Genomic DNA, 144179 nt, shown 5'->3' with positions numbered 1-144179 from the left:
ATCCCAGCTACTCAGGAGGCTGAGGCACGAGAATCACTTGAACCCGGGAGGCAGGTGTTGCAGTGAACCGAGGAGGCACCACTGCACTCCAGCCTGGGTGAAGGGTGATACTCTGTCTCAAATATTAAGAATAATAATAATGAATGCAGAAGTAGATATGAGAAGTCAGCTATTTTCCATTGAAACAGACATTTAGGAGATGTGTAAGAATGTAAAATAACACAACTTCTGTTATGGGAATTTCTGTTTTGGGAAATACAGTTTTTTTCATTAAAAAAGGTAATTTTTGTAAATGTGATTTATTGTTATTTTGACTGAATTAACAAATATTTTTAAATTTAAAAAAGACAGGAAACCCAAATAAATGGGAAAATGGCTTGAACAGACCCTCACACAGGAATGGAAGTGTATGGAAAAGTGCCCAATTGTACCAATCATCAGGGAAACATATTAAACAACAGTGAGTGCCATCATAACCCCAAAAAAGCAGGAAGGACCCCCACTCAAAATTTGGCCCAGATGTTGAGACTGACGATGCCACACACACCAGGAGATACGAAAATGTTCACTGCCGACATAATTGAATTCTCTGGGGAGCCCAGGGCAGGCCTCTCCAGCAGATCCAAAATAACTTGAAGGAGCAAGAAAAAGAGACTGCCCCGGGATTTTACTGTGGTTAGGGGTGGTCTGGGGTGAGAGGCCTCACATGAGGGCAAGGACTTGCATGGGCTGAATCTCCTTTCTGTGGGCACCAAAGGAAAGGAGTAGCAGCATTTCTTGTCTGCCCACATGTGGGGCACAGGGGGAAGAGGGAAGGGTGAAGCTGAAAAGCTGTCAGGAGTCAAACAGCAAAAAATGCAGTCAGAGTCCCCAGTGCAATTAGAAAGCACCACACACCCACTAGAAAGGCTGAGATGAAGGCCTGAGAACCCAGCACACTGGAGATGACGTGGAACAACTGGAACTCTAAAGTTCTGCCTGGAGGAGGGTCACACAGCCACTTAGAAAACTTTTCACCGTTTCTTTAACACACACTTAATTCATAATAGAGCAATTCCACTTTAGGTAATTCCTCACAGCAAAGTGAAAAAAAATCATAAAAATTCTTGTACTAGAATATTGATAGTTGCTCTTAGTAATAAGTGAAACTGGTAATAAACCATAAATTCATCAAGGGATAATGAATAAAGTGACTGTGGCATATTCCTAAAACGGAATCCTACTCACCAATAAAAGAATACATTTACTTTACATGCAGGTGACCAAAAAAAAAAACAAACACATTGTGATACATGCAATAGCATGACTGACTACCAGAAATACTATGCTGAATAAAATAAGCCAGACATACTCAAGTACATACCGTGTATGACTTCATTTATATATAAAGTTCAAGAACAGCCGAACAAATACACGGTCATAGAAATCGCAACAGCAGTATGATTTTTTGCATGGTGACTGACAGGGACACAAAGGAAATTTCTGTAGTAATGGAACTTCTCTATATTTTGAATGGATGTAAATATCAAAACACACTGGAGTGTACATTATGAACTTACTTTTCACAGAATGCAGATTTTACTATAATTATCTTTTATAAAAGGAATCCAGAAACGGAGAGACGATATGCGTAATACATATATTCCATGATACTAATATCCAAAATATATAAAGAACTCCTAGAAATCAATTTAAAAAGACAGATACCCAAATAAAAATACACAAAATACTTGAAAATCTATTTCACAAAAGAGGATATCTGCATGCACACTAATCATATAAAAAAGTCCTCAACATCATTAGTCACCTGATAAATGTAAATAAAACAATAATGCCACTATATACCTACCATAATGTCTCAAATTTAAAACGCCTAAAATACTGAGTTTGGCAAGAATTTGGATCAACTGGAACTGTCTCACATTGTTGGTAAAAGGATAAATTGTTTGAGTCCCTTATAAAATATTCTGGCAGTTCCTGCTAAAGATAAACCCACACACAAATATACACACATACGTGCACATCTTATGACCTAGCAAATCACTCTTAGGCGTACACTGAAAGGAAGTGGGTACTTATGTCCAAGAGTCATGAACAATAATGTTCACAGTAGAGATATTCACAATAGCCCAAACCCCAGAATTATCAAATTCCTATCAAATCTAGAACAGGTATATGCATATTGGGATATTCATACAACAGAATACTACACAGCAATAAAAATGAAGTACAGTGACATGCATCAAATGTCACCAAGGGCTTCCAGTTTCAATTAGAATACAAGAGATTCCTTGAGCACAACAAAGCCTGGTCGCGCCACCCCTCTCCTTCCTCTGTTCTGCTCCTGCACTCTAGCGACACTGTGCTTCCTGCCCTCTCTTGAACAAAGGAAGATGTGCTGCTCAGAGACTAGTTTCTGAAAGGTCCTTTCCTGGACTTCTGACATGTCTGATTTTTCTCTCCTGAAACTCATCTTTGCCTCAAGTACCCAATAATCCACCTCCCTAGTCACTCTCCATATCCTTACTCTAATTTCCCACATCAATTGTTATGCACTGGATTATTTTGTTAATCTATTTATTAATTTGTTTACTTATTAACTCCTTCCCTCAACTAGAATGTAAGCTATTTGAAGAAAGGAGTCTTTTCTTTTCTTTCTTTCTTTTTTTTTCTTTTTGAGAGAAAGTTTCCCTCCATTGCCCAGGCTGGAGGGCAGTTGCTCACTGCAACCTCCTCTTCCTGGGTTCAAGCGATTCTTGTGCCTCAGCCTCCACAGTAGCTGGGATTATAAGTGCTCGCCACCACACCCAGCTAATTTTTTTGTCTTTTTAGTAGAGACGGGGTTTCACCATGTTGGCTAGGCTGGTCTCAAACTCCTGACCTCAAGTGATCCGCCTGCCTCGGCCTCCCAAAGTGCTGGGATTACAGTCATGAGCCACTGCACCCAGCAAAGAAAGGAGTCTTATATGTCTCTTTAATTACCCAAAATAGTCCCAGCTAGATTCAAAGCCTATTAAATATTTGCTCAATAAATCTGTGGTTCAAAGGCTTTCTCATTATATCAGTAGAATATTAGTTATAATAGAATATTATATATCCATCGAGAGTGATTTTAAATATTTAGTTAATATGAATAAATTTTCTTCTGAGAAAATAAAGTTAGAATGAAAATTTTAAATTGTATACTTAGCATTAGAAAAACTGTGCTGGACAAGGTAATGTATACAGAGCAGTTGCTGTAGTGCAGATATTGTACAAACTTCTTGAAATATGTGCGTATTTGTCCAGCATTGCGTTAGGTCCTGAATAATTAGTTTAAAAAATCCCTGTCTCTACGTAGTTAGTATTTTATTAGGGGGGAGTGAAAAGATAGACTACTAACAAGTAACGAAACATAGAATAAAGTTGTGATAAATATGAAAATATTATATGAAGCAATGGAAAGGACTAGAAGAATCAACTTTAGACAAGGGCCCGGGGAAAACCTCTCTGAGTGGGTAATATTTGAGCTGACTCCTGAAAACCGAGGACAATTCCACGATGTGTGTGAATTTCTGGGCGGAAATCTGAGCGGTCCGTGCCTGAAAGGGACCAGAAACAACAAAGCAGAATGTGTGAGAATTTAGCACTGGTCTGAACTCACGCAGGTGTGAGATGAGGCTCTGGGAAGCAGGCAAGTGGGGAAAGCGTGAGCATCACTGCAAAGCATTTAAAGATCAAGAGAGAGCTGAACCACAGCCCAAAAAGCGCACTGAGCTGTATTATGAACCTGAGCACTCTGTTGTTGTCTGAGGACTCTCTGTTGAAATAACAGGTGTGAAGCATATCCAGTCTCATGATGTATAATAATACTCAGCACATTCAGGATACACTCCAAAGCTATTCATTATACCAAGGACTATAAAACAATAAACTTGCACAAGAAAATACAATCTTTAGGCACCAACATTGAGATGAGACAGATGTTGGTATTATATGATGAGGATTTTAAAGCAACCATCACAGCAGTGCTCCAACAAGCAATTACAGGCATACTTGGAACAAGGGGAAAATATGAATTCATGGCAAAGAAATGAAAGATACCAGGAAGAACTAAATGAAAATTTTAGAAGTGAAAAAAGTAATAGAAATAAATTGCACTGGACAGACTCAAGAGAATGGAGATGACAGAGGAAAGATCAGGGATCTTGAAGACAAGTTTAATAGAAATTGTCCTGTTAGAATAGAGGAGACAAAACACAATGGAGAAAAGTGAATATAGCCTCAGAGACCTGTGGGAAAATAACGAAAGGTCTAACTTTCAAATGATTGGCTCCCAGATGGAGAAAAGAAAGGAGTACCTGCCGGGCGCGGTGGCTCATGCCTGTAATCCCAGCACTTTGGGAGGCCAAGGCAGGTGGATCGCTTGAGGTCAGGAGTTTGAGACCAGCCTGGCCAACATGGTGAAACCTTGTCTCTACTAAAATACAAAAATTAGCCGGGCATGGTGGCAGGTGTCTGTAATCCCAGCTACTTGGGAGGCTGAGGCAGGAGAATCACTTGATCCCAGGAGGCGGAGGTTGCAGTGAGCCAAGATCATGCCACTGCACTCCAACCTGGGTGACAGAGGAAAACTCCATCTCAAAAAAAAAAAAAAAGTACAGGACTGAAAACATTTTTGAACAAATAATGGCAAAAAACATCACAAACATGGTGAAATACATAAATTCAAGGAGATAAGATAACCACTAAGAGGTCATGTCCAAATGAATCCATGTCCAGATACACCATGACCAGATTTCCGAAAACTCGAAAAAGCCAGAGAGAAATGCTCTATTCCCTATATGAGGACAATTCCCGCGACATCAGAAACCATGGATGCCAGAAAGAAACTTCCATAATAAGGTGTTTATTTAAAACTACTCAAATTCACTAGGATTATAACCAGGCTCTGTTACTTACCCACTGTGGACTTCAAGCAATATTCTGAATCAGAATTTCATTTTCTTTATCTTTAAGAGAGGGACTATAATTACAGCTACCGTAATACATGTGTGAGAATTGATACAGTACCATATACATAAAATGCCAAAAAGTGTGTCTGGCTAAGACATGTTAGCTAATATACCATCATGATCCTCAACAACCACAAAATAACAGTAACCTAATACACTGTTATAACTCACTGGAACACGTCCCTGTTTTGTGCATTCCTCACGCACAGAGACTTGGAAAGGTGAGGCTCTTACCAAAGGGAACTCTGCTGTTCTGCAGCCGCCTCCTCACACACACGGAGCCTTTGAGAGCAGGGGCCTGGAGGGGAATGACAGAGAAGGTCCCCAGATATAGGGAAGGATCCTGGAACAGACCTCCCCACACCAGCTGTGACTATCATCGCAGCTGCAGTCTCAGTGACACTGTCTGCAAAGGGGTGTCTGACAAGGTCCCAACAATTAAGGCCCTGTCAATGAAGTGAAGTTTTCCCACTGACCCACCTGGAGTAACCTGAAAGGCACAGTATCAGCATCTGCTCAGCACAGGATCAGCCTCTGCTCAGCATGCCTCCTGAGACCAGGCCCTTCACCATTGGGCTCTATGGGCTCTAAATGGAACCTAAGAGATGATCTGTTCCCAGCATTAACATTTACAAATGAAAAAACTGAAATTTGTGGATAATGAGGAAAGTTTCTGCAGCCATTTGTGGCAAATCTAGCAGTGAAGAGTCTTCCAGTTCCCACCCCTCATGTCCCTCTTGTTTTCATTGCTCTCCACAGAGAAGAGAAACACACTAGAGGAAAGCCCCTCTGCTTCCCCATCATGCCCACTTTCATCCCAAATCTCTGTGTGTTTTCATTCTCCCCAATTCAGAGACCTTCACTGAAATTTAAAATGCTCCTTCAGGCCGGGAGTGGTGGCTCACGTCTGTAATCTTAGCACTTTGGGAGGCCGAGGCGGGTGGATCACTTGACGCCAGGAGTTCAAGACCAGCCTGGCCAACATGGTGGAAACCCCCTCTCTACTAAAAATACAAAAATCAGCCAAGCGTGGTGGCGCACACCTGTAATCCCAGCTACTCAGGAGGCTAAGGCAGGAGAATTGCTTGAACCCGGAAGGCAGAGGCTACAGTGAGCCAAGATTGAGCCACTGAACTCCAGCCTGGGCAATAGAGCAAGACTCTGTCTCAAAAAAATAAAAAACAATAAAAAATAACATAAAAATAAATAAAATGCTCCTTCAAAGATCAAAGCACAACAGGCACTCCCATCACTGAGGAACAAAGAAGTAGGGAAGAAGTGTTCATGCTAATGATTAGGGAATATTCAGAGGAAGGATTCTACCCAAATAGCAATTTAACTATGATGTTTTAGAAACAGAGAGAAATATATATAAACCAGATAAAAGAACCCATGAACTTAGGAAATGACATAAAGAAAACTTTAAAATCCTAGAAAAAATATGAGAGTGATGAAAAAAGATTAAGTATTCAAAAGCTGCTATATGTTACAAATTCAATTTATTGATAGAATTGTAATCAAGGAACAAATATGCTATAAAAAAGATATTCTGAAATTCATTTAGAGTAATAAATAGGAAAGTATCATCAATAAGTGATGTTGGAAAAGTTCATCATGAAAAGATGAAAAGTTCATTCATGAACTTTTGTATATGCAATGCATTTCATGTAGTAATAAGAAAGATAAATAATTAAGTTACGAGCATAGAAATAACCTGATAAATAAAAGAAATAGAACACAGAGAAAAGAAAATCATTATATTATAAAGAAAAATAAAGTACCTGATAATTTGATGCTATAAATTTGGTGGAAAATTTAGAATAATTTACTGAACGGTGTTGTGGAAACTAGGTAATTATTTGGAGGCTATAAAGTTGTTTGACAACTTTTACACACAAACAAAATAAGTTCTAAACAGCTGGACAATTAATTACATTATAATAGAAATTTCATGTTTTTTGAGAGGTCTTAGGATTTCTTAAGCAAATCAAAAAAGAAAAGAAAGAGGCCGGGCATGGTGGCTCATGCCTATAATCCCAGCACTTTGGGAGGCTGAGTCAGGCAGATCACTTGAGGCCAGGAGTTCGAGACCAGCCTGATCAACATGGTGAAACCTGGTCTCCACTAAAAATACAAAAATTAACCAGGCATGGTGGTGCACATCTGTAATCCCAGCTACTCTTGAGGCTGAGGCAGGAGAATTGCTTGAACCTGGGAGGCAGAGGTTGCAGTGAGCTGAGATCGTGCCACTGCACTCAGGCCTGGGAAACAGAGTAAGACTCTCTCAAATTAAAAAAAAAAAAAAGAAAAATTAAATGGATTAAATTAAAATAATTAGAAACTCTTCATGCATAGCACAGCATAATTAAAAAATAGACAAACTAGAAAAATATTGAAAAATACATGAGAAATACAAGGTTAAATTATTACATGGACCATTTATAAATCAATGGCTAAAGACAGAATGCACAGAAATAAAAAATGAGGAATATATGAAATTACTTGCAACTTCATGTTGAAATGAGAACATTTTGTAACACTTTATGCCTATCAAATTGGCGAGGTAACATTTTAATTTACAAATCTGCTGTTGTAAAAATATAGCAATAAAATTATCCTTTTTTCTTTTACTATTGGTGATTCACTTGTTGTGGAGTGCAACTTGGCTACCGGCTTCAATATTCTTAAAGTGTTTTATACCCGCTGATCCCCCAAATTCAAGTACTAAAATGTAATTGCCAATGTGATAGAATTGAGAAGTTGGGCCTTCAGGGAGTGATTAAGTCATGAGGGTGGAGCCCTCATGGATGGGTTTTGGGCCTTTATAAAAAGACTTGAAAGGGTGAGTTTGTCCCGTTCCATCCTTTCCACCATGTGAGGACACAGTGTTATGCTCCTCTGGAGGATGGAGCAACAAGGCATCATCTTGGAAACAGAGAACAGCCCTCACCAGACATCAATCCTGTTGATACCTTGATCTTGGACGTCCCAGCCTTTAGAACCATGAGAAATCAATTTCTATTGTTTATAAATTGCCCGGTCTGTGGTATTTCGTTTTGGCAGCAGAAATGGACTAAGACAATCCCCCAAATTGTTTTTTAATATTCCAAGAAATAATCAGAAGCACAAATAATGACCTAAAATAACTTGATAATTCTATTTTGATGAAAATTAATAGGCAACACACAAAATGGGGACATGGTGTAATGAGCTATAATAGTATATTATGTTGCTATTATTTTTTGTTATTGTTGATGATGACGATGATATATTAGCTTGCAAATTTTGTTCAGTGCTGGGAATTGTTTTCAGCATTTTATACATAATAGGATATCAATTCTCATACACCCAATGCAGTAGATATAATCCCCTTTAAGGATGAAGGAAATGAAACTCAGGGTGCTTAAGACTATTCCTTAAAATCACATAGAATGTAAAATGATGGAGGCTGGACACAATCACAATCATTTTGACTGTTGTTTGTTGAATGTTTTTTGTATAAAATTTTTCAAAAACCAGAAATGCATTAAAAATAAGAGGGTATGAACCAGGCGGCGGCTCGCGGAGGCGCTTCTCTGAGCATGACGCCTGGACTCCGCTCCCGCAGCCCGCCCGCCCGCCGGTCCAGCAGGCGCCTCCCTCGCTCCCTGAGCCCGCCGAGCGAAGGCCAGAGGCCGCAGCGACGCGGCGCGGAGAGGGCGGGCGGGCGGTGGGAGCGCGGGCCTCTGTATGGCGGCGGATCTGTCGGGCCTGGCTGTCCGGCTGTAGGGCTCGGCCGCCGCCCGCCCCTGTGGGGTCTTCTGCAAGGGGCTGACTCGCAAGCTGCTGTCTTCTTCCATCTGGCCTGGCGGCTGCGCATCAACTTCCCCTACCTCTACATCGCGGCTTCCATGATGCTCAACGTCCGCCTACAGGTTCATACTGAGATCCATTGAAGGCCCTCCCGGACTGACGAAGGCGTGACCTCAGGCCCACCGCATCCAAGGACACGAAGCATGAGGGACAGGAGAGGGCCCCACGGCACCTGCCTGGCACAAGTGCAGCGGGCCGGAGGAGGTGACTCGGACAAACTATCATACAGCCTTAAGAAAAGAATGCGGACGGAGGGCCCTTGGCCTGCAGATGCACCCTCCTGGATGAATAAGCCTGCGGTTGATGATGGAAATTCAGAGTGAGGCATTATCACTGGAAATGAGAAAGGATCCGAGTGGGGCTGGCCTCTTGCTTCCCGGTGGCGGCCCAGTTCTTCCATATGTGAAAGAATCAGTAAGAAGAAATCCAGCCTCAGCAGCCACTCTGAGCGCAGCCGTGGGTTTGTTCCCTGCTCCAACAGAGTATTTTGCTCGGGTGTCCTGCAGTGGTGTTGAAGCTCTGGGGGGGGACTGGCTGGGAGGAGGGCCCAGGGCCACCCACGGCCACAAAGGAGAGCCTCGGGTGTCACGACTGCCATGCCATCAAAAACTGCCGGAAATGGGAAGTTTTCAGGATGACCCAACAAGTGCTTTTCCCAGTGGTCTGGGCTCTGAGTTGGAACCCTCTTGCCCGCATTCCATCCTGTCTGCAACACTGCACGCGTGTCCTGAAGTGCTCCTGAATGATGAGACGAAACGCATTTTCCTTGACCGTTTAAACCCCATGTTTTCAAAGCAAACAATAGAATTCAAGAAAATGTTTAAAAGCACCTCACGTGGTCTGCAGATAACACTGGGGTTACTGGCGCTGCAACATTTTGAATTAGCAAATTCATTATGCCATAGTTTAAAGTACAAGCAGAACAATGCAAGTAGATTAATTTTAAGAGTTGTCTTAAAATGATTTCTTTCGCATTAAGTCTGGATGCAAACTATCCAGCCCTTAGGTTCCTGGTGTGGTTTGTACGACCTGGCAGACTTAGTTGAGTTTTAAATTCAAAGCTGGTTGATGCCGAAGGAAATTTTTTAGCATGTGTTAAATTGTGCTTTAAAAGACATATAAAGAATTGGGAAACGTTTCAGGAGACCATCATAGCCTGTATAAATATCAGATTAGAACATACGGATTTACCATGAAGTTCTGTCTTCAACACCCAACACTGTCTAAAAAGCCACTGTCCCAAATCCTGTGTGTCCCTTCGGCTTTTCTGATCACCCAGTGGAAGTGGATACTTGTGAGGTCTACACCGCTGTACTTGGCGTTAAATCTTGCTGAATTCATGGTAAGCTATTATCATTTCTACATTTTGTAGAATGATTTTGGTCTGCAGCAAAATTCTATTTCACTTCTCACACCCCTTTCCTTCCACTTGAAATACAATTTGGACAGAGGCCTTGTGGTGAAAGTTGCAATATTAAGCTTACCTTTAGAAGATCCCTTCTCAAACTCGGAACCCTAGCAGTGTTACCTTAAAAATGAGCTAGAGAAAAAAGTAGCTCAGTTACAGAGAAGCAAATCAAGTTATTTCCCACATAAAAATTTTCCCACATTCTAGGAATTGCAGTATCTTGTACCCTAAAATTTTTCCAGATGACTCCTTTTGTTGTCTGTTGATAACTTTGATAAAGGTCATTTAAGAGCATAAGATTTTAAAGACTCCCAAAGTGAGACTTAACCATTTTTGGGATTAGTGATTGCATATATCAGTTTATGCTGTGTGCTGAATTACTATGCCATGTGCTATTTTAGTGTTTGGGGAAAATGAAAAATAAAATTTGTTCTTTAGCTTAATAAATATGTCTTATTAAAAAATACAATGAACTGAATGACAATGAAAATGCAACACATCAACATTTGTGGGCATGTATAAAGCAGGGCTGAGAGAGAAATTCATAGAACTAAATGCATAAATTAGATGATAAGAAAATTATCAAGCCAATAATTTAAGCTCCCACTTGAAGTACATAGAAAATAAGAGAAAAAAAAAAACACTCAAAATAAGAAGGGAGGAAATAATGACTATAATAGCAGAAATCAATAAAATTTAAAACTGAAAAACAATAAAGAAAACCAATGAAACAAACAGCTAGTTCTTTAAAAAGATCTATAAAATTCACAAACATCTAGCAAGAGTGACAAAGCAAAAAGGAGAGAATTATAGATCATAAATATTAGGCATGAAACAGAAGGTATCACTAAAGACCTTGTAGATGTTGAAAGGATAATAAATGAATACTACAAACAACTCTAAACACATACATTTGTCAACTTAAATGAAATAGACCACTTTCTTGAAAAGCATAAACTACCACAACTTATCAATATAAAACAAATAATGCAAAGAGCCCCACATAAGATCTCCAGGCTCAGATGGTTTCACTGGAAAATACTGCCCAAAGCTTAAAGAATAATAAATACCAATTCTATATGTCCTCTTCCAGAAAAAAGAAATACAAGGGGATACTTTTCAAGTGATTTTATTTATTTATTTATTTTTACCACTATCAGAATAATCACATTTATTTACTTGCTGTCTTATTTCACCATTTATATGTAAATTCTGTGGGTAAGGGCCTGCTCTTACATCCCACACCTCTAGGTCTACAGAGCCTAGAGACACGAGATGTAAGGAAAGCACTCCGTGACCCTCCCTGGCCAGGCCAAATGAGTTCTGGATCTGAATTTGGAGCCACAGACTTTAAGCACTAAAATAAACCTAAGATTTTCTAGAGGCATTTAACTTTCTCCTTTTATAGACAAGAATGCTCCTAAGAATGGAGAGTGGCTTCCTGTAGTAACCCGGCCACTCAATAGAGACTAAGCCCACAATGACCTGAGTCAAAAAGTCTGCAACCTTTCCCCCCAAATCCCACCTTCTCCTTCTCTCAATTCATTTTTAAAAGCTAGTATTACCTTCATACCAAAGACAAAGACAGTTAAAAAAAAACAAAACAAAACAGGAACTGCAGACCAATATCCCTCATAAATATAGACACAGAATTAAGCGATATGTAAAAAGAATTATATGCTATGAGCAAGTAGGGTTTATTCCTGGAAAGCAAGGCTTGTTCCACATTTGAAAATCAATGTAACCTACCATATTAACAAGATGAAGAAGAGAATCACATAATCATATCAATTGATGCAGAAAAATCATTTGACAAAATGCATGATAAAAACTCTGAGAAACGCCAGGTGTGGTGGCTCACACCTGTAATCTGAGCACTTTGGGAGGTGAGGTGGGTAGAACACATGAGGCCAGGAGTTTGAGACCTGCCTGGCCAATGTGGCGATACCCTGTCTCTACTAAAAATAGAAAAAAATTAGCCAGGTGTGGTGATGCATGCCAGCTACTTGGGAGGCTGAGGTATGAGAATCACTTGCACTTGGGAGGTGGAGGTTGCATTGAGCTGAGATTGAGCCACTGCACTCCAGCCTGGGTGACAGAATGAGACTCCATCTGGAAAAAAAAAAAAAAAAAACTCTGAGAAAAATAATAGAGAGGAACTTCCTTAATTTGATAAAGAGCTTTTACAAAAACTCCAACATTTAACATTATACTTAATGGTCAAAGAAAGTATGTTTTTCTCCTAAGAAAGGGAATAAAGCAAAGATATCTGCTCTTACTACTCTAATTCAATATAGCACTGGAAGTTTCAGTCAGTTTAGTAAAGCATTTAAAAAAAGGCATATTGATTGGAAAGGAAGAAATAAAACTGCTCACTTTTGCCGATAACATGATGGCTATGTGGAAAATCCAAAGAAATCTATTTGAAACCACCAAAATCAACAACTCCTAGAACTAGTAAGTGAATTCAGCAAGGCTGCAGGATACAACATAAACATACAAAAAAATCAAGTGTGCTTTGAGTGATGAACACTTGGATATAAAAATTAAAAATACAATAAGTACCATTTATAATTGCTCAAAAAAGGAAATACTCATTTCAAATTCTAACAAAACATTCATAAGACTTGAATGCTATACATTAGAAATTCTGATGAAAGAAATCAAAGATCTAAACAAATGACGAGACACATCATGTTCTTCAATTTGGAGACTCAAAATAGCAAAGATGTTAATTCTTCCCAAACTCATATATACAATTCCTATAAAAATTTCAGCAATATTTTTTGTAGATGAATACAAGATTATTTTAAAATTGTCATGGAGATGCAAACGAACTAAAATAGCTAAAACATTTTTGAAAAAGAATTACCAAGTTGGAAGAATCAGTCTATCCCATTACAAGACTTATTGTGTAGCTATTGTAATCAACAGCACGTGGTATTGGTAGAGTGAAAGATACACAGACAAATTAAACAGAACAGAGAACTCATACCCACATAAATATAACTGACAGATTATTGACAAAAGCATAAAAGTAATTCAGTGTGGGGAAAGGAAGTTTTTTCAACAAATATTGCTGGAGCATTTGCATATCCATAAGCAAAGTTGAATGGTGACATGAACCTAACACTCCATACATGAATTAATTCAAAATAGACCACGGACTTAAATGTAAAACTACAAATCTTTTAGAAAAATACATTAAAACCCTTCAGGACCTAGGGCCAGGCAAAGAATATTTTAAACTTTACAACAAAAGCATCATCAATAAAAGCAAAAATTGATAAACCGGATGCTATCAAAATTAAAGAAAAATATTTTGTTCTGTGAATGACCTTGCTAAGAGTATGAAAAAACAAACTACCGACTAGGACAAAATGTTTTGAAAGCATATAGTAGTCAAAGGATTAGTATCTAAATAACATAAAGAACTCTCAAAACTCAATAGTAAAATAAACAAACAGAAAATGGGCAAATGATATGAACACGCATTTCACCAAAAAGCACAGACAGAAGTCAAGGAAGGACATTTAACATCATTTGCTATTATGAAAATTAAAATTAAAATTATGATGAGCTATTACTATACACATATGACAATGGTTAAATAAAAAATAGTGACAACTCCAAATGCTAGTGAGGATGAAGGGAAACTCTTTCCCTTATTTACTGTTAATGGGAATGTAAAATGGTACAGCCACTCTGGAAAAAAGTTTGGCAATTAAAAAAAAATGAAACTGGCAGTGCCACACATCAGCAACTGCATCCTTGGGCATTTTTCCCAGAGAAATGAAGACTTGGGCTCACACAAAAACCTGCACATAAATGTTTTGAGCAAGTTTATTTGTAGTGGCCCCAACTGGAAACAACTTACATGTCCTTCAGTTCGTGAATGATTAAACAGTCTGTGGTACATCCATAGCACAGAATACTATTCAGCAATAAAAAGGAATACACTATTGATATGCACAACATCCTGGATGAATCTTCAGAGAATTACAGAGTCAAAACAGCCAATGCCGAAAGGCTACAGAATGCATAATTCTGTTGATATAACATTCTTGACATGACAAAACTATAGAAATGGAGAATAGATTCAGTGGTTGTCAGAGATGAAGGAGGGACTGGGGACAGGAGGGAAGGGGGTGTAGCTAGAAAAGGAAAACTTGAGGGGGCTTTTACAGTGAAGGCAATGTGTCTTGACTGCATCAATGCTAATATCCTGGTTGTGATATTGCAATATAGCTTTGCAAGATATTATTGTTGGGAGAAACTGAGTAAATGGAATGCAGATCTGTGTAAATAATATCTTAAAATTGTTTGTGAATCTACGAGTATCTCAAAATTAAAATTTTAATTAACAATACATATGTTCTACCTCTATCCACTCAATATTCCAGGAAACAAAAATCTAGAAGCAACAAGCACTCCTGTTGTCTGCATTGTGGACTCTAAATGTCACTTCCATCTAAAAGAAATGGCTTGTTCCCTACCTGGTGCAGGAAATGTACCAGATGAGCCTGGCGCATCTTGTTATAACAGATGCCAAGGAGCCATCAAGGTCTACTGGGCACACGTGTAAAGGGTCAAGACGCCAACATGAATAGGCTCTCACTGGCCAAATATGGGATAATTTGAGCTATAAAAATAATAATTGGAATGTTTTGAAACACATCAAATCTTTGAAAAACTCAAGACTTTATAATAATATTAAGAATGCTCATTAAGCAGGATGTGGTGGCTCACACCTGTAATCCCAGCACTTTGGGAGGCCAAGGCTGGAGGATTGCTTGAGGCCAGGAGTTTGAGACCAGACTGGGCAACATGGTGAGACTTTGACTCTAGAAAAAATAAAAAAGTCAGTTGGGCATGGTGGCACATGCCTGTAATACCAGCTACTTGGCTGAGGTGGGAGGATAATTTGAGCCCAAAACTTCAAGGCTGCAGTAAGCAGTAATTGAGCCACTGCACTCCAGCCTGGGTGACAGAGCCAGACCCTGTCTCTCTAAAAAAAAGGCCCCATTTGTTTCCTTTGGAGGATGCTGGGGAACCAACTGATTGCTATGACAATTGGTAAATGAAGGAAAAGAATCAAGCAGTGATCCTACATTTCCTGCACAAACAATACTGAAGACTCAAGTGATGAGGGGAGGCTGCTGCACATACAGTCACCTCTGCCCTGACCTCCACACTTTGGCTGTCCAATCTATTCTCAGCGCTTCAGGAGATGTTCCTGTTAAACAAAAGTCAGATCATGTGACTCCTCCACTCAAACCTGCCAACGGCATCCCGGTTCACTCATGACATGGACCCAAGCCCTTCCATGAGCTAAAGGGTCAACACCATCTGTCCCCACTGCCTCCTAACATGGGCCCCTCCCTCATTCTCATCAGCCATCCTGGCCTCTTGCTCTTTCTCACACTCAGCACATGCGGGCCCCAGGGCCTGTGCACTTGCAGAGCCTTTCCCAGATTCCCGTGTGGCTATGCCTTCCTCACTTACTCAACGCTTGGCTCAAGGGTATCCTTATTAGAGAGGATTCCTGTTTTGTGTATCCACCTGTGGTCCCAAACCTCACATGGTTCCATCTGATTCTACAGACCGCATGCTTCTCCACTAAGCTGGACTGTGTCAGGGACCAAGTGGAGAGCAAAAAGTCAAGGGGCTAAGTGGAGGGCAAAAAGAAGAAAAAGACATAGTCCCTGCCCTCCACGATCTTCAATTTATAGCAGAAAGCCAGGCACACACACACACACACACACACACAGCCTCCTCAAAGTGAGTCTGCCCTGGAACATGTGGGAAGCTGGCCTAGCTCTGCACAAGAAGGGAACCCTGTATAAACTGACTTAGCGGAGAAGGTCATCCGAGAGGAAATGAACCCTGTGCGCTGAGCTCTGAAGAGCAGGAGGGCTGAGGTGGTGCAGGGGATGGTGGTGTTTGTGGGACTGAAAGTAAGATTATCTGGAATTATCTGGGTGGGTCCAATCCAATTCCAGAAGCCCTTAAAAGCAAAGAACTTAGCCCGGAAGCAGAAGACAGCTGCATGCATGTACTACAGTTTGGTTATTCACTTCCCAGTAGATGGACATTTGGGTTTCTTCTAGTTTGGGGCTTCTGTAAACACTTTTGTGCAAGGCTTTTTGTGGACATGTGTTTGCATTTCTGTAGATGCTGTGGTTAAATGGAAGAGGTATGTATAAATGTTTTAAGAAACTTGCAAACAGTTTTCCAAAATGGTTGTATCATTTTACACCATACAGTAATGTATGAGAGTTGCTGTTGCATTAGCAGTGATTAACCGTTTTCATTTTAGCAATTCTGGTAGGTCTGTATTCGTGTCAGGGGGCAATTTTGATCTGCACTTCCTTGATGACTAATGATGCTGGGCATCTTTTAATGTGCTGATCTGCCATGTATCTTATTTTGTAAATTGTCAGTTCAAAGCTTTTATACATTTTAGAATTTGGATGTTAGTCTTTTTATTATTGAATTGTAGCAACTTTTAGAAAATATATTCTTAACATAAGTCCCTTGACAGATACATATGAATATTTTCTGTCAGTCTGAGATTGCCTGTTTCTTAAGAATGTCTTTTGATGGTCAGAAGATTTAAATTTTAATGAACTCAAATTTTTCAAAACAATGTGGCCAGTGCTTTCTGTCAATTCCTTAACAAATTTATGTCCACCCCCAAAGTCATAAAGATATTCTCCTACTTTTTCTTCTAAAAGCTTTCTAGTTTTACTTTATTTATGAGTAGGCCTGTGATCCCTTCTGGAATAATTTTTATATAGGGTGTGAAGTAAGGGTTGAGGTTTGTTTCCCCCTCATATGGATATCTACTTGTTTCCACATCATTTTTTGAAAAAAATTGTTTTCTTTTCATATTGAATTGCTTTTGGGTTTTTGTTGAACAAATCATTTGACCATATATACATGGGTTTATTCCTGGAATCTTTTTTATTGCCTTCACCACTACATTATATTGTCTTCACCACAACATTATAATCTTGAAGATTGTGAGTTTATTCTAAATCTTGAAGTCAGGTAGTTTAAGTCCTCTAAATTTCTTCATTTTCAAAATTCTTTGGGCTATTCTAGGTTGCTTTTCCATATATATCTTATATATTCTAGATTGAATTTCCATATATATTTTTAAATCAGCTTGTTAGTTTCTATTTTTAACAACCAACTAGAATTTGGAATGGTATTCCATTGCATCTATAGATATATTTGGAAAGAAGTCATCTGTTAACAGTAGTTTTATTTTTCTCAGCAAAGTTTTAGTTTTCATTAGTTTTCTTACACACTTTTGTTAAATGTATCCCTATGATTTTAGATGCTATTCTAAAAGGTATTTAAAATGTTTAATTTTCAAATGCTACATAATTATGCATGAATGTACTATGGGTAACTTTGGGTTTAACCAACATGGATTCACAGAACTTTTTGGATTTGTATATTTACATCTTTCCTCCAGTTTGAGAAGTTTTTGGCCACTACGTCTTCAAATAATTTTTCTGCCCTTTTCTCTTTCTTTTGTCTGGGGACTTCCATAATGTATATGTGTTTGGTATATGGTGTCCCATACTCTCTTAGGCTCTGTTTGCTTTTCCTCACTCTTTTCTTTTGCTCCTTAACTTGATAGTTTCAATGGACTTATCTTCAAGTTTGCTAATTCCTTCTTCTGCCTTTTCAAGTCTGCTTTTGTATCCTTCTAGTAAATTTTTCTATTAGGTTACTCTATTTTTCAGCTCCAGAGTTTCCATTTGGTTCTCTTTACAATTCCAATCTCTTTGTTGATATTCTTATTTGTTTATATATTGTTTTCCTGATTTCCTTTACTTCCTTATCTGTGTTCTCCTTTAGCCCTTTAAGCTTATTTAAGACAGCTGTTTTGAAATCTTGATCTAGTAAGTCTGAGACCTGTGTTTTTTCAAAGATGAGTCTGGATATTCATTTTCTTCCTTTGAATGGGCTATGCATGTTTTCCTATTTGCTTACACACCTTCTAAGTTTTTGTTGAAAACTGCAATTTGGATTAAATGGCCACCTCTCCCAATCTTTGAAGAACGGCTCTGCGCAGAGGAAGATCTTTGTTAATCACTGTAGTGTAAAGACTTAAGGTCTTTTGGACATACACCTTCCATGGGCCTATGTGTGTGCTATTTTTCCAAATACCCCACATAGACAGCTGTTATTAATGTCTTAATTTCCCTAGGAGATTCACTCCTGCCTCTTCTAGAGGCCTCAGCATTCTTCTTTAATCAAAAACCTCTTTCCGCTGGCATCCCTGGTTCTGTAGTTTGGTACATTTTTCACAAGCCATACTCACTGCTTCCTGCAGATTCCACTACCCTGAGATTTGAGCTAGTCACTTTTGCCATCTGAGTTCTGATTTAGGCCACACAAAGACCAACTCCTCAGCCACCCTCAACAGGTGAGAGTGTTATTTATCTGGTCTTCTCTGCATTTTATAAGTTGAGGTTTCATGGCTGCTAGGTATATTTCATAACTTATTTTATTGTATTTTATTTATTTATTTACTCCAGTATTTACTATTAAAACTTCCTAAGCCTACAGATATTTCCAAAGAAGGTCTTGGAGAAAATTAAGTAGAGGCAGTAAAAAGCTGACATAGAGATCCACATGGAGATTTGCAGGAAGTCATGGCATTATGATAGTAAAATAAAAGTTTCTTTGTCCTCATGCAATTCAATCATTCTTTTAACAGGCGTTTACTGTGTGCTCACTCTGTAAAAGTCATTGGAGATAAAGCAGCGACAAAGTGGAAAAAAATCCTGCCCTCATGAAACTTACAATCTAGCGATGAAGGAGAGAAATACACAAATAATGATGGTATTTGGCATACTGAATGATAGTGAGAGCTACAAGAGAAATGAGGCAGGAAGTTAATAGGGGGTGGTGGTTTGGGGGTGGGTGTCAGCACTATTCCTAATGGATGATCACTACAAGTGATCTGGGGAGACATCATTGACAAGGTGGCATTTCAGCAGAGATTGGAACAGAAGAGAGACCATCGTTTGGGTATCAGGGGTAGCAATTCAAGGCAGAGGGAAGAGCAAATGCCAAGCCCTGGGGCAGGTGCATCTTCATGCATTCAAGGAGCAGCAAGGTGACCTTTTAGACTGCAGCAGAGTGAGCAAAGGCCCAGCTCTGGAGTTAGATCAGAGAGAAAACCAGTGGCCAGCTCAGCCTGGACTTCATGGGTGATGGGCATATTTTGGCTTCTACTCTGATGAGTGGAAATATGTTGGGGTTTTGAGCTGAGGAGTCACCTGGGAGGCTATTCTGGTGCTGGCTGGAGCACAGACTGGGTGCAAGGGCAGGAGAAGGAATATTGTTAGTAGGCAGCCACAGTCATCCTATCAAGAGGTGATGGTGTCAAGAACAGATGAAGGCAAAGACGTGGTAAGACACAGGCATATCCTGAAGGTAGGGATAGAGGCTTTGCTGATGGGATGGAGAAGAGGCAACAGGGGAATAAGTCAAGAAATACCACAAAGCTGGATTCTGAACACCTGTCAGGATGATATTGCTTTCACAGCAAAGGGGTACTGAGGGACAGTAAGTTTGGAGGATAAGTCTAAGGTTTGGTTCTGACATGTCAATTGTTCACATGAACAGTTAGTTTGAGAGGAGTTAGTTTTCAGGGGCCTTTTCAATATCAAAGTAGAAATAACCAGTGCTCAGGAGGATATAAGGGTCTGAGGCTCAAGAGAAAGGTCATAGCTGCAGTTACAAATGTGATGGCTCATCAGGGAGTGAGCTGTCCAAGTTCTGTGCAGATTTCAAGGGGTAAATTCAATGAGCCTGTTTGTGGCCACAGCCTTCCTCAGGCTTCCCAGTATCCACATTACCACAAAAAGCCTCAATGGTGATCTACTTGATTCTGTCCCCACATGTTGGGGCTTGAGTTGTGCAGAATCCCCATCTTGCTCTCTTTCTCCAACATGACAAGAAGACCTCAGTTAGCCAAAATGTCCTGAAGAGGGCTGAGGAATTTGGTCTGAATCATCCCACAAATTCATGGTACAGGAAATAAGTGCTGCTCTTGTCGTTGACTCTAGAAAGATGATATCGGCCGGGCGCAGTGGCTGATGCCTGTAATCCCAGCACTTAGGGAGGCCGAGGTGGGCGGATCATGAGGTCAGGAGATCGAGACCATCCTGGCTAATACGGTGAAATCCCGTCTCTACTAAAAATACAAAAAATTAGCCGGGCATGGTGGTGGGTGCCTGTAGTCCCAGCTACTCGGGAGGCTGAGGCAGGAGGAGAATGGCGTGAACCCAGGAGGCAGAGCTTGCAGTGAGCTGAGATGGTGCCATTGTACTCCAGCCTGGGTGACAGAGCGAGACTCTGTCTCAAAAAAAAAAAAAGAAAAAAAAGAAAGAAAGATGATATCAACCAATGTTTTACCATAAGACTTTGCTTTGGATTGGGATTTTAACTCTGGAATCCGGGTCCAGGTCTCTTGCCTTCCTCTTTACCAGGTTAACTTGGGATGGTTAGCCATCCAACAAAGTCCTCATGTTTCTGAGAGTCACTCCCAGCCATATCATCCTATTAACCATTGAATCCACTGTCTACCACTGCCCAAGGCTGGGATGCAGTTTTATTTTTTGTTTGTTTTTGTTTTTGTTTTTGTTTTTGGCTAGCTTCATTGAGATATAATTGACAAATAAAAATTATGTCTTTAAGGTGTACAATATATTTTGATATGTGTATACATTGTGAAATGATTACCACAACCAAGCTAATTAACATTCCCATCAACATACATAGCATTTTTTTTTTTTTTTTTTTTTTTTTTTTGAGATGGAGTCTCACTCTGTCACGCAGGCTGGGAGTGCAGTGGCACAATCTTGGCTGACTGCAACCTCTGCTTCCCAGGTTCATGCGATTCTCCTGCCTCAGCCTCCTGAGTTTTTTGTGGTGAGAATATTTAAGATACACTCTCTTAGCATATTTCAAGTATACAATACATTATTATTAACTAGAGTCTCTATGTTCTACATTAGGCTTCCAGAAAGTTACTCATTTTATGTTTAAAAATTTGTACCCTTGAACCAACATCTCTCCATTTTCCTCACCCCCTGACTGCTGGTAACCACTCTTCTACTTTTGGTTTCCATGAGTTCTTTTTCAGATTCCATGTATAAGTGAGACCATGTAGTATTTATCTTTCTGTGTGGCTTATTCATTTCACTTAGCATGTCTTCCACGTACATCCACATTGTCACAAATAGTAGGATTTCCTACTATTGCTTGAACCCAGAAGGTGGAGGTTGCAGTGAGCCGAGATCGTACCATTGTACTCCAGCCTGGGTGACAAAAGTGAGACTTCATCTCAAAAAAAACCAAAAAAACAAAAAACAAAATTTGAAAAGAAGTGAGGATTTGAGGCTTGGCACAGTGGCTCATGCCTGTAATCCCAGCACTTTGGGAGGCTGAGGTGGGTGGATCATTTGAGGTCAGGAGTTCAAGACTAGCCTGGCCAACATGGTGAAAGTCCATCTCTACTAAAAGTACAAAAATTAGCTGGGCATACATCTGTAGTCCCAGCTACTCAGGGACTGAGGCAGGAGAATAACTTGAACCCAAGAGGTAGAGGTTGCAGTGAGCTGAGATCACATCACTGCACTTCAGCCTGGGGAACAGAGTGAGACATTATCTCAAAATAAACTAAATAAATAAAAGAATAAAAAGAAATGCAGATTTGGGACAATGGGGACACTTAGCTGATGCACAGCACAGGTGGGCAGTCCTTCTTTTGTGACCATGAAGACACAATTCCCAGGAGCCCACCTTGGGATCTCCTAGAAAAAGCATGTGGGCTGCTCACCAGCTGCATGTCCATCTTTCCTTTCCTGCACTCTCAGGAAGACGGGAGTTCTGGATTCAGCTGAACTGAGTTCAAGTTCAGACTCTGTGACTCACTGGCTGTGTAATTCTGGGTAAGTTACTTGCTCTTCTTGAGTCCCGTATCCTCCATGGTAAAATGGAGAAGTGGAGTTATTGTAAGGATTTGAAGGCAAGGCAAGAGTTAAAGAAAGACACACACACACACACACACACACACACAGGCACACACAGAGATTGGCCGCTTCAACAGCAACACAGGTTTATTACTAGCAAAACCCTGCGGAGGGGGAAACCAGCTTAGTGTCAGCACCCACTGCCGCTCACAGGCTGGGGTAATCATGGGGCTGGGAGTGAGCGCACTGGAAAGTATAGCTTGCTGCCCAGTAGAAGATGATAAGGATGTTCCTGAAGTCAGGCTGTTGGGCCTTTGCCCAGCAGGATGTGATAAGGATATTTCTGCAGTCAGGTGGTTAGGATGTTTCTCACAGCCCGAGTTCCCATGGAATGTTTTACTCTGACCAGGATCTGCAAAACAGCAAGGGGTTTACCAAATAGTGCAGCTTAGATTAACAGTAACCTCTCCCAGGTAGACAGTTCTTCAACAGTAAACTTCCCTTGAGCACCTACACTGTACCAGACATGGTGCTAGGACCCAGGCCACCGGAGGAACGGGACAGATGAGGCCCCTGCCATCCTGGTGCTCATGTCTGATGAAGGAAGCTAACAGGTCGTAAGACCAGGTCAGATGGTGGTGGTAATGAAAGACATTACCAGAGTGAGATGAGCTAGAAAGAAACTGAAGGAGCTGTTCCAAACACAGTGACAAGGAGAGACCCCTCTAAGAGGTGACCTTTGAGCAGCAACCTGAGAGATGTGGGGGAGGCATGGAAAAGGAGCTGCCCCTGAAGCCATGCCAGGAGTAAAGACCCAGCACGAGGTGGGCAACAGAATGGCCTGACCTGTGCGTCCTTCATGCTTCCTTCCTCAGTGGTGCCCAAACAGAAACATGGCGCAATTCCACGCAGGGTCCATGGAGGGAGCAGAAAGCAGCTGCAATGAAGAGCCACGGTGGGGATGAAATCTGGCCCAACAGTGAAGCTAGAAGCAGGTGCTGCCTACCACTCCCCACAACACAGGTCGTGAAGCATAACCAGCCCCTGAAGACACATCCTGGGCCAGACCAGCTGGCTGGGCTGCCAGCATCCTAGTAGAGATCCCAGGAGATCAGATAAGCTGGTTGAAGGTGGGGGAGAAAAGGAAAGCTTCAGAAAATTCCATAGGACCCATGACACTTAACATGAACTTCCCCTGAGTGGGATCTGTTTGGCATTGCTGGTTCTAAAGAGTTGGTCCCACCACCCGCACCTGCCCGGTGCCCGACCAGGGGAAAACCTGGGGTAAGGTCCACAGAAACAATCCCTGTGGAACGGGAAAGGGTGTTCTCATCCAAAACCAAGGGAGGAATCCCATAAAACACCACTCTTAAGGAGCAGAGGGGCCTGCAGGGAGAAACAGGATTCTGCTGCTCACTGGGGAATCTGCTTTTCAGCAGGAAAGGGGAACATGCAGGATACAGAAGCAAAGTGGACCCTGAGCTGTGGGGTTAGGGGAGCTGGTGCTGACACTGTCAGGGATGAGCCACCATAGGAGGCTTAGAACCCCTTACTTAGAACACACTAACTCAGAGGGCACCTGAGTGTAACCTGAGATGGTCCCTGAAGACTTTTCATCCAAGCAGGATCCCTCCTTTGCCATCTCCAGACCTGCCCCACAAGCTCCCTCCCTGGTCTCCTGGCTCTTGTTCACTCCTTCCAGGAAGCCTTCCACAGTCATCTCTAAAACACAGCTGACTGTCCCTTTATCCAGAACCTTCCATGGTTCCCCAGAGCCCTCCAGATCAAGTTCAAGTTCTTTGATCAGACACTTGATCTGAAGCTGCATTCTACCTCCTGAATTAAGATCCCAGAGATGCCCACCTTGCTCGGCACAAGTGCATCAGTGAAGTCCAAAGTCTTGAATGTGGCCTTGGCCTTGAGGCCGTCGACACCCTGGCTAGTGAGGGTGTAGCGCTGCTCCAGGACGATGGTGGCTAAAGTTGTGCACCAGTTCATAGGCCCTGCAGAAGCATCTCCCCTCAGGAGTGAGGTAGTACAGGAAGTCCATGCACAGGCAGATCTGCTGATGCCACTATACTATGAGGTCATGGAGCTCCAAGATGGTGGCAACATAGTCACTAGAATTCCTACAGGGTAAGGCTGGGGAGAGGAAGTAGCTGCATAACACATAGGATAACCTGGAAGCACTTCCCAGCCAGAGTCTCAGGACCACATTACATCCAGATACAGGTGCCCTCTGAGCATACTTCTCTCTCTGCCTCCCACTCTGAGCTGCCTCCTGGCCCCACACGGGCAGCCTGGCCCAGGGCTTGGAGCCCAGCAGGTGTTCAGTCCATGGTGTTGACTGCTCCCTGGGCCAGGTGAGCCCTTGGTGACTCTGTGACTCCTCCCGTGGAACCTCTGACTCTGCCTCGGGACCTCCCAATTCCCATGGGAAGCCCCCATGGCTCTGGACTGCCCCACCTTGCCTGGGATCCTCCAGCCCCATAGGCCTTACTTGATGCCTTAGCCCTCCCACAACATGACGTTTCTCAGAATGTGGCTGATGTCCAGGGCCATCTGTGGGTGTTTGCTGGGGGCCTCTTGCTGTTCTCCTTTATGGTCTGTAGGGCAGGGCAAGGCCAAAAGGAGAAACCAATCCAACCTCAGAATGGACAAAATGCTCACTGCTACAAATGGCAGCCACTTACAGTCAGCAGTGCTTCTGGAAAGAAAGGTTTCATTCTGCAAAACGCTCCTTGTTGGCTTCTTTCTGAAGCCAAGGAAGGGTACAAAGCCCAGCTTACCTGCGGTGCCTACATTAGCATCTGTGCCTAGGATGTGCGATGGGCCCCTGCTCCCACTGCAGGGTTGACGTTCCCTCCAGCTGGAGACCTGGGCTCCTGACACCACCTGGCCTGTTTGTCCTGCTCTGGATGAGGGTGGAAAGGCTGTATCTGGTATTTTCCTAGGTCCTTAATTTCCACCTTCTAGACATCCAGCAGGAGTGACCATGCCTAGCCCCACACCTGAAATGGGACTCCCTTGTAGAGCAGCTGAGACATCTACAGACAGAAGAGTGCTCTGGTGAGACAGGCCACAGGGGTCCCCAGGGAGGGTTGGGGGCCAGAAGATTCTGAAGGTTTCCAGTCTTGGGCTCTGTGGTTCCTCAAAGAGGTTAGGTTTACCTAAAACCAGGCCTCCCCTCCCACGATTCAAAGAGTGGATGAGTGCTCTTCGTCAGGAACTCTGATCTGGACTTATTTTTTCATTTAGGTCACCAAGAGACAACCCCTAACCTCTGAGCTAGGGATGGTCCAAGCTCTGGCATGAGATTTTCTTCTAGCAACGTGATGCTTACAGGGACATGTAGAAAAGCTGGTGATCAGGCCTGCTGTCCTCCGGGTAAGGACAGTGTGCCACCCACCCTCTGAGAGGCCAGTGGTGCCAGGCCACAACAGTGTGTGCCTGTACCCCTGGCTCTGCAGACACCGGTCATGGAGGCCCTCCCCTCTTCACATTACATTCTAGCTGCTCCTATATTTCTTCTAGTCATTAAACAATTTGGGCCATTTTTCTGTGCATCCGATCTGACATTTTTGCTCTCAGATGAAACATGATAAAGGAAGCCAAACCGCCAGCATTCCTGGAGGGGACCTTGGGTGCTGGGTCTTGGGCTCCAGGGTCCTAATGGGACTGAACCAGAAGGAGCCAGGGAAGGACAAACACCGAGGCTGAGGCCCTAGGACCCAATGGCCATTGGCGGCCAGGCCTTATGGCCCCAACACACCCTGTCCTCAGGCCACACACACCATGGGCTTCAGTCAGGTCCCAGCCTCCCAGTAGTGTCCTGGTACTAGCAGGTGCTGACCCCTGAGCCACAACCACAGTTCTGGGTTTTGGGTTTTGGTGAAACGACCTCAGGGACAGAGTTCTAGGGTTGGGTTTGGCAGGAACCATGGTGCCTCCCAGGGATGGTGTCACTCCTACTTGCCACAAAATGTGCACACAGGCTGTCCCACTGTCCAGCCCATCCTGCTGGACAGGATGGAGGAAGTCAGGGAACAGGTAGGGTGGACATCTGGGGTGCAGGGAGAGGCAGGTGCATGCTGGGAGGTCAGACCCTGAGAGGGCTGTGGGGGAATCAGGTGGAGTGGGCTCCAGGTGCACCCTCAATGCACTGGGCGGGTCTCAGGCCAGGCTCCCTGGACCCCGGCTGGGTGACGTTATCACTCCCTGGGGGACTGCTGTCAGGCCCTGGCCACCCACCCTGGGCAGCACCGTCCCATCTCAGGACTGGACTTTCTGAGTCCTGAGACAAGACAGTACTGTCCAGGCCTGACAGACTGGGAGGACCTGTTAAGTCCTCCATCCCTAGACCAGCCTCACACAACAAGGAGAGTCTCTTAGCTCTACCTTCAGGGCACTGACTGATACTGCTCACTCTAAGGCAACCAAGGCAGAGCTGAGGACCTGTGCTAGGCTGGGAGCCAGTCTCCTCCCTAAATGGGCCTGAGGGAAGCACCATCCCTGTCCCATTCCGCTGCAAGTTTCAGCCCAGGAGACACATAGGGAAGGGAGGACAGAGCCCCTCTGCTTGCTGACACTGGAAAAGCAGGACCCGGGAGAAGAGGGAGCAGAAGGCTGGCAGGGGACACTCCAGGCCAATGGAGAGCTCTGGCTGCACCAAGGGGCTGCCCCTCCTGGGCTGGAGGCTGTGTCCTCTGCAGGATCTGAGAAAGTCCAGTCCTGAGATGGGACAGTGCTGCCCATGGTGGGTGCCCGGTGCCTGACAGCAGTCCCCCAGGGAGTGACCACATCACCCGACCAGGGTCCAGGGAGCCTGGCCTGAGACCCACCCAGTGCATTGAAGGTGCACCTGGAGCCCACTCCACCTGATGCCCCCACAGCCCTCTCAGGGTCTGACCTCCCAGCATGCACCAGCCTCTCCCTGCACCCCTGCTGCTCACCCTGCCTGTTCCCTGGCTTCCTCCATCCTGTGCAGCCCATAGACTGTGACCATCTATCTGGCCACTCCAGCCCTTCCTTTACCTTTGTCCTGTTGGAATCTCTGAGCAAGATCTCCCAGGTCCATCCAAACACCTGCTTTGTCCAGTTTTGACTGGGCCTTTGGGCACTACTGGGCCATCCCGACTGTCCACAGGGCCCTCGATAACGTGCATCGCACCTGACATCTCCCAGCAGTGCTCAGCAGCCCCCGCTGACCAGGTCCCTGCTGGCCATATCCCGCACATCAGGTCCTCCCTGTCCACACCCTCACTGATTAGAACCCCATGACCAGGCCCCACTAACCAGACCCTTGCTGCTAGGCCCACAGTGTCCAGGACCCCACTGACCAGGACCTTACTGACCAGGGCCTCGCTGACCAGGTCCTTACTGACTAGGCCTCATTGATCAGGTTCCACTGATCATGACCCCATTGCCTGGCACCACAGATGAGGCCCCACTGACCAGGCCTCCAGGGAACAGGCTGCCACTGACCAGGCCCCTATTAACCAGGCCTTAGGTGACCAGATGCCCCTGACTGTGACCCTAGCGAGTAGGCCCCACTGAAGAGGCACCCACTGCTCAGATCCCCGCTGACCAGGTCACCCACAGGCCAGTGCTACAAAAGCCACCACTGAATGCACTCGCTCTGAACAGGCCCCCACTGATTAGGTCCCACTGACCAGGCTGCGCTGACCAGGGCCCCACTCACAAGGGCCTCACTGATGAGGACATGGCCAGGAGGCCCTGCTGACTAGGTCCCATGTGACCAGGCCTCCACTGAATAGCACCCCTTGAGCTGGTCACCAGTGACCCAGCCCATGCTGACAAGGCCACCACGAAGCCCCAGCTGACCAGGTCTCCATTGACAAAGTCCCGCAGCCTAGTTTTACACTGACCAGACACCAAACAAGTGGCTGCCACTAGGTCTCCACTCACCAAGACCCCACTACTAGATCCCCCTAATGAGACCCTCTCTAAGCAGACCCCTGCTGACCACGCCCCCAGTAAATAGGCCTTACTGACCAAGTCCCAACTGACTAGGTCCACTGATGAGGCCCACACTGATCAGGGCCCTCATAACCATACCAGAAGGCCAAGCGACAATGAGATATTTCATATGGCAGGAGTAGGAGCAAGACAGAGAGAGAAAGGAGGTGCCACATCCTGTTATACAACCAGATCTCATGAGAACTCACTATCAGGAGATCAGCTTCAAGAAGATTAACCATTGGTGAAGGAACCACCACCCACACCACCGCCCACTGTTTGCGGGCAGAAGCCTCCTGCAGAGGCAGAGCCTCTTGGGAAACTTCTACCACGGCAGTGCAGAAGGGAAATATGGGCTTGGAGCCCCCACACAGGAGGCCACCATCCTCCAGACCCCAGATTCATAAGCCCACCAACAGTTCACACCCTCAGTATGGAAAAGCTACAGGCACTCCACACCAGCCTAGCCCATGACAGCAGACATGGGGGCTGAAGCCTGCAAAGCTGCAGGTGCACTGCCCTAGCAGAGGTTTCCCATGAGTCTCACCTCTGAAGCAGACTACTCCCCCTTCCTACTACCCACCACCCTCCCACCACCCTACTGCCAACCTACTTCCCACCCTACCCACCCCTTTTCCTTCCAACCCCAACCCCCTCCTGCCATGATTAAATCACCTCCCACCAGGCCCCACCTCCAACATTAAGGAGTGCAATTCACAGGAGTTTTGGTAAAGAAACACAGCCAAACCATATTATTCTGACCCTGATACCCCAGAATTTCATGTCCTTCTCACAGAGCAAAATACATTTATGCCTTTTCAAAAGTTTCCAAAAGTCTTAACTCATTCCAGCATTAACTCAAATGTAAAAAGTTCAACATCTCATCTGAGACAAGTCTACAGTCCCTTTCACCTATGAGTCCCTAATTGAAAAGGATGTTCTTTTCTTTCAGGGTACAATGATGGTACAGGCATTGGGTAAGCTTTCTCAATTCAAAGGGAAGAAATTTCCCAGGAAAAAAACCACAAATAGAATCACAAGCCCAGTGCAAGTCCAAATCCCAGGAGGCCAGTATCCATTCAATCTCACAGCTCCAAAATCATGAAGAGAACTCACTATCATAAGCACAGCAATAAGGAGATGGTGTTTAATCATTTGGGAAGGATCCGCCCCCCACCACCACTTTTCACCCCTCACCCCCACCATAATCCCCTCATTCTCCCTACCCCCCACCTTCCAACCCCCACTCTCCACCATGATTAAATCACCCTCCACCAGGCTCCACTTTTAACTTTTATTATTCTGTCCCTGGCTCCCAAATCTCATGTCCTTCTCACATTGCAAAATACAATGATGCCTTCCCTACAGTCCGCCCAAATCTTGTATCATTCCAGCATTTATACAAATGTCCAAAGCTTAAAGTCTCATCTGACACAAGGCTACAGTCCCTTAGGCACATGAGCCTCTGAACTATAAAGCAACTTAACTACTTCCAAGGTACAATGCTTCTGCAGGCAATGGGTAAGCATTCTCAACTGAAAGGAAAAATTTTGCCAGAAAGAACAAAACACATACAGGACTTACAGGCCCCATGAAACTCCAAACCCAGAAGGCCAGTCATTCACTCCTACAGTTCCAAAATCACCCTTTTTGAAACCTCGTCCCACATCCAGGGCACAGGGACATGAGGGCTGGGCTCCCAAGGCCTTGGGCAGCCCTGCACCTGTGGCTTTGCAGGGTTTATGCCCCACAGCTGCCCCCATGGGCTGGGCGGGTGTTGAGTGCCTATAGCTTTTCCTGACTGATGGTACAAGCTGTTGGTGGGTCTATGAATCTGGGGTCTGCATGACGGTGGCCTCCAGTGTGGGGGCTCCAACCCCATATTTTCCTTCTGCACTGCCCTGGTAGAGGTTTCCTATGAGGCTCTGCGTTTTTGGGATGCTTTTGTCTGGTCACCCAGGCATTTCTGTACATCTTCCAAAGTCTACAGAGAGGCTCCCAAGCCTCTAGTCTCATGATCCATCCACCTAGTGGCTTAACACTATGAGGAAGTTACCAAGGCTTCTAGCCTGCACCCTCTGAAGCAGTGACCCAAGCTGCATCTGTGCATTTTCAGCCATGGCTGGAGCTGGAGCTGCAGGGACGCAGGCAGCAGTGCCCTGAGGCTGCACATAGAGGCGGGTCACAGGACTGGCCCAGGAAACCATGCTTCTCTCCTAGGCCCCAGGGCCTGTGACAGCAAGGGCTGCTGCAAAGGTCTCTGAAATGCCTTCAAGGGCTTTTCCCTATTATCTTGGCTATTAGCACTGGGCTCCTTTTCATGCAAATTTCTGAAGCCTTCCTGAATTTTCCCCCTGAAAATCAGCTTTTCTTTTTGACCACTTGGCCAGGCTGCAAATTTTCCAAACTTTTGAGTCCTGTTTCTCATTTAATATAAGAGTTGGGACTCATTTAATATAAATCCCATCCAGAGGTCATTTTCTCAGTCACACATCAGAGCACAGGCTGTTAGATGCAGACAGGACACCTCTTGAGCTTTGCTTCCTAGAAGTTCATTCCACCAGATATGCACTAAGTCATCACCCTCAAGTTTAAAGTTTCACAGATCTCCAGGGCAGGGTCACTGTGCAGCCATGTTCTTTGCTACAGCAAAACAAAAGTAACCTTGGCTTCTGTTCCCAGTAAGTTCCTCATTTTTATCTGAGACCTTCCAAGTCTGGTTTTCACTGACCATTTTCCTGTCAGCCTTCTGATCACAAGTAGTTAACAATTCTTTACAAAGATCCAAACTTTTCCTCATTTTCCTGTCTTCAAAGCCCTCCAAACTCTCCTCATCTCTGCCTGCCACCCCCTTCTGAGCCTGCTTCTACATTATCAGCTATCTTTGTCGCAGCCTGGCAATGTGGTAAAGGAAGACAAGTCCATTTTCAGGGAGAAAATTCAAGAAGGCCTCAGATACTTGAATGAAAAGAAGCTGAGTGCTGATTGCCAAGACAATAGGGAAAAAGCCTTGAAGACATTTCATACATACACTTCCCAGTACTAATTTTCTCTATGATCATAAAGAACCTCATGATTCTGCAGCAGGCTGTAAGGAAACATACTGGCTTCTGAATCTGGGAGGACTCAGGAAGCCTCCCAATCATACCAGAATGTCAAGGGGCAATGAGATGATGCACGTGGCAGGAGTAGGAGCAAGACAGAGAGAGGAAAGAGGTGTCATGCCCTATGATAAAGCAGATCTCGTGGGAACTCACAAGGTCAGCATCAAAAAGATGGTGCTTAACCATTGGTGAAAGATTTGCCCCCCACCCCCAACTCCCACTGTTTCCAGGCAGAAGCCTGATGCAGAGGCAGATCCTCTTGGAAAACCTCTACTAGGGAAGTGTGGAAGGAAAATATGGGCTTGGAGACCCCATGCAGAGGGCCACCAACCTCCAGACCCCAGATTCATAGACCCACCAACAGCTCACACCCTCAGTGTGAAAAAGCTATGGGTAGTCAACACCGGCCCACCCCATGAGAGCAGCCACAGGGGCTAAACCCTGTAAAGTCACAGGTGCACTGTCCTAGTAGAGGTTTTCCATGAGCCACTGCGTCTGCAGCAGGTTACTCCCCCTTCCTACCACCCACCACCCTCCCACCACCCTACAGCCAATCCATTCCTCCCCACCCTATCCACCCTTTCTCCTTCCACCCCCAACCCCCTCCCATCCATGATTAAATCCCCTCCCCCAGGCCCCACCTTCAGCATTTGGGATTACAATTCCACATGAGTTTCACAGGGACACACAGCCAAACCATATTATTCTGACCCTGATACCCCAGAATCTCATGTTTTTCTCACAGAGCAAAATGCAATCATGCCTTTTCAAAATTTTCCAGAAGTCTTAACTCATTCCAAATGTAAAAACTTCAAAGTCTCATCTGAGACAGGGCTACATTCTCTTCTGCCTATGAGTCCCTGAATTCAAAAGGGATTTCTTTTCTTTCAAGGTACAATGATGGTACAGGCATTGGGTAAGATTTCTCAATCCAAAGGGAATAAATTTCCCAGAAAAATAACACAAATGCAAGTCCAAACCCAGGAGGACAGTATTCACTCAATCTTAAAGCTCCATAATCATCAAGAGAACTCACTGTCATGTGGACAGCATTAAGGAGATAGTGTTTAACCATTTGTGAAGGATCCGCCCCCCATCCTCATCTTTCTACCCCACCTCCAAAATAATCTCCACCATTCTCCCCACACCTGTACCTCCAACACCCATGCTTCACCATGATTAAATCACCTTCCACCAGGTCCCAACTTTCACATTCCCCATTACAATTCCACATGATTATCGGTAGGGACACAGAACCAAATCATATTATTCTGACCCTAGTTCCCCCAAATCTCATATCTTTGACACACTGCAAGATACAATGATGCCTTCTCTACAGTCCCCCAAAGTCTTAAGTCATTCCAGCATTTACTGAAGTATCCAAAGCCCAAAGTCTTATCTGACACAAGACTGCAGTCTCTTCTGCCCCTGAGCCTCTGAAATACAAAGTAAGTTAACTACTTTCAAGGTACAAAGATTGTACAGGTATTGCATATGAATTCCCAGCCAAAAGAAAAAACTTTGCCAGAAAGAAGCACAAAATACAGATGAGACTTACAGATCTGATGCAAGTCAAAAACCCAGCAGGCCAGTCATTCCATTGTACAGCTCCAAATAATCTCTTTTCAATCCAAATCCCACATCCAGAGCATAGGGGTGTGATGGCTGGGCTCCCAAGGCCTTGGGTAGCTCTGCACCTGTGGCTTTGCAGGGTCTTTCCCCCACAGCTGCCCTCATGGGCTGGGCTAGTGCTGAGCTCTTGTAGCTTTCCACACTGAAGGTGCAAGCTGTTGGTAGGTCTATGAATCTGGAGTTTGCAGAATGGTGCCTCCATGTGTGGGGGTTCCAACTCTATATGTTCCTTCTGTAATGTCCTAGAAGTTTTCCCATGAGGGTCTGCCTCTTGGAAAAGCTTCTGCCTGGAAACCCAGGTTTTTCTGTACATGCTCTGGAGTCTAGATGAAGGCTCCCAAGGCTCTTGCCTTTTGCTCTGTGCACCTGCTGGCTTAACACTATGTAGAAGCCACCAAGGCTTGCATCTTGTACCCCTGAAGCAGTGACCCAAGCCATACCTGTGCATCTTTCAGCCATGGCTGGAGCTGCAGGGATGCAGGCAGCAGTGCGCTGTGGCTGAGCACAGCAGTGGGGCCTTGCAGCTGACCCAGGAAAACATTCTTCTCTCTCAGGCCTTAGGGCCTGTGACAGCAAGGGCTGCTGCAAAGGTCTCTGAAATGCCTTCAAGGCCTTTTCCCCATTGTCTTGGCTATTAGCACTGGACTCCATTTTATACAAATTTCTGAAGCTGTCTTGGATTTTCCCACTGAAAATCCACTTTTCTTTTTGACCATTTGGCCAGGCTGCAAATTTTCCAAACTTTTAAGCTCTGCTTCTCATTTAAATATAAGTTTCTACTTGAGGTCATTTATTTGGTCACACCGAAGACCACAGGCTTTTGGACACAGACAGGATACCTCTTGAGCTTTGCTGCCAAAAGTTCATGCCTATGATTTAGATACACCCTATGATTTAGATACACCCTAAATCATCACCCTCAAGTTCAAAGTTTCATAGGTCTCCAGGTTAGGGGCATCATGCAGCGACGTTCTTTGCTAAGGCAAAACCAAAGTAACCTTGGCTCCTCTTTTCAGTAAATTCCTCATTTTCATCTGAGATCTTGTAAGCCTGGCCTTCACTGTCCATCCTTCTGTCACCCTTTTAATTATAACTATTTAACAAGTCTCTACAATGGTCAAAACTTTCCTTCATCTTCCTGACTTCTTCCAAGGCCTCCAAACTTTCCAACCTCTGGCTCTTACCCTCTTGTGAACCTGCTTTTACATTTTCATCCATCCTTATTGCAGCCTATCAATGTGGTAAAAAGAAGAAATGTCCATTTTCAGGGGAAAAATTCACAAAGAGATCCAATATCTGCATGAAGAGAAGCTGAGTGCTGATTGCCAAGACAATAAGAAAAAGGCTTTGAAGGCATTTCATAGCTCCACTTCCAAGCACTAATTTTCTGTAAGATCATAAAGAAAAGAGGTTGAACTGGCTCATGGTTCTGCAGGCTTTAAAGGAATCATAGAGGTCTCTGCTTCTGGGAGGAATCAGGAAGCCTCCCAATCATACCAGAAGCCCAAGCGGCAACGGGATGTTTCATATGGTAGAAGCAGGAGCAAGACAGAAGGAGGAAAGAGGTATCACACCCTGTTATATAACCAGATCTCCTGACAACTCACTATGACAAAATCAGCATCAAGAAGATGACGCTTAATCATTGGTGAAAGATCTGTCCCCCCCCAACACCGCCACCCCACCACTGTTTCCATGTAGAAGCCTGTTGCAGAGCCAGAGCCTCTTGGAAAACCACTGCTAGGGCAGTGCAGAAGGGAAATATGGGCTTGGAGCCCCCACACAGGAGGTTACCATCCTCCAGACCCCAGATTCATAGACCCACCAACAGCTCGCACCCTCAGTATGGAAAAGCTACAGGCACTCAACACCAGCCCAACCCATGAGAGCCGCCATGGGACTAAACCCTGCAAAGCCACGGGTGCACCGCCCTAGTAGAGGTTTTCCATGAGGCTCTGCCTCTGCAGGAGGCTACTCCCACATCCTACTACCCACCACCCTCTCACCACTTTACTGCCAACCTACTCCTCCCCACTCTACCCACTTCTTTTTCCTTCTACCCACAACCCCCTCCCATCCATGATTCAATCACCTCCCACCAGGCCCCACCTCCAACATTCAGGAATACAATTTCCCATGATCTTTTGTAGGAAAACACACCAAATCATGTTACTCTGCCCCTGACACCCTGAATCTCATGTACTTCTCACAGAGTAAAATACAAACAAGCCTTTTCAGAGGTTTCCAAAAGTCTTAACTCATTCCAGCAGTAACTCAAATGTAAGATTAAAGTCTCATCCAACAAGAGGCTGCAGTCCCTTCTGCCTCTGAGTCCCTGAATGTAAAAGGGAGTGCTTCTCTTTCAAGATACAATGATGGTACAGGCATTGGGTAAGCTTTCTCAGTCCAATGGGAAGAAATTTTCCAGAAAAATAAAACAATTGAGACACAGGTCCAATGCAAGCCCCAAAGTCAGGAGAGTATGTATGCATTCATCATGAGAACTCACTTTCACATAGACGGCATTAAGGAGATACTGTTTAACCATTTGTGAAAGATCTGCCCCCACCCAGCCCCGTCTTTCACCCCCACCCCCAGCATAAACCCCCCAAACTTACCACACCCTCAATTCCAATCCCAACTGTCCACCATGATTAAATCACCATCTACCAAGGACCACTTTTAACATTCCCCATCACAATTCTACATGAGTTTTTGTTGGGACACAGAGCCAAATCATATTGTTCTGCCCCTGGCCTTCCAAATCTCACGTCACTCTCACTTTGCAAAATACAACGATGCCTTCTCTACAGTCCCCCAAAGTCTTAACTCATTCCAGTATTTACTCAAATATCCAAAGCCCAAAGTCTCATCTGAGACAAGGCTGCAGTCCCTTCTATCCCTAAGCCTCTGAAATACAAAGCAAGTTAACTACTTTCAAGGTACAATGCTTGTCCAGGCATTGGGTAAGCATTCCCAGCCAAAAGGAAGAAATTTGCCAGAAAGAAGCACAAAACACAGATGGGACTTACAGACCCCATGCAAGTCAAAAACCCAGCAGGCCAGTCATTCCAACATAGAGCTCCAAGTCATATTCTTTGAATCTACATCCCACATCCAGAGCAGAGGGTGGTTTGATGGCTAGTGTCCCAAAGCCTTGGGCAGCTCAGCACCTGTGGTATGGCAGGGTCTTTCCCCAAAGCTGCCCTCATGGGCTGGGCTGCTGTTGAGTGCCAGTAGCTTTTCAACACTAAGGGTGCAAGCTGTTGGTGGGTCTATGAATCTGGGGTCTGGAGAATGGTGCCTCCCAGTGTGGGGGATCCCACCCTATATGTTCTTTCTATACCATCCTTGTAGAGGTTTACCATGAGGCTCTGCCTGTTGGAAAAGCTTCTGCCTGGAAACCCAGGATTTTCCATACATACTCTGGAGTCTAGAAGATGAAGACTCTGAAGTTTCCAGTCTTGTGCTCTGTGCACCTGCTGGCTTAACACTATGTGGAAGCCACCAAGGCTTGGAGCTTGCACCCCTGAAGCAGTGACCCAAGCTGTAAATGTGCATCTTTCAGCCATGGCTGCAGCAGGAGCTACAGGGATGTAGGCAGCAGTGTCCTGAGGCTGCACACAGCAGGGGACCATGGGGCTGGGCCAGGAAACCATTCTGTCCTAGAAAACCATTTTTCTGTCCTAGGCTTCAGGGCCTGTACAGCAACGGCTGCTGCAAAGGTCTCTGAAATGCCTTCAAGGCCTTTTCCCTGTTGTCTTGGCTATTAGCACTGGGCTCCATTTTATGCAAGCTTCTAAAACTGTCTTGAATTTTCCCACTGAAAATCAGCTTTTCTTTTTGACCACTTGGCCAGGCTGCAAATTTTTCAAACTTTTAAGCTCTGCTTCTCATTTAAATATAAGTTTCTAATTGAGGTCATTGATTTGGTCACACAGAAGACCAGGACACAGACAGGACACCTCTTGAGCTTTGCTGCCAAAAGTTCATTCTGCCAGATACACCCAAAACCATCACCCTCAAGTTCAAAGTTTCACAGATCTCCAGGTTAGGGGCATCATGCAGCGACATTCTTTGCTAAAGCAAAACAAATGTAACCTTGGCTCCTGTTCCCAGTAAACTCCTCATTTTCATCTGAGACCTTCTAAGCCTGGCCTTCACTGTCCATCCTTCTGTCACCCTTTTAATTATAACTATTTAACAAGTCTCTACAATGGTCCACACTTTCCCTCATCTTCCTGTCTTCTTCCAAGTCCTCCAAACTCTCCAACCTCTGGCCGTTACACAATTCTCAACCTGCTTCTACATTTTCAGCTCTCTTTGTTGCAGCCTGTCGGTGTGGTAAAGGAAGAAAAGGCCATTTACAGGGGGAAAATTCATGCAGGCTACAGATATTTGCATGAAAAGAAGCTGAGTGCTGATTACCAAGACAAGAAGGAAAAGACCTTGAAGGCATTTCATACCTCCACTTCAGAGCACTAATTTTCTGTAAGATCATAAAGAAAAGATGTTGAACTGGCTCATGGCTCTGCAGGCTTTAAAGGAATCATAGAGGTTCCTGCTCCTAGGAGGAATCAGGAAGCCTCCCAATCATACCAAAAGACCAAGCAGCAATGGGATATTTTATATGGCAGAAGTAGGAGCAAGACAGAGAGAGGAGAAAGTTCCACACTGTTATACAATGAGATCTCATTAGAACTCAGTATCACAAGGTCAGCATCAAGAAAATGGTGTTTAACCATTGGTGAAAGATCCGCCCCTACCACCCCCCACCCCCCACTGCTTCCAGGCAGAAGCCTGTTGCAGAGGCAGAGCCTCTTGGAAAACCTTATGAGGGCAGTGCAGAAGGAAAATATGGGCTTGGAGCCCTCATGCAGGAGGCCACCATCCTCCAGACCCCAGATTCATAGACCCACCAACACCTCACATTCTCAGTGTGGAAAAGCTACAGGCACTCAAGAACAGACCAGCCCATGAGACCAGCCATGGGGCTAAATCCTGCAAAGCCACAGGTGCACTGTCCTAGTAGAGGTTTTCCATGAGCCTCTGCCTCTGCAGGAGGCTACTCCGCCTTCCTACTACCCACCACCCTCCCACAACCCTACTGCCAGCCTACACCTCCCGACCCTACACACTTGTTTTTACTTCCCCCCCACCAACTTCCCATTTATGATTCAATCACCTCCCACCAGGCTGCACCTCCAACATTCGGGAACACAATTCCCCATGAGTTTTTGTAGGTAAACACAGCCAAACCATATTATTCTGACCCTGAGACCCCCTAATCTCATGTCTTTCTCACAGAACAAACTACAAAAATGCCTTTTGAAAAGTTTCCAAAAGTCTTAACTCATTCCAGCAGTAACTCAAATGTAATAAGTTCAAGTTTCATCCAGGACAACGCTGCAGTCCCTTCTGCCTATGAGTCCCTGAAGGGAAATGGGAGTTCCTTTCTTTCAAGTTACTTTCAAGTTATGATGATGGGTAAGCTTTCTCAATCCAAAGGGAAGATTTTCCCAGAAAAATAACACAATTGGGACACAGGCCCAATGTAAGCCCAGAAGCCAGCAGGAGAGTATTCATTTATCATGAGAACTCACTATCACACAGACAGCATTAAGGATATAGTGTTTAACCATTTGTGAAGGATCTGCCCCCTCTCCCCATGTTTCACGACCACCCCCACCATGAACCCCCATTCTTCTCACACCCACACTTCCAACCCCCCACTATCCACCATGAATAAATCACCTTCCACCAAGCCCCAGCTTTAACATTCCCCATTACAATTACACATGAGTTTTGGTAGGGGCGCAGAGCCAAATCATATTATTCTGCCCCTGGCCCCCCAAATCTCATGTCCTTCTCACACTGCAAGATACAATGATGCCTTCTCTACAGTCCCCCAAAGTCTTAACTCATTCCAGCATTTACTCAAATGTCCAAAGCCTAAAGTCTCATCTGAGACAAGGCTACAGTCCCTTCTATCCCTGAGCCTCTGAAATACAAAGCAAGTTAACTACTTCCAAGGTACAATGCTTGTCCAGGCATTGGGTAAGCATTCCCAGACAAAAAGAAGAAATTTGCCAGAAAGAAGCGCAAAACACAGATGGGACTTACAGACTCCATGCAAGTCAAAAACCTAGCAGGCCATTCATTCTATCCTACAGCTCTAAATAATCTTTTCTGAAACTACATCTCACATCCAGAGCACAGGGTGGTGAGATGGCTGGGCTCCCAAGGCTTTGGGCAGCTCAGCACCTGTGGCATGACAGGGTCTTTCCCCAAAGTTGCCCTCAATGGCTGGGCTGCTGTTGAGTGCCAATAGCTTTTCAACACTAAGGGTGCAAGCTGTTGGTGGGTCTATGAATCTGGGGTCTGGAAAATGGCGCCTCCCTCTATGGGGGCTCCAACCCTATATGCTTGTTCTGCAATGCCTGAGTAGAGGTTTACCATGAGGCTCTGCCTGTTGGAAAAGCTTCTGCCTGGACACCCAGGCTTTCCCATACATGCTCTGGAGTCTAGACAAAGGCTCCGAAGCCTCTAGTTTTGTGCTGTGTGCACCTGCTGGCTTAACACTATGTGGAAGCCACCAAGGCTTGGAGCTTGCACCGCTGAAGCAGTGACAGAAGATGTACCTGTGCATCTTTCAGCCATGGCTGGAGCTGGAGATGAAGGTGTAGGGGTGCACGCAGCAGTGTCCTGAGGCTGCATATAGCAGTGGGGCCATAGGGCTGGCCCAGAAAAAACATTCTTTTTCGTAAGCCCCAGGGCCAGTGACAAGGGCTGCTACAAAGGTCTTTGAAATGCCTTCAAGGCCTTTTTTCCCATTGTCTCAAATTATTAGCACTGGGCTCCTTTTTTATGCAAATATCCAAAGTCTTCTGGAATTTTCTCCCTGAAATTCAGCTTTTCTTTTTGACCACTTTACCAGGTTGCAAATTTTCCAAAGGATTGAGCTCTGCTTCTCATTTAAATATAAGTTTCAACTTAAGGTCATTTCTTTGGTCACACATAATACCACAGGCTGTTCGATGTAGGCAGGACAACTCTTGAGCTTTGCTGCTTAGAAGTTCATTCCACCAGATAGACCCTAAATCTTCACCCTCAAGTTCAAAGTTTCCCAGATCTCCAGAGCAGGGACACTGTGAAGCCAAATTCTTTCCTAAGGCAAAACAACAAAACCTTGGCCCCTGTTCCCAGTAAGTTTCTCATTTTCATTTGAGACCTTCTAAGCCTGGCCTTCACTGTCCATCCTTCTGTCAGCCTTTTAATCACAACTAACAAGTCATTACAATGGTCCAAACTTCCCTCATCTTCCTGTCTTCTTCCAAGCTCTCCAAACGCTCTAACCTCTGGCCATTACCGAATTCTGAACCTGCTTCTACATTTTCAGCTATCTTTGTTGCAGCCTGGCAATGTGGTAAAAGAAGAAAAGTCCATTACCAGGGGAAAACTTCAAGAAGGCTTCAGATATTAGCATCAAAGAAGCCCAGTGCTAACAGCCAAAAGATTGGGGAAAAAGCCTTGAAGGCATTTCGTAGCTTCACTTCACAGCATTGATTTTCTGAATGTACATAAAGAAAAGAGGTTGAATTGACTCACAGTTCTGGAGGCTGTAAGGAAAGCATAGTGGTTTCTGCTTTTAGGAGGACTCAGGAAGCCTCCTATTCATACCAGAAGGCCAAGCAGCAATGAAATGTTTCATATTCCAGGAGTAGAAGCAAGTCAGAGGAAAGATGCCACATCCTGTTATACAACCAGATCTCACGAGTACTCAGTATCAGGAGATCAGCATCAAGAAGATGGTGCTTAACTATTGGTGAAGGATCCACCCAATACCCCACATCCACCCCCCAGTGTTTCCAAGCAGAAGCCTGAGGCAGAGGCAGAGCCTCTTGGAAAACCTCTACTAGGGCAGTGCAGAAGGAAATATGGGCTTGGAGCCCCCATGCGGGATACCACCATCCTCCAGACCCTAGAGTCATAGACCCACCAAAAGCTCCCACCCTCAGTATGGAAAAGCTACAGGCACTCAACACCAGCCCAGTCCATGAGAGCAGCCATGGGGGCTAAAGCCTACAAAGCCACAGGTGCACTGCCCTAGTAGAGGTTTTCCATGAGCTCTGCCTCTGTAGCAGGCTACTCCCCCTTCCTACTATCCACCACCCTCACACCACCCTACAGCCAACCTACTCCTCCGACCTTACCCACTTCTTTTTACTTCCAACTCCAGCCCTCTCAAGTACAGGAATAAATCACCTCCCACCAGGCCACACCTGCAACATTTGGAATTACAATTTCCCATGTGTTTTGGTAGAGACACACAGCCAAACCATATTATTCTGACCCTGATCCCCTGAATATCATATCCTTCTCAATGAGTAAAATACAATCTTGCCTATTCAAAAGTCGCCAAAAGCCTTAATTCATTCCAGCATTAACACAAATGTAAAAGGTTCAACATCTCATCTGAGAAAAGTCTACAGTCCCTTTTGCCTATGAGTCCCTGAATTTAAAAGGGAGTTCTTTTTTTCAAGGTATGATGATGGTACAGGCATTGGGTAAATTTTCTTAATCCAAAGGGAAGAGATTTTTCAGGAAAGTAACACAAATGGGATCACAGGCCCAGTGCAAGTCCAAAACCAAGCGGGACAGTATCCATTTAATCTTACAGCTCCAGAAACATCGCGAGAACTCACCATCATGAGGAAAGCATTAAGGAGACAGTGTTTAACCATTTGTGAAGGATCCTCCCCAACACCCACCTTTCACCCCTCACCCCCACCATAATCCCCCCATCCTCCCCAATCCCCACCTTCCAACTCCCACTGCCCTCCATGATTAAATCACCTTCCACCTGGCCCCACTTTTAACATTTCCAATTACAATTCCACATGAGTTTCTGTAGGGACACACAGCCAAATCTTATTCCGTCCCTGCCTCCCCTAATCTCATGTACTTCTCACTTTGCAAAATACAATGATGCCTTATCTACAGTCCCACAAGGTCTTAACTCATTCCAGCATTTACTCAAATGTCCAAAGCCCAAAGTCTCATCTGAAACAAGGCAGTCTCTTCTGCCCCTGAGCCTCTGAAATACAAACAAGTTAACTGCTTCCAAGGTACAATGATTGTCCAGGCATTTAGAGTTCCAAGCCAAAAGGAAGATTTTTGCCTGAGAGAACAAAACACAAATGGGACTTACAGGCTCCATGAAAAGTCCAAAACCCAGCAGGCCAGTTATTCAAACCCACAGCTCAAAAGTCATCCTTTTTAAATCCTTGTCCCACATCCAGGGCACAAGGGCGTGAGGGCTGGGCTCCCAAGGCCATGGGCAGCTCTGCACCTGTGGCTTTGCAGTGTTCAGCCCATGCAGCTGCCCTCATGGGCTGTGCTGGTGTTGAGTGCCTGGGGTTTTTAACCCATGGAGGGTGCAAACTCTTGGTGGGTCTATGAATCTGGGGTCTGCACGATGGTGGCCTCCAGTGTGGGGGCTCCAACCCCATATTTTCCGTCTGCACTGCCCTAGTAGAGGTTTCCCATGAGGCTCTGCCTTTTTGGCAGCTTTCTGTCTGGACACCCAGGCACTTTCATACATCTTCCAAAATATATATGGAGGATCTCAAGCCTCTGAACTAGTGCTCTGTGCACCCACTGGCTTAACACTATGTGGAAGCCACCAAGGCTTATAGCTTGCACCTTCTGAAGCGGTGTCCCAAGCTGTACGTGTGCATCTTTGAGACAAGGCTGAAGCAGGAGCTGGGGCTGCAGGGATGCAGGCAGCAGTATCCTGAGGGTGCACACAACAGCAGGGCCATGGGGATGGCCCAGGAAACCATTCTTCTCTCCTAGGTCCCAGGGCCTGTGACAGCAAGGACTACTGCAAACATCTCTGAAATGCCTCCAAGGCTTTCTCCCCCATTGCCTTGGCTATTAGCACTGGCCTTCATTTGATTCAAATTTTTGAAGCCATCATGAATTTTCCCCCTGAAAATCAGCTTTTGTTTTGACCACTTGGCCAGGCTGCAAATGTTCCAAACTTTTGAGCTCTGCTTGTCATTTAAATACAAGTTACAACTTGAGGTCATTTTCTCGGTCACACACAAGGGCACAGGCTGTTTGACACAGAGAGGACACGTCTTGAGATTTGCTGCCTAGATGTTCATTCCACCAGATACACCCTGAATCGTCAACCTCAAGTTTAAAGTTTCACAGATCTCCAGGGCAAGGTCACCCTGCAGCCACGTTCTTTGTTACAGCAAAACAAAAGTAACCTTGGCTCCTGTTCCCAGTAAGTTCCTCATTTTCATCTGAGACCTCATAAGCCTGGCCTTCACTGTCCCTCCTTCTGTCAGCATTTTAATCACAAGTATTTAACAAGTCTCTACAATGGTCCAAACTTTCCTTCATCTTCCTGTCTTCTTGCAAGTCTTCCAAACTCTCCGATCTCTGGCTGTTAGCCACTTCTGAACCTGCTTTTACATTTTCAGCTATCTTTGTCACAGCCTGGCAGTGTAGAAGGAAAAAAAAGTCCATTTTCAGGGGCAAACTTCAAGAAGGCTTCAGATATTTGCATTAAAAAGAAGACCAGTATTAATAGCCAATGTGATGGGGAAAAGTCATTGAAGACATTTCATAGCTTCAATTCACAGTACCAATTTTCTGTATGATCATAACAAAAAGGGGTTTAATTGGCTCATAGTTCTTCAGTAGGCTGTAAAGAAAGCATAGTAACTTCTGCTTCTGGGAGGACTCAGGAAGCCTCTCAATTATACCAGAAGGACAAGCAGCAATAAAATGTTGCATATGGCCAGAGTAGGAGCAAGACAGAGAGAGGAAAGTGGTGTCACACCCTGTTATGCAACCAGATCTCATGAGAACTCAGTATCACAAGGTCAGCACCAAGAAGATGGTGCTTAAGCATTGGTGAAGGATCCACCCCCCAACACACTTCCACCCCGCACTGTTTCCAGGCAGAAGCCTGCTGCAGAGGCAGAGCCTCTTGGAAAACCTCTACTCGGGCAGTACAGAAGGAAAATATGGGCTTGGAGCCCCTATGCAGGAGGCCACCATCCTCCAGACCCCAGATTCATAGACCCAACAACAGCTCACACCCTCAGTATGGAAAAGGTACAGGCACTAAACAACAGCCCAGCCCATGAGAGCAGCCACGGGGCTAAAGTCTGCAAAGCCACAGGTGCACTGTCCTAGTAGAGGTTTTCCATGAGCCTCTGCCTCTGCAGCAGGCTACCCTCCCTTCTTACTACCCCCCACCCTATGCCCAGCCTACTCCTCCCCACTCTCCCCAGCCCTTTTTCCTTACACCCCCACCCTCCTCCCATCCAGGATTAAATCACCTCCCACCAGGCTTCACCTCCACAATTCAGGATTACACTTCCACATGAGTTTTTCTAGGGAAACACAGCCAAACCATAGTATTCCGAACTTGACCCTTCCAAATCTCATGTCCTTCTCACAGGGTAAAATACAATCATGCCTTTTCAACAGTTTCCAAAATCCTTAACTCCTTCCAGCATTAACTCAAATATAAAAAGTTCAAAGTCTCATCCGAGACAAGGCTACAGTTTCTTACGCCTATGAGTCCCTGAAGTTAAAACAGAGTTCATTTCTTTAAAGGTACAATGATGACACAGGTATTGGGTAAGCTGTCTTAATCCAAAGGGAAGAAATTTCCCAGAAAAATAACACAAATGGGACCACAGGTCCAATGCACATCCAAAACCCAGCAGAACAGTATTCATTCAATCTCACAGCCACAAAATCATGAAGAGAACTATCACAAGGACAGTATTAAGGAGACAGTGTTTAACCATTTGTGAAGGATCTGCCCCCCACCCCTGCCTTTCACCCCCAACCCTGCCATAATTTCCCCCAATTCGCCCCACCACCCCCACCTTCCAACCTCCACTCTCCACCATGATTAAATCACCTTCCACCTGCCCCCACCTTTAACATTTCCCATTACAATTCCACATCAGTGGGACACAGAGCCAAATCGTATTATTCTGTCCCTGCCCCTGCAAATCTGTCTTTCTCACATTGCAAAATACCATGATGCCTCTCCTACAGTCCCCCAAATCTTAACTCATCCCAGCATTTACTCAAATGTGTAAAGCCCAAAGTTTCATCTGAGACAAGGATACAGTCCCTTCTGCCCATGAGTCTCTGAATTATAAAGCAAGTTAACTACTTCCAAGGTACAATGATTGTACAGGCAATGGGTAAGCATTCCCAGCCAACAGAAGAAAAATTGCCAAAAACAAAAACAAAACACCGATGGGACTCACAGGATACATGAATGTCCAAAACCCAGTAGGCCAGTCATTCAATCCTACAGCTCCAAAATCATCCTTTTGGAATCCTTGTCCCACATCCATGGCACAGGATTGTGAGGGCTGGGCTCCCAAGGCTTTGGGCAGATCTCCACCTGTGGGTTTGCAGTGATCAGTCCCCGCAGCTGCCCTCATGGATGGGGCTGGTGTTGAGTGTCTGTAGCTTTCCCACATTGAGGGGGCAAGCTGTTGGAGGGCTATGAATCTGGGGTTTGAAGGATGGTGCCTCCCTGTGTGAGGGCTTCAACCTGATACGTCCCTTCTTTCCTGCCCTAGTAAAGGTTTCCCATGAGGCTCTGCCTCTTGGAAAGGCTTCTGCCTGGACACCCAGGCTTTTCTGTACATCCTCTGGAGTCTAGACAGAGGCTCCCAAGCCTCTAGTCTCTTGCTCTGTGCACCTCCTGGCTTAACACTATGTGGAAGCCATCAAGGCTTGGAGCCACCTCTGAAGCAGTGACCCAAGCTGTACCTGTGCATCTTTCAGCCATGGCTGGAGCTGGAGCTGCAGGGATGCAGGCAGCAGTGTCCTGAGGATGCACACAGCAGCCAGGCCATGGAGCTGTCCCAGGAAACAATTCTCTCCTCATCCCCAGGGCCTGTGACAGCAAGGGCTGCTGCAAAGGTCTCTGAAATGCCTTCAAGGCCTTTTCCCCATAGTCTTGGCTATTTGCACTGGGCTCTTTTTTTATGCAAATACTTTAAGTGCTCTTGAATTTTCCCCCTGAAAATCAGCTTTCCTTTTTGACCACTTGGCTAGGCTGCAAATTTTTCAAATTTTTGAGCTCTACTTCTCATTTAAATAGAAGTTGCAACTTGAGGTCATTTCTTAGGTCACACATAAGAACACAGGCTGCTGGACGTAGAGAGGACACCTCTTGAGCTATGCTGCCTAGATGCTCATTCCACCAGATACATCCTAAATCGTCACCCCCGTGTTCACAGTTTCAGAGGTCTCCAGGGCTAAGGCCAATCAAATGTAACTTTGGCTCCTGTTCAAAAGATGTTCCTCATTTTCATCTGAGACCTTTTAATTCTGGCCTTCACTGTCCATCTTTCTGTCAGCCTTCTGATCAAAAGTATTTAACAATTATTTTCAGTGGTCCAAACTTTTCCTCATCATGCTGTCTTCTAAGCGTTCCCAGCTCTCCTGACCTCTCTCTTTTACCCACTTCTGAACCTGCTTCTACATTCTCAGATATCTTTGTCACAGCCTGGTAATGTGATAAAAGAAGAAAAGTCAATTTTCAGGGGGAAAATTTACAAAGGCTTCAGATATCTTCATGAAAAGAAGCTGAGTACTGATTGCCAACACAATGGGGAAAAGGTCTTGAAGGCATTTCATAGCTCCACTTCACAGCACTAATTTTGTGTACAATCATAAAGAAAAGAGCTGTAATTGGCTCACGGTTCTGCAGGCTGTAAAGGAAGCATAGTGGCTTCTGCTTCTGGGAGGACTCAGGAAGCCTCCCAATCATACCAGAAGGCCAAGGGGCAAGGAAATGCTTCATAAGGCAGCAGTAGAAGCAAGAATGAAAGAGGAAAGAGGTGCCCATCCTGTTATACAACCAGATCTCATGAGAACTCAGTATCACAAGGTCAGCATCAAGAAGATGGTGCTTAACCACTGGTGAAGGATCTGCCCCCCGCAACCCCCACCTCCACCTCACACTGTTTCCAGGCAGAAGCCTGCTGCAGAGGCAGAGCCAGATTCATAGACCCACCAACAGCTTGCACCCCCACTGTGGAAAAGCTACAGGCACTCAACAGTAGCCCAGTTCATGAGAGCAGCCGTGGGGGCTAAAACTTGGAAAGCCACAGGTGCACTGCCCTAGTAGAGGTTGTCCATGAGGCTGTGCCTCTGCAGCAGGCGACTCCCCACTCCCACTACACCCCACCCTTCCACCACCCTACAGCCAGCCTCCTCCTCCGCACCCTGCCCACCTTTTTCCTTCCACCCCACCTGCCTCCCATCCGTGATTAAATCACTCCCATCAGGCCCTCATCTTTTTGTCATTTTCCAATCCCTCCAAACCCTCCCAATCTTTGTTACCCACTTCTGAACCTGCTTCTACTTTTTCAGGTCTCTCTATAGCAGGTTGGCTATGTAGTAATAACACAAAACCCGATTTAAGGTGGAACATTCAGGAAGACTTCAGAAATTTGCATATAAAGAAGCCCTGTGCTAATGGCCAAGACAAATGGAAAAAGGCCTTGAAGACATTTCACAGCTCCTCTCTGCAGTTCTAATTTTCTGTATTATCCTAAGTAAAAGAGGTTTCATTGACTCAGGGTTCTGCAGGCTGTGAAAGAAGCATAGTGTCTTTTGTTTCTGGGAGGAGTCAGGGAGCCTCCTAATTATACCAGAAGGCCAAGGGACAATGAGCTGTCTCCTATGGCAGGAGTAGGAGGAAGACAGAGTGAGGAAAGAGGTTCCACAGCCTGTTAAACAACCAGATCACATGAAAACTCACTCACTGTCAGGAGGACAGCATCAAGGGGATGGTGCCTTATCGTTCGTGAAAGATCTACCTGCACCATTTTATGACTAAATCTTTTTCCACCTAGGCCCACCTCTAACGTTAGGGAGTATAATTCCACATGGGTTTTGATAGGGATATAGAGACAAACCATATTATTCTGTCCCTGACCTCACGAATCTCTTGTCCTTCTCACATTGCAAAATACAATCATGCCTTGCCAGCATGAGTCTTAACTCATTTCAGCATTAACTCAAAGTTACAAAGTCCAAAGTCTCATCTGAGTCAAGGCTACAGCCTCTTTTGCCTATCAGCCTCTAAAATAAAATGCAAGATCACCGCTTCTAAGGTACAATGGTGGTACAGGCATTGTGTAAGCTTTCCAAATCCAAAAGGAAGACATTTTCCAGAAAGCTTCTTATTTCTATCTGAGACCTCCTCAGCCTAGCCTTCATGGTCCATGTTTCTGTCAGGATTTTGGTCACAACCATTTAACCAGTCTCTAAGATGGTCCAAACTTTCTCATCCATCTGTCTTCTTTTGAGCCCTCCAAACTCTTCCAACCTCTGTCCATTACCCAGTTCCAAAGCTGCTTCCACATTTTGAGGTATCTTTATAGCAATGCTCCAGTCCTCATTTGCCATTCTCTGTATGATTCATTTTGAAAAAGAGGTTTAATTGGCTCATGGTTCTGCAGGGTGGACAGGAAGCACAGGGCTTCTGCTTCTGGGAGGCCTCAGAAATCATTCAATCTTTGTGCAAGGCAAAGAAAGAGTGAGTTGTCTCAAACAGCAAGAGGAAAATGTGCAGAGTAGGGAGGTGACATAGAGTTTTCAATGACCAAGTCTCATGAGAAGTCACTCATGATTGTGAGGACAGTAGCAAAGGGATGGTGCTAAACCATTCATGACAGATTTGCCTTCAGGATTCAATCACCTTAGACCAGGATCCACCTTCAACATTAGGAAATATAATCCAACGTGAGATTGGGTGGGGACACATACTCAAATTGCATCATCAATCTTTGAATATAGACATCCAAAGCAGGCTTTATCCAGCCAGCTTATTTGAGATTCTTCACAGGGTTTGAGGTCTACAGCATATACACTAAAATATTCATACTTCAAAAAGCAATAAAGTTAAGTGGTATCATTCTTTCAAAAGTTACAATGGTAGTGTAGGAATTCATAGCATGGTTTAGGTCATGTTTGCTACTGTTTCTATTCTATTGCCATATTAACTGTTTCCTACACAATTCTATATTCAGCCTAGTTTCAATTGAGAACAAAGCCATCCTTGTACTACTGTCAATACCTGGCATCAGCTCTTTGCTAGTGTTATTATTCTGCTGTAGAAAGCATCCTTGAACTGGAAACAGTGCACAATCGAGTATCTAGTCATTCAACACTATCAATTCCTGGGTGACCTTTTGAAAAGATAGTATCTCTTGTTGCAAGAAATGCTGCAACTGTGAGTCCACGTTTCTCACTGGAATTGGATGGAAGTGGTGAATTTCAGCCACAGTGTCCAAAGAAATCCTGTTCCTGTGATTCTGACATCATCAGCCTCTGCACCTCTGTCTTCCCTTCTGCCACATGTTGCCTGCTCTCCATGACTTTGGTAAGAGCTTCCTTGTGTATGTGGATGATGTCTGGGATGTTGACTTGGTGTCCCTGAGACAGCACTAACAGGTCCATGACTGGGTCCAGTTCCTGGATGGGCTGATTGGCAAAGAACTCACCGACGGTGTTGAAGGCATCTCTGGTGAAGTGATGGCCTGGTCCAGCTCCAAGACCTGGCTGAGGCTGAAGAACTGGCCACCTTCTGATGCTCTTAAAGCCTGTCACCATAATCTGCTTGCATGTCAACTCATTGGCTGAGAAGTTGAGCTGAGTGCCCTGTGGTCCATCTTCTTGGTGAAGCACTCGAAGCCATCAATTTTGCTCTCCCACTCTTAAAGGTTGAGGGCCACCTCGGGGGTGGGCTCAGGGTCAGGAAGAAGCTGGAATTCACCATCTCATCCTTCTCAGCCTTCCTCTTGCCCTGTCTCCAGGCTGTCTCTTCAGTGCTGGTGTGACACATCAGGAAGTGATGGAAGATGTGGCACTGTGCCCGCACCCAGAAGCTGGCCGTGTGGTTCATCCACCAGATTGGGCCCTTTCTGCACTTGAACATGGAGTCCTTCTCAACATGGCCTGTGGTCTGCCTCGTGGCACCCAAGAAGCCCACAGTGCTGTAGGAGCCCTCATGCATGGACTGGAGCCCCAAAGGCGGTGCACACCCTGCTCCTGAGCCTGCTGCTCATTTCCTCTATGTGTCTCTATCTGCAGCACAGTGGTTGCACTGAGGCCTGTGCATGCCAGGCAAGGCCAAGCTGGCTCAAAGAGCAACCAGCCACCTCTGCAAGGGTGTGCCAGGAGCAGGTGGGCCAGCCACCAACCTCACTCACTGCCAGTCAGGGTAAATCAGTTATTCTGCCCTGGAGGTAGGACCCCAGTGCCATCTGCTTTTCCTCAGGCCTCTGCTCCATCAGCCGTAAAGTGGCAGCCCCTCAGGCTGTGGGAACCTGGCCACCCCTGATTCCTTGAGTGGGTGAGGCTGGTGGCTGGTCCACCTGCTCCAGGCACACCCTTGCAGAGGTGGCTGGTTGCTCTTTGAGCCAGCTTGGCCTTGCCTGGCATGCACAGGTCCCGGGTACTGACACCCTGCTCTGAGTGAGCTTGTCCTGTCTTGGGCCAAATTCTAACTCTGGCCAGGGCCACAGAAGGCTGAGTCCCCTGGGTGGTGATGCTGACTGCTGCTGGGGGGCCCATAGTGCCTCTCCCCTCCCAGGGCCACAGAAGGCTGAGTTCCCTGGGTGGTAATGCTGACTGCTGCTGGGGGGCCCATAGTGCCCCTCCCCTCCCAGGGCCACAGAAGGCTGAGTTCCCTGGGTGGTAATGCTGACTGCTGCTGTGGGGCCCATAGTGCCCCTCCCCTCCCAGGGCCACAGAAGGCTGAGTTCCCTGGGTGGTAATGCTGACTGCTGCTGGGGGGCCCATAGTGCCCCTCCCCTCCCAGGGCCACAGAAGGCTGAGTCCCCTGGGTGGTAATGCTGACTGCTGCTGGGGGGCCCATAGTGCCCCTCCCCTCCCAGGGCCACAGAAGGCTGAGTCCCCTGGGTGGTAATGCTGACTGCTGCTGGGGGGCCCATAGTGCCCCTCCCCTCCCAGGGCCACAGAAGGCTGAGTCCCCTGGGTGGTAATGCTGACTGCTGCTGGGGGGCCCATAGTGCCCCTCCCCTCCCAGGGCCCAGGACGAGGCCCGACTGGGCCAGGACCCTTTAGGTATGGATCTCGTTCCCCAGCAGGGGGCCTCTGTCCAACAGGTTGGATGAGAAGATGCTGCTGGTTGCCAGGGTTGTTCGGATGCCACGTTCACCCTTCCCTCCAGGGACATCAAAGTTTCCAGCTTCCCCTTTGAGAATGACTTCCCAAGGCCCAGGTGCTATCTGGGGCTGCAGGGCAGCTGGCTGCATGCTGCTCTGGCTTCTTCCATGTTGTGCTGGTCACTACCCACCAAGGGGGGTCAGATGCAGGCACCAAGTAGGGTGGTTGTCTCTGGACCTGCTTCTTGATTATCATGGAGCCAGACTGGGCCTGGTGACAGGGCCATGATGGGGTTGTCCTGGTGGTCCTGGGGGTGTCCAGAAGAGATGCAGAATGGAATTGCTGCAAGGATGAATGAGATGACTGTCAGCACAGAACAGGCACCCAGTGAATGCTCAGGGATTACCCTCAATAGCTGCCCAGAGGCCAAAATCACCCACTTGATAGTGACTGTCCCCAAGCCAGGAGGAAGAGAAGAGAGCAGGTCCCACTCACCTGAGTCTGATCAGTCAGCTATGTTGAGATGTGCCTCTCACCTAGAAAACAATCCTTCATGCAGAGCCACTCACAGAGACTGCTGTGTGTCTCTAACTGCTCCAAAACACAGAGGCGATGGGAACTCAGCAAGAGTGACATCGTGGGGTGACACAACCCACCACAACGGGAGCCTGCTTGGGTCAAGAGGGCCCAGTGTCAGTGTCCTCTATCCCCTGAACTGACATGTGTGCATGCATTGTGTTTATGTATGCATGTGTGTGTGTGTGTGTACATATGGGTGTGTTTGTCTTGCTTCTCTGGCCGGGCCTAGCTGCTCCACTCACAGGTGCACCCAGGTCCTCATCACTGTCACCACCAGGGCCCAGGGCCAGGATTAGAGCCTCCCACAGGTGCTCCCCAATTTCTGCCCTCCCCACCGAGGGTGGTCTTGGGGATGCAGACAGAGGAGGGGCGCCAAGCAGAGCAGAGAGGGCTGGCACCCTCTCTAGGTGGAACCCAGGTCGTGTGTAAAGTTGGAGGTCTGCCAAGCAGCGCTGAATTCAACACATCTTCTCACATTCTCTTTCCAGCCACCCTCCAGGGTGCCCTGACTCACCTTCCCTACAGATGGAGGCAAGGAGACTCCACAGACAAACCCCCTGCCTGAGGTCACACATCAGCTAACTGGCCAGGTTCCTGCTTACCAGTTGCCCCCAACGAGGCCCCTAATGAGCACTCCTCCATTGACCAGGTCCCACTCACCAAGTCCCCACTGACCATGTCTCCCTAACCAGGCCCCCATTAGTAGGCCTCACGGACCAGACCCCACTGACCAATTTCCCACTGACCTGGTCCCCACTGACTGGGTTCCCACTGACAAGATCACAATTTATCAGGTTGCTGCTCACCTCACCCCCACTGAATAATTCTCCATGGATCAGTCCCCAGCTGACTGAGCCCCCTCTGACCAGGCTCTCACTGACCAGGCTCCAAGCCACTAAGGCCCCACACTGACCAGACCCCTAATATACTGAATACACCCCACTGACCAGTTTTTTATTGTTTATATTCCAATCAATCAGGCCCTACTAATAAGACCACCACTGACCAGCTCCCCACTGACTAGGCTTCCAATGACTAGGTCACAAGGTACCCACTGGGTGAGGCCTTCACTGAGGAGGCCACCGCTAACCAGGTCCCTGTGATCAGGTCTCAACTGACCAGGTCCTGATGGCTAGGTCATCTCTGACCATGGTCCACTGATGAGGCCCTCGAGCAGCTGTGTTCAAAGTCTCATTACAATGCCGCCATCAGCTCACAGACCCTCCCTCCCTGCATGTGTGCCCAGGGGTCAGGCCCTGGGGGTTTTCTTGGGCCGCAAGGCCTCTCCTCCAAGACACAGGGAGGGAGTCAGCCTCAGGCTCCAGGTACCCAGCTTCACACTCACCCCGCAAGGCCCTCTGGGCCCATCTCAGAGGAGACAATGAGGTGGCCTGGCTCTGCCTGGACATGCCATCTTCCCTATTCCTGAGTGTCAGAGTGGGAAGAAGGGAGGGACATTTGGCAGACAAGACACGCTGTGCTGCTGGGTCTCCCAGGGCCCTTCCTGCAGAGCCCTGATCTAGAGACACAGCACAGAGGCTGCAGGGAGACAAATCAAGAACCCTTGAGGCTGAGCCAGGGACCACATGAGGACTGTCCCCAGACAGCTAGAAGGCCCTTTGCTAGTTTCTTGGTACTTCAGTGGATGTGGCAGTGGTTCTTCTGTTGGGGACTAGTGAGCGCGTGATGAGAAGGGCTCGCCTGTGCTTCCTCGGTGGTTCCAACTCTGCTTCTAAGAAAAATTACTCATTCTCGGGCTGCTGCAGAGAAAATACAACATTAGTTTAGAACACCTTGTGCCAGAAAGTCAAAAAGTGCTGACAGAGTAATGGGGACAAATCAAAAAGACATAAAGTCAGCTTGAAATGTCTACCACTGGCCTAATCTTGGGGAACTGGAGCACCAGAATCATGAGCTTTCCCTTCTCCTTTATTTATTGGTTTTATTTCTCCATGTAGAACAAAGAAGAGAATAAGAAAAATAATCATCTGGCAACCATCACAGTAATACTTGTTCAAACACAAGTCATCCATGAAATGCTTAATCTAGTGGGTTTTGAGGAGTAACCAGATATTTACAGAGCTTCAAAGTATCTCCACACAAAATACTATTGAACTACAAAAAGAAAATCGTAACATTAGTATGGACAAACCTGGCAGATACTCTTTAAGTCTCCTACTATATATGGTAATAAAAACTGTAAAATGCAAAGAAGCCTTCGATGACCTTTACTAAAGGATCAATGATGACTTGGTTGTTTGGCTGTTTAAATAGCTGACATTCAGGCAATTTGAATAAGCCAAACTCAATAATACTGGTGTTCATTTGCAAGATCCACTTAAAACTTAAGGAGGCTAAAAAACATCATTTAAAATAACATATAAATATACATCATATATGATATGAAAATATTCTACTTTAGTAAAGACTGTGATGTTTTATATTTTATGAGAAACAATTAAAATTTCATGTAAATAGCCCAGTAATAAAGTTTTATGATCTTTTAAATCATACAACTTTTCCTTAAGATTTTATGGTTAAATATTCTCTTCATTAGATGTGGCTTACCAGCGGATTCTAGAGAAGAAAGTAGACGGGAGCAAGTGCCCATCACAGCAAAAGCTGGAAAGAAAAAGAAAGGATTATGTTCTTTACCTAAAACATTTCAGTTAACGAAGTGTAAGTTTAAAATGTAGAGTTGAGAACGTTATCAGAGTTAATAAGAATGAGAAATATGTACGTGCAATTACAATACAAAATTACTATTAAATCATTTAAACATGGCATTAATTCCAATTGTGGTTAAATATCACAGCTTTTTCATTCTTCATTCATGTATTCAACAGCCACGTGCTAAGGTACTAGAGCCAGCACTGGAATTACAAGATGAAGATGGCACGGTCCACCTCCCAATAGTCATATGCTATAACCTAAAAGACAGGCAGGTAATGTCCATATAGAGTCATAGATACCATGACAGGTATACAGCAGGGCACTACTGGAACATGCAGAAGGGACATCTATCCCACTTTTGTGTCAATATCATGGGCTTTCTGGTGGAGGGGATACATAGGTTGATGACTGAAGGATGAGGAAAATCTTGCCAGATAGACAGAAGAGGCAAAGGCAAAGATCCTGAGGTAACAAAGAGCCCTGCGGAGTTCTACTCTGTCCACTTTGGTGCTAGAGCAAAGGGCAGAATGCAGTAAGTGGCGAGAGACAAGGCTGAGTAACCTGACAAGAATTACACTGACATGGGTGTTTTTATTTCATGGTGAAATTTTTGGAACTTTTCCTGAGAACAGATGTAAGCCAATTGATGCCTTTGTTTTTGGAGAATCGTTTCAGTGTGCTGGCTGACAGTTCCATGAGGATGGCAAAAGTAAACAAATTGTAGAGCCAATAAAAAAGAGATAGATCCACTTCTTGGAAATTTTTTAAGCTATGGAACATGATGAATTAATGGTGCATAAGTATACTCTTCACTGTGAAAGTTTTTGTTTTCATATCTTTCATTAGATGTGTGTAAGAAAGATACTGAACGTAGTATCTACTAACCCAACAATGAAAAGGAATGCCATTTGCTATTTACACTTTATTACTAAAATAAACCTAAATTTAATTAATACATTTTGGCAACATACTTTTCTTTGTGTCTGTAATTATTTGTTCTACACAGTCCAGCTCCATCTAAAACAAGTAAAAAATAATAATAATAATGTTTAAGTTAAACAAGAGACATTATCATAAGATTAATATATCACTTACAAAATGTGGCCTTTAGTATTTTTAGTGACTAGACATAACACGAAGTTTGCTTAAATAGAAAAATAATCACATAAGTAAAATTTCTACTTATTCTAAGTTTAGATAATAGAGGATGTATGTGTGTAATGCTGTTTAGAGTAATCTGACAAAAATAGATAATATTGGTCTATTGGATATACATAATTTTAGAAAGGTGGTGTTTTATTAGTACAAAGGTTAAACAATGGCCGGGCACGGCAGCTCACGCCTGTAATCCCAGCACTTTGGGAGGCAAATGTGGGCAGATCACGAGGTCAAGAGATCGAGACCATCCTGGCCAACATGATGAAACCCTATCTCTACTAAAAATACAAAAATTAGCTGGGTGTGGTGGTGCATGCCTCTAGTCCCAGCTACTCAGGAGGCTGAGGCAGGAAAATGGCTTGAACCCAGGAGGTGGAGGTTGCAGTGAGCCGAGATCATGCCAACGGCACTCCAGCCTAGTGACAGAGTGAAATGCCATCTCAAAAAAAAAAAAAGAAAAAAAAAGGTTAAACAATTAAAGTCATATTTTGCAATGAATGCATTGCTTTGAAATTCTTAGCAAAACTCTGTCCTTTATAAAAGTTTAATCCATGGTTTACTTCAACAAATTTTTTCTTAAAAAGAAATTTATATCCTTTACTTACTGAAAAAAATATGTAAAGTTTTCTTTTTTTTTTTTTTTTTCTAGTTTGTGTTCTAAATTAAAGTGTAATTTAGAAAGTTTCTTCCAAAAGTCTATTGAGGAATGCTGAGGTTTGGAGTACAATTGAACCCATCACACAGGCAGTGAGCATAGGACCCAAGAAGCAGTTTTTCAACCCTGGCCCACTCTGTCCCTCCCCATTCTTATTTCCCAGAGTCTATTGTTCCCATGTTTATGTCAATGGGCACCTAATGTGTAGCTCCCACATATGAGTGCAAATGAGATATTTGGTTTCTGTTTCTGTGTTAGTTTGCTTAGGATAGTGGATTCCAGCTGTATCCATGTTGCTGCAAAGGACATGATTTTGTTCTTTTCATGGCTGCATAGTATTTGGTATATATGGAATTTTCCAATCTACCTTGGATCTTCAATCTACCTTGGGTGCACCTGCCTTGACTCCATGTCTTTGCTATTGTGAATAGTGCTGCAATGAACATACATGTGCATGCATCTTTTTGTTACAATGATTTATTTTCCTTTAGGTATACCCCTAGTATAGTAATGGGGTTGCTGCATGTGGGATTACAGGTGCCTGCCACCACGCCTGGCTAATTTTTGTAGTTTTAGTAGAGACGGAGTTTCATCATGTTGGCCAGGCTGGTATCAAACTCCTGTCCTCAGGTGATCCGCCTGCCTCGGCCTCCCAAAATGCTGGGATTACAGGTGTGAGCCACCACATCTGGCCAAGCACAAAGCTTTTAACGGAAAAATGGAAATGAACCTTTCAGTATTTTGTTTATTTAATTCATAAAATGCACTTATTTTGGGTTCTATTAAATAATAAATATCTATATGTTGTCAAGTGTTTGGTTGCCTGTCATTCACTTGTGATTATGGGTGGAAAGAGTTAAGTTGGTGCAAAGAAACTTTAAAAGTGGTATGGGCTGGGCACAGAGGCTCACCCCTGTAATCCCAGCACTTTGGGAGGCTGAGGTGGGTGGATAACAAGGTCAGGAGTTCGAGACCTGCCTGGCCAATATGGTGAAATCCCATCTCTACTAAAAATACAAAAATTACCCAGCTGTAGTCCCAGCTACTTGGGAGGCTGAGGCAGGAGAATCACTTGAACCCAGGAGGTGGAGGTTGCAATGAGCTGAGATCATGCCACTGCACTCTAGCCTAGGCAACAGAGCGAGACTCCAGCTCAAAAAAAAAAAAAAAAAAAGAAAGAAAGTGATATGAACCACAGACAAACTACAATCAAGTAGAGTAAGACAAAGCATTTCAAAGTATACCATCAGTTATTAGGCAATAACATGCATTTTCTAAAACCTAACTTAAATGCAGCTTTTAAAGAAATTTTAAATGTGTCAGTTTAACCACATTTATTGAATAAAGTTAGCAAATGGGTGTCTCTTGAAAATGAGAGCTCCAGGGAATTAAAAAATGTAAAGTTTCCATTTCCTTTCTGTGTTAACACAGCTAATTATAATCTTTACTTAACATGCATAAGTCAACAGAACAACTCAGTATTTCACCAAATTATAAACAAGAATTATATTAGAGAAATGAAACCCAAAAGAGAAATGGTCATATAACTAACCTCATTCAAGGAGTTCTTGCAGGTATTTGAAGTCTGTGGGTTTGAAGTAGGAATTCTTATGGCCGTTTTGGGAATGTATTTTCTGTCAAGTCCTATACTATTAAGATTTTCAACACAAGGTAACTCTGGGTCTGGCTTTGTACGAAGAGTGCTGAGAAAATATTTCATCCGCTGTTTCTCCATAAAGAGCTTGGTGCTGATCACTGCTATTTTCTTATCCGATCTGTAAAGAGAGCAAAGACAAATGCTTAGTATTTCATTTTTCCTTGAATGATTCTTAATGACTTGCATTTTTAAAAAAGTTGCCCTGAGAGTAAACCAAATTACCCGTTAAACAGTGTTTTCACACGAAGATGTGTGAGAGCATACCTCTTGTAAGTAACGGTAATTTTAAAATCATTCTAAATAAGTATATGTGTTTCTAAGGTGATTTCTACTGAACAAGCAGTTCAAAGTAGACAGGCAAGAGAAATGGCTATCAGTGATGTACGGCTCAACAGATAACCTAGCTGCCTTCTAAAATAGCTCTACTTATGAGGTTCTAAAGATTCCTTTAGAAATACCTGTATTTAAAGGGTAACTATGTGGGAAAATGATTATGTTAATTTGCTTGACTATAAGAACTACTTCACTATAAATAATTATATGAAAACATCATGTTGTACTCCTTAAATAATGTAGATTAAGAAAATTAAAATGAACAAAAATAATCTAGAAATACTTGTGTTTAGTAAACCAGTTTCAGGTTTCACCCTTGTACATTTCATCCATTATCTAAGAACACTTAAGTATTTGGCACTGAGGAATAACTCAGAGCAACAACTCCTGGGGGAGAACTAGACTGGTTGGTTGGTGATCAAAAAGAACTAAAGCATCTCTGAAGGCAATTAGCCCCCAGCACTGTGACCAAGGCACTGGAGGTGGGGCTTGTTCTTTCTGCTTCCACACACCCCTTCAGGCTGAACAAGGTGTTATTTTTGAACCACCTTGTGGATTACACTTCTTTTCATTCCTGGGATAATTATTCCCTCTTTCACAAGGATGCCTTTATGTAACACCTTGAAAATGTTACACAAAGAGTCTTTCTTGAGGCACCCTCTAGTGATAACACCTAAAGATCACAATCAAAAACAGTCCCTGCCTGAGTGCCAGGATGTGCCCAGAGTAGCAGTATCACTTGATACTTTGGGTTTAGGTTGTGATCTATGAAAAAATAAATTAAACTCATTAATATTCCCATTTAGGGAAATTCTGACAAGTAATTTTATAACAAGATCACTTTATTAATCATAAAGCTTCAAAAATACTTAGTGAAAAAACTAACAGGTCAGGTTAACTACATGAGACTTTTCAGGGGAAAAAAAGCCACACAAAAACAAAAAAAGAGAAGAGAGACAGAAACTATCCTTGATGAACATTTTAAAGGTAGGATTATTTACTAACATTATTTTCCAAATTACATTATCAAATTAGCATTCACTTCCTACTGATCTCCTGAAGCCATCTCACTAAAAATTATGATTTCAAAACAAATTAATGGGCTTAATTCATTTTCTATGAGTATATGTTTTGACTTACTTCGTTAATTTTTTTGACATGGAATTGTTAGCTTTCAATGTTACTGCAAAGGCTTCCTTATATTCTTCTAATTCAGTTGTAACCTCTTCATAAGCAGTTTTCATTTTGGAGAATTTACATTCCACATCTTTAAGTGTGAGTTCCTTCTTTTTTAGTGAAGCTGTATTATCCTTGTTTAACTGCTCTAATTGTTTTTCATATTCTGCTTTTTCCTAAAACAAATGAAAAGAATACATTTTAAAACAATTATAAGTTAATTACCATATGTTTGTTGCCTTTCATTTTGAATCAGTGATTCGAAGAGCAATTTTGAATATGTTAAAAAGAGGCTAAAGCTTAAAATATTTATCAGCAATATCAACAAAACTAATAATTGAATTCAGAATTAAGTCTGATTTATAAAAATTTGAAATCATAATTATGTTACTATTAATGTAATCTGGTCCTATAAAAAGTAATAGAATCCATTTATAATTTTAAAAAGTGAACAATGAACAATGTTGCTTAAGACCAATTCAAAAGTATCATATAATTTCTAAATCACAGTTTTCTCTTATGCCAACTGGTCTTAATCATCAAATTCCCCCTTTTACACTATAGTGAGAATCATTACTTTGAAAGATTGATTTTGTTATAATAATAATAATGGAAATTTAAATATTTAAAAGGAAAAAAGTCACTTTTTTCTAGAACTCTACAAAGGAGATTGCCCTAAAAGAGGCAGAGGAAACACAATATATACATATCCAAAATACAGTTTGCAGTGAAATAAATGAAAGCCCATTACAGATAAACTTACCTGATTTTAAAAACTAACCTGTAAATGGATTTCTTCTAATTTTTCTATTGCCTTCGTTGCCCTTTCATCCAGCTCCGATTTATATTCTTGTACTTTACCAAGTTCTACCATATCTTTTTCCATATGTGTCTTAAGATTTAATACTTCTTCTTCCAACATCTTTTTATCCTTCTCAAGTTCTTCACATTTCTCTTGTACTTTTCTCATAGATAATAACTCCTGATGAAGAACTTCATTGTCTTTGGCCAAATTGACACATTTTGAAGACACAGCTTCCTTCTCGGCCATAAGATCATCAAACTGCATGAATAAAATAATAGAGCTTGATAATGAAGTAGGCTGAGAATAATCTAATACAAAACCAATAGCAAATTTTGAAATGCATTGACTTGCAATAAAATGTTATCTATAATGTAGTAGATTCTTCAAATGTGAACGCTTAAATTACTCAGAATTTTAAGAACAAAGTTAAAGCTACCATGAGTCACAAAAATATGCTTTACTGTCATCATCTTTCCACAGAACTTTTGCACTTGCTTTTACTTTTTTTTTTCTGATAATTCGTTTTTGTTCCTCCTTAAATTGCACTAAGTTATCTCTTAGTAAAAAGTGTCTAACCACCTTCCCTCACCATCATTCCCCAAAATTTGTCAAAAAAACTTTCAGAGATATCATATTGAGTTATTTAGGCCAAAGTCAATAAATGGCTCTCAGAATAAGACTTTGAAAATAATGTAATACTCTACGCTAGGCACGGTGGCTCACACTTGTAATCCCAGCACTTTAGGAGGCTGTGGCAGAAAGATCACTGGAGGCCAGGAATTTGAGATCAGCCAGAGCAACATATTGAGACCCCTATCTCTACAAAAAAACAAATTTAAAAAATTAGCCAGGCATGGTGGCTCAGGCCTGTAGACCCAGCTAGTTGGGAGACTGAGGCAAAAGGATGGCATGTACCCAGAGTTCAGGACTGCAGTGAATTATGACCACATCACTGCATGTCTGCCTGGATGATGGACAAAGACCATATCGCAAAAAAACACAAAATAATGAATCCTGTAAATAAGGATTCTGATGCCATAAGCCTTTCCCTAAACCGCAAACATTTCATGCTAATTTGAATTGCATTTTAAGAAGTAATGATTCTTGGGGTAAAGGCCATAGAATACAGCACCCAGAAACAAATCCACATATTTACAGCCAACTGATTTTGGAATAAGGTGCCAAGAACATACACTGGGGAAAGGACACCCTCTTCAAATGAATGGCACTGGGAAACTATCCATATGAAGAATGATACTACCTTCCTATCTAACACCATATAGCAAAATAAACTCAGAATCCATTGAAGACTGAAATGTAAGGCCCAAAATTATCAAACTATTGTAAGTAAACAGAGGGAAAATGCTTCAGGACATTAGTCTGCACAAAGATTTGTATAGGTAAGACATCAGAAGCATAGGCAACAAACAAATGATAGACAAATAGTACTACAACTGAGTGAAGAGAAAATCTGTAGAATGGAAGAAAACATTTTGAAGCTATTCATCTAATAAAAGACAAATATCCAAAATACACAAGGAACTCAAACACCCTGACAGTAAACAAAAATAATCTGAGTTCAAAACTAGGCAAAAGATCTGATTAGATATTTCTCTTTTTTTTTAAGAGAAAAAAAAGAAATACAAATGGCCAATAAATACATTTAAAAATGTTCAGTATCACTAATCATCAGGGAAATACAAATCAAAGCTACAATGTGATATAATCTTGCTCCATTTCAATAAATGGCTATCATAGAAAACACACAAAAAAGTGCTGGTGAGGTTTCAGAGAACAGTAAACTCTTACATGCTGTTGGTGGGAAGGTAAACCAGTGCAGCTACTATAGAAAACAACATGAGGTTTTCTCAAAAAATGAACAATGGAATTGCCGAGGGATCCAGCAACCCCACTACTGGGTATTCAGGCAATAGAAAAGAAAACAATAGATCACAAGGATACTTGTCCTCATATGTTTATTGTAGCACTATTCACAACAGCTAATGTATAAAATCAACCTACATGTCCATCAACAAATGAATGGACAAAAAAATTGTGGTACACATACACAGTGGAATACTCACCATATAAAAAAAATGAAATCCTCTTACTTGTAGCCACGTGGATCAGTCTGGAGGATATTATGTTGAGTGCAGACACAGAAAGATAAATACTGCACATTCTCACTCATGTGTGGGAGCTAAAGAAAAATTGAGGGCTGGGCAACATGGCTGATGCCTGTAATTTCCTAGCACTTTGAAAGACCGAGGCAGGAGAATCACTTGAAGCCAAAAGTTCCAGAGCAGCCTGAGCAACATAGAGAGACATCTCTACAAAGTGAAAAATCAGACAGGTGCAATGGTGCACGCCCATAATCCTAGCTGCTCAGGAGGGTGAGGTCGGAAGATCACATGGGCCCAACAGTTTGAGGCTGCAGTGAGCTATGATCAAATCACTGTCTCTAGTCTGGATGACTACAGTTGCCCAGAGCCCAGACTACACTAGCAAGACCCTGTCTCTTAACAACATAAAAGCTCATAGAAGTAGGAGAGGGGAGTCTGGTTAATGGATACAGAATTACAGTTAGATAAGAGGAATGAGTTCTGATGTTCTGTGGCATTGTAGGGTGAATATGGTTAACTATGATTTATTGAATATTTTTAAAAAGCTAGAAAATTTGAAAGTTCACAATTCAAAGAAATGAAAAATCGTTGACGTAGTAAGAAGTAGTAAATATGCTAGTTAGCTTGATCATTATGCACTATATAAATGTATCCAAATGTCACTCTATAGCCCATAATTATGTATATACATGTCAATTAAAACAAAAGAGAATCTATATTCATCTCATTAAAAGAATAGAATATGGGTCATCCTTACTGATGGCCTTCTCCTAATGAATAGAATGCAGTAAAAGGGATACCATGTGGCTTCCCTATCTCAGACTGCTTTCCCTTTGAACCCAGCCCCCAGATTGTGAGAGAGATCAGTCCACAAAGACTGCCTGGGAGTGCCAGTGTCAGTGTTCATGCTGCCTGCCCCAGCCGAGGTTCCCGCCAATGGCCAGCATCAACCATCAAACACATGGGTGAGCAAAGCTTCAGATGATTCACTTTCTCCAACTTCCTAGGGAAGCTGAGGGGAGCAGAGACAAGCTGTCCTGGCCAATCTTTTTCCAAACCACAGGTTCATGAACAAAATAAATGTTTTTCTTTTAAGCCACAAAACTCTGGGTAATTGTTAGAAAAATAAGTTTTAAAAAGAGACAACAGGAAACATAACTTATGTAGCAGAAAAGAGTCCCTTTAAAGTAGGATCTAATAAATATTGAGATTAATTTATTGATGACAAACATTATTGAGAAGCAGCAGACAACCAGGAGAGAGATGTAAGCTGCTGAGGAGGAAATTTTCCTAAAAACCCCTCAATGATGAACTCTGATAATAAGACAAGGGTGTCTCCTTACAATTTCCCCTCAAGTTAGGAAATAAGACTGCAAAGCAAGAAGACATATGATTTGAAAAACAACTGGAAATACTTGGTTACATAACCAAAATCAGACATTTACCTGATTTCAATTAATGAAAATTCTAGAAGAAGAAGCTTTGAGTATTTATTAATCAATCTAGTGTTCGATTTTCACTTTCCTTTTTCTCAATGAGGAAATAAGGAGGAAATTATGAAATGACTTTTACTCTTCACAGAAGTAAAATAAACAGCATACTTTGAGTGTTAAGACATCAAATGCAATTTCTCCTTTACCTTACTTCACGTTTGTTTGTATGGAGAAGTTAAGACCATCCCATCTCTATATTAGACCACAATGCTTCTCTATAGCACACAACTTGGCTCTGAAATTTTGAAATTCAAAATACGAATCTACTACTTGTCTCTGATAAATTGCCTGAATATTACCTGATTTTTAAGTGCTGCACTCCTAAAACTTTTTCTTGGAATGAGTTAAACTTTTTATTCCAAGAATCCTCTACTGAGCTAGAAAGCAGAGCTGGGCATCTCTGTTTCAGTAAAAGGAGGTCAATACAGAAACTGTGGTTTCTGCGAATGCAAGATCTGCACCAAGAAAAGGATTAGCCACAGTGTTACACAAGAGAACAAGATGCCAGGTGGAAAGAGGATCTGCGAACTGAAAGACGATGACTTCACTTGATTTCCACTGAGGAAAGCTGGCAGCTCAGACTTAAACTCCTCCTTCCTGGATGGTAAACATCTATGGATGATTCTATGAATTATAATGAGATAGTAAAACATAAGGCACTAAATAGTAGACTATTTCAGCAGATCCTGTGACCAAAATTTACTGAAAATGAAACTATAGAGGGAGGCAGTGGATAAGAGACTAAAGGTTTGAATGGAGAAAGAAAGAAATAGTGTGTCTCGTAAGCCTGACTTGCCATGATGTCTCAGAGTAAGTACGGTATAAGCTGGCCACAGACTCCTCTGAGACACAAAAGGTGAAGTTAAAGATATTCTACTACATTTAATTTTTATTATGACACAAGACCACTGGTAATATGCAACATGACTGAAAAAATTTTCTCAGTAAATTCAACTTGGTCCTGGTATAAGAATAGACATAAACTAAGAATTGATCATCTAAAAATAAACCTGCACATTTACAGTCAATTGATTTTATACAAGGTTAACAAAAAATCAGAATGGGAAAAGAACAGTCTTTTCAATAAATGATATTGGAACAACTGGGTATCCATGTGCAAAAAAAATTATAAAGTTGGACTCTCACCTAATACCATATTTAAAAATTAACTCAAAATAAAACAGTCAACTGTAACAGCTAAAACTATAAAACTCTCAGAAGAAAACATTGGTATAAATCTTTGTGACTGCATTTGGCAGTGTTTTCTTAGCTATGACTCTAAAGGAAAAACGGATTCAATTAACTTCAAAATTGAAAACTGCTGTGCCTGAGAAGACAGTATGAAGAAGTGAAAAGGTAAGACATTGAGTGGAAGAAAGTATTTGAAAAGCGTCTATCTGATAAGGGACTTACATATATAGGATATATAGAGAACCCTTGCCATTCATAAATAACAAGATAACCCAATTTAAAAAATGGGCAAAGAATTTGAATAGATATTTCTTCAAAGAAGATATAAAGATGGATAATAAGCACATTAATAGATGCTTAATGTAATTAGTCATTAGGAAAATGTAAATCAAAACCACCTTGTATCACTTCACACCACAGGATCAAATCTTTGTTCAATAAAAAAGAGAAATTAAGTGTTAGGAAAAATGTAAAGAAATTAAAGCCCTGATCCAATGCTGCTGGGGATGTAAAGTGGTGCAGCCACTTTGGAAAACAAACTGGCAGCTCCTCAAAATGTTAAGCATGAAGTTACCATATGACCCAGAAATTCCAGTCATAAGTATATACTCCAGAAAAATAAAAACATATGCAAGCACAAAAACTCATACATAAATGTTTACAGCAGTATTATTATTATGTTTTTTTTGAGACGGAGTCTTGTTCTGTAGCCCAGGCTGGAGTGCAGTGGTGTGATCTCAGCTCACTGCAACCTCTGCCTCCTGGGTCTGGGTTCAAGCAATTCTCCTGCCTCAGTCTCCTGAGTAGCTGGGATTACAGGCACGCACCACCACGCCCAGCTAATTTTTGTATTTTTAGTAGAGACAGGGTTTCACCATGTTGGCCAGGATGCTCTTGAACTCCTGACCTCGTGATCCACCCGCCTCGGCCTCCCAAAGTGCTGGGATTACAGGTGTGAGCCAACACCCCTGGCCTATAGCAGCATTATTAATAAGAGTCAAAAAGTGGAAAGAACCCAAAGGTCCATCACCTCATGAATGGTTACATAAAATGTTTGATGTATCCATACAATGGAATATTACTCAGCAATAAGAAGAAATTAAGTACTGATACTGATAGAAGCAGGAGACAGCAAAATGCCTAGGCAGATATGGAAGGGTTCCCAGAGAATCTCCAGGCCCACAAGTGTCTACACCAGATAAAACATCTGGTGCAGATCAGGGAACCTGCACAGGGGCCTGCCTGGACATGCCAGCAGCAGACTGGAGGCCCACATGCACTGGGGGGTTGGGGTGGAGCCACCAAGAATTCACGCCTTATGCAGAGGAGGAGCCTGGCCTCTTCAGCTCATGTGTGCTGGTCCTGGTATTCAATTGTGAGGTGGAAATCTGTTTGCAGGACCCCTCTCTTTGCTGAGAGCTTCCCTTTCACTTCATAAATTCTGTCCTTCTCGCCCTTCAATGTATCCACGTGGCTAATTTTTCCTGGTCATGAGAGAAGAACCCAGATTTAGCTGAACTAAGGAGCGAAAGCCCTGCATCAACACCTGCTACAGCACAGATGCAGCATGAAAAATTATGCTAAGCGAAATAAGCCAGTCCCAGTAGACCACTTGCTTTTTATTTCAGAGGCTTATAGGCAAATCTGTACAAAGAAGGTGGGTGGTCCCCTAGGGCTGAGGGAGAAAGGGAAAACTAGTGAAGATGGCTAAATGATGTGGGGTTTGTTTTTAGGGTGATGAAAGAGTCTTAAAATTGATTGTAATGATGATTACATAACTCTCTGAAAATACTAAAATTCAATGACTTATGTATTTTAAATGAGTGAATTGCATGGTGTGTTAATCACTTCTCAATAAACCTGTTACACCCCAAAATTTATTTGGTACTGGTGATCTGGAGACATGGGCTGCTTGGTTTCAGATCACTGGCCAGGGTTCAAGACATCAGAGAATCAACAGCATGTCTTTTGTATAGAAAAATATATACATATATATATTTTAAAGTATCCTTTTCATTAGTATCAAGTCTGTAAAATTAAATGAAAAATCTTTCACTGCTTAAAGCACTGAGAGATTTATATTGAGGAGCAAGACCTTGTATTCTTTTGCCCCAATTTCTATCTAAAGGGTCTGGGAATCACACCCTTCAAACAATCAGATCTCATCAGATGGGTTTGATTAACTCTTACAATGTGGCTTCCTTTCTAACCTGATTCTGGTACAGCATCACAGAGAGAAGAAGCTGAAAAAAATCAAAGTATTTTACCCCCAAATATATATTTTTTGACATATTTTGAAATGGCTGTTGCAGGGCCAAAAGATTCAAATGGCCGTACAAAGCTGTCTTCTGTGGGGGAATTTGCATCTGCAAGAAGTCTTCATTAATGTAGCCCAATCTCTCCCCTTCTAGGTCCCTAGAAGGTCTCCCCTTCCCAGATCTAGGGAAGATTAACTCAGATCCTGATGCATTTAAAGTCTGAAAAGATATATTTACCCTCTATTTTCTCTGAGGGCTGCCAGCTAGGAGGCTTCATCTACATAATAAGAATCTTAACCTCCATAATCACCTTATCTTAATTAAGGCCTTCCTTTATACCTATTTCCAGTTTTAGACAACAGATTTTCTTTATCAATTGTCACTTAAGAATCCTTAAAACCCACCTATGACTTGTTAGCCCCTCCTTTTTGATGTCCCACTTTTAGGCTCAGCCAGTGTATGCCTTCCTCATATTGATTTATGATTTTCCCCACAACTCTGTCTGCTGGAAATGTACAAAACCAAACTGTAATGTGACTGTCTCATCAAACATTCTCAAGAGCTCTTGAGATTGGGTAATCCAGGGCCACAGTCACCATACTGGCTCAGAATCAACCTCCTTAAAAGTATTTTGGCTGAATTTGGGTTTATCCATCATTAATATTTCTCCAAATTACATAATTTTAATCCCCAAACTGATTTAAAATTACCTTATATTTAAATATAAATTATTGTATTATAAAGATACATGCATTTGTATGTCCATTGCAGCACTATTCACAATAGCAAAGACATGGAATCAACCCAGATGTCCATCAACGATAGACAGGATAAAAAAACGTGGTGTATATACATCATGGAATACTATGGAGCCATACAAATGAATGAGATCATGCTTTTTGCAGGGACATGGATGAACTCAAAGCTGTTATCCTCAGCAAACTAATGCAGGAACAAAAAACCAAACACTGCATCTTTTCACTTGTAAGTGGGAGCTGAATGATGAGAACACATGGACTCGGGGAGGGGAACAACAAACACTGGGGCTTGCTGGGGTCAGGAGGGAGAGCATCAAGATTAATAGCTAATGCCTACAGGGCTTAATACCTAGGTGATGGATTGATACATGCGGCAAACCATCATGGCACACATTTACCTGTGTAACAAACCTGCACCTCTTGCACATGTAATCTAGACCTTAAGATAAAATAATAATCTTTTAAAATTACCTTCTGTTTTAGCTTCTTAATCAGAATATCCATTTTCAGTTGATCTGTATTTAAGTCTCCATGGCAACTGAAGTCTTCATTTCCAAATGCATTTAACATATTTATTGTCATTTCTAGGCATTTCTTGTACCTGCAGAAATGTAAGAACTAGTAAGTCAAGTATTTTTAAGAGTAAATATTTAATAATTGTTTAAACAGATATTATGTTATGGCATATCAAAGAAACAAATCTATAAACTATGATCCTCTCAGTTTCAACTGAACATAGTTTGAAAGCATTCTATATGAAATTATAATCTTAGATAAATAATATGAAGAACAATTTTATGGTATATATAGCAGGTAAAGTAATAATAGCCATACAGGGTTTTTTTGTTTTTTTTTGAGATGGAACTTCACTCTTGTTGCTCAGGCTGAAGTGTGATGGCGTGATCACGGCTCACTGCAACTTCCGCTTCCTGGGTTCAAGTGATTCTCCTGTCTCAGCCTCCCAAGTAGCTGGGATTACAGGCATGTGCCACCATGCCTGGCTAATTTTGTATTTTTAGTAGAGATGGGGTTCACCATGTTGGTCAGGCTGGTTTTGAACTCCTGATCTCAAATGATCTACCTGCCTTGGCCTCCCAAATTGCAGGGATTACAGGCATGAGCCACCACACCAGGCCTAACCATACAGTTTTTTATAAATAAACTATTCATATCCATTTTGGTATGCTAAGATGAAATAACATATTAGTAAATATAAGGCATAACTGAGAGATGAGTAACCAAGATTTAAAAAAAGTAAAACACATATATGTTTGAAAAAGACACAAAAATACATTTTGATATCCACTGACCACAGTCTATAAGAAGAAAAAAAAGTACACACAAAAAGCACAAGGACATTATTCAATGTAGAAAAAGAGAAGAAAACATCTTAGTGTCTGAATTGAGGAGAAAAAGAAAACAGGCAGTTTTAGGAAAAAGGAAAGGTGGATATGTGATGATTTAAAGACTTTGAAGAAGAGATCTAGAGATCTTTACTGACATAATGTCAACAAAATGAAAGACACAAAACCATGTAGAGAAAGACAATGACAGAAAAATTTTGATTAGAATCAGAAAACCAAATTAAGTGCTCAGTAAATACATAGAAAAGCAGCTGTGTTCAGGGCTTCAAAGACACATTCCATTTTTTTTTTAAAATCTGTGATCAAAACATGAATGCTCATTTTACTCTTTTTCTTTAGGTTATACTTTTTTATATATAAAATTTATTTCTGTAAAACAGAAGTTTAATAAGATGTACACTTCATGTATACAATGGAGGTACCCATGTAAAATGAGTAAATTTCCATGATATGTTTTATATCTAAAAGAAAAACAAAGAAACAGAAATAAAATACAAGCTATATATCAAGATAAATTTTGATGTTAAAGAAGGACACAAATAGGTCTTTAAAACATTTGAATGCAGCAGAGAAGAATATTACAAAAGGAAGAAAAGATGACCAAATACAGCAAAAATATCTTCAGAAATCAAAATTCAAACTAGATAATGAAGAGTGCACTTGACATTACATGTCCAAAGCGTTGTCATTATTGTTTTCAAAACCATTAAAGAATACGTTGCGAGGGGAGGAGCCAAGATGGCCAAATAGGAACAGCTCCGGTCTACAGCTCCCAGAGTGAGCAACGCAGAAGACGGGTGATTTCTGCATTTCCATCTGAGGTACCATGTTCATCTCACTAGGGAGTGCCAGACAGTGGGCGCAGGTCAGTGGGTGAGTGCACCGTGCGCCAGCCGAAGCAGGGGCGAGGCATTGCCTCACTCGGGAAGCGCAAGGGGTCAGGGAGTTCCCTTTCCAGGGGTGACAGACGGCACCTGGAAAATCGGGCCACTCCCACCCGAATACTGTGCTTTTCTGACGGGCTTAGGAAACGGTGCCCCAGGAGATTATAGCCCGCACCTGGCTCAGAGGGTCCTATGCCCACGGAGTCTCGCTCATTGCTAGCACAGCAGTCTGAGATCAAACAGCAAGTCAGCAGCGAGGCTGGGGGAGGGGCGCCCGCCATTGCCCAGGCTCGCTTAGGTAAACAAAGCAGCCTGGAAGCTTGAACTGGGTGGAGCCCACCACAGCTCAAGGAGGCCTGCCTGCCTCTGTAGGCTCCACCTCTGGGGGCAGGGCACAGGCAAACAAAAAGACAGCAGTAACCTCTGCAGACTTAAATGTCCCTGTCTGACAGCTTTGAGGAGAGCAGTGGTTCTCCCAGCACGCAGCTGGAGATCTGAGAACGGGCAGACTGCCTCCTCAAGTGGGTCCCTGACCCCTGACCCCCGAGCAGCCTAACTGGGAGGCACCCCCCAGCAGGGACAGACTGACACCTCACACGCTGGCCAGGTATTCCAACAGACCTGCAGCTGAGGGTCCTGTCTGTTAGAAGGAAAACTAACAGAAAGGACATCCACACCAAAAATCCATCTGTACAGCACCATCATCAAAGACCAAAAGTAGATAAAACCACAAAGATGGGGAAAAAACAGAGCAGAAAAACTGGAAACTCTAAAAAGCAGAGTACCTCTCCTCCTCCAAAGGAACGCAGTTCCTCACCAGCAACGGAACAAAGCTGGACGGAGAATGACTTTGACGAGCTGAGAGAAGAAGGCTTCAGACGATCAAATTACTCCGAGCTACGGGAGGATATTCAAACCAAAGGCAAAGAAGTTGAAAACTTTGAAAAAAATTTAGAAGAATGTATAACTAGAATAACCAATACAGAGAAGTGCTTAAAGGAGCTGATGGAGCTGAAAACCAAGGCTCGAGAACTACGTGAAGAATGCAGAAGCCTCAGGAGCCGATGCAATCAAATGGAAGAAAGGGTATCAGCCCTGGAAGATGAAATGAATGAAATGAAGCGAGAAGGGAAGTTTAGAGAAAAAAGAATAAAAAGAAATGAGCTAAGCCTCCAAGAAATGTGGGACTATGTGAAAAGACCAAATCTACGTCTGATTGGTGTACCTGAAAGTGACAGGGAGAATGGAACCAAGTTGGAAAACACTCTGCAGGATATTATCCAGGAGAACTTCCCCAATCTAGCAAGGCAGGCCAACATTCAGATTCAGGAAATACAGAGAACGCCACAAAGATACTCCTCGAGAAGAGCAACTCCAAGACACATAATTGTCAGATTCACCAAAGTTGAAATGAAGGAAAAAATGTTAAGGGCAGCCAGAGAGAAAGGTCGGGTTACCCTCAAAGGGAAGCCAATCAGACTAACAGCGGATCTCTCGGCAGAAACCCTACAAGCCAGAAGAGAGTGGGGGCCAATATTCAACATTCTTAAAGAAAAGAATTTTCAACCCAGAATTTCATATCCAGCCAAACTAAGCTTCATAAGTGAAGGAGAAATAAAATGCTTTACAGACAAGCAAATGCTGAGAGATTTTGTCACCACCAGGCCTGCCCTAAAAGAGCTCCTGAAGGAAGCACTAAACATGGAAAGGCACAACCGGTACCAGCCACTGCAAAATCATGCCAAAATGTAAAGACCATCGAGACTAGGAAGAGACTGCATCAACTAATGAGCAAAATAACCAGCTAACATCATAATGACAGGATCAAATTCACACATAACAATATTAACTTTAAATGTAAATGGACTAAATGCTCCAATTAAAAGACACAGACTGGCAAACTGGATAAAGACTCAAGACCCATCAGTGTGCTGTATTCAGGAAACCCATCTCACGTGCAGAGACACACATAGGCTCAAAATAAAAGGATGGAGGAAGATCTACCAAGCAAATGGAAAACAAAAAAAGGCAGGGGTTGCAATCCTAGTCTCTGATAAAACAGACTTTAAACCAACAAAGATCAAAAGAGACAAAGAAGGCCATTACATAATGGTAAAGGGATTAATTCAACAAGAAGAGCTAACTATCCTAAATATATATGCACCCAATACAGGAGCACCCAGATTCATAAAGCAAGTCCTGAGTGACCTACAAAGAGACTTAGACTCCCACACATTAATAATGGGAGACTTTAACACCCCACTATCAACATTAGACAGATCAACGAGACAGAAAGTCAACAAGGATACCCAGGAATTGAACTCAGCTCTGCACCAAGCGGACCTAATAGACATCTACAGAACTCTCCACCCCAAATCAACAGAATATACATTTTTTTCAGCACCACACCACACCTATTCCAAAATTGACCATATACTTGGAAGTAAAGCTCTCCTCAATAAATGTAAAAGAACAGAAATTGTAACAAACTGTCTCTCAGATCACAGTGCAATCAAGCTAGAACTCAGGATTAAGAATCTCACTCAAAACCGCTCAACTACGTGGAAACTGAACAACCTGCTCCTGAATGACTACTGGGTACATAACGAAATGAAGGCAGAAATAAAGATGTTCTTTGAAACCAACGAGAACCAAGACACAACATACCAGAATCTCTGGGATGCATTCAAAGCAGTGTGTAGAGGGAAATTTATAGCACTAAATGCCCACAAGAGAAAGCAGGAAAGATCCAAAATTGACACCCTAACATCACAATTAAAAGAACTAGAAAAGCAAGAGCAAACACATTCAAAAGCTAGCAGAAGGGAAGAAATAACTAAAATCAGAGCAGAACTGAAGGAAATAGAGACACAAAAAACCCTTCAAAAAATAAATGAATCCAGGAGCTGGTTTTTTGAAAGGATCAACAAAATTGATAGACCGCTAGCAAGATTAATAAAGAAAAAAAGAGAGAAGAATCAAATAGATGCAATAAAAAATGATAAAGGGGATATCACCACCGATCCCACAGAAATACAAACTACCATCAGAGAATATTACAAACACCTCTATGCAAATAAACTAGAAAATCTAGAAGAAATGGATAAATTCCTCAACACATACACCCTCCCAAGACTAAACCAAGAAGAAGTTGAATCTCTGAATAGACCAATAACAGGAGCTGAAATTGTGGCAATAATCAATAGCTTACCAACCAAAAAAAGTCCAGGTCCAGATGGATTCACAGCCGAATTCTACCAGAGGTACAAGGAGGAGCTGGTACCATTCCTTCTGAAACTATTCCAATCAATAGAAAAAGAGGGAATCCTCCCTAACTCATTTTATGAGGCCAGCATCATCCTGATACCAAAGCCTGGCAGAGACACAACAAAAAAAGAGAATTTTAGACCAATATCCTTGATGAACATTGATGCAAAAATCCTCAATAAAATACTGGCAAACAGAATCCAGCAGCACATCAAAAAGCTTATCCACCATGATCAAGTGGGCTTCATCCCTGGGATGCAAGGCTGGTTCAATATACGCAAATCAATAAATGTAATCCAGCATATAAACAGAACCAAAGACAAAAACCACATGATTATCTCAATAGATGCAGAAAAGGCCTTTGACAAAATTCAACAACCCTTCATGCTAAAAACTCTCAATAAATTAGGAATTGATGGGACGTATCTCAAAATAATAAGAGCTATTTATGACAAACCCACAGCCAATATCATACTGAATGGGCAAAAACTGGAAGCATTCCCTTTGAAAACTGGCACAAGACAGGGATGCCCTCTCTCACCACTTCTATTCAACATAGTGTTGGAAGTTCTGGCCAGGGCAATTAGGCAGGAGAAGGAAATAAAGGGTATTCAATTAGGAAAAGAGGAAGTCAAATTGTCCCTGTTTGCAGATGACATGATAGTATATCTAGAAAACCCCATTGTCTCAGCCCAAAATCTCCTTAAGCTGATAAGCAACTTCAGCAAAGTCTCAGGATACAAAATCAATGTGCAAAAATCACAAGCATTCTTATACACCAATAACAGACAAACAGAGAGCCAAATCATCAGTGAACTCCCATTCACAATTGCTTCAAAGAGAATAAAATACCTAGGAATCCAACTTACAAGGGATGTGAAAGACCTCTTCAAGGAGAACTACAAACCACTGCTCAAGGAAATAAAAGAGGATACAAACAAATGGAAGAACATTCCATGCTCATGGGTAGGAAGAATCAATATCGTGAAAATGGCCATCCTTCCCAAGGTAATTTACAGATTCAATGCCATCCCCATCAAGCTACCAATGACTTTCTTCACAGAATTGGAAAAAACTACTTTAAAGTTCATATGGAACCAAAAAAGAGCCCGCATCACCAAGTCAATCCTAAGCCAAAAGAACAAAGCTGGAGGCATCACACTACCTGACTTCAAACTATACTACAAGGCTACAGTAACCAAAACAGCATGGTACTGGTACCAAAACAGAGATATAGATCAATGGAACAGAACAGAGCCGTCAGAAATAATGCCACATATCTACAAGTATTTGATCTTTGACAAACCTGACAAAAACAAGAAATGGGGAAAGGATTCCCTATTTAATAAATGGTGCTGGGAAAACTGGCTAGCCATATGTAGAAAGCTGAAACTGGATCCCTTCCTTACACCTTATACAAAAATCAATTCAAGATGGATTAAAGACTTAAATGTTAGACCTAAAACCATAAAAACCCTAGAAGAAAACCTAGGCATTACCATTCAGGACATAGGCATGGGCAAGGACTTCATGTCTAAAACACCAAAAGCAATGGCAACAAAAGCCAAAATTGACAAATGGGATCTAATTAAACTAAAGAGCTTCTGCACAGCAAAAGAAACTACCATCAGAGTGAACAGGCAACCTACAAAATGGGAGAAAATTTTCGCAACCTACTCATCTGACAAAGGGCTAATATCCAGAATCTACAATGAACTCCAACAAATTTACAAGAAAAAAACAAACAACCCCATCAAAAAGTGGGCGAAGGACATGAACAGACACTTCTCAAAAGAAGACATTTATGCAGCCAAAAAACACATGAAAAAATGCTCACCATCACTGGCCATCAGAGAAATGCAAATCAAAACCACAATGAGATACCATCTCACACCAGTTAGAATGGCAATCATTAAAAAGTCAGGAAACAACAGGTGCTGGAGAGGATGTGGAGAAATAGGAACACTTTTACACTGTTGGTGGGACTGTAAACTAATTCAACCCTTGTGGAAGTCAGTGTGGCGATTCCTCAGGGATCTAGAACTAGAAATTCCATTCGACCCAGCCATCCCATTACTGGGTATATACCCAAAGGACTATGAATCATGCTGCTATAAAGACACATGCACACGTATGTTTATTGCGGCATTATTCACAATAGCAAAGACTTGGAACCAACCCAAATGTCCAACAATGATAGACTGGATTAAGAAAATGTGGCACATATACACCATGGAATACTATGCAGCCATAAAAAATGATGAGTTCACGTCCTTTGTAGGGACATGGATGAAATTGGAAATCATCATTCTCAGTAAACTATCGCAAGAACAAAAAACCAAACACCGCATATTCTCACTCATAGGTGGGAATTGAACAATGAGAACACATGGACACAGGAAGGGGAACATCACACTTCGGGGACTGTTGTGGGGTGGGGGGAGGGGGGAGGGATAGCACTGGGAGATATACCTAATGCTAGATGACGAGTTGGTGGGTGCAGCGCACCAGCATGGCACATGTATACATATGTAACTTACCTGCACATTGTGCACATGTACCATAAAACCTAAAGTTTAATAATAATAAATAATAATAAAAGAAAAAAAAAAAAGAAAAAAAAAAAAAAAAAAAAATGTTTATAGAGACAGAAAAAAAAAAAAAAAAAAAAAAAATAATGGGAGACTTTAACACCCCACTGTCAACATTAGACAGATCAACGAGACAGAAAGTCAACAAGGATACCCAGGAATTGAACTCAGCTCTGCACCAAGCGGACCTAATAGAAATCTACAGAACTCTCCACCCCAAATCAACAGAATATACATTTTTTTCAGCACCACACCACACCTATTCCAAAATTGACCACATACTTGGAAGTAAAGCTTTCCTCAACAAATGTAAAAGAACAGAAATTATAACAAACTATCTCTCAGATCACAGTGCAATCAAGCTAGAACTCAGGATTAAGAATCTCACTCAAAACCACTCAACTACATGGAAACTGAACAACCTGCTCCTGAATGACTACTGGGTACATAACAAAATGAAGGCAGAAATAAAGATGTTCTTTGAAACCCACGAGAACCAAGACACAACATACCAGAATCTCTGGGATGCATTCAAAGCAGTGTGTAGAGGGAAATTTATAGCACTAAATGCCCACAAGAGAAAGCAGGAAAGATCCAAAATTGACATCCTAACATCACAATTAAAAGAACTAGAAAAGCAAGAGCAAACACATTCAAAAGCTAGCAGAAGGCAAGAAATAACTAAAATCAGAGCAGAACTGAAGGAAATAGAGAGACAAAAAACCCTTCAAAAAATTAATGAATCCAGGAGCTGGTTTTTGGAAAGGATCAACAAAATTGATAGACTGCTAGCAAGATTAATAAAGAAAAAAAGAGAGAAGAATCAAATAGATGCAATAAAAAATGATAAAGGGGATATCACCACTGATCCCACAGAAATACAAACTACCATCAGAGAATACTATAAACACCTCTACGCAAATAAACTAGAAAATCTAGAAGAAATGGATAAATTCCTCAACACATACACCCTCCCAAGACTAAACCAGGAAGAAGTTGAATCTCTGAATAGACCAATAGCAGGAGCTGAAATTGTGGCAACAATCAATAGCTTACCAACCAAAAAAAGTCCAGGACCAGATGGGTTCACAGCCGAATTCTACCAGAAGTACAAGGAGGAACTGGTACCATTCCTTCTGAAACTATTCCAATCAATAGAAAAAGAGCGAATCCTCCCTAACTCATTTTATGAGGCCAGCATCATCCTGATACCAAAGCCTGGCAGAGACACAACAAAAAAAGAGAATTTTAGACCAATATCCTTGATGAACATTGATGCAAAAATCCTCAATAAAATACTGGCAAACAGAATCCAGCAGCACATCAAAAAGCTTATCCACCATGATCAAGTGGGCTTCATCCCTGGGATGCAAGGCTGGTTCAATATATGCAAATCAATACATGTAATCCAGCATATAAACAGAACCAAAGACAAAAACCACATGATTATCTCAATAGATGCAGAAAAGGCCTTTGACAAAATTCAACAACCCTTCATGTTAAAAACTCTCAATAAATTAGGTATTGATGGGACGTATCTCAAAATAATAAGAGCTATCTATGACAAACCCACAGCCAATATCATACTGAATGGGCAAAAACTGGAAGCATTCCCTTTGAAAACTGGCACAAGACAGGGATGCCCTCTCTCACCACTTCTATTCAACATAGTGTTGGAAGTTCTGGCCAGGGCAATTAGGCAGCAGAAGGAAATCAAGGGTATTCAATTAGGAAAAGAGGAAGTCAAATTGTCCCTGTTTGCAGATGACGTGATTGTATATCTAGAAAACCCCATCGTCTCAGCCCAAAATCTCCTTAAGCTGGTAAACAACTTCAGCAAAGTCTCAGGATACAAAATCAATGTACAAAAATCACAAGCATTCTTATACATCAATAACAGACAAATAGAGAGCCAAATCATGAGTGAACTCCCATTCACAATTGCTTCAAAGAGAATAAAATACCTAGGAATCCAACTTACAAGGGATGTGAAGGACCTCTTCAAGGAGCACTACAAACCACTGCTCAAGGAAATAAAAGAGGATACAAACAAATGGAAGAACATTCCATGCTCATGGGTAGGAAGAATCAATATCGTGAAAATGGCCATCCTTCCCAAGGTAATTTACAGATTCAATGCCATCCCCATCAAGCTACCAATGACTTTCTTCACGGAATTGGAAAAAACTACTTTAAAGTTCATATGGAACCAAAAAAGAGCCTGCATCGCCAAGTCAATCCTAAGCCAAAAGAACAAAGCTGGAGTCATCACACTACCTGACTTCAAACTATACTACAAGGCTACAGTAACCAAAACAGCATGGTACTGGTACCAAAACAGAGATATAGATCAATGGAACAGAACAGAGCCCTCAGAAATAATGCCACATATCTACAACTATCTGATCTTTGACAAACCTGAGAAAAACAAGCAATGGGGAAAGCATTCCCTATTTAATAAATGGTGCTGGGAAAACTGGCTAGCGATATGTAGAAAGCTGAAACTGGATCCCTTCCTTACACGTTATACAAAAATCAATTCAAGATGGATTAAAGACTTAAATGTTAGACCTAAAACCATAAAAACCCTAGAAGAAAACCTAGGCATTACCATTCCGGACATAGGCATGGGCAAGGACTTCATGTCTAAAACACCAAAAGCAACGGCCACAAAAGCCAAAATTGACAAATGGGATCTAATTAAACTAAAGAGCTTCTGCACAGCAAAAGAAACTACCATCAGAGTGAACAGGCAACCTACAAAATGGGAGAAAATTTTCGCAACCTACTCATCTGACAAAGGGCTAATATCCGGAATCTACAATGAACTCCAACAAATTTACGAGAAAAAAACAAACAACCCCATCAAAAAGTGGGCGAAGGACATGAACAGACACTTCTCAAAAGAAGACACTTATGCAGCCAAAAAACACATGAGAAAATGCTCACCATCACTGGCCATCAGAGAAATGCAAATCAAAACCACAACAAGATACCATCTCACACCAGTTAGAATGGCAATCATTAAAAAGTCAGGAAACAACAGGTGCTGGAGAGGATGTGGAGAAATAGGAACACTTTTACACTGTTGGTGGGACTGTAAACTAGTTCAACCCTTGTGGAAGTCAGTGTGGTGATTCCTCAGGGATCTAGAACTAGAAATTCCATTCGACCCAGCCATCCCATTACTGGGTATATACCCAAAGGACCATAAATCATGCTGCTATAAAGACACATGCACACGTATGTTTATTGCGGCATTATTCACAATAGCAAAGACTTGGAACCAACCCAAATGTCCAACAATGATAGACTGGATTAAGAAAATGTGGCACATATACACCATGGAATACTATGCAGCCATAAAAAATGATGAGTTCATGTCCTTTGTAGGGACATGGATGAAATTGGAAATCATCATTCTCAGTAAACTATCGCAAGAACAAAAAACCAAACATCGCATATTCTCACTCATAGGTGGGAATTGAACAATGAGAACACATGGACACAGGAAGGGGAACATCACACTCTGGGGACTGTTGTGGGGTGGGGGGAGGGGGGAGGGATAGCATTGGGAGATACACCTAATGCTAGATGACGAGTTAGTGGGTGCAGCACACCAGCATGGCACAGGTATACATATGTAACTTACCTGCACATTGCACACATGTACCATAAAACCTAAAGTATAATAATAATAATAAAAAATAAAAAATCAAAAATCAAATAAAAGCTCAAATTAAAAGAAAAAAAAAAGAATATGTTGCTAAGCGCAGTGGCTTATGCCAACTTTGGGAGGCCGAGGCAGGTGGATCATGAGGTCAGGAGTTCGAGACCAGCCTGACCAACATAGTGAAATCCCATCTCTACGAAAAATACAAAAATTAGCCAGGCAGGGTGGTGCACACCTGTAATCACAGCTACTCAGGAGGCTGAGGCAAGAGAATCACTTGAACCCAGGAGGCAGAGGTGGCAGTGAGCCGAGATCGCATCATTGCACTCCAGCCTGGGTGACAGAGCCAGACTCTGTCTCAAAAGATAAATAAATAAATAAATAAATAAATAAAAATAAGTGTAATGTTTTGGCATTCAAAAAAATTTCAGATTGTGTTGTAAGTTTCTTTTTTCACATATTTTTAATATAAATTTTTTCATCCCAACCTCGTCCCAGCAGCTCAGCTGACTCCCACCCCGTTTCTCCCTTTCCATTGGACTCTATGACACACGGTCTCATCCAGAGATCTATTTTTCATCACTTATTGTGTTTTTACGCTGAAATTTGATTTTTTTAATAATTCCAACAAAAAAGTCCAAGGGTCATAGACTCCCGCTCACATGCCTATAAAGTTGTGTTGTTTCTGAAATACATTTTAAAATAGAATTCATTTAATTATGAAAATGAAGACATAAAATGAATTTGTATCAAGGTTTTAGTCAAGTAAAGTTAGAGTTAAATCAATTACTAAATGGTTACAATGTTCTACAATACGAAAACCATACCCAGTTGCCTCTTGTTCTAATTCATGATTTTCCTTTCTTATTTGATCCACATTATAGTCCAGTGATGATATTAACTCAAAAAGTTTTCTGAATTCTTCACGTTTTTCTTCAGACTTGAAAAAAAGTGTTTAAAATTATTTTTGTAAAATCTAGAGACCCTCTTCTATCTTAAAAATATTATTTCTCATAAGTTGATGAATAATATGTATTTAGGCAGTTGTATAAAGTGCATTTTACAAACCTGATGCCAATAATGACAGATTTCAAAACCAGTCATTTTCTTAAAACAGCTAAAAAAGATTCACACTTTCATCATTATCTTTTCTGAAATTTAAACTGTCAAAAATGTTTGTTAAAAATGAGAGTTTTTACACATAAAGTACTAAGGTTAGTAAGATAAATTAAAAGTAGTTATATTTACATTTTAGTTTTTAAAGATGCTCTAGAAACATTGTCATTAATAGTTTAAGATATTCCAAGTTAAATTACATCTTACTAAGATGATTTTTAGAAAACTCTTATCTAGTTCCCATTACATTTTTGATCCTCATCTATCTTCAGGCTGAGCTAAACACTGTCATTCTCTGTAAGTATTCACCTGTAGGTTTCAGTTTTTCTCTGTCTCTTAACCATTTCTCTTTAAACAAAGTTTATTTTTTTCTATAATAAACAAATAATAACTTTTGTCTACTTTTTGTGGCTTTTCTATTATCCTGTTTCTCCCCTTCCATTGGACTCTATGACACAGGGTCTCATCCAGAGATCTATTTTTCATCACTTATTGTGTTTTTATATTGAAACTTGAGATAAACCAGTGCAAGGCTCTTTAGAGCAAAACCTAGATAACAGACATCTGGGTTGCTTGGCAAAGGTCATGTGTAATCCTAAGTTATGAATCTGTCACAATTTAATTAATTGTTCTGCCTCTGTATCCGTGCTTTCACACCGCTGTAACTGTAAGCCTGCTTCAAGCTAGCCCACCCCATTTTTGAAGTGTGTATAAAAGTCAAGTGCTGTCTTTGTTCTGGGCCCAGTTTGTCAGATGTTGAGTCAGCTGGGTCTGAGTACACTCGATAAGGATATCCTCCTGTATACACTCCAAGGTCTCTCTCTGGTCCTCCTGATTCTGCAACAGCGTGATCTCCACTCACTGCAACCTCCGCCTTCTGGGTTCAAGCAATTATCCTGTCTCAGCCTCCCAAATAGCTGGGATTACAGGTGCCCACCACCTCGCCCAGCTAATTGTTTGTATTTTTAGTAGAGATGGTGTTTCACAATGTTGGCCACGCTGGTATTGAACTCCTTACCACATGATCTGCCCTCCTCGGCCTCCCAAACTGCTGGAATTACAGGCGTGAGCCACCATGCCCGGCTGCTACTCTTTTTAAATTCTCTCAGAACTCCTAAAATCTCAAAACGGTAACCCGGATTCCCTAATATAAATTTCCGGCTCTGACCTTTTTACTGAGGCCTCTTCCCTCTAGTACACATATTATAGACAATATTCTCAACCACACACTTATACATTGCTACCTGGAGCAGATTACTTTTGTAGATAGTGAATCTTATCTATTTTATGTTGATTCTTATACATGTTACTTTGAGTACAGTGTTATTTTCTAATCTTGAAGGGGGGCTGTCTTACCCTTAGGATATTCACCAGTATAATTTGTCCTTTCTTTTTCTTTCTTTCTTTATTCCTTTCTTTTTTTCTTTCTTTCTTTCTCCTTCTCTCTCTCTCTCTCCTCTCTCTCTCTCTTTCTTCTTTTTTGGACCAGTATATTTTGTCAATTTTTTTTTTTTTTTTTTTTAGATGGAGTCACACTGTGTCATCCAGGCTAGAGTGCAGTGGTGCCACGTCAGCTCACTGCAACTTCCACCTCTTGGGTTCAAGTGATTCTCCTGCCTCAGTCTCCCAAGTAGGTGGGGCTACAGTTGCACACCACCAGCTAATTTTTGTATTTTTAGTAGAGACAGTGTTTCACCATGTTGGCCAGGCTCTTCTTGCACTTCTGACCTCAGGTAATCCCCACCTCAGCCTCCCAAAGTGTTGGGATTACAGATGTGAGCCATGGCGCCCAGCCCTTTTTTCTTTTATAATGAAAACTTTCCCATGAGAAACAGATTATCAATTGTTTGCCTTTGTTTTCTTTTAAAGAATTTCCTTTTCCATAGAGATATGGCATGATGAACATCTTATTCTAAAGTTTCTTTTGGGGGACACTCAACTATGTCATTGGGAAGCTCCAGTCAAGTAGAGATCTCCCTTCTTCCTAATTGAGATTCTTCATCTCAGAATGGTGTCCACCAAATGTCTTAATCCAGGTAGTCTCCTGCTTAGGAATTCATGAAACAAGAACCTTCTGGAGAAGTTAGAGGCTATTGATTGAGATGGTTTAAAGCTGCCCCTTATTATATGTTTTACTCCCAAGGCAGACATCAAAGTGGCTAATAATTCTATGCCTGATGTCTAACTCAATTCTATGGGAATCTATACAAAACGTTTTATTTATGAGACAGAGTCTCGCTCTGTTACCCAGGCTGGAGTGCAGTGGCTTGACTACTGCTCACTGCAGCCTTGATATTCCGAGCTAAAGCGACCCTCCTACCACAGCCTCCAATGTAGCTGGGATTACACGCATGCACCACCATGCCTCCGCTGTTTAATTTTTTTTTTTTTTTCGTAGAGTCAGGATCTCACTTATATTGTTCTGGCTGGTCTCAAATTCCTGGGCTCAAGCACTGTTCTTGCCTCAGCTTCCCCAAGTGCTAGAATTACTGGCATGAGCCACCTCACCAACCAGGTGTTCCATGGAATGGTTTGAGAGGCAGTTCTACACAGAAGCCAGAAGGGCTGGGTCTGCATCCCAGATCTACCAGATACTAGCTGTGTGACCTTGAGCAAATTAATTTTCTGTGTCTCTGGTTCTTTATCTATGAAATGGAGAGAATAATACCATCTATTTCACTGGGATGTTGGGAAGATTAAACCAGGGACTGACATGAAGCACTTAGAAGAGTACGTGGTGCATGGTGAGCTACAGATAAGATTTGCTTAGAAGCACTTAGAAGAGTACATGTACATAGTGAGCTACAGACAATATTTGCTACTAGCATGATAATTTTTGCCGTTTTTTATCTCTTGACCATTGTATGTGTTAGGTGAGTGGCATTTCAATGGAAGTGGTCTCCTATAGATGCACTGAATCAATCTTCACACCACTGAAAGTGGCAGCAAATGGGGAGTGTATAATTTATAGCTTACTCTTCTCTCTGTCTGACTCAGTGGGCAACAGTCACGTATGTACTACAATGTAAACAGCACCTCCTGGACTGAGTAGTACATAACCGACATGACCAGCAGAGACAGGCTGAGCCACGGAGCTGAAAACCCTGGAATCTACTGCTAAATCAGTCTTCTGAATCAATTCCCCCCAGCAGCTGTTGCTGTGGCACTGGCTTCACGAGTACTCTGCTGAGCGCTAGGATTAAGGAGTTGTGCTTTCCTTCATCAGACAAGCTGCAGCCAGAACTGTTCAGCTGACAAACTGGCAACCATCCAGAAATACAGTTTTGGCTGCAGAGTGAAGGAAGGCAAATTTAGATTCTTTTTTCATACTGAGAAAAACATGAGCATTTGATTGAACAATTCTCCTCTATTAGACTAATTGGTTTTAATTTCATATTTAATTGCTAAAAATACACTTAGAATAAAAGATTTACTGTATTAATGTCTCAAAGAAGAAATAATTGGTATGGTATATTTTGTTCTATGCTGAAAGCTGCCAAGCTAAAATATTTTCAATTTATACAAGGACAGGTGACATTCATGTCACATATTATTTTCCCTTTAAGCAAATTTATGTTAAGACAAAATTATCTTCCATCAAAAATTAAAAGCCATGTCAAATTAAGGGCTAAGTTGTTCTGCAGACTGGGCAACAAGTGCTGAGACATAAGGTCAGTGAGAGTCAGAACAGTCAGAGAAAGCTTCATGAAGAGGAAATTGCCTGCCAGGTCTGAATGAATGAGGCTAGATGAGCAGGAACTGAGAAGGCAGGAAGGACCGCATGGGTAAAACTGGTGCTGACATCTGCCCAGTTAACTCTGAGGATAGAGTCCAATGGCAGGGAAATAAAAACATATGTCCATAGGATAACCCGTAAATGAATGTTTGCAACAGCTGTTTTCATAATAGCCAAAAAGTGGAAACAACCTAAAGGTCCATCAGCTGATGAATGAATGGAAAACTGGTGTAGCCATGAAATAGACTATTATTTGACAATAAGAAGGAATAAACTACTGATATGTGCTACAACATGGATAAAATTCTGAAAACATTCTGCTAAGTGAAAGAGTCAGTCAGAAAGGACTTCATATTGTATGACTTGATGTATATAAAATATGCAGACCATGCAAATCTATGGAGACAAAAGTGGATGGTGGTTGCCTACAACTGGGGTAGGTGGAGAGACATCGAGTGGGGTTGCAGTCATGGCTAAGAGATGTAGGGTTGCTTTTCAGAGTGGTGAAAATGTTCTAGCATTGAATGTGCTGATGACAACACAACGCTGTGAATGTACTAACACAACGCTGTGAATGTACTAACAGACACTAAGTCGTACATTTTAAATGGTTGAACTGTCTGACATGTGAATTCTCTCTCAGTGAAACTGTTTTTAAAATCCCATGGTAGGATGAAGACAATTTTCTGAGCTCTCTATGTTGGATGTACATACACTATCAGATCTGAATATTTCTATGCCATTACAGTATATTTTAAATGAAAGGAAGATGAAGGCAATGCCTAACTTTTCAAGTAGTTTGTAAATTAACCTAAAATGTGTGCAGTTCAAAGAACAGTATGACGGCCTTTCGGTACAAGTTAACCTAGAATCCATGAAATGTATAGGCACAGCTTCTGCGTCCATTCACAAAAGTGAAGAAATAAGACAACTTTCTGGAATATTCCATTAAACATTCTCTTCTGACTTAATCTGGTTTGCCTCGCCAAGGCAATAAGGAAATTATCTAAAAATACTGTTTAACAGGAAAAAAGTCAACTTTGTGTGAGGAATGATGTATCATTCTCAAGTTTCCAAAGAGTAGATATTATAAGAGAAAACATATGCAACTATTTTTCAAAATGGCAGAACAAGAGCCAGAGTTGAAGAAGTACGTACATTATAAAGATAATAAAATGGTAATGATCAATTATAATGAAAATACAAAATCAAGCTGTCCACTGAAATTAGTATCCTAAAACACTTTATATTATTCAACCAGCTACAGATTAACTGTCTACATGTTAAATTCCATACATACTTGACATTCTACTTGAAATAATTTCTTCTTTGAAGCCCATGTCTCATCCAAATTAATATGACAATGTGATGTACCTTCCAGTGGAGACTCTGCCATAGAAAATTTTTTAAGGTGATTGGCCAGTTCTTCTTGAAGTTGTCTCACAATCACCTGACAAAATATTTTTGTTACCAATTTTATAAAGTGACTTATTAAATTGTTAATAATATTTAACTCTAGCATACATCCTTTGAAAATTATTAGCACACACACAGATTCACTTTCTTTTCCTCATATGTACACTTTCTTCTTTATTACTGAATTCAGTGAGGGACACAGAAGGTGCTATCTTCCTGCCAAATCGGTATTCTCCTACATGACAGATGGATTCAGCCCGCTATTCATTCATCTTAGACCCTCAACTCAACCTGAGTTCCTCACATATTCAGTCGCTGTTGAAATCCTTCCAACAGATTCCTATCTCAGAATAAAAGTAAAATTCCAACGGCCTTCAAGGCCCTAGGTAACAAGGCCTCTACCTCCCTCCCTGACCTCAGCACCTACAACTCTGTCCCGTACTCACTTCAATCCCACTCTCCGTGAACTCTGCCACCCCTCATTAGGGTGAAAATGGGGAGTCAATGTCAAACTCATAAATCACAGACAGCTACAAGTATCTTTGTACTGGAAAGAATTCTATCCAAATAGTAGTCATTGAGACTTAAAATGTAAATTATGAGCTAATTATTCATAAAAATATTCACAGTAAATTATAAATACCTACCAGTGGGAACACTACATCAAATATTTTTTGCTAAAATTTGCCACATTTATTCCAAATTGTGATTTTATAACAAGTAGAAGTCTTTAAAATACTAAGTGGTCAGAAAAATACATAATGTGAGACTGACATATTTTCAGACTTAAGTCACATTGGTATGAATCAAAACAAAGTTATACCAACTAAAATACATAAAAGAGAAAGCCACTGAAGGAAAAGCATCACAAGACACAGCAACACACTTCAGTTCATCTGGAAAATCTAGAATTAAGTGTCAAAGCGGCTCACTTAATTCAATCTTAATTTCAAAATACACATTTCAGGTACAAGCATTTCCACTTACCCACTTCATTATGGTCTTAAAATGCGGCAACATAAAGACGTTACATTTATTATTTCAGTAGTATAAGACTACATACCTTATCAACACTGCTCTGCATCTACTAAAATTTCATAGGTGACATAACGTCTTTACTCAAAGGAAAGCATCTGTCAGCTCTACCTTTTACCTCCTGGAAACAAAGTATGTTTCCAAGCTGATACAGTAAACACTTTTTTGGTTTACTAAAACAGCTTTGTTGAAATATGATTTTTATTAAAACAGCTTTGTTGAAATATGATTTATAGAGTTTATGTTTCAACAAACAGTTCAAAGATTTTTAGTAAATTTACTGTGTCGTGCAACCATCTCTACAATCCAACTTTAGAACATTTTCATCACTCCAGGACAATCCCTAATGCCCATTAGCAGTCACGACCCACTTCCAGCCCCAGGCCTACACAAACATTCATCTTCTTTCTGTCCCTATACATGTATTTCCTGGATGATTCACGTAAATGGAATTATACAGAATGGTAAACACATTTTCATCTATTTATTTTTATATTGAACTAGGTTCAACATATAGCCAGAATGAAACGTCTAAATTTTCTTTCCAGAAGGTTATAGGTTTCTTCATACTTACTTTTCCTTCAGCTTCTTCTTTTTCATACTGAAACAGTTTTTCTTTTAAGTAATTATATTCATTCATTAATTCCTTATTTTTTTCTTCTGGAAGAAGAGCTTCCTTTCCATTCTCAAGACAGTCTCCTTGGATATTAGTGACTATCTCTTTGTTATTGCCTTCCTTATGAGCAGCCTCTAGTTGTCGTTCAAGCAAGGGATTTTCAAGTTCTTGTTGACTTATTCTCTCCTCTAAAGAGTTCTGCTTTCCAATGGATTGACTCTCTTTAGCTTCCTCATTTGGATGCATCTGCTTCATTTCCTTTATTTGATGCTGCGCTTGCTTTAGGTCCACCTGTACACTTTCTAAAGCCAATGTCTTTTCCCTGAGACCATCTCTTGTCTCACGGAGCTTACCTTTTAAGGTATTGAACTTCACCCGAGCTTTATGGAGCTGTTCAGTAAGAAACTCATTCTTATCTGTTAGTTGAGAAATATTAGAACCCATTTTTTCATGTCTAGAAACATCATCTGCTTTCCATAAAACTAGTTCTAGGTTTTTTCTTTCCAAAATTTCATTGTAATTATTAATAGCAGTGGCCAGGCTAGAATGGAGGGATTCAACTTCAGCTTCTAGTCTTTCTTTCTTGTGTTTTTCCTTCTCCAATTTTGAATTCAGCCTTGCATTCTCAGCTTTCAGATCATTAAGCTGTTGTGAATACTGGGCCATTTTTTTTGTTATCATTTCTTCATTGAGTCTTGTACTCTTTTCAAAGTTAGCATTTATTTCTGTAATACTTTTAATTTCCTGAATATATTTCTCTTCCTTTTTGAGACTGTCATTTTTTATTGCGTATAATTCCTGTTTGAGCATGGCAATGTCTCTCTTCAACATATAATTTCCATACATTGCATCCTTTTTTCCATAACTTTGAGAATCCTAAATAAAACAAAACAAATTGATAGTTAGCACTCAATAAAATAACATATGATGGTTATTTCTGAAGTGAAAGAACAACCTGTACATTCATGCAGTTAAAAGTTGCTGTAAGTGGATATCCAACTGGAGAAAAAGTTGAAGCAAAACCTTGAACCTTAGAGAACATACATTTCAAAAAGTTCAAAAATGTATTTGAAGTCAATGAATCCATAAAATACACACACACACACATACACTCTAGAGAATTTTTAAGAATATCAGAATTGGAAAAGCCTTTCTCTGAATTACAGCAAACTCAAAGCATAAAGTTCTTAAAAAATTTGACTAAATTAAAATCTTGGAAAAAGGAAATTGCATTCATACTCTGATATCTAACCCAGACACCACCCTATAGTAAGAGCTTTACCTCCACATCTATTCGGACAGATAAAATCTCTCAAAGTTTTAAAAGTTCTGTTTCCCTGATCATATTCTATTGTGATTTGATTCAACATTTTTTAGTCAGTTGTAAGAATTACATTTACTAAATCATAAATCTAGACATTGTACTAAGCACTTCTACATATATACATTGATGAACTTATTTAGTTATCACAATCCTTAATAAAGACAGGTTAAAAATATGAGCAAGCTGCAGGATTTTCCTCAGGGCTTCTGACTCTACTTTCTAGTTCTCCATCAGATCACAGTTACTTATGTGGTGTAAATCTATCAACACAAAAACAGAGAAACAAAAAGACACAGGCATAAAATGTGTCTTCTGCCTTTGTCACCTGGATTCTCCAGGAAATAGCCAGATTGATAGGATGTGACCTTGTGGGGCTTCAGAAACAGAAAAGAAGCTTTCCCTTTTCTGCGCTAAGATATTCTATTCCCCACTGCCTTTTCTCCTTATTTTTTCATTTGGTTCCTGCGATATCAAAAAAGTGAAGGTGCTCACTGAAATAGAGGAACCAAAGTTTGCCACAACACAAGGAGCCGAGTGAAACTGCTGAGTTGCTAGTGTGGAATCCTGGAAAATGAGATATTCCTCAAATTTACATTCAATTACCACAAAAGTTTATATCTGGAAGATATACAGTACAGTTGTCCACTCTAGCCCCATTATCTACTTGATAATGGAAGTAAAACCAAGAAATATTAAGTAACTCACCCAAAGCTCCTAAGGTGGCATTCCCTAGCATTTCATGGCACCGAAAGGGAAGAACAATTCCATATCGCTGAATTACATACATTACCAGATAAATACATCAAATTCATCAAATAAATTAAAAGTGTGACTTTGGCAAAACAATTTAATGGCTCAGAGGGTGGTCGGAGGCCTCATCTGCTTTTACTTTGAAAGAAGAAAATCTCTAGATATTTGTCTATCTTTGGAACACAATGTACAGAACTCAGCCTTCTACCATAGAGTCAAATGCTAAATTTTTGGCTGAGGAGTTACGCTACTTATATGATAAAATCCTACATGTCAAAACCTACCGTACTTTATTAAACAACATCATGTAAAAGTCTGATTCAACAGAAACATTGGAGAGTGGTGATTTTCTTAAATATGTGAAAGTATGTGTATTTGTTTCCAAAAATATGTAAAGTGGCCACGATGGAATTAGAAGTGTGCACAGTTTGAGTGAAACAGATAAACTTGCGTGCATGAAAGCACACTAAACAGACTTGTTCGGCCGGGAATATCTGTCGCAACTCTCAAGGTCAGATACATTTTCATGTCTCTTCTCAGTCATTGCTTTCCTCCCATTGGATTACCATTTTGTCATTTAAATAAATGTAATTCATCTTTAAATGAATATAGAAAAGAGAATCTAGACAGTATCTCTTTAGCAATTTCCCTTATGCTTACCTGGTTCAGAAGGTCACATGGTATATGGCTAAATAATTTTCCCAGCCCATATGCCACTTGGAAAACTCACAGTGAGGCTTAGGTTGATGAATGAACAAAGATTATGAGAATGTTTTCCAGAACTGTCATTTAGATAGCAGCACTAATCTACTTTGACACATAATTACACATTTAGATAACCCCACTGTAACTATACACATGAGATTTTCTTGAGTAGAAAACCAGAACGAATCAGATAACTTCTAATAAGAGAAACAGCAAGGGAACCTCTTTTATAGTTGAACTGTTTTTCTTCAAAGCCAGGAACTCTACTTGTAACAAGCCTATCTCATTCTTAAGCCTTTGCATATCTTGCTGTAAGTCTTCTTCTAGATATGCTTTTGATGTTCTGTCACTATGTGGTGGAGAATAACTCACATTTTCTAATTCAGGTTTCATTCTTTTATAGATATTAGCAGTGGGACTGTCATATGTTGGTCCCTGAAACACACTTGCTAAACACCTAAGCTTTAGAAGAGCTTCTAAGTTCCATGTGGCTTGTGGAACAAGTGCTATATTGGTTTTCGGTTTTTGTAAGTGTCTGTAACAGCAGAAATACTGTAGCTTTCTATTCGTATCACATGCTTCCATTCTTTGGAGTGAGCAAACCACAAATCAAAAAGACTTTTTAGATCTCCAGACTGAGGCCAATGTCTAATGACTAATTTCCAATCTGTGGTATTTTGGGTTATATTTTCTTGTATCTGCATATCAAACTCTTAGTCTTTTCATTTCAGCCATAACTACTGGGTTCCTTAATTTTTCAATTTCTGTATCATTACAACAATTCTCTTTCTTCTTCATCTCTGTGAGAAACAGGCTACATGTCTGCTTTGTTATAATTTTTACAGTCTGATCTATGTTCATTTGAATAAAGCTTAGAAGATGACTGGCAAGTGTGTTGGAGGGACCCAGAGTATGAATACAATGACAAGACCTGAGTGAGATGGGCTCCTTCTGTTCAGACAATGCCTGGAATACTACAGAGTTAGACACTCCTCCAGGTGCATCTGCTTCCTCACCATCAGGGATATGATTCATCAGATTACGGGGCACTCCCTTTAAGTTTGTCCCTCTTTAGAGTTACAATGTAAGAGCTCTTCCTCAGGACAAACAGTAATTCTGGATTTTTCAAAACTTTCACCAATCTTCAGTTGAACTTTTTTGTAATGAATTTTTTTTTTTTTTTTTTGAGATAGACTTTCACTCTTGTTGCCCAGGCTGGAGTGCAATGGTATGATCTTGGATCAACACAACCTCTGCCTCCCAGGTTCAAGCAATTCTCCTGCCTCAGCCTCCTGAGGAGCTGGGATTACAGGCATGCACCACCACACCCGGCTAATTTTGTATTTCTAGTAGAGACGGGGTTTCTCCATGTTGGTCAGGCTGGTCTCGAACTCCTGACCTCAGGTGATCCACCTGCCCCAGCCTCCCAAAGTGCTGGGATTACAGGTGTGAGCCACTACGCCCAGAATTGTAATGAATTTTAAAGGAAGTCCTGAATATACAGATTTATCCTCTTTATTACAATTCTTACTCAGTTCTGGTTCTTGAGACATTTTTTTGCAGGTGCAAAAGTGGAAAATTAATTTGCTTCTTTTGTTTCTCAGATGCCTTTTCTGACAGGGTGCATGTTTTAAAATTAACTTTATTCTAAACTGTTTCTCAGATGTCTTTTCTGACAGGGTGCATGTTTTAAAATTAACTTTATTCTAAATTAAGTATGAACAAAGAAAAAATAGAAAATAATTAAAATTGAACTGTGAAACATAATCTATGTTTTACCACTCCTAAGTTACTGGATTATAACTAAGAAGTAAAAATAATTTCCCTTGGCTTAATATAGGAGAAAAACATGAACCACGAAGCTTAACTCTCACTGTTTGTTTGGAGTAAACTTAATTCATTATCAATTAAATATGACAGAAATAGGTTCACAGACGATATGTAGTATCTAAAGGCTTTCTCTCTTGAAAAGATTTTTACCTCAGCATACCCTAAATAGTGAACCCCTACAGTGAATTCATATTTCTAAGATTAATTAAAGAGTAGGCAAATGCTAAATTATTAGAAGCCAAAAGGAATACCAATCAGAAAGAGAAGAAAATTTTTAGATTCTACTTCAAATGTTATACTGTAATATGATAGTGTTATCTAGATAGGTTATCTGCTTATATCCAGGTCTAATATATTCTAAGCTCCACTAGTGACAGCAGTTTAAAAATTTTAATAGCATTTTCTACTTATGTTAAAACAAGAAACTTATTGTTTGCACCCTGACACCAAAGTCCCATTCTGGAAAGCATAATTCTCTCAATAGGCAGTTGGATTGCTTTTATGACCCCATCTTCTCCCTGAACATAGACACTGAAGGCAACCAAAAACCAAAAAACAGAAGAAGTCTTTAACCTCAGCACTGATGACTGGCAACATAAAATTGCAGTTTGAACCACCGGGAATGATGACTCCTTTAACGTGAGGTGAACTCAGTGGCCATCACTGTTCAATTGTTCATAACTTCTCTTGCTTAGTAATACAGCTCAATTTTTGATGTTACCTTCTTTATCATGAAGAAGATTATAAAAATAAAAGAGCAAAGAGAGTTCTGGAAATTTCTGGCCTCAATTCCAAGGGTACAGATAGCTGTGAGTTACTACAGACTATAAGAATATTTTAAATTTTATAACAGGCTAAAATATTTTAAAATTCAATATGAAATTATGCTCTGTTGGATTCTAAAAGGATAGTCTAAAAGGTCACTTCATTTGGACTATGCTATGTTATTAAAAGAAAAACAAAGAAACAAACCAATATCAAACCAGAAATTTAAATTGTTATATACCTGTGGCTGTTTATTTTCACTTCTTTCAAGCATTTCTTGCTTTTCCTCTGAAGCCACTTTTAAGTCGTGTTCTGCTGACAAATCCATATGTTTAGTTAAAATGAATGACTTAAAGACTATAATCTTTATAAAAATTGATACAAAACAACATACGCTTTTCTTTTATAAATTGAGAGTTTAAATGAAGCTTAATGTTTACTGGAATATTTACATTTTTAAGAAACACTTCTAATTGTCTAAAACTTTAACAAACCACTTGGGGAGACACTAGATATCAGCAGGTTCAAGCCACGCAAAAGTCTCAGGGTCACCCAAAAATTATTCCACCCAATATAAAAAAACAAAACTGCTGGAAACAAAACAAAATTTAAAAATACAGTAAAAACATATAAAGTAACACTTTACTATTCTCTACTTCGTAATAGTATCTTTTTAACAACATGCTAAGCACATTATTTACTAATAATTTGCAAAATTTTTGTTACTGTTATACCTTTAGAGTGTACACAGTTTTTTACATCTGAAATATTTTCCTCTACAATTCTGACAAATTGATTTTTGTGTTTTAAGGCTCAGAATGTAGGCTGGGCACAGTAGCTCACACCTGTAATCCCAGCACTTTGGAAGGCCCAGGTGGGATAACTGCTTGAAGCCAGGAGTTGAAGACCAGCCCAGGGACCACAGTGAAACCCTGACTCTGTAGCAAATTTGCCAGGCATAGTGGTCTGTGCCTATAGTCCCAGCTACTCAAGAGGTTGAGGAAAGAGGAGCTCTTAAGCCCAGGAGTTTCAGTTTGCAGTGAGTCTCGATCATGCCATTGCACTCCACCCTGGGTGACAGAGTAAGAACTTGTTTCCAAAAACAGAAAAAAAAAAAAAAAAGGAAAAAAGGCTGAAAATGCTATGTGAAGTCCTCCCTGAATCTGGCTTTCTCCACATACACAGGTGTCTCCTTTCTTGGGGCTCCCTTAGTACTTTTTGAATTTTTCTAGTGTCACTTCACCATCTGGCTCCCTACCCAAGAGCAGTTCCTTGTTGTTTCTTGCTGGAGAATCACAAATCTATGTGGATATTTATTATCCCAATACCCCTCCTCAGCTTCAAAACATAAGTGATTATTCTAAGCTAATCACATAACTACATTTGCTTTCCCAGTGCCTGGTTTAGGAATGAGCACGTGGTGTGACCCAGCTAATAAAATATTACAGAAAGGGCTGAGCACGGTGGCTCATCTCTGTAATCCCAGCACTTTGGGAGGCCGAGGCAGGCAGATCACGAGGTCAAGAGACTGAGACCATCCTGGCCAACATGGTGAAACCCTGTCTCTACTAAAAATACAAAAATTAACTGGGCGTGGTCACATGTGCCTGTTGTCCCAGCTCCTCGGGAGGCTGAGGCAGGAGAATTGCTTGAACCTGGGAGGTGGAGAATGCAATGATCTGAGATCGTGCCACTGCAATCCAGACTGGTGATAGAGCGAGACTACATCCCTGAAGGAAAAAAAATTACAAAAAGTCCCCTGCATGCTTCTGAATTTTCTCCCAATTTAAAAGACACATGTGAAGAAAAGCAGCCCTTCCAGCCTTTAGATACTGTCTTATGAGAACATGATGTTTGGAGCTGTTGCTAAGTAGCCAACCATGAGGGGAGACATGAACAAGACACTGCCAACAGCATAGCTGAAAGAAGAACAAGTGGGATCCAATAATATCACCGGACAACCAAAACAAGTCTGGTTCTTATGGTTTTGGCCACTGTTAGGTCTTCTAGTATTTGCAGCCAAAAGCATTCTACCTCAGAAGTTTCCCCTGGCCTACAGGATAAGATCTACTCATTTCTGTACTATTAGAAGTCTTTTATTGAACTTGTTTCTAGACACGGGTAAAACAACAACAAAGTCTTTCCTAAGCATGCCTTCACTGACACATACTAAACATAATAAATAATAACTATAAGCTATTTTCACCTCATTACCAAGCACTCCATATATATTTTTTTGCACTAGTAAATTTGAACTGCTCATAGACTCTACAAAGTTCACTCAGGTGTCCTACCTTTTGAACTTGCTCCTTGTGTTTTAAAACTTTCATTCTTCGTGGCTGCTGCTTCTTAGATACTCTTTCTGCCAGGCATCATCCCTCTGCCTCCTTACCTGGCAAAGTTCCACTCACTCTGCACGCTTACCCTAAGTCCCACCCACATTTTAGAAGACTGCGTTCATCACCACAAACGTAAACGTGCCTGGCACATATTGAGCATTATACATACGTAATAAATAATAACTATAAGCTCCCAGATGACATTGGACACACAGTAAGCACTATTTCAGGTAGTAAATAAAATAAATAACAGTGGTAATAACAATCTCCTAACTGTATTTTTTAAATGTATTTTGTAACATTGGAAAAATGCTTAGTCTATAACAGACACATGATAGTTACTATTTAAGTGGACAAGTATTTGAATGAATTAAAATATTTTTCTTAAAAACTCTGTTGAAAAAACACAAAAATTAAATAGTTATCTATATTCTATTATGAGCACCTTAAAGACAAAAACTATGTCAATTCCATCTTTGTCTCCTGCAATTTGCCAAACCTAACTTATAGAAGTGGTTTGATAATTATGTACTAAATTAATGGTGTCTTTATACAGTTCAGATTGTACAATGCATTAGGTGTTACATTTTTGTTATTGTGAATCATTTTTATAATTTTATGATAATTTTTTGAGCCTAGAGTTTGGCTATTGGAATATTTATTATGATTATCTCTTGCCTAATGGTAACAGAGCATTTTTTTTTTTTTTGAGATGGAATCTTGCTCTGTCACCCAGGCTGGAGTGCAGTAGTGCATTCCGGCTCACTGCAATCTCCACCTCCTGGATTCAAACAATTCTCTTGCCTCAGCCTCCAGAGTAGTTGGGAATACAGGTGCCCACCCCCATGCCTGGCTAATTTTTGTATTTTTAGTAGAGATAGGGTTTCACCATGTTGGTCAGGCTGGTCTCAAACTCCTGACCTCAAGTGATCTGCCTTCCTTGGTCTCCCACGTGCTGGGATTACACATGAGCCACCACGCCCAGCCTGGTAACAGATTATCTTGTTCCAATAAAATTACTATTATTATGATAATTATCCAGCATATAAAAAAACACAGCCCGTTCTAAGAAGTGAATATATCTCATGAGGTTCCAACTTATGGCGAATAAATTAAAAATAGACCTGGTTTGTAGAAGAATATGTAACATAACTTCTGCTTCTTGGAAAGGAATTACTTTTCTGTTTTCTGCATTCAGTAGGTATCTTCAAAAATAATCTCCTTTTTGTATGGGTGCACATTGGCTCAGTTTTATGGTTCTTATTGCCATTTGTTTATGGTATCAGAAAGGGATTGTTGAATTACTAGTTCTAAAGACAGTTACTTTCTTAGTGACACAAATTCCCATGTAATGCAGTTGACCCTTCAACAACAAGAGTTTGAACTGCAGGGGTCCACTTATATGCAGATTTTTCTTCTGCTTCTGCAACCCAGAGACAGCAAAACCAACCATTTTCTTTCTCCTCAGCCTAATCAACCTGAAGATGATAAAGATGAAGACTTTTGGGAGGATTCGCTTATGTTTATGAATAGTAAGTATATTTTTTCTTTTCTATGATTTTCTTTATAACAGCTTCATCTCTCTAGCTTACATTATTCTAAAAGCATAGTATATAATAATGCAATACATACAAATACGTGTTCACTGACTGTTCATGTTATCAGTAAAGTTTCCAGTCAATGGTAGGTTATTAGTAGTTACGTTTGGAAGGAGTCAAAATTATACTCAGATTTTCAACTCCACAGGGATCAGAGTCCCTAACCCCCACAATATTCAAGAATCAACTGGAATTAATATTTATTTACTAAATGTAAACCATTTACTATAAAAATTAAATAGAAGATCCATTTGCATAACAAGTCCAATTCGTAACAATGTAATTATAGAGGAAATTGCAACATATTAACTTAATCTAATTTCTTATTTATATTAATACAAAAATATGTAGAATTTCAGGGATCATAAGTAGGTAAATGAATTTTTTCAGACAATACTGTTTGAGACTGAGAATTAGCTACAACTTCTTAAATAACTCTGAATTCTAAACTAAAGAAATTAAATTTAAAAAATTAATTTATATATAAACATATATATTTTAAACTGCTCTTTTATGATTAAAAATATGTAATCTTACTTTTTTTGTTTTCTTTGGAGATAGAGTCTTGCTCTTCCATCCAGGCTGGAGTGCAGTGGTGCAATCTCAGCTCACTGCAACCTCCACTTCCCGGGTTCAAGTGATTCTCCTGCCTCAGCCTCCCAAGTAGCTGCGATTACAGGTGCCCACCAGGATGCCCAGCTAATTTTTGTATTTTTAGTAGACATGGGGTTTCACCATGTTAGCCAGGCTGGTCTCAAAATCCTGACCTCAGGTGATCCACCCGCCTCGGCCTCCCAAAGTGCTGGGATTACAGGTGTGAGCCACCATGCCTGGCCTGTAATTTTGCTTTTTAAAATCAGTAAGATCACCAAGGGAAACGAGAAATTTACTATCAGAAGTCTTACCTTGATTGTCGTTTCGAAGATGATCTTTAAGTATCTTATTTTTATGTTCCAAAATTTGTTGTTGGATGCTATGCATAATAAATGTAATAAAATTAGTATTTTAATAGTGATACGAAAAATATTTACCAAACAGATTAAATTCTTAAAGCATTTCAGACAATATCAGAGCTAATATCAGAAATCTAATGTTTAATACACTTTAAAATTTTAAGCTTCTAATTAAACAAGAAAAACAGGAAGTACTCATAAACTGAGAAAAGCATAGCTCAGTAAATTAATTCTAGTTAGCTTAACAGCCTGGAAACTGTCCTGCATTCACAGTAAGTCCTCGCTCTGTAACCAATAGGTATTTTGTTTTCAGACCAGTTGCTTCTCTTAGCCTCCATGGCTTCTTCTAAAAAATAAAGGTTTTACTACTTGACTTCACTAGGTCATTAGGAGGATGCAATGAGAAAACATGTTTAAATGTTCAGAGAAAGAGTAAAGCAATGGAAAAATTTATTCTTGAACTGCATTGCTGAAACCATTTTGGAATCTCAAATAAAACCTGATGAGTGTTTTTCCATAGTTTCTAATATTTGAATGTCACAGTTTTCAGAGAATGTTATTAAGTGCTAATTTTGGTTATTAGTTCTATTCATTGTGGCTTGTAGTTCAGAGCATTTTAGCTAGTTCATAACCTGTAACTAAATTTATATACAAATATATTATTATCTCATTAAAACATATACCCTAATTGTCCCCTATTACTGAGCTCATCAATCACACCAAGGGCAGAAAACTAATAGGTGTCAAAACCTGGCTGGGACAACTACCATTCCTTCTCTACCTCCTCAAACTCAGAGGCAGCAGGTCTGTGTTAGAGGCTGCATCTTTTTGGTCCTCTCCAACTGACATACAAGACAAAGCCCTGCTTGTATTGTTTTTCAGTTCCATGAAAGAGATGCAAGTTGATGTTTCCTCATTTCCAAGTCATGTACTCACAACATATTTTCATGTAACAATCTCGTGTGCTACTCAGCTCTGTTCTCATTTCACAGATCACCTTACATGAATATTTTTATAATGATTTTCATTATAATATAAGAGATTATATAATCTATACAATTATATTATATAATAATTATATAATCTATAATTACATAATTATATAATCTATAATTACATAATAATTATATAATCTATAATTACATAATAATTATATATTATTTATAATAATATTAATATAAAATATAAAATATAAATAATATAAATATAAAAATAATATAATTATATATAATATTATATAATAATTATATAATATATAGATTATATAATCTACATATAATCTCATATAAATATAAGAGATTTTCATTATTATGGAAACACATTACTTGAGGGGCCAACTCCAAGTTGGTCCCCATTACTCTATTGAAGGATAATGTACACAGGTCAGAAAAAAGCCTCAAGGTACAGATGTGATAACAAAAGGCAAAGGGACCTCTGTTCTCTTCCTGCAACATTATTTGAACATCCCTAACTGTTGAGTACAATCCCAACTAATATTTGCTAGAGAAAAAATGGACACTGGTCTCAAAGGATAACATACCATGAAAGTATAGGCTAAGCCTAGCCAAAAGGTGGGCTACAAATAAGATTTTTAGTGTTGGGGGAAGGTCAATTTACTCACTATGTGTGTAGGTAGAGCCAGGAGGCCTCGCTGCCAGAGCAGGTGCTGGGAACAATGGCTGAGACTATGTACATGAACTAAAAAACACTGTAGCTGTGGGCTGGGTGTGGTGGCTCACGCCTGTAATCACAGCACTTTAGGAGGCTGAGGCGGGAGGATCACAAGGTCAGGAGATCAAGACCATCCTGGCTAACATGGTGAAACCCCGTCTCTACTAAAAATACATAAAAAATTAGCCAGGGATGGTGGCGGGTGCCTGTAGTCCCAGTTACTCAAGAGGCTGAGGCAGGAGAATAGCATGAACCCAGGAGTGGGAGCTTGCAGTGAGCCGAGATTGCACCACTGCACTCCAGCCTGGGCGACTGAGCAAGACTCCGTCTCGAAAAAACAAAACAAAACACTGTAGCTGTGGACTCTGTGTATGAGTCACCATGAAGAGTGAGGGATCTGAATCAGTAAGGGCATCCTGGTGGCAAAAGTCAATCATTACCAGACTGCAGGACCAGTTACAATGGCAGCAATACAGCAAGTCAATCAATGGAAAAAACAGAATGACTAGAATGGCCTTTTCCCCTCTTCTTCTGACTTGTAAAGCAAGATTGTCTTCCTTGGGCTTAGGGAACCCCTTAGCTTTTTGAAAAATTCAAAGGAGGAAGGCATAGGAGGTAGCCCCAGGGGATAATACAAGATTTTCTGCTAAAGTGGACATTTCAAGACCCAATAACTAATTAGAAAAGTCAGGCCAGGCATGGTGGCTAGCAGTTTGCGAAGCCGAGGCAGGAGAATCACTTGAGCTCAGGAACATGAGCAACATAGTCAGAACTTGTCTCAAAAAAAAAAAAAAAGGAAGAAAGAAAGAAAAAGCAAAAGATGTGACATTATTTCTATCTCACATATAAGAGTTATACTTGGAATAAAATGAACAACACTGAGATTCCTAGGGATAAAGGTCTTTAAAAGTTTGGAAAGAATCTTGCACTCATTGCTACTTCTAACTAATCTAGCTTTCTGTGTGATTTCTCACTAAAAAAGTGGACTAACTTGTTGCCATTCCAAACTACCTCAACCAAACTATGAACTGTCACCTAATGTACAAGGTGCAATAGTTATAATTATTTTAAACCTTAATTTAGTATTAACTGGTCTTTCAATATAAGCACATACCTTCTCAAATCACAACAAACAGCATAATCCTCGGCAGTTTGGCCAGACATGTCTTGAGAAGAGATAGGTATATTTTGTTGAAGGAGGAGGCTGACGATACTTGACAAGTTATGCCATACTGCAAGTATGAGGGCTGTTCTAAAATAATAGAGAAATAACAGCACTCAAGAACTTTGATAAAGATATTTAATTAGCAAATTGGATACACTTTACCAATTTCATATCTTGCCTGTCAGGATAGCCATAATAACCATTTACATGTACTAGCTTATGTGTATAAGCATCTTGGGTGCTCAAGTGTTCATCTTGGTAAATTACCACAAAGGCTAAAAGGCAGGGACAACAAGCAAGCTTCGTGTCCCATTGGGATATGACGTAATACAAGTTGCTAATTTATAGTCCTTTGATGGCCAAGAAACTGTGCTGAGGTCACTTATCTAAAGTAGGCAAAGATTTAGGTGAAGATTTTCCCATTGCTTTCCTAGTCTGATATATTGTAATTCAAAGTCAGCTAGGGATCAAATAAGTAAGAGCTATCTGCAGGCTGAAAACAACAGCAACAACAACAACAGTAACAACTATAATAATAATAATAATGATAATGGTAATAGTAGTAGTTGTAAACTGAAAGTTAAAGTCTACACTTCATAAAATTCATGAAATACAAAACCCCTTTAGCTAATACAAGATTATAGGACCAAAAACATCAAATTACAAATAACAGTCTATAAGAGAAGATGAATCCTACTATATACTGTTTTTTATGTTGCTCAGTCCAAATAACTGCTTTTCTACCTAACTGATTATTCGTGTTATTTTTTACTATATGCCAATAATTATGTTTAATCTCATTAACATATCTGACTTGAGTGACTGTTACCGCTCTAGAACACTCAGATTTTTAGGAAAAAAGAAAACAAAAAACAAAAACTATTGCACCTTTTGAAATTGTCAACGGCATGTATATTTGCCTGGTTCTTCAATAAAAATTCCACCATATGCTGTCTCCTGGAATTTATAGCAAACAAAAGTGGAGTGTTTCCCTCCTGTAAGAAAGCAAAAACAATTTATAATTCACAAAATTACGTATTTCTCCACTGAACTAAATATCTTCTATAAGATGCTATGAACTTGAACATGCAATATAGAGAGAAAGTAAATGCAAAGCAATCCCGTCCTTTTCACTCCTCTGTGCTTTCCCACACACTGCCTTGAAACACCCCTCCTCTGCCTCCCCACGTTAACTTCGATCATCTCCAAAACTCACTTTATTTACCAGTCCCCAAAATCCTTGCTTCTATCTCAGCATTTAGCACAGTACATTGTAATTATTTCGTTGTTTCCCACTGAAACCAAGAGATTCTCGAGGGCAAGGGCTGTATCTTTTTTCTCTGTAACACTAAAACCTAAGACATAGTAACGAATGCTTTAAGTTTTTAAAATAAATTGATCTAAATTATTATCTCTAGAGCAGTGTTTCTTAAACTATATTTCAAAGAATAGTTGTTTTACCAGAAGAACTGTACCCCAACAAAAAGATGCCATGATCACCTGCATTTGAGAAGTATCACAAAACTCTATTACACGGCCAACAATCTAGGAATCCCTTGAACTTTGCCTAATCTCAATTTGACAATACTTTTTGTGGCAAACATTAACATTTTAGGAACTAGAGTTTCAGGGATACAGTTGCCAGAGCTTCCCAATACAAGTGGAGCTTTCCTCTGGGTGGCACAAACTTGCTTGATTTACGTCTATCAATGGTCTCAGGATGCCAATGTCAGGCACTCCTGATCCAAAGGGGCCACTAAGGAAATGAGCTCTGAATTAAGAGAGATTGGCTTCAAATGCACTTATTTTGCTTATTATTAAATACTCCATGGGATATCTCCTAATGCAAGAGGATAGATTTTTATCCTAACTATTAGAAAGCTCAGTATGTTCTGTGTAAGAGAGACCAGTTAAAATTTTTTGAAAATAAATATTAAAAAGCAAAGCTCCGTAAGAAATTCTATTCTCAATTATAATGATAATCCTGGGATGCTAATGCAACTTTACTTTTTAAATCCATTTGTATTGATTTCCATTTAAATTGCTATTTAACATTTTTTTTTACTTTAGGCAAAATATAAATCAGAAATAAAAATACAATGGCTTATCAAAAAAAGTTCTAATACTGATGCATAGGGCTTATTTCTAGCATAATAAGAGCCAATAAGTCACTTGCATTTTTTCTTTCTTTTTTTTTTTTTTGAAATGGGGTCTCACTCTGTCGCCCAGGCTGGAGTGCAGTGGCATGATCTCCGCTCATTGCAAGCTCCACCTCCCAAGTTCATGCCATTCTCCTGCCTCAGCCTCCCAAGTAGCTGGAACTACAGGCACCTGCCACCACACCTGGCTAATTTTTTGTATTTTTAGTAGAGTTAGGATTTCACCGTGTTAGCCAGGATGGTCTCCATCTCCTGACCTCGTGATCTGCCCGCCTCAGCCTCCCAAAGTGCTGGGATTACAGGCGTGAGCCATCACACCCGGCCGTCACTTGCATTTTTAAGGGACATTGCTGAGAAGAAAGATATAATGTCTGCAATATTCATAATCTATCCACTTCTCAGCAGGAATAACCTAAAAGGGCTTCTAGGTATTCTTATGAGCAGATGACTATTTGTGGTATAGATATAAAAAAAAGAGTTAAAAAACTTCTGAATTCTAAAATTCAACTCTATAATTGAGGGATTTATATAAACTCTAGACTATATATTATGAACCAATATATGCTGTCTTGAAAACCTTGAAATCTTTATGAAAATATACTATAAAAAGGGAGTTGTAAACTCAAATACTTATAAGGATGAAGGAGGTTACCTAAGTAAGTGAAGTACTCAGGTGGGCACAGTAGCAAACTGGAGAATGTGCCTCCTACACAGGGCAACCTCTGCGTAGCAGACCAAGCAGTGATGTGGTTCAGGGGACACCAGATTTGTTTCTTAAGCCTGAGGTCCAGATTTCTGCATGAGTCCACTAAAGTTTACATGTTGACTGAATTCAAAGAGGCAAAGAACAAATCTATACGCCACATTTAGACTATAGCCCTTGTATTTTTATATTTGCTATGAATGTGTTGCTAAATGATTGTGTATAAACCAAGTATTTGCATGTGGAACTTCTTCTTTGTCTAGTATCATACGTTTAATTAAAAAACTCAGGCCCTGATATATACATAATAAAAATTGCTGTTAACACTCATAATACCCACCTCAAGAATTTTCCCAACATTTATTCATTTGCAATCTATGTGCATATAATTTTCCCAGATTGTTAACCAAATAGACAATTAGTTCTTAGGAATGCTGAAACTAAATTATTAAAAGAATTTCTATTGTATTCTCACTAACTTCAAGGATTTCAGTGTTTAAAACTGACATCCTGATAATGCCAAAGCTCTGTAAACTTAATAGACATACTGAGATAGCCCCTAATACAACTGCAACTGAAAAAAAAAGGTTCAAGATTTGCTACTGATCTGAGAAAATCTCACTTGTAATGAACATTTGTTGACACATAATCACTTGAATGGTGACAAAGGAACATGCAATTGTGAAAGGGTCAGCCTCTACTTATTGAAATTTACCCACAAGTAAATTGCTAAAGACTTTCTGAATGGCAGTGAATGATTCATGGTGGGAAGCAAAAGGTGTTATTCTGTAAGCTGAGAGCTATTGCCAATGATATTTCCTTTCACTTCCCAGTCACAAACGTAGAGAAAGACAGATAAGTCAGTTTAATGTTATTGGAAAAGGGAACTTTGAAGAAAGTAGCACCTATCAAATGCCAACTTTTTTAGACATTTCTTATGTCTTTGAGATACAGGAATTTATATCCTGCACTGATCTATTCTGTGCTTCTTAATCAGGAGTGTATTCGAACACTGAGGTTTTTTTGTTTTGTTTTGTTTTTGCTCTTGTTGTGGTAAGAGACAAGAGTCTTACTATGTATTTTTAGTAGAGACGGGGTTTCACCGTGTTAGCCAGGATGGTCTCCATCTCCTGACCTCGTGATCTGCCCACCTCAGGCTGGACTCAAACTCCTAGGCTCAAGCAATCCTCCCACCTCAGCCTCCTGAGTAGCTGGGACTACAGGAACATGCCACTGTGCATGGCTTCAAGAAAATAGTTTTATCCATACATGTTCAGAACTTATTAGATCTATCACATCAAAATCCTCAGGGGAAAGCCTACACTTGTAGACTTTTAACAAAATTTCCCCAGGTCATTGTAATGCACAATTCTAGCTGAGAATTACTGCAGCAGACATCAATTCAGTTTCATCTCTCACCCACATGGCCAATATCCTTTATCAGCTTGGGATGCGGCCAGAGAGAAGAGTATGAGATAGAGTTATGTATTAAAACTCCAGTTAATTTTCCTGGGTGTGGGTATAACAGGGACAAGTAAACTCAAAATCCCAGTTGATTTTGCTATTTATAAGCTGCTTATCTCCCACCTTCCCACCAAGATATTCTAGATTTGAAAGGAGAGTTTAGACTCTTATCTAAGTGGCTGTTTCTGCCAGGATGGGTAATAAGTCAGTTACTAATTTGTTCCACCCTTTGCTGAAGTGTTTCTCACTTCATCACCGTATATTCACTGCCAATCTGGTTTCCTCAGAGTCCTCTAAAAATTAATCTTTAGGCAAGTTTCAGTCACTCTTTTTACCAAACCAAAAATGATTACCCCAAAGCTGAAGAGCGCTTTGTCTCAATACATAAACTGGAAAAACAACAAACTAAAAAACAAAACCTCTTCTTGGCATTTTCCCTCATTACCTAATTTCCAACTGACCTGCATGCTTTTGATTGCTCTCCTTTTCCCTTCCTATTTTTCCCTCTTAAACACCTTGCCCATGAAAGATACATCCATTTTGTTAGAAAACCGTCAGCAGCAGCAAGACTTCCATTTATTGTAAGTTGCTTTAGTTTTGAGTTTTAAGATAAAGCCTATTACCAGGGCAATTTTTTTCCTGTGATGTTTTTACACTAATTCGAAAAAAAATACACCTGGGGTAGGAAACAAATACTTGAAAAGAAGAAGTTTTACCTTAACAAATTCACAAATACTTCCCATAAGTGCACTAAAATAGCTGTGCCCTCTAATGCTTCTTTAAAAGTATCAACATTTAAAGTAAAATGTTAGACAATTAAGTTATTTCAAAACATTTTCATTCAGGAATACTTGAGTTCCAAATATGAAAAATTGACTCTTACCTAGTCAATATTAAAACAAACATTTTGAAAAGAAAGTTGATTGATCTGTACCTCGTTCAGTGCTTCAATATTTGCATGGTGGGAAAGCAGTTTTTCTGCCAGTGAAGTCCCCTTATTATACACGGCATAATGGAGAGCAGTGTTGCCGTAGATATCCTTAATGTTTGGATTGGCGCCATGTTCCAGGAGAATAATGGCACAAGCCTCTTCCTGGCAGTGTACAGCCTATTAGTGTTAGATAAAAAACTAGACTGTAAATTCTAAGGATTCAAAATACATATTCCACAGGTTTCACCAACTACTTATATTTAAATGAGACAAATTCATTTGAGTTCTATGTATTTAAATCAAATCCATTTCATGCTGAAAGAGTTGGCTACTATATACCTTCATTAAAGGTGTCCTGCTGAGTCTGTCACAGATGTCGATCTGGCATTGTCTTTCCAGCAAGAGGGTGACCACTTCCACACGGCCATAGGCACAGGCCAAATGTAGAACAGTCCTAGGAGAGCGAGAAGAGTTTTCAGGAAATTGTAATGCAGTATGTCAAAACCTACAATGAGTTCATGTAATTGTAAACACTGAATGGCATGTTATTCCTCTGCCTTCAAAACAAATAATTTTCTTTTGAAGAAAGTACAATATTTATTAGCTCTTACTGCTCCCTACCGTAATGAAACAGCAGCCTATTTGGATAGAATGAGCTTGGTGTTTGGATTCAGTTCAACTAGGGCTTGAGTTCTACTTTGAACTTGGTCACGTACCAGCTATTGCTTAGCCTTTCTGTGCCTGAATTTCCTCATTAATAAAGATGACCACAGCAGCTAGCTCACAGGACACCACTGTGATGCTTAAATGAAAATCTATGTAAAGCATTTAGAACTGTTTCCAGAACAAGCAACAACTCAATAACTGTTAGACTTTTGTTTGTTGAGACAGGGTCTTGCTCTGTTGCCCAGGCTGGAGTGCAATGGTGTATTTATACCTCACTGCAGCCTGGCACTCGTAGGCTCAAGCAATCCTCCTGTCCCAGCCTCCTGAGTAGCTAGGACCACAGGAGTGCACCAGCATGATCAGCTAATTTTTAAAAATTTTTTGTAGAGTAGGAATGTCACCTTGTTGCCCAGACTGGTCTCAAACTCCTAGCATCATGGGAACTTCCCACCTCAGCCTTCCAAAGTTCTGGAATGACAGATGTGAGCCATGCATCCAGCCAGATGTTATAATTATATTACTACTATTTAACAAAAATATTTTAATTAAGTAAAATGATACATTATTGCTATTTTGCAGGATGATTTAAAGATTAGGTCACATTTTAGCATATCTGATATTGGAGCGGTATTTATAATTCATAATTTTTTATAACTATAATTGGTAGCATTTAAAAATCATCTTCTTAATATAGAAAATAGTAGGGTATCACACAATCCATGAGGCCTTACATTAAGTAGAATACTGTATACACAGCAGGTCTAGGGCAATTCTAGGCATCTAATTGACACTTAAATACATTTGAATTCCTAAAACTACCATGGGGAAAGAGCACTGAAATAACAACATATTTTTTAAACAAATTACTTCTTACTTTGATTTTTAAAAACGTGAAGCTGGCCAGGCACGGTGGCTCATGCCTGTGATCCTAGCACTTTGGGAGGCCGAGGCGGGTGGATCTCTAGGTCAGGAGTTCAAGACCAGCCTGGCCAACATGGTGAAACCCCGTCTCTACTAAAACTACAAAAATTAGCTGAGCATGGTGGCAGGCACCTGTAATCCCAGCTACTTGGGAGGCTGAGGCAGGATAATTGCTTGAACCTTGGCAGCAGAGGTTGCAGTGAGCTGAGTTCACGCCACTGCACTCCAGCCTAGGCGACAGAGTGAGACTCTGTCTCAAAAACAAAAACAAAAACGTGAAGCTAAAGGAAACTCATGAATGAGATGAACAGGTATGGCTCATTTTAGTCAACACTTAGATTTACAGAATATATGCAAATCAGACTTTCCAATGATTAATATTAGTATTTAAGACTGATAAATTTTCAAAAGGGCAATTAAAGGTTATCTCTTACTGTTTTCTACCTTCAGAAATGCTTTTGCTTGAAAGGTGGGAGGAAAAGCTTCAATGAGATTAAGTCCTACTATTCCCATTTTAAATCTCTCATCTTGCTCAGGCAGAACAGGTAAACATAAAGTGTTTAAGTATGGAAGGGTCCTGAGAGATAGTGCAAAATGTCTTCTACATAACATATTCAAGTTATGTTTGATGAATAAATGGATTGATAGAATACAGGTGGGGAGCTCAATATTTTTAAATACAACTTCTATAAACCAATATTTTCATGATAGTAATAATATTTGCTATGTTATTTTGATAAGACTACAACTATAATGAAATGATTAATTTATCATTGTTTGCCTATATGTAATGAATCTATACATAAGAAAAACATATATACATAGTAAAGTATATACATAAAATCTGAAAGCACAGATAAAAAGATTCCCTTTTTACTTCTGAAGAAGCTAGAAGTTCAAACCCTCACAATAATAATGATAAAAATAGTGAGAAATTATTTTTATCTGTACAAGATTCATATTTCTCTTCCCCAAATTTATTCCATTAATAATAAATTTTTACTAGAAATTTTATAAATGCTCACTTCAGAAATCAAAGGTAAGAAAAAGGAACAAAAACTTTAAAATACAAATGCTCAGAAGTTTCAAATTTTATCCTATTTTGTACATAGTTTTGCCTAACACAAGACCATAGTATGTTTGTGTGTATGTGCAAGTAAACTGATTTTTTTTCCTCACTGGGTATAACAAAGTGCATCTTCACACATCAACATACATCTCCACCTATTGCCACCTTCAATGGCCACATATCCATTCTATGGGTTCTTGTTAACATAAATGCTGGGGAGAAAAGTGCATGCATCTCTATTTTCTAAAGGTATTTTAATACAATGGAGTTGATGGGTGAAGGGCATACACATTTTTAAAATGTGGTAATTATCTCCAAATTATCCACTTGAAAAGTCATCAGCAACTTAAACTTCAAGCAGCAGTGTAAGTACCACTGCTCTTCATTCTCACAAACACTGTGGATAGAACACAGTCTCACTCTTTTAACTTAAATTCTCTTATGAGAAACACTAAGGATTTTTTCCTATGTACATAAGTAACTTGTGAATCTACAAAAAGTGCTTTGCTCACTTCTAGAGTTCTTTTCTTGTGGATTTGATTGGAAAGAATTCCCTGTAAAATAAAGATGTGCTTTTTATCTGTATATATATAACTGATATATATATAACATATTATATTAGTAATATATACAATTTGTTATACATATAATCAGTAATATATATTATATATAATAAAGAATAAATTCCCTGTAGGATGAAGATACACTTTTCATCTGAATATATACTTTTATATATTAGTAAAAATATATATAGGAAATATTTTTCGAGTGTGTTATCTTTTGTTAATTTTTTTCTGATACACAGGGGATTTTAATTTTTAGTTTGCTAAATCAACCTTCAGAATGCCTGCTTGCGAGGTCATTCTTAGGAAGGCCTTTGTTAACGTAAAATGTACCTGTATAAATAAGTCTTTGTGTTTTCTTCTGGTACTTTTCTCATTTTGCATGTGTAAAAATTTCAGTCTGAATTCCATCAGGAACTCATTTTTGTGACATAAAGTTTCATGAGTTTTCTTCACACAGCAGGCATTTTATTCATAACTCATCCTTTCCTACTCATCTGAAATGTTACCATTATCCATCCCTATGTAAATATCTTACATATATTTCAGTGTTTTTGGATTTCCTGTTCTGTTCCATTTGTTTATATGTTTTCAGCTGTTAGTAAATAATTAATTGTGGGAATTAATAGCACATTTTGATATCTAGAGGAGCAAGTCTTTTCACTCCATTATAAACATTTTTAAATGTCATCACAATGGTAAGATAGACAGCAAGTGTCATGCAAAAATGGTAAAACCTTGATATTTTCATTCAGTTTATGTAAAACTGATAAACATGGAAACAGTTCACATTTTGAGAAAACTGAGTCTTCCCATTCAAGGAACCCACCTCCCGCTTCCCAGTGTCCCTCGAAGAAGCCTCAGTAAAGAACCTATCTATCTAGGTGGATTCGGATGTAAAACCGACACAGGGTTTTATCTGAGAACTCTTCGCCTACTGAAAAAGGCTCATGGTATTTTTGACAGGGGAATGAGTTCTCATTAGGCACCTCCCTATCATGTATATGGCCCCATGTTTTAAACGTGGATATGCCTAACTTCGGGAGTTAAATCGCTCAAATTCTCCACCAAGCGCGACGGACGGGGAATTGCCAGCGATGGAAAGCAGCTGAGGCTCCATCTGGCACCGCTGCTCCGAGGGTGCCCGGCGCCCTCCAAGGCCCCCGCCCCAGGGGCTGCAGGGCTGCAGGGAAGCCGGGCTTGGGGCCCCCTCCCACCGCGGGCTGAGTCCCCGAGCTACCTGTCCCTTCTGTCACGGGCGTCCAAGTCCTGGAACCTGCGCATCAGGCAGCGCTCCACCTCCGCGGCGTCGCCCTTGATGGCAGCCCTGTGGATCTTCCGCAGTTCCCAGTCCCGAATGTGGTACTTCCCACCGGAGTACTCTTGGTCCGTGGGGCTCAGGAGCGCCTGGCCCAGGCGTCTCCCGAAGCTGAAGAGCTTCATCATGGTGGCGACTTCTCAGACGCCCACCACCCGCTCCTGAGCCGCGGCGGCTCCTCGTGGCCTTTCCACCCCCACCCAGCTCCAAATCCGCGATCCCCCCCGCAACCCGCGATCCACCCCCAAATCCCAGATCCACCCCCAAACCCGCAATGTAGCTCAGAATCCGCGATCCAGCCCGGTCCACCACAGCCTTCAGCAGCGACACTCGCAGCCTCCGACCTCTCAGACCGAGTGAGCCAGTCAAGCCGTTAGGCGCGCGCCTGAACCTCAGCGCTCCGACCTCTCAGACCGAGTGAGTCCCCGCGATGCCAGTTAGGCGCGCGCCTGAACCTCAGCGCTCCGACCTCAGACCGCGTGAGTCCCCGCGATGCCAGTGAGGCGCGCGCCTGAACCTCAGCGCTCCGACCTCAGACCGCGTGAGTCCCCGCGATGCCAGTTAGGCGCGCGCCTACAACTCAGCGCCAGCCGGGACTCCGGAAGCCGCTCCCAAGCCCTCGTGGCCGGCAGGGGGCGGCTGCAGCTCGGGCGCAGGCGTCGCTGGCTTGCGGGTTCTCCTGGGCTCGCGCGGGACGTTCCGGAATCCCAGGAATGCATCCCTTCCGGCCTGAGAGCCTGCCTGGCCCTGACTCCCGACCCGCTCCTCCTCCGAAGAGAGATCGGGGCCGCTGACAGGGGCCCTCCGCAGCCACCGGGGATGGGACTGGGGATCGGTTCCCGTCCCGGTGCAGCCGCCGCCGGGCAGACCGCCTGGCTTGGCCGCAGCCAGGGCGACATGTAGCCCCGGTTCTGCCAGGCTGGGAGCGCCAGCCATCTTGGAAGTTGCCAGGCAGCTGTCGCCAGCAGGTAGAGGGCGCCTGCAGCTTGGTCGCCCAGGTGGTGGAGCACGGCCTGGGCGGCCTCTGGATCGCGAGTGCACCTGGCCTGAGAGCCCGCCAGGCCCTGCCCCCGCTCGGCTCCTCCTCTGCTGAAGCTCGGGACCTGTAGCCAGTGGCCCTCTGCAGCCACGGGGAATGGGGCTGAGAGCCGGTTCCCGCCGCAGGGAAGACCACCTAGCTTAGCCGCAGCCACAGGGACATCTGGCCCCGGTTCTGAGATGTGGGGAGTGCTGACGGGCTCGGGGGTTGCCTGGAGGCTGCTGCCTGCACACAGAAGACGGCTGCAGCTTGGGTGCCCAGGCGGGCTGGAGGTACATGGCCTGGTAGGCCTCGGGATCGCCAGCGCGCCCAGCCTGAGGGCCCCCAGGCCGTGCCTCCCGCCCACTCCTCCACCGGAGGGGGATCGGGGTCGCTGGCATGGGCACTTGGCAGTCACCCCAGATGGGGTTGAGCAGGGGTTCTCAGTTTTCGCCCCTGTGCAGCCGCCGCCGGGCAGGATGCCTGGCTTGGCCTCAGCCATTGCGACACCTAGCAGTTCGGGCGGGCCAGGGGGTGAAAGCGCTGGGAGGCGGGTGCCTTCTCGCCCTATGGCGCCTCTGGGCCCCACGGCTTGTCGGCCTCCGGCGCGCAGGGCTCCCCAGCATCCTGGGCGCCGGCCCGCTGCCCGCACAAAGTCAACTCAGACAGGATGAACTCCGGTTGCCTTGTCTGGCTGGGCTGCAAGGCGGGGCAGCTGACCTGCTGATGGGGTGACTTTCTTCATCTTCTTGCCCAGAGGACAGCGGGCTGGGAAGCCAGGGGCCGCCGGGACCTGGGGCTGGAAACCACATCTGCCCACAGCCGCAGCCTCCTGCACCTGTCATCCTGGCGGCGCCCTGACGTCGGAGAAGCAGCAGGCGCGGAGCTCCTGCAGCGGGCACCGCTGCAGCAACCCGACCCAGCGTAGGCGGCAGTGGAAGGCGGCCTGCTAGCACCGCTCCCGCGGCCCCAGGACCAGGGGTGCGGCCAGCACCGCCCTCACTCCCCGCGTCTCGTGGATGTTGCCCTCCCTGGAGGCGGCTGGACCTAAGCGAGGCTCGCAGCGATCGGCCCCGCGAAGACTCACATGCAGGGCTCAGGATCCTGCATTCTGGCGCCGCCGCACCGCACCTTTCAGCAGCCCTGCTCCTCTTCTTGTTGTTAAACTTTTGTCACTCTGCCATGAAAAGCATCCAGGCGTCCTCGATTTCGACACTGCGTGCACGCTCAGCCGAGCTCATCGGACGGGCGGTTGTCCCCAGAGCCCGCGGGCAGCTTGTTCCCGGGCGGCGGCTCCTCCTGGATGCAGCTCCTTGTAGGCCTAGCAGGCTTGGGGGAGCCAAGGCCCGCCGCGGCCAGCAGACCTGTGGAGAGGAAGAGTAAGGCGGGCTCTGCAGGGCAGTGGGCCGGGACCATAAGAGAGGCGGGTCAGTCTGGGCTCCAAGCTCAGCCTCTCGGATTCCCCGGGACCCACGGCTTATAATGCGCTTAAATCCCACGCCTCGCCCGAGAGACAGCACGTCACCGTCACCGCCTAGCGCCCCCGACCCGCTCCCACTCTCGCTGCAGCGGAGGGTGTGTGAGGGAGAGAGGGACGCAGGGAGGGAAAAGCGTTGAGAGGGCGAACATCTTTTCATAAGTTTTTCCCCTTCTATATGCCATCTCTGATGGGAGCCTCTTTAGATCTTTCGTCCATTTACTAATTGGGTTGTTTGATTTCTTATTGTTGAGTTGTAAGTGGTTTTTAATGGTCTGGATGCCAGACAGGTGTTTTGCAAATATTTTCTCCGTCTGTGGCTTGTTTCTCCATTCTCTTAATATTTCCTTTCCCAGAGCAAAAGTTTTTAATTGTAACGACTTCATACCAATATCTTCTTTCATGGTAGAAATTTGTCTTTTATGTACTTTAGTGTTGTATCTACAAAGTAATTGCCAAACCCAAAGTTACCTAAATATCCCTTTTGTTATTTTACAGAAGTTTTACAGCTTTTGGATTTAAATTTAGGTCTAAAAATTGAACTCATAAAAGTAGAGAGTATAATGATGCTTACCAGAGGCTGTGTTGCTGGGGAGAAAAATGGGAAGTTGTTCACAGGTGCAAAGATTCAGTTCAACATGAGAAATGCGTTTTGAAATCTATTGCACAGCAGGATGACTATAGTCAATAATAATGTACTGTATATTTAAATAACAAAAAGTAAATTTCAAATATCTAACCACAAAAAATAAAATTGAGGTGATGGGTATTTTTTATTTTATTTATTTATTTATTTATTTATTTATTTATTTATTTTATTTTATTTTTTTTTTTTGGGAGAAGAGTCTCGCTCTTTCGCCCAGGCTGGACTGCAGTGGCAGGGTCTCGCCTCACTGCAAGCTCCACCTCCTGGGTTCACGCCATGAGGTGATGGATATTTTATCCTCGATGTAGTCATTCCTGATTTTATACACATATCCAAGCATCACATTGTACCCCATAAATGTATGCAATTGTGGTTTGACAATTTAAAATATTATTAACTTAAAAATGTATCCTTCGAGTTAATGTTTGAGGAGCAAGATCTGTGTCTCAACTCTTTTTTTTGCATATATGTATATATACATACATGCAATGGATTCATCACTGTTTTTGAAAAAGCTACCCTTTCTCCATTGAACTGCCTTTACCTTTTTGTAAAAGATCAATTGACTGTGTTTGTGCACTCTTATTTCTGAGTTCTCTATTCTGTTCCATTGATCACTTTGCAAGTCCTTGAACTTTGTTCCTTCCCTACAATATTGTTGGCTATTCTTGTTAGTCTGTCTTTCTATATAAACTTGAGAATTAGTTTGTCAATTTCCACACAATAATTTGTTCATGTTTTCACGAGAGTTGTAACGAATTTGTAAATCACATTGAAGAGAACTGACATCTTAACAACACTGGGTCTTATTTTGTGAATACAGATGTCCCTTCATTTATTTAGATCTTTAATCCCTTTCAACAGATTTTATAGTTTTTCTCACATAGACCCTGCCCATATTTTGCTAGATTGTGTCTATTTCATTTTCTTGATGCTAATGAAAATGGTATTGGGCTTTTAATTTCAAATTCTCATTGTTCATTGCTGGATGTGGGAAAGCAATTGATTTTGCATATTAACCTTATACTGTGCAACCTTGCTATAATCCAGAAGGGTTTTTGGCTGATGCTTTGAGATTCTCTATATAGAAAATAGAAAATCAGGTTATCAGCAAGCAAAGGGCATTTTAATGCTCCCTTTCCAATCTGTATACCTTTTATTTTATTATCTTGTCTTATTGCATTAGCTAGGATTTTAGTATGATGTTGAATAGGAGCAGTGAGAGAGGATAACATTTCCTTGCTTCTTTTGTGTAAAACATCCCATTTTTCACATTATGTATGATATTGTCTGTAGGGTGTTCTTTTGGTATATGTTCTTTATCAGTTGAGGAATTTCCCTTCTATTTCTAATTTGCTGAGAGTTTTAACCATGAATGGGCTTTGGATTCTATAAAATGCTTTCTTGATCTATTAATATAATCAAATAACTTTTCTTCTTTAGCTAGTTATCTGAGGGATTGCCTTAACTATTTTGTGTTAAGCCAGGCTTGCATACCTGAAATAAATCTCACTTGGTCTTGGTGCGTAATTCAACAATGTATTGCTAGATTCAGCATGCTAATATTTTGTTGAGAATTTTTGATGAGAGAGATTTGTCTGAACATTTTTCTTTAAATGTCTTTTTTTGCTTTTGGTATTAGAACTTCATAAAATGAGTTGGGATATGTTCCTTTTGCTTCTGTTTTCTGGTAGCAATTGTAAATAATTGGTATCTTTTCTTCCTTAAGTGTTTCATATAATTCGCTAGTGAAACAATCTAGGCCTGTTGCTTTCTTTCTTGGAAGGTTGTTAATTATTCATATATTTCTATACTAGATAAAGAGTTATTCGAATTATCTATTTCTCCTTTTGTAAGTTCTATGGACTAAATTTTTGTGTCTCCCCAAAATTCACGTGCCAAAACCAGTCCTCAATGTGATGGTATTTGAGGTCCTTTGAGAAGTGATTAGGTCATGAGGATGGAGCCCTCATAGGTGGGATTAGTGGTTTTTTCTAGAAAGGTTCCTCACCCCTTCTGTTATGTGAGAACATATTGAAAAGATGGCTTCCATGAGCCAGAAATTGAGTCCTCAGCAGACGTGAAATCTGCTGGTGCCTAGAATTGATGTTGGATTCCCCAGCTTCCGGAATTATGAGAAATAAGTTTCTGTGTTTATAAGCCACCCAGTTTATGGCATTTTGGTATAGCATCCTGAACAAACTAAAGGAGTTTTGGTAGTCTGTGTCTTTCAAGATATGGATGCATTTTGTCCAACTAATCAAATTTGAGAGCACACAGTGTTTATACTATTCATTTATTATCCTTTTAACACCCATGGCATCAATACTGATAACCTTTCATTTCTGATACTAGTAATTTTTGTCTTCTGTCTCTGTTTCTCATTTGTCTCCTCTCCTTCATTTCCCATCCTCTTTCTGCCTCTTCTTCATCCCCTTCTCCTCCTCCTCCTTTTCCTCTTTCTCCTCCTCCTCCTTCTTCATTGTCTTCTTCTTATCCATTAGATTATATAAAAGTAAGCAAAATAGAGATTTTATTTTACCTTCATGTATTCCTTCTCTAAGCTCTCCCTTCTTTATGTAGATCCAAATTTCTTATAAGTTTTCTTCTTCCTGAAACTCTTCTTTGAAATTTTTTACAAAGTAGGTCTGCTTGTGACACATTTCTTCGTTTCTGTTTGTATGAGAAAGTATTTTTTCTCCTTCACTTTTGAAGGATAATTTTACTAGATACAAAAATATCAGTTGATTATATTGTTCTTTCAACATTCTAAATATTTCACCTTACTCTCTTTTGATTGGATGGTTTCTGAGAAGAAGTCCTATGTAAATCCTATTCTTGCTTCTTTATAAATCAAGTATTTTATTCCATTCACTTTCAACAATTTGTCTGTCTTTGATTTTCTAAAGTTGAAATATAATTTGCATATGTGTATGTATTTTTGGTATTTTTCTGGACTTCCTGTATTTGTGGTTTCAACACTTAATGTTGGAAAATTCTCAGTCAGTATTACTTCAGATACTTATCTGCATTTTTTCCTCTTTCTTCTCTTTCTAGCAATCCCATTGTGCATGTGCTACATGCTACAATTACTGAATATTCTGTTCTTTTTTCCCATTGTTTTCTCTTTGCATGTCAGTTTGGGAAGTCTCTATTGACATATCTTCAAGATGACTGATGTTGTTCTTGACCGTGTTCAGTTCACTGGTAAACCTATTGAGGACATTCTTCATTTCTGTTGCAGTATTTTGTTTTCTAGCATTTTCTTTTTTCTTTTACTTTTTTCTTTTTTTTAAGAAAAAGGGTTTAATTTATGTCACTGAGGCTGGAGTGCAGTGGTATGAACATAGCTCACTGTAGCTTCAACATCCTAGGATTTAGGAATTCTCCCACGTCAACCTCTGGGACCACAGGCATGTGCCACTATGCCTGGCTGGTTATTTGGTTTTGAGTTTTTTTGTTTTGTTTTTTTTTTAGAGAAGGGTCTTACTTTGTTGCCTATGCTGGTCTTAAACTGGACTCAAGCGATCTTCTTGCCTCAGCCTGAGATTATAGATGCGAGCTGGGATTATAGATGTGAGCCACTGCATCCAGCCAAAATTGATACATTTAAAATATACTGTTTTTAATATAAATGGAAGATGGAGAATCACTATGAGTATTTCATTAATATTTTGTGGGAAGCCTAATAAAAATGAAATTTCCTGTGAGTATATATACCTCACCCTTCCAAATGTTGAGCGACTTCTCCAAGGAACAGTTCTTTGGCTGATTTTTGGTGTTTTATCTTCCGCCAGTAGTAAAATGAATGACATGACTTATAGCCCAAGGCTTTACTCAGAAGCTTGGTGCCTGTTACCAGCGCTGCTGGGAGCTCCTGAGGTAGACACAAAGGCCAGGTGTCAGGGAGACTACCCAAGAGCAAAGAGCCGGAGAGGGGAGGCATGTGCTGTTGGACAGAGTTGCCATCACTAGGCGGGTACTGTGAATCCAACATAGATCTGAGTCAGGTTCCATATGCAGGGTCCAGGGTGAGTGCCTGGGATCACTGTGTGGCTGGAATTCTCCAGAAACCTGGTTTATACAGTGTAATTGAAACTTGAAGCAGCATCTGATGCACCTGGGGCAAGGCTGATTAGAACTGGGTGATTGGAACACGGTCTGGCTAGGAAGGAAGGGACCATGCGCATCAGGGCGGAGACTGCAGGTGGGCAGATGGCCATCACAGCCCAGCGGGCTGCCCTTTACTCTCCTCCAGGCCCAGGAGACTAAACACACTTGAGTCGGAACTGCCTCTGGGCGTGGGAACTGTGGTCTTGTTTCCAGTCACCTGTCCCAGCAAGAAGGAGCTTCCGTTGTGCTTGCAGACTTGACCCTACTAGTCTGGGCTGGGGAGTTCTGTGTCTGCCCATGGCTGGTCATTATTGTCTACAAAACCTGCTGTGTGATCTGTAAGAATTTTTGTGACTAGCTAGCTCAAGGGCATGATGACATGCCTATGCTATTGCTGAGAGAATATCTCTATTTTCAGGTGAAGATTGTTTCTAATTTTATGTTCAGAATTACATACAAGAGGCACAGTGGAGGTATATAAATGAAGATCCACCAGCATTCTTTCAAAATACCGAACCACACTTTCTGATAGACATTGGGGTGGGGTGGCTGCAAGCAGAATGTCTGGGTTGGAATTCTCATTCCACAGCTTCATGCGGTGTGATAGTGAGTAACTTACTTTCCCTCTCTGTGTCACAGTTTCCTATTCTCTAAAAACAGATAATAATAATGACCTACCTTATAGACTGTTATGAAGATTAAATTAATTTATATATGTAAATAAGACTTGGAACATAAATTTTCTGTAAATTTGTTTTTGTTTTTTTGAGACAGAGTCTCACTCTGTTGCCCAGGCTGGAGTGCAGTGGCCAATCTCGGCTCACTGCAATCTCTGCCTCCTGGGTTCACGCCATTCTCCTGCCTCAGCCTCCCGAGTAGCTGGGACTACAGGCACCCGCCACCACACCCGGCTAATTTTTTGTATTTTTTTAGTAGAGGCGGGGTTTCGCCGTGTTATCCAGGATGGTCTCAATCTCCTGACCTCGTGATCCGCCCGCCTCGGCCTCCCAAAGTGCTGGGATTACAGGCGTGAGCCCCCGGCCCGGCCCATTTTCTGTAAATGTTAGCCATTGTTGTTGCTCCTATTGACCCGAAGTATAAAAACAGAAATGTGACCCTGGTCCTTGACCTTGGGTGGAATCACAAGATAAGCAATAGTTTAGGGAAAATGTTTGTACCGGGTATTTTCATTATTCAAAATATTATTAATAATAATGTGCTGTTAAGATAATGTTACAAAATTAAAATATTGAAAAGAAGCCTATGGTACAGAATCAGAAAGTCTTACTGTGCATGTGTGTATTTTGGCTTTCTATAATTCCTCTGTCAATCATAAGCTTTGCAGATTTCAGTTATTTGGGTCAACTTGCCAGTAATAACTGCTTTGGTCTCCCCGTCTCTAACGCACCTCATGATCTATTTGCTGTCCTGCTGCTACGGTAACCCTGCTGCAGTTCTCTTACCTGAAGATCTTCCTTTCCCAGCAAAACATTTCACACTTTCCCTCACAACACATCACACACACACACACACACACACACCATAAACACCCCCCATACACTCACACACCACACACCAAAAACTCACACATTCTACACACATCACACACATGAACACCCCAGTACACACATATTCATACCATAAATACCACACACACCACACACACATCACACCCACCAGCTACACTAACATACATACCACACACACACACCAAACACACATTCCACACACACATACTATGAACACCCCAATACACGCACACTCATACCACATGCACACCACACACATCAAACTCATACACACCACACTCATTTCCTACATCCACACACACCACATACACACACCACAAACACTCCCGCATACACTCACACTCACGGTATTACACAATACCATGCACTGATGCATTCCACACACACACCATAGACACCCCAATACACACATACTCATACCACACATACCACGCATACCACCCCCACACACACCACATCCACATCACGCACACTCTCACAAACACAACACTCACTACCTCCACTCACACACATGCCACACACACACACCATACACACCACACGCATAAAACACACACCAAAAACACTCCCTATACACTCACACTCACATACCACACATAGAAAACACACACATTCCACACACACACACACCCTGAACATACACACACTCATCACACACACCACACACATCACACAAACTCTCACACACCACTCATACACACACACCACATACACAGACACCACACACACCACCGCCATCCCTGATACACTCACACTCACATACCACAAACATACCACACACACCTTCCACACACACACACACCTTCCACACACACACCTTCCACACACACACACCTTCCACACACACACACACCTTCCACACACACACCACACGTCCTCATACCACAGTCATCACATATACCACTCACACACACCACACGCACATCGCACACTTACACACACCACACATCACACTCACCATCTACTCACACACATTTCACACACACACACCACAAACATCCCCCATACACCCACATACCACACACACACCACACACTCCACACGCACACCATGGACACCCCATACATACACTCATACCACACCCACACACCAAGCCCACCACACTCCATATATACTCACATACGCCACATAAACACAAACCACCCACACCCACACTCACACACATCACACACACCCTCACACACACACAAACTCACACTCTCACAAACACACACACCCACACTCACACACACTCACACTCACTCCTTGAAACCCTTCTCTTCACTTACTGATCCCTTCCTGACTGTAATCCACACCCACCAGGCTCCCCGGGCTTTCTTCCACCAGGACCTCCATAGCCCCTCCCTCCAGGGGCTTCTCTCCGCTCTGGGCTCCCTATGGAGCCTCTGTTCCTTCTGCAGCTCTCGCTCCCCACCTCCCCACGCATTTGCCTCACTGATTGCGCTGGACCATCTTGGTGGTTTTTCCAGTGTGTCCCCCGTGGTAGGTCTCCTCACATACACTGCAGGCACCTTTTGACAAGCCCAGATCCTGGCACCGGCAGTTCCTTGGGCATTGTACATCCCTGCATGTAGGACCGCATCTGGCACACAGTGTGCACTCAGCTATAATTTCAGAGCATGAATGCTCGTAGGTATTAGGATCAACGTTCAGAAGGTGCTTTCCTTTTTACTGAACCTGTGGCCTACTTGATTTACCTGATAGCTTGTAATTCAGTTCATTAAATTTCTGTTAAAATATTAATACACCAGGTGAATGTCAATATTATTGCTGCAAATTATGTTTTCATTAAGATGGACAAAGACTATTAATAAGCCACATGTGCAGGGCACTGAGTTAGAGAATTAGCCTAGAAGACTGAAGTCTTCAGTGATTTCTGTTTATATCAACATACAGAAGAAAAAGGATAGAAAAGACAAGTATATAGAAATGAGATTAGAAACTGAAAAAAATTAATAGTTTTGTAAAATTAGCTAGGTGCTGTACAAATTCCATATAAAATCTCTATTTTTCATTTGAGGTGCAGTGTTTCAGGATTTTTGCTTCCTAACTGACTAATTGGAGTGTTGTACCATGATTACATTGCCAAAACTAATAGCATCTGCACTAAATTTTTTTTTGAGATTTTGTTGAGGTTTACTTGACATATACAGAAAAGCACACATTTAAAATGTGCAGGCTGGGGGTGGTGGCTCACAGCTGTAATCCCAGCACTTTGAGAGGTCAACACAGTTTGATTGATTGAGTCCAGCAGTTTGAGACCACCCCGGGTAACACAGAAAAAAACCCTCCCTCTACAAAAAATACAAAAGTGAGCAGGACATGGTGGCCCCCGCCTGTGGTCCCAGTTACTTGTGAGGTGGAGGTGGGAGGATGGCTTGAGCCCAAGAGGTCGAGGCTGCTGTGAGCCATGATTGCACCCCTGCACTCCACGCATCCTGCCTGGGAGACAGAGTGAGATCCTGTATTTTACTAAATAAATAATAAAAGGTTCAATTTGGTGAGTTTTAACGTAGGTATAGAACTCTGAAACCATTACAACCATCAAGATTACCAACATATTTCTTGTTTTCCTTTTTTTGGGGGGGATGGGGTGAGAGTGTTTGGCTCTGTCACCCAGGCTGGACTGCAGTGACATGATCTTGGCTCACTGCAATGTCTGCCTCCCAGACTCAAGCGATCCTGCCTCCTTAGCCTCCCCAGTAGCTGGGACCACAGGAGTGTGCCACCACACCCTGCTCATTTTTGTGTCTTTTGTTTGTTTGTTTGTTTGTTTGGTGTGTGTGTGTAGGCACTGGGTCTCCCTGTGTTACCTAGGCTGGTCTCAAACTCCTGGGCTCAAGCACTGCACCCACCTTGGCCTCCCAAATCATGCTGGGATTACAGGCGTGAGCCCCTGTGCCCAGCTATACATATCATTTCTAAGCACTTCCTTGCTTCTCTTTCCCGCCACTTGTCCCAGCCTTCCTCATTTGCATGCAACAACTGGAAATAATTTTGATTTAGAATATAAACACACTTTATATGTCTAAAGAGATAACAGGGAAAATGGAAACAGTAAGAGACTTATTTTTCATATCAAAATTATCAAGTAAAATTGAAAAAACAGTATTTAGAATGAAAATTGAATTACGGAAATGAAGAATTTAGTGGATTCTGAAACAGCAGATCAAGCGTACATGAAGAGAGACTCAGCAAATTAGAAGAAAGCTCTGAAACGGCCAGGAGCAGTGGCTCACGCCTGTAATCCCAGCACTTTTGGAGGCCAAGGCGGGCAGATCGCGAGGTCAGGAGATGGAGACCATCCTGGCTAACACGGTGAAACCCCGTCTCTACTAAAAATACAAAAAAATTAGCCGGGCATGGTGGTGGGCACCTGTAGTCCCAGCTATTCGGGAGGCTGAGGCAGGAGAATGGTGTGAACCCAGGAGGCAGAGCTTGCAGTGAGCCGAGATCGTGCCACTGCACTCCAGCCTGGGTGACAAAGCGAGACTCTGTCTCAGAAAGAAAAAAGAAGAAGAAGGAGAAGGGGAAGGGGAAGGGGAAGGGGAAGGGGAAGGGGGAAGAAGAAAGAAGAGGAAGAGGAAGAGGAAGAAGAAGAAACAAGAAAGAAGAAAGAAGAAAGAAGAAGAAGAAGAGAAAGAAAGCTCTGAAATAATTAACCAGCATGCACAATAGAGAGAGAAGAATTGGGAAATGTGGAAGAGATGTTAAGGGACGGGGGAAGAGGAAACACTGGAGAGATAATCTTCAGGAATGTCCATCTATGTGACTAGAGATGGGCACTGTTGCTGTAGCATTGTACAGCATCGCACTGTGGAAGGGAAAGCATCTCTACAATGAGAAATTGTATGGGCTCATTCACAAAATGTTTTGTCTAGTCTAGAAATATTATGTATCTTTATCACAAATTCTCCTTTTAAAAATATAGGTAATTATACATTAAGAGAATTTTGTAAAGAACAGTATGGATAGCTGAAATATATTTGGCAGCATTTATTGAACACTCCCTCTGCATATTAAAGTCTGGGTCACACAAACAAAATAGTCACATAGGGGCTGCTGTCAGCCAGTGAAAGAAATACTAAATCTACTGACTGAACTCAACACGCTGACAGAAAGGCATGCTGAAATAGAAAAAGTGTAAGAAAAAGTCAATTCAACCAAAACAAATGTCCCTAATCAAATAGGAAGCTTGGCTTTCAGCAAAGTAATTTCGGGAAAATGAACACATGATTTGCCCGCTCAATCATATCATTTGTCTATCAACCCAACATTCTCACCTTAGGCAACACAGAGTACCAGATTCTTCAAGGAAGATGAACAACCATCATTACATGGGAATAACTCATGCAATGTTACACACCGATTGAAAAAGGGAAAGTATTTCTGTGAATGATGTGCAGTAACTAAATCAATTTTTTTTTTTTTTTTTTTTTTTTTTTTTGAGACGGAGTCTCGCTCTTTCGCCCAGGCTGGAGTGCAGTGGCACTATCTCGGCTCACTGCAAGCTCTGCCTCCCTGGTTCACGTCATCCTTCTGCCTCAGCCTCCCGAGTAGCTGGGACTACAGGCGCTCGCCACCACACCTGGATAAGTTTTGTATTTTTAGTAGAGACGGGGTTTCACCATGTTGGCCAGGATGGTCTCCAACTCCTGACTTCGTGACCCGCCTGCCTCAGCCTCCCAAAGTGCTAGGATTACAGGCATGAGCCACTGTGCCTGGCATATGTATTTCTTTCTGAAGATTTGTTTTTGTTGGCAAGATTGTTCTTTTTTGTTTGCTTGTTTTGTTTGCTTATTTGTTTGATGATATATTTTTCTTTCTTCCCTATATGCACATTTATTGAAGTGTAGCAAACTAAAAAGTGCACACATCATGAATGTCTAGCTCTACGGTATTTTTCCAAGGTGAACCACCAGGCAGACTAACTCTTAAGAGAATTATCAGCATCCCAAAGCATTCTTGTATCTTCTCCCAGTCACAATTCTTTCCTCCCATCTTGCCAAACTATGTTAGTTTTATATCTTTTTTAAACCTTTTTATAAGTGAAATCTTCCTATGTATACTATTTTGTTCAACATTATGTTAGTGAAATATATTCATGTTATTGTTTGCAGTAGTGTTTCATTTACTTCAATATCTAGAGAATATATTATTATTTAAAGCTTACAAATTTAGGATTGTCGTATCACTTCTTTGATGGCTGTTATTCTTTTTTTTCTTTTTAGCAATATATCTTGCATTAATGTCAACTTTGACTTATGATTATAAAGCTATACATTTTTTTCTTCTCTTGTTTGGTCTTAACAAAGACTATATTTTTCTAACCTTTGACTTTCAACTATTCTATGTATGCCTACTTAGTGTTTGTTTCTTGTAAGTATAAAAGAGTTGTTTTATTTTCACCCAATCAGTTTTACTATTTATTTAGAATGTAATTACTGATAAATTAGAGGTTTTTTATTGCTTTTCTTTTTGATCAATACATTTCCTTTTAATTATCTTTTATGTCTGTCAGCTTGTTTCACTTTCCCAACATTTCAAGGACGCCATTCTGTTTACCTCCTTTATGTATATTGAGACACTGTCTGTCAGCCTTATATTGATATTTTCTCTTTTGAAAATAACATTTCTTTGTTTGTGCTGCTTTTAAAATGTTTTCCTTGCCCTGTTTTTCTGCATACTTATTATAATGTACTAGGTGAAGTTTTTCTTAAATTAATTTGCCTGCTTTGTAGAATTTCTTAAATCTCTCTTTTACTGTCTATTGTCAGTTTGGGGAAATTCTTGGTGATATAGTCTTAAAATATTGCTTATGTCCCAATTCCTCTCTCCCTTTCTTCTGGAACTTCAATTACACAAATATTTTCTGTACATACTATCAATTTTTTTCTGCTTCAGTTAAAATGTTTCCTACTAATCTATCTTCCAACTCAACCCATATGTATGCATTTTGTATTTCAGATATTTATTTTCAATTCTGAATTTCTATTTGGTTCATTATGGTTTCCAGTTTTCTGCCAAAAATCTGGATCATTTGTTTCTTTTCTAAAACACATGAATCATAGTTAACTATTAAAGTTCCTGTTATTATTGATAACAGTGGTATCCAGATACACTGCTCCCTTTTTTTTTTTTCAGACGGAGTCTCCCTCCGTCGCCCAGGCTGGAGTGCGTGGAGCAATCTTGGCTCATTGCAAGCTCCACCTCCCAGGTTCACGCCATTCTCCTACCTCAGGCTCCTGAGTAGCTGGGACTACAGGCGCCCACCACCATGCTTGGCTAATTTTTTGTATTTTTAGTAGAGACGGGGTTTCACCATGGTAACCAAGATGGTCTCGATCTCCTGACCTCGTGATCCGCCCGCCTCGGCCTTCCAAAGTGCTGGGAGTACAGGCGTGAGCCACCGCGCCCGGCCCCTGCTCCTTTCTTATTGTGTCTCTCTTGGTGTTGGGTCATGGGATGCTGTTTCTGGATGTTTCAGGTGAGTTTGCATTGATTCCCAAGCTTGGCTGTGCATTCTTGTCTTCTCCAGAGAGGACTTGATTTTCTTCTGGCAGTCAAAGGACCGCCTTGATCCAGTCAGTCACGGGACTGAATCAAGACTACATTTCAGCCTAGTGACTTTCCCAGTGCTTATCTCTTTTTAAGTCACAACTCCAGAGACTGTGATTTTTCCAAGCAGATCTCCTTTAAAAGATAGGCCATGAACTCCCACCTCTGTCTCCCAGCACCCACAATTCCAAATGCTCTGCTAAGCTTTCTAGACCACTGAAAGCACCTCTTTTATTTGGTTCCTTTGCTTCTAATCTTAGAAAAAAAATTAGGATTGGGCAAATCTATCAAGAACCGAAAGCCAGAGAGATGTCAGGCTCACTCTCTTGTAATTCTTCCTAGATAATAGGTCCCTCAAACTCTCACTGCTTGATAGCCCAGTTCAGGGGCTCTCATATCCTGTGTCTCCCAAAACCACTTTATCTGAGCTGCAGATTCCTGTTTGGCTGCAATGCCCTAAACTGAAACTCAGCAGCAAATCCCCTGAAAAGAAAATGATTTGCAAAATATGAAAATAATCTTAATAGATATGCCTGTGTCTTGATTTTATTTTAATTTTTAATTTTTTTTTTTTTTTTTTTTTTGAGGCGGAGTCTCTCTCTGTCGCCCAGGCTGGAGTGCAGTGGCCCAATCTCGACTCACTGCAAGCTCCACCTCCCAGGTTCATGCCATTCTCCTGTCTTAGCCTCAGAGTAGCTCCTGCCTCAGCTCCCAGAGTAGCTGGGACTACAGGCGCCCGTCACCATGCCCGGCTAATTTTTTGTATTTTTAATAGAGACGGGGTTTCACTGTGTTAGCCAGGATGGTCTCAATCTCCTGACCTCGTGATCTGCCCGCCTCGGCCTCCCAAAGTGCTGGGATTACAGCGTGAGTCACCGCGCCCAGCCGCCTGTGTCTTGATTTTTTGACTTTAAAAATCCTGTCTGCCTTTTATCATTCTCCTAGACCTTAAAAGATTTGCTTTTCTGTTATCATTATATTCAGATTTCAAAACTATTCTCAGTGGGAGTTAGGTCTGAGATATTTGGGGGGGGAGGTGGTTCCAGTTACAATTTTTTGTTTTGTTTCGTTTTTTGTTTTGTTTTGAGACTGAGTCTCTCACTGTCGCCCTGGCTGGAGTGCAGTGGCGCGATCTCGGCTCACTGCATCCTCTGCCTCCCGGTTCAAGCGATTCTCCTGCCTCAGCCTCCGGAGTAGCTGGGATTACAGGCGCCCACCACCATGCCCGGGTAATTTTTTGTATTTTTAGTAAGACGGGGTTTCACCATGTTGGTTAGGCTGGTCTCGGACTCCTGATCTTGTGATCTGTCCGCCTCGGCCTCCCAAAGTGCTGGGATTACAGGCGTGAGCCACGACGCCAAGCACCATTTTATTTTGTTTTGAGACAGGGCCTCGTTCTGTGACCCAGGCTGGAGTGCGATGGCATGATCACAGCTCACTGCAGCCTCGACCTGTTGTGCTCAAGCAATCATGCCTCCTCAGCCCCCCAAGTAGCTGGGACTACAGTCATGTGACACCACACCCAGCTAATTTTTTTTTTTTTTTTTTTGTAGAAATTGGTTTTTGCCACGTTGCCTAGGGCTCAAGTGTTCGTTCCTCCTTCCTCAGCTTCCCAAAGTGCTGGGATTACAGGTGTGAGCCACTGAGCCTGGCCCCAGTTGCTCAGTTTTCTATCTGGCTCAGTTTCTGTTTCTTTCTTTCCTTCTTTGGTTTACTATTCCTTAAGTTATGTGAATATATAAAGGAAAAAAAATGTATCTTAAGTCAAATTCATGGCTTTGGGTGGAAGAAGAGGGAAGAAAGAAAATGTATTGTTGGCCGGACGTGGTGGCTTCTGCCTGTAATCCCAGCAATTTGGGAGGCCAAGGTGGGCAGATCACGAGGTCAGGAGTTTCAGACCAGCCTGTCCAATATGGTGAAACCCCATCTCTACTAAAAATACGAAAATTAGCCAGGCATGGTGGCATGCCCCTGTAGTCCCAGCTACTCGGGAAGCTGAGGCAGAAGACCCGCTTGAACCTGGAAAGCAGATGTTGCAGTGAGCTGAGATTGTGCCACTGCACTCCAGCCTGGGCGACAGAGTGAGATTCTGTCTCAAAAAAAAAAAAAAAAGTATTGTTTTATTTTACAGTTAAAAAAGAAAGTGTTCATAGCCATTGATTTTTCCCAAATGGTAATATATTCGTGGCACCTGGGTCACATGTGGAGTTATGGGAAGAGAGTCCTTTTCCCTTCTCCTAGGCTGGAGTGCAGTGGCACCATCTCGGCTCACTGAAAGCTCCGCTTCCCAGGTTCACACGATTCTCCTGCCTCAGCTGAGTAGCTAGGACTGCAGGCGCCCGTCGCTACGCCCGGCTGATTTTTTGTATTTTTAGTAGTGATGGGGTTTCATCGTGTTAGCCAGGATGGTCTCGATCTCCTGACCTCGTGATCTGCCCACCTTGGCCTCCCAAAGTGCTGAGATTACAGGTGTGAGCCACCTCACCCGGCCAGTCACATCTGCGTTCCCCACTTCCACTCGCTTCTCCCTTGTTACGTGCCTTTGACTTTGAGACTCATGCCACCATGCGATGTGACTCTACTGATGTCCATCATAGTCCTCTCCCTTCCTGTAGCCCTGGGCTTCTTGTCACTGCTCCCTATGGGCAGTCTGATAATTCTTGTAAAGTGACTCATGGTTCTTCGACTCTTTTGACCCAATAACTTTTCTCTCCACTCCACTGCAAGGTGTGACATCAAGATGCAAGATATCAAATCACTGGTCATACCTTGCAACTTCCTACACTTCATCATAAAAATCTTAAGCACCTAACCAGTCTTTCTGTCCATACTGCCATGTATTTTAACTGTCGTATGCTTGCACTTCCTGAAACACTTTCCCAATACTTGGGGACCTCTATTAATGGTTTTGTCAAATTTTTACCCAGCCTAAAGAAAATAATTAAAATACATTCAGTGTAGTCTGAGTGTACTGTGTCTATAAAGTCAGCAGTAGTGTACACTAATGTCCTAGGCCTTCATGTTTACTCACCACTCACACACTGACCCACCCAGAGCAACTTCCAGTCCTGCAAGCTCCATTCATGGTAAGTGTCCTATATAGGTGTACCATTTTTTGTCTTTTCTACCATATTTTTACGACACCTTTTCTCTGTTTAGATATGTTTGAATAAACAAACACTTACCATTGTAATACAATTGCCAGCAGTATTCTGTATAGTAACATGCTATGCAGGCGTATGGCCTAGGAGCTACAGGATATACCATATAGCGTAGGTGTGTAGTAGGCTTTATCATCTAGGGTTGCGGAAGTGCACTCTGTGGTTCACACAATGAGGAAATTGCCTAACGACACATCTCGGAACGTATTACTGTCATTAAGAGATGCATGGCTTCATATATTTTTTACTCTGTTCTTATGCTTCTCTCTATAGAACTCCAGTGGCACAAATGTGTCATTGTATTGTTACACAGATCCTTAAGGCTATGCTCATTTTTCTTCAAATGTTTTTCCTCTCTGTTGCTTATATTGAATACTTTTTATTGATCCATCTTTAAGTTCACGGACTTTTTCCTTTGTCATTTCTATTCTGCTGTTGAGATCATCTTGTGAATTTTTAATTTCAGTGTTTTTATTTTTAGTTCTGAAATGTAACTGTCTTTTCACTTGCAGGTTGTGATTTTCCTTGTTCTTTACATGCTGAACCATTTTGGATTATATCCTGGATATGTTGGATATTATCTTATGAGACTCTGGGTTTTGTTGAAAACGTCAGGACAATGTCTTTCACTGTTGTTTTCAATGGCAATCAGCTAGGTCAGATTCAATATGCAAATTCCCCCAGTGGGCTGTAGTGCTATTGTGGTTCAGAGCCATGTGGTACAAACACAGAGAAAAAGAGCAGTGAAGATTCACTCTGAACTCCTGGAACCATAGATTCTCAGGTAAGAGAGAAGGGTTTCTTCCTTCAGAGTTGTAGGTGCTTCTTGCTGGTAGCTGTTGATCTTTGCCCAGTTGCAACCACTGAATCACCACCACGGTATTGCTTAGGTTATAAAGAAAGGAAAGCAGAAATATAGGAGAGAATTCATCCCCCTCTTTCTCACCTGTAGGGGCTCATTTTCCTTCCCCTCAGATCAGAAAGTGAGAATCTTTGGGAATTCTTTTTGTCTGTAACCAAAATGTATTTCGTTTCTTTAAGCCTCCTCTGATTGGCCAATTTTGCATGTTACTATTTTTCAGTTTTCAAAGTAAGAAAAATCCTATGATTCTCCTGATGCTTTATAAGTCTGTGCTTTCAGATTAATGCAAAAGATTATTTAAAAATAAGCTTTCGGTAAAAATGAAGGGCATCCAAAGAAGCCTGCTTTCCACCTGCCTTCTGGCCATCTTTCCTTTCTGCGGGTGTTCAAGAGCTTGGAGGCATTGGATCTGGTATCGGAGTGGTCACCGTCCCCTCTGACGGGGAAGTCCCAGAGGCTTTAGGAAAAAACGAAGCTGGTACTGAGGAAAGGGAAGCTGAGAGGACCGAGGAAACACCGCCTTTACACACCTGCGGACTGCAGGAACCATTTATGGCACAAGCGGGTCTTTATTTATTTTTTTATTTTTAAATTTTACTTTAAGTTCTGGGATACATGTCCTGAACATGCAGGTTTGTTATGTACACAGGTATACATCTGCCATGGTGGTTTGCTGCCCCTATGAACCCGTCATCTAGGTTTTAAGCCCCGCATCCATTAGGTGTTTGTGCTAATGCTCTCCCTCCCCTTTTCCCCACCCCCTGACAGGCCCTGGTGTGTGATGTTCCCAGGAGTGGGAGTCTCCAAGGGGTGAAAGGAGAGAGAAAACATGCTGGGCTAGCACTCTGCTGAGTTCTGCACTGCACTGGGTACCTAACTTTGTGCTATTTGCCGCTGTCTCCCCCTGCTCCTGCCCCTGGGTTCACTTCCTGGAACAGAGCCCTGGAGAACCCGGGAGCTGTGGAAAGCCAGGTCTCCCTTGTGGTTCAGGAAACACAGAAATTCAGCTGGCCAAGAGACGAAGAGAAGTAAAACCAGCACACGGAGATAAGAAAGTGAACATAACTTCAGAGCACTATCATCAGGCCTGGTGAGGCATGCTTGGGTCTTGACACAAAAATCCGTCTTCGACTTGATCTGGCTCTAGTATGGATCTTTCACTTTAGCCCAAAATGCCTCCTTGAACTCTCAAATGCATTCTGAGCTGAGCACGATGGTGATTTGGGGTCAATCATGATATCCCCCATGGGGGATTTCTCTCTCTCAGAGCGCAGACCTCGTGATGACCCCGGTGACCCCCCTCCTAGAACCGGGGGCTCCAAGGAACGCCTGATGTGCCTCGGGACAGAACAGGTATGGTCCACCACCACTTGTGCTAGCCGTGGAAACAAAGGGTACATGGGGTATAGCTCAAGGGTTATGTGCAATCTTATCAGAAAATAAATGCAATTTATTCTAACACTGAAAAATGAATTAGGTCCTCATGCTTCTTTTCTTCTTCTTTTTTTTTTTCCAGACTAGGTCTCACTCTGTCATCCAGGCTGGAGTGTAGTGGCATAATCATGGCTCACTGCAGCCTCGACCTCCCTGGCTCAAGCCATCTTCCCGTCTCTCCTCATGTTTCTTATGTCTGATTGACAGGGGGATAAAAGCACATATCTGGCACCTCTCCTTGTCTGGGAGGACTGACCACAGGGTCATTTTGCGGAAGTTGGAGAGGAGTACACTAGATGGGGCTGTTGGCTTGCATTGTACAATTCACATTGCATGGGGTAGAGAATTGAATTTCACATATGAGAAATGGGAAAGGAGGAAATAAAAACATGGAATGCCCTAATCTTTCTGAAAATCCAAAAAAGGCCCAAGGAAAGCTAGTTCAATTATTCCTACCATGACAAACTATGATATGGTCAGACATGCGCACTCTGATGGGGTGTTCCTAGCCTGGGCTGCCCAAGAGGTGGCAGCTATTCTAGGACAGATGGAGTGTGGACCCCTTCCCTGTAGTGAGCTGGGATCACTTAGGAATGACCATCAGCCCAGAGCCGTGGGGCTTATTAGATGCAGGGGTGAGTGGGGCTTGTAGGAAATGGCCCGCCATCAGTGCTCTGATGTCCGAATGCCACTCTTGTCACCTCGAGATTAAAATTTAGAGGCAGACCATCCTGTGTGGCCTGTTGGTGAGACAGGGACTCAGAGGAACACAGGAACCACCCACACCTTTGCCCTGGGGTGGCTACCAGCCACCCTGGCACGCCTGGTTCCCTTTGAGTTCGCCATCCTCGTTGCCACATCCCTTCATTTTCCAGACACTTCTATTTTTTTCTCACACCTGGAAATTACACCTGCTGGCAGTCTTCAGAATTTTCCAGAGAGTTGGCAACTTGGGGCTCCTTTGTTTCTGCTCATTTTTATTTAGTTTTTCAGATGTGCTGTGCTCCAGGCAAGACATGATAGTAGCTCATAAAAGAGAGGCTGTTTTGGGGAAGTGGAGCAGCCGCCGCTGATTTTGGAGCTGGGGTAGCTGCCACTGCCACAGCCACTGCAGTGGCCTAAGGAGTCAGCTTGGGAAGGTAGTGGTCACCAAGCTCAGAGCTTTGCTTGGAAGTGACAATGGATAAAAGTGTGCTGGTACATACAGAAAGCCAGGCCCGCTGAGCAGGCTGAGCATGGTGATGAGGTGGCTGCAGCTGGGAAGGCAGCCATGCCACAGGGGCATGCACCCCCAGCTGAAGACAGCAATCTGCCCTCTGCCACCTACAAGAACACGGTGAGGCCCGCCGTTCTTCTTGGATTCTCATCTCCAGCACCGAGCGGAGAACAGGAGGAATGAGAAGCAGCAGATGGGCGAAGAGTACCGTGGAAGACAGAGGCAGAGCTGCTGGACATCTGCAATGAGGTTCCGGAGCTGTTGGACAAGTCTCTTATTCCCCATGCTACACAACCTGAAAGCAAGGCGTTCTGCTTGAAAATGAAAGGAGATCGTTTCAGGTATCTTTCTGGGGTGGCGTCTGGAGACAATAAACAAACCACACTGTTGAACTCCCAGCGGGCTTACCAGGAAACATCTGAAATTAGTTAGAAAGATATGCAGCCTACACACACAATTCAACTGGGCCTGGCACTTAATTTCTCAGTCTTTTGCTAAGGGATTCTAAACTCTCCTGAAAAGGCCCGCAGCCTGGCAAACATGGCATTTGATGAAGCAATTGCTGAGTTGGATACACTGAATGAAGAGTCTTATAAAGACAGCACTCCCGCCATGCACTGACTTCGGGACAATCTCACTCTGTGGACATCGGGAAACCAGGGACATGCAGGAGATGCTGGGGAGGGAGAGAACTGTGTCTGCCATGCCTCACAATCTGTTCAGTGTCACCCTGTACCATCCACATAAATCCCTTTGTGAGATTAAAAAAAAAAAGAATTGTACCTTGTCTTGCGATTTTTCACAGCCTCAGCCTAGCAAGAATGGTTCATAGGATAAACAGCTGGCATTTGTATCTAAAACCCAGATTGGTTGCATAAACACCATGGCATTCTGAAGTTTTGGTTTTGATTGACATTGGCAAGATTACTGTGTGTTTAATTTTCTTAAAGCTGAACACTGTGGTGATGGGTTTTGTAATTCAGCATAATTCTTACTGATAGGAAAAATAGACCTGAATGTTGTGTAACTCTTTGGAAAGTTTAATCCAATATTAAAATAGTCACTGAAATACAATTTCATTGTAAAGTCGTACAGAAAGTTATAGAGGTTATGTTGTGATGCTGGGATGTGGAGTGAGACACCATCATTTGGCATTCAAGTTTAATGGTAATTCACAGTGATGCTGCCTGTTCAGAGCTTATAGACACTGGACCTGTTTGGGCTATTGCCACTCAAAAGTTCATGACCACAAATGTCCACAGCGTCTTCCTCTGAGGAAATGCAAATCCTGAAGCTGAAATACCTTGTGACAGATAACTGGCTGTGACGCCGTGGAAAGTTCTGGTGCTCATATGACACACCTGACTAAATCCCCCTTCCTACAGCAATAGGAATATGTTACTGATTTGAAACTTGTGCCTCAATAATGGAATAATTTTTCATTGTTAACACTGAGCTAAAAAAACGCTGTCTGTTTTATGAATGCTCTTTTCTGTTTCCTGGCTAATATCTCCTTCTTTTTTTTTTTTTTGGTGTGAGGAATTTAATAAGATAATGCATACAAAGTGCTCAGAACCCCAGCAGATACACAGCATTCACTGAGTGTTAGCCAGTCTCATTATAGCACAGATGTCCCTTCCTCCACATGCCTTTGCCCCACATTCCTGGATAATACCTTTAAGAATAATGTTCTGAGTCAGGCATGGTGGTGTGTGCCTGTGGTTCCAAATACTTGGGAGGCTGAAGCAGGAGGATCACCTGAGCCCAGGAGTTTAAGGCCATAGTGTCCTGTGGTTGCACCTGTGAGTAGCCGCTGCACTCCCGCATGGGCAATATAGCAAGACCTTGACTCCAAAAAAAAAGAAGAATGTTCTGTAGAGATTGCCTTTCACTTGAGGAGTGCTCAGTCTTCAAGTTCTTCCTAGATTGGGGCTTTTATTTATTATTATATTTTATTTTATTTTATTTACTTATTAATTAATTAATTTATTTATTTATTTTGAGACAGGGTCTCCCTCTGCGGCCCAGGATGGAGCACGATGGCACAATCTTGGCTCACTGCAACCTCTTCCTCCTGGGTTCAAGCAATTCTTCCGCCTCAACCTCCTGAGTAGCTGGAATTACAGGCACGTGACACCATAGGTCACCTAATTTTTGTATCTTTAGTAGAGATGGGGATTTATTTTATTTTATTTTTTTTTTTTGAGATGGAGTCTTGCTCTGTCACCCAGGCTGGAGTGCAGTGGCGCGATCTCGGCTCACTGCAAGCTCTGCCTCCCGGGTTCAGGCCATTCTCCTGCCTCAGCCTCCTGAATAGCTGGGATTACAGGTGCGTGCCACCATGCCCAGCTAATATTTTGTATTTATAGTAGAGATGGGGTTTCACTATGTTGGTCAGACTGGTCTTGAACTCTTGACCTCGTGATCTGCCCGTCTTGGCCTCCCAAAGTGCTGGGATTACAGGCATGAGTCACCGTGCCTGGCCTTTTGTTCAATTTTTTTTTTTTTTTTTTTTTTTTTTGAGACAGAGTCTTGCTCTGTCACCCAGGCTGGAGTGCAGTGGCGCGATCTTGGCTCACTGCAAGCTCCACCTCCCAGGTTTACGCCATTCTCCTGCCTCAGCCTCCCGAGTAGCTGGGACTACAGGCACCCACCACCACGCCTGGATAATTTTTTTTTTTTTTTTTTTTTTTTGTATTTTTAGTAGAGATGGTGTTTCACTGTGTTAACCAGGATGGGCTCAATCTCCTGACCTCGTAATCCACCTGCCTCGGCCTCCCAAAGTGCTGGGATTACAGGCGTAAGCCACCACACCCGGCCTGTTCACTTTGTAATGCTATATATGGGCAGGGGTGAGAGACAGGAGTGAGCACCTTGGTGAGCAAATCTTGCTGTAAAGAGTTGAGAAGAGCTGCCCGCACCACAGCTCTGCCTTCCTCCAGTTCTCAACACAGTGTTGCTCTGCAATCACACCATGATCTGAATCAAAAAAGTATTTTTAAATACCCAGGATTTCTCCCTGTATTGAGGCTGACCCTGATCGTGCTTGCAAGTACCTGTCACCAGGTGTCCCAAGTGCACTCATCCAGCTCAGCTCTCAGAAGTGCTTAAACAAGACGCTACCACTCAGGGCAGTTGTGTGGACACTGCAGGGGAGAGGCTGGAGAGGATCCAGGCCCATCAGTCTCCCAGGGTTTCCCCTCCACCTCTGACATTCCAACTGGCTGCAGGGTCCATCTGTCCATCCGCGGAAACAAGAAAAGAAAAATTCATGCACTGACTGAAAACAAACCAAAAGAGAAAAAACAGTCTCTACTAAAAATACAAAAAAAAAAAAAAAAAAAAAAAAAAATTAGCCAAGCGTGGTGGCGGGCTCCTGTAGTCCCAGCTACTGGGAAGGCTGAGGCAGGAGAATGGCGTGAACCCGGGAGGCGGAGCTTGCGGTGAGCAGAGATCACACCACTGCACTCCAGCCTGGGCGACAGAGCGAGACTCCGTCTCAAAAAAAAAAAAAAAAAAAAAAGAAAGAAAAAGGAAAAAACAACATTAAAAATCCCTCTTTTTTTTTTTTGAGACGGAGTCTCGCTCTGTCGCCCAGGCTGGAGTGCAGTGGCGCGATCTCGGCTCACTGCAAGCTCCGCCTCCCGGGTTCACGCCGTTCTCTTGCCTCAGCCTCCCGAGTAGCTGGGACTACAGGCGCCCGCCACCAACGCCCGGCTAATTTTTTGTATTTTTAGTAGAGACGGGGTTTCACCGTGTTAGCCAGGATGGTCTCGTTCTCCTGACCTCGTGATCCGCCCTCCTCAGCCTCCCAAAGTGCTGGGATTACAGGCATGAGCCACCGCGCCCGGCCCTCCTTTCCAGCTGAACAAAAAAATGTGCTTTCGGTTAATACCTGCAGCTTGAAAATGAGTAGTGAATGTGCAAACAAGCTTGTCTTGTGTATCTGGTAGCTTTGTTTTTCCTTACCAGTTTTCTGCCTAATGTTTGCTTCTGTGATAGTTCTATTGCCTAGCAAGCATACCTGTTTTTGGGAAAATAGAATAGCAAAAAAGAAAAAATGCCTGGTTATTGATGTACTAGATTTGTGTATGTCTTTTAAACAGTTATTGTTTCACCTTACATGGAATAATCAAGAAAAACGTAAAAACTCAAAAGTGAAATAAAAATTTTATCAGTTAAGAGAGACTTTTAATTTTCCTTTTTAGGTGGCACTTAGAACACTTCAATTATATATTCTATTATTACGTGTGGATGTTAGCCAATTAACCTGTTGAGTAAAAGGCTTGACTTCCTTACATCCATTTAAAAAATTTAGTTTCAATTTTTGTGCCTACATAGTAGGTGTATATATTTATGGGGTAATGAGATATTTTGATACAGGCATGCAATCAATGCATTGCATCAAGGCAAATGGGGTATCCTCTTCACTTTTATTTATTATTTTTATTTTATTTTATTTTTTGAAATGGAGTCTTCCTCTGTTGCCCAGGCTAGAGTGCAGTGGCACGATCTAGGCTCACTGCAGCCTCTGCCTCCTGGGTTCAAGCAATTCTCTTGCCTCCGCCTCCCAAGGATCTGGGATTACAAGCATGCGCCACCACACCTGGCTAATTTTTGTATTTTTAGCAGAGATGGGGTTTCACCATGTTGGTGAACAGGCTGGTCTCGAACTCCTGACCTCAAGTGGCCTCCCAAAGTGCTGGCATTAGAGGCATGAGCCACCACGCCTGGCTTTCCCCTTTACTTTTAAATGAGAAATATTTTTCTACTTTTTCCATCATGGAGTTTATGATTTAAAACAGAAGATGGAAAGCCATCTTACTCTCCTGCACTTACTGTACTATTAGGTTCATTTAAAAGAAAACATATTTCTTGACGATATTGGCTGCCCAAGTTTTAAAATCTGAGTGGAAAGGTTTCCCATTAAGAGGTTTTGGATTATGAATTTTAGGGAAATTATTCACTGGACACGGCTAGGTGTCCTGTTGTGTATTGTTGCAAAGTATGAAGACTTTATTTGGATCTTGCCCCATTGAACATATTTTTCTCTCTTTGGAGTCTTTAAAATCTACCAGGTGAATATACGGTGAGGACAAGGCAAATGTGCCCTGCCTGTAACATGCCAGTTTAATTGCTCATGGCATTTGTGAATGACGTGGAATGAAAAGTGAGGGGAGAGGGAAATGTGGGGATGGAAATCTCAAGAGCTGGTCTTGACGAGGTGTGACTTGCAACAGTCAGGCCAGGTATGGTAGCTCATGCCTGCAAGCCTAACACTTTGGGAGGCTGAGTGGGGAGGATCACTTGGGGCCAGGAGCTCAGACCAGCCTGGGCAACATAGCAAGTCTGTCTCTACAAAATAAGAATAAAAATAAAAATTACCAGGGTATGGTGGTGCCTGTGGTCCCAGCTACTTGGTTGGCTGAGGTGGGAGGATCCCTTGAGCCTAGAAGTTCAAGAGTACAGTGAGCCCTGATGGTGCCACTGCACTCTAGCCTCGGTGACAGAGCAAGACCTTGTCTCTAAAAAATAAAAAATAAAGAGCAAACCTATGTGAATGGTGGAGTTCATTGGCTTTGTTCAAAGATGGGGATCACTTACAAAAGGGGGACCCCTTGCTGCTAGATTAGCGTGGCTCCATTGTGACATGTTTTCAGAACTCCTGCACATTGCCATTTTGGAGGGTTGCTGTGGCTATTAGTGTGAGAATTTGGTTATCATCTTTCTCCCCAACAAGACTAGAACCCTGTGAGCCCCAGGGCTGAGCCCATTTTGCTCATCGTGGTATTCCCACCACCCAGCCCAGTGTCCAGCACAGGGAAGGTGCTCAGTGCACTTAGAATCAAAGGCATATCCTTTGCTGTGGCTCACACAGCTGTGTGACTGGCCTCAGCCCCTTCAGCCTCCCCATAGTTCTTGGAAATGACTACAGAGAAGTGTGGATGTCTGGACTGGGAAAGGGGAGATGGGAAACTTTCCTGTATGGCAGAAGAGAAAACACCACACCTACTCATTGTTTAGTCAGATATTGATTAAGAGCTTTTGATATGCCTGGTACTGGGGAGACAGTGGTGACCTAAACAGACATGAGCCTTGCTACATGTTTTTTGTTCTTCTGGAATTTACAGCCTAGTGAGGGAGATAGACTGTAGTAAAACAGCCACAGACATGAGTGTACAATTACAAACTGAGGGCAGCAGGTTAACCCTGCAAAGTCAAGAAACAGGCATCCATAAGGGTATTCATCGGTGGAGCCCAGCGTAGACCTGAGGAGTCAGGGGAGGCTTCCCATAGGCAGTGACACTTCTGCTGAGTCAAAGGGATCTGAAGCAGAGGGGTCTGTGCAAAGGCCCTGTGTCCAGAGGAAGCCAAACTTCTTCAAGGACCTGCCAGAAGATGAGATGTCTGGAACCCTGAAAGTAGGGGAGCCTAGTGGCCAGGTGAGGTGCAGAGGTCAGCAGAGTCCAGGTCACAAAGGCCCTTAGGTGTCAAGGGTTTTAGTCTTTATTCTTAAAGAATGGGTGATCTTGAAGTAAAGAAGAGTGTGGTATAATAGCTGTATCAGTTATCCATTGCTGGGTAACAAATTACCCCAAAGGGTAGTGGCATAGAACAACTTATATTATTATCTCACAGTTCTTTGGGCTAGGAACTTGGTCATGGCTTAGCTGGGTCCCCTGTCTCTGGGTCTCCCGCGAGGTTACCATCCAGTGTCAGCGGGAGCCGCAACTATCTCAAGGATTGCCTAGGGAGAGGATTCACATTCAACGTCACCAAGCGGCTGTTGGCAGACCTCAGGCCTTTGCTCACTGCTGGCTGGAGGCATTTCTTCATTGTCTCATGGGCCTCTCCCTAAGGCTTCTCACAACATGGCAATTTGATTCCCCCAGAATGGGAAGGCAGGAGAGAGAGAAAACATTATTTTTGTAACCTAATCTGAAATGTGACATTCGGTCACTTTTACAATATTCTATTCATAGAAACAAGTCACCTGATACGGCCCACACTCAGGAGGAGATTGTACCACAGAGTGAATGCCAGGGGGTGGGAATGTCTGGGTGCCAGTGGAGATGCTGCCTACTGCAGTGTGGAGAATGGATTGGAGGGGTCAGAATGAATGTAGAGAGAATTCAAAGGCTCCTGCAGGAGTCCAAGCAAGAGGATTGCAGATTGTAGCCTGGAAGAGGCCAGTAGCTGTGGTGACAATGGACACCAGGTGGATATGTTGGAGAGACACTTAGAAGGTAAAATTGACAGGTAGTAGCTTAGAGACGGGTTGAATATGAGAGAAAAGGAAGAGCGTGTTACAGAGCATTCTTAGGTGTCTGTCTTCTACACTGCGTAGACTGGTGCCATTTGCGGAGTCAAGGACTATGAGACGAGGACCAGGTTAATGGGGAAAGATCAGCGGTTCCGCCTTGAAGAGACTGGCATTGAAACAATGCACAAGCAACTTAAGACTACGAGTCACTTTACTGGACATCCTGTGCATGCAGGAAGATGTCTCAGTCTTGAGCTCAGAGGTGTAGGTTTGAGATTTAAGAGTGGGAACATCAGCAGGTTGCCTTGTGAAGAAAGTTCAGGGTGATGAGGCCTGGATCCAGGCCTGAGTCTTGGTAAGCTCTCCATGTCATGTAGGGTAGAGAAGGAGGAGGCTAAAAGAAGATAGATGATAGGCCGGGTGTGGTGGCTCACGCCCCTGTAATCCTAGCACTTTGGGAGACCAAGGTGGGCAGATCACCTGAGGTCAGGAGTTTGAGACCAGCCTGACCAACATGGAGAAACCCCGTCTTTACTAAAAATACAAAATTAGGCCGGGCGTGGTGGCTCACACTTGTAATCCCAGCACTTTGGGAGGCCGAGGCAGATGGATCACGAGGTCAGGAGATCGAGACCACGGTGAAATCCTTTCTCTACTAAAAATACAAAAAATTAGCCAGGCATGGTGGTGGGCGCCTGTAGTCCCAGCTACTCGGAGAGGCTGAGGCAGGAGAATGGCATGAACCCGGGAGGCGGAGATTGCAGTGAGCCGAGATTGCGCCACTGCGCTCCAGCTTGGGCCACAGAGCGAGACTCCGTCTCAAAAAAAAAAAAAAACCAAAATTAGCTGACATGGTGGTGCATGCCTGTAATCCCAGCTACTCGGGAGGCTGAGGCAGGAGTCTCACTTGAACCCAGGAGGCAGAGGTTGCAGTGAGCCGAGATCATGCCGTTGCACTCCAGCCTGGACAACAAGAGCAAAACTCTGTCTCAAAAGAAAAAAAAAAAAAGACAGTAGATGAGGTGGGGCTATATCAGAGAGACAAAAGTCAGGGAGGGGCGATTTCAGAGGCACAGGGAGGAGAACATTCAGGAAAAGGGAGTGGCTGACAGCACTGGGGCTGCTGGGAGGCCAGGTCAGGTGGGGGCAACTGACGACCATCACTCATCAGCAGACACTTACAGAGCACCTGCTAAGCGTCAGGCCCTGTGAACACAAAGATGAAATGTCTCCATCTGTTGTCACCTTCCTGCACATCTCAGAGTAGGGGCTGTGTGGGAACCGAACACACTGACGTATACTTTTAAATCCCCCAGCCACAGTGTTAGCTGCCAAATCAATGTTAGCAGCTGCTTGACATCTCATTTTTTCCAAGGGCCTCAGTGGGTGACTGGATGGGGTGACTATTTTGCATGCAGGCCCCTAGCCTGGCTACATAAGGCTGGGAACTTTATAACAAAACAGACACCAGGACCGTGGTCCCAGGAGATTCTAAGTCAGTGGGTCAAAAGGAACTAAGCAACTGATTTTTAAATAATCACGGTTTTTTTCTGGTGCACAGGCAGGATGGAGAGCCCCTCAGAGGCCTGGACTGAATTCCAATTCCTCCAAAAGTTAGTGCTTTCCACCCCGTACGGGTCACTTGCTGAGCCTCCTTTTCCTGCCATGTGACATGAGGAGGATAGCAGCTGCCGCTAGGTTGCTGTATTGAATGGGATCCTGTTTGTGGAAGCACTGGAGTAATCCCTCAAAAGAGTCCCAAACTCCAGGGTGGCTGAGGATGGTGCCACTCAGGCATTAATGTGCACAAAGCACCTGCAGATCCTGTAAAATGTACATTCTGCTTCAGTCGCCCTGGATGGGGCCTGTGAATCTGCCTTTAGAGCACACTCCCGTATAAGTCAATGTTCTGTTGCGTGAACCATGGGTCCTTTGAGAGGTAAAGGTTGAGGAAATTTGCATGTGGTGTTATGCATGACCTCCTAGTTGAGGTCTTCATGATGTTGGTGTTTGAGAAGATCATCACAAGATTGCTTCATATTTGATAAATGGTATCTTCTGCAATACTAATAACCAAAAAAAAAACCATTCTAACCCCCAAGCCAGCAATCATAGAAACAGTGAACCCTCCAGCTCTGAGCACTGTGATAATAAAAAGCAAGCAGCCCATTAGAGCACTGGCTAGAGAAAAATAGAACAGTCAAACTTGTGATTGTCGTAAAGCACTGCATAAGCAGCATACGTTGCATAGGCAGATGAATAAATCAACCCCACCCACTGCAAATGCAGCCTATTTCAATATGCTTCATACCAAAGTACTTTTGATTAGAACGTTTATCCAGGAGGTAAATGCAAATTACTCTGGATGTGTTCCCTTCAGCCAGCTGTTGAGGAATCTTAAGTGCAAGGGTTCAGCACCCGTAGATTTTATTTCGTGCAAGCCCAATGATGCACTGTTTTCTTAGGCAGGGATTTTGAGTATGTCTTTCAGAGCTGCAATTTTCAGCAGCACAGCCAGGGCACTTAAAAGGATGATCATGAGAATGAGATTCAGGTGATTGGAGGTGCTCACAGTTTCATGAAGAGGGTTATTCTTATGGGATACAGCCCAGGATGGCACATGCCAGACCTCTTTTAAGTTGATGACATTTGCAACAGGCTCTAACAAGCAGAGCATGTCAAGAAATAAAATACATTCTGAAATCATGCAGGTAAAAGAAATCAAGCTCTTCGTTGCAGAGAGGGCTTGAGAGCAGAGAGAGGAGAAAGCAGAAAGGGTTTGCAGAGGCCCCAGTATTCCAGAATAGCCTTGACTTCAAGGAGACTGCCCTAATGTCCCCATAATCACCCCAGTATTTGTCACACCAAAAATATCATTACCATGAGGGGCAGGCACTAACATTTATTTGTGCTCATGTTGTTTCCAGGCACATTACATTCTTTTTCTTTTCTTTTCTTTTTTTTTTTTTTTTGAAGACACGGTCTCGGTCTGTTGCCCAGGCTGGAGTGCAGTGGCACAATCTCAGCTCACTGCCAGCTCCGCCTCCCAGGTTCAAGCAATTTTCCTGTCTCAGCCTCTCAAGTAGCTGGGATTACAGGCACATGCCACCACACCTAGCTAATTTTTGTATTTTTGTATTTTTGTGTGTGTGTGTTTTTTTTTTTTTGAGATAGAGTCTCACTCTGTTGCCCAGGCTGGAGTGCAGTGGTGCACTCTCGGCTCACTGCAAACTCCACCTCCCGGGTTCAAGCAATTTTCCTGCCTCAGCCTCCCAAGTAGCTGGGACTACAGGCACCTGCCACCACACCCAGCTGATTTTTTTTGTATTTTTAGTAGAGACGGGGTTTCACCGTGTTAGCCAGGATGGTCTCGATCTCCTGACCTCGTGATCTGGCCTCCTCGGCCTCCCAAAGTGCTGGGATTACAGGCGTGAGCCACCGCACCTGGCCTAATTTTTGTATTTTTAGTAGAGACGGGGTCAGGCTGGTCTTGAACTCCTGACCTCAAATGATTCACCCGCCTCGACCTCCCAAAGTGCTGGGATTATAGGTGTGACTTTTTCTTATTTAATACTCAAAGCAGCTTTAGGAGGTGGGACTATTATTATTCCCACTTTGGGATGTGAAAACTAAGGTTCAAAGTCATGTATTTAGAAGCAATGGGGACAGGATCCAAGCACGACTGAGCAGCACGTGGAATTCCATTGCATGGAATTGCATGATGCTGTTTCCTCTCTGCTCACGGGAGCCTGGCCCAAGACACAGCAGCAGCCTGGCCAGTGTTGTCCCCACTTTCTACTTCTGCCATTTACTGCTTCCCACTGATGACAGCTCTGCCACCCACACTTCTCCAAGGTCTTGTCTTGTCTAAGAGTGGTGTCCCTGATGTATTTTAAATAAAAAGTGGCATTTTTACAAAATGCATATGGCAGAACTCCATGAAAAGGAACCACCCTCAAGTCTGTGTGTGTGCATGTGCGTGCCCGTGTGGGTTTCAGATCCCTTGCATTTCCCTCCACTTTGAAGAGGGAATGGGGAGGTTGTCCCAATCACGACTGTATTTTGAGCCTGGTGTGATAGAGCCCAGAATGGAAGTTAATTTGTTTTAGAGAAAATAATGTGGCATTTTACATACACACAGCAGTGAAGTCAAAATTTCATTCCAGTTACACATGCAAAGGAGACAGACTGACTCCAAACAACGGAGTTTGTCCTCAGTTTTAGCTTCTGCTGTGTCCCTTCTGCACCACGGACCTTTGTTGATTTCTCCAC

General features: G+C 42.2%; 3 protein-coding genes and 2 pseudogenes across 5 annotated transcripts; 3 read left to right on the top strand and 2 right to left on the bottom strand.

Annotated features, from left to right (window-relative positions):
- Window positions 1-8723: 8723 nt before the first annotated feature.
- LOC129043574 (small integral membrane protein 10-like protein 2A) lies at window positions 8724-8929 on the top strand (annotated as a pseudogene).
- Window positions 8930-8957: 28 nt separating this feature from the next.
- LOC129044442 (putative protein FAM220BP) lies at window positions 8958-9809 on the top strand. The gene is given in 2 exon segments (XM_054502357.2): window positions 8958-9159; window positions 9161-9809. Coding segments are annotated over 2 exon segments (819 nt in total). The 5' UTR covers window positions 8958-8989.
- Window positions 9810-50812: 41003 nt separating this feature from the next.
- On the bottom strand, window positions 50813-113032 carry ANKRD18A (ankyrin repeat domain 18A). Of its 3 annotated transcripts, XM_054500232.2 has the most exons (19): window positions 110552-113032; window positions 106432-106546; window positions 106096-106269; window positions 101724-101830; window positions 100785-100922; window positions 97952-98019; window positions 93351-93421; window positions 87694-88611; window positions 85969-86118; window positions 80644-80756; window positions 68509-68638; window positions 60191-60472; window positions 59374-59585; window positions 57796-58018; window positions 55402-55447; window positions 54326-54379; window positions 53103-53517; window positions 51674-51846; window positions 50813-51520 (listed from the first exon to the last, which is right to left on the bottom strand). In XM_054500232.2, exons 1-17 carry the CDS (start codon window positions 110755-110757, stop codon window positions 53504-53506), a joined length of 3021 nt encoding a protein of 1006 aa, XP_054356207.1. In that variant the 5' UTR covers window positions 110758-113032; the 3' UTR covers window positions 50813-51520; window positions 51674-51846; window positions 53103-53503. The 3 variants fall into 3 exon arrangements, with proteins under 3 accessions (XP_054356207.1, XP_063506217.1, XP_063506216.1); XM_063650147.1 differs by lacking the exons at window positions 50813-51520; window positions 51674-51846; window positions 53103-53517 and having other exon boundaries at window positions 54261-54379; window positions 110552-111035; XM_063650146.1 differs by lacking the exons at window positions 50813-51520; window positions 51674-51846; window positions 53103-53517 and having other exon boundaries at window positions 54261-54379; window positions 93351-93424; window positions 110552-111000.
- On the bottom strand, window positions 111148-112149 carry LOC129043573 (uncharacterized). Its single transcript, XM_054500233.1, has one exon. It carries the CDS (start codon window positions 112147-112149, stop codon window positions 111148-111150), a length of 1002 nt encoding a protein of 333 aa, XP_054356208.1.
- An 18852-nt stretch (window positions 113033-131884) lies between the features above and the next one.
- LOC129044440 (14-3-3 protein beta/alpha-like) lies at window positions 131885-133557 on the top strand (annotated as a pseudogene).
- Window positions 133558-144179: the final 10622 nt, after the last annotated feature.

The sequence above is a fragment of the Pongo pygmaeus genome, chromosome 13, assembly GCF_028885625.2.
Source record: "Pongo pygmaeus isolate AG05252 chromosome 13, NHGRI_mPonPyg2-v2.0_pri, whole genome shotgun sequence".
Taxonomy (NCBI): Eukaryota; Metazoa; Chordata; class Mammalia; order Primates; family Hominidae; genus Pongo; species Pongo pygmaeus.
Note: the sequence above shows the minus strand (reverse complement) of the source record. Positions and strands in the feature narration are given on the sequence as shown.

Bases quoted from the DNA above. Each gene is read 5' to 3' on its own strand.
- ANKRD18A (XM_063650146.1), bottom strand. From the start codon at position 110,757: ATGATGAAGCTCTTCAGCTTCGGGAGACGCCTGGGCCAGGCGCTCCTG. The intron at 58,019-59,373 runs GTAAGTCAAAAC...CTCTCTTTACAG, and splicing joins ATGTCAAAAAAATTAACGAA to ATCGGATAAGAAAATAGCAG. The intron at 54,380-55,401 runs GTATGTTGCCAA...TTTTCTTTCCAG, and splicing joins AATTACAGACACAAAGAAAA to CTTTTGCTGTGATGGGCACT.
- LOC129043573 (XM_054500233.1), bottom strand. From the start codon at position 112,149: ATGGCTGAGGCCAAGCCAGGCATCCTGCCCGGCGGCGGCTGCACAGGG.